Source organism: Lampris incognitus, chromosome 14, assembly GCF_029633865.1.
Source record: "Lampris incognitus isolate fLamInc1 chromosome 14, fLamInc1.hap2, whole genome shotgun sequence".
NCBI lineage: Eukaryota > Metazoa > Chordata > Actinopteri > Lampriformes > Lampridae > Lampris > Lampris incognitus.
This window is the reverse complement of record NC_079224.1, coordinates 17,692,619-17,836,797: the sequence shown is the minus strand read 5'-3', so window position 1 is coordinate 17,836,797 and position 144,179 is coordinate 17,692,619. Positions and strand designations below refer to the sequence as shown.

At 45.0% G+C, this 144,179-nt stretch overlaps 3 protein-coding genes across 6 annotated transcripts; 2 read left to right on the top strand and 1 right to left on the bottom strand.

The window, feature by feature from the left end:
* Positions 1 to 4,594: 4,594 nt before the first annotated feature.
* Positions 4,595 to 54,364, top strand: egfra (epidermal growth factor receptor a (erythroblastic leukemia viral (v-erb-b) oncogene homolog, avian)). 4 transcript variants are annotated; one of them, XM_056293622.1, is made up of 28 exons: positions 4,951 to 7,047; positions 29,873 to 30,024; positions 30,535 to 30,721; positions 30,951 to 31,082; positions 31,218 to 31,286; positions 31,897 to 32,015; positions 32,721 to 32,862; positions 35,165 to 35,281; positions 36,329 to 36,455; positions 36,552 to 36,625; positions 36,759 to 36,846; positions 37,016 to 37,215; positions 38,052 to 38,184; positions 38,649 to 38,739; positions 39,019 to 39,176; positions 40,491 to 40,526; positions 40,975 to 41,119; positions 41,479 to 41,601; positions 42,104 to 42,202; positions 43,890 to 44,075; positions 45,764 to 45,919; positions 46,277 to 46,352; positions 48,188 to 48,334; positions 48,454 to 48,551; positions 48,687 to 48,854; positions 51,311 to 51,358; positions 51,497 to 51,590; positions 51,960 to 54,364. In XM_056293622.1, exons 1-28 carry the CDS (start codon positions 6,969 to 6,971, stop codon positions 52,301 to 52,303), a joined length of 3,588 nt encoding a protein of 1,195 aa, XP_056149597.1. In that variant the 5' UTR covers positions 4,951 to 6,968; the 3' UTR covers positions 52,304 to 54,364. The 4 variants fall into 4 exon arrangements, 3 of the variants coding, with proteins under 3 accessions (XP_056149599.1, XP_056149598.1, XP_056149597.1); XM_056293623.1 differs by lacking the exon at positions 51,311 to 51,358 and having other exon boundaries at positions 4,950 to 7,047; XM_056293624.1 differs by lacking the exons at positions 42,104 to 42,202; positions 43,890 to 44,075; positions 45,764 to 45,919; ... (5 more) ...; positions 51,497 to 51,590; positions 51,960 to 54,364 and having other exon boundaries at positions 4,595 to 7,047; positions 40,491 to 40,525; positions 40,973 to 41,119; positions 41,479 to 41,598.
* Positions 54,365 to 66,484: 12,120 nt separating this feature from the next.
* npc1 (Niemann-Pick disease, type C1) lies at positions 66,485 to 93,147 on the top strand. The gene is made up of 25 exons (XM_056293809.1): positions 66,485 to 66,562; positions 68,360 to 68,488; positions 68,822 to 68,928; positions 71,600 to 71,766; positions 74,178 to 74,345; positions 75,169 to 75,418; positions 75,819 to 75,898; positions 76,053 to 76,423; positions 76,580 to 76,806; positions 77,477 to 77,577; positions 79,522 to 79,624; positions 79,735 to 79,924; positions 80,399 to 80,581; positions 80,788 to 80,902; positions 82,062 to 82,189; positions 82,963 to 83,097; positions 83,299 to 83,388; positions 83,744 to 83,934; positions 84,682 to 84,797; positions 85,934 to 86,063; positions 86,258 to 86,443; positions 87,237 to 87,468; positions 87,878 to 87,991; positions 89,796 to 89,958; positions 90,211 to 93,147. The coding sequence occupies exons 1-25, from the start codon at positions 66,485 to 66,487 to the stop codon at positions 90,291 to 90,293; spliced, it is 3,837 nt and encodes a 1,278-aa protein (XP_056149784.1). The 3' UTR covers positions 90,294 to 93,147.
* A 3,880-nt stretch (positions 93,148 to 97,027) lies between these two features.
* On the bottom strand, positions 97,028 to 123,315 carry cables1 (Cdk5 and Abl enzyme substrate 1). The gene is made up of 10 exons (XM_056293260.1): positions 122,480 to 123,315; positions 114,737 to 114,808; positions 114,461 to 114,553; positions 112,454 to 112,531; positions 108,164 to 108,269; positions 107,214 to 107,370; positions 106,588 to 106,691; positions 101,471 to 101,577; positions 100,574 to 100,781; positions 97,028 to 99,545 (listed from the first exon to the last, which is right to left on the bottom strand). Exons 1-10 carry the CDS (start codon positions 123,040 to 123,042, stop codon positions 99,405 to 99,407), a joined length of 1,629 nt encoding a protein of 542 aa, XP_056149235.1. The 5' UTR covers positions 123,043 to 123,315; the 3' UTR covers positions 97,028 to 99,404.
* Between the last annotated feature and the right edge of the window lie 20,864 nt (positions 123,316 to 144,179).

The following is a 144,179-nucleotide window of genomic DNA, read 5'->3' as shown; positions in this document are numbered from 1 at the left end:
TTTCTTTTCCCAGTGACAGTCTGGGGGAATAGCAAGCTGACAGTTGCAACACATCCGTGGTGCGCCCAAAATAGGTCACTGTTTTGTCTCATGTTACCCTCACATTAGGTAATTTCACTGCGAGGAGAATGGTCATAATTTCACCCAACACAATAACCTCTTCCTCCGACAGCACAACCAAAGACGATTTGCTGGGCCATTAGGCTGCGGTAATGAAATAAAGTCCAGTGTGAAAAATGATTTCTTTCACTCCTGTCCCCATAGAGTCTGATCTGTGTACAACAACAAAGACATTTGAACAGGCGGACATCCACTTAGACTCCACTCCCATCAGACCGACACTCAATCACCCATCTGGAAATGTTGTCCTTTCACTCCATGTGTGACATTGATACAGAGAAGTACTATACATTTCATTCAGGAAAATCAAACAATAACACTATGTTGGTGCTAAGGGTAGTGGTGGTGTGCTAGTGGGTGTGTGTGTGAGAGAGAGAGCGTGTGTATGTTAGAGAGAGAAGAGACAGAGTGAGTTGCGTGTTGCAATATACCATTGAGCCCTCAAGTTTAAAGTTACTGTGGCAAGTCAGCATGGAAGAATGAGAGGGATAGAGATCTCTTATTCACAGCTCTCATGTCCCATACACCACACAACCAGTACTGTTTAATTTTAACACCTCGCCAGAACCGAATGGAACTGACGGGAAAGGAGAGGCAAGAGGCAAGGATGCATTTTAGAATGGCAGCTCCTGTGTCCCATACACCACACAACCCCAGGAGTGCACCTTTATTCTGCCCCTCCCCATGGTTGCCGAACAATGGCTTCCCCCAACAAGGCCGTCATTTAACACAGGAGTCTCCAGGATCTTAATATCCTCTGCATGTCCTTCTCAGTAGCATCTTGGTGGGATTCTTCCATTTTTTTCTGCTGAGTTTTGGCCACAGACCTGGGTAATGAGAAGGCCAACTAACTCTGTTTCCTGAGGGCGCAGCTTTTGACCCTTCTGTCTTTCCTGAGCATCTTCTGTCCTTCATGTGTGTAAACCAACTGAAAAATTAAGCGGAAGATCAGGAAAATGGATTTGAAAATGATGGCTACCTTCCCAGAGATGCCTGGCATAGGTTGGCCAAAAGAACACTGAGCTGTTTCAGAGCAGCCTCCACCTTCCACTACATGATGGGTTCGTTCCTTGCAGATCACCCTCCTCCAAAGCAGCAGGTAGAGCAGCAAAAGAAAGCACCCAGCATGGAGGCCAAATCCAAGAAGAAAATGGATACTGGGAATTTAACTCAAACCTCCTAAAGACTGAGCCCTTTTGTCAAGAAATTAGAAAAACGATCAACGATAAATTGAAGACCCGAATTTTACAACTTAAAGAGATAAATGGGAATATTTAAAATACAAAGTATGTCAGATCTCCATAGCAAAGAGCAAATTATTAAGCAGGAACAGTAAAAAAAAAAGAAGAAGAAATGGAAGTCATTAAAGAAATCGACGATATCTGTAATAAATCCCCACTGAGAATGACAAATAAAAATGTAACCTCCTGCAGTCCTTGCTAGACAACATTTACATTACTAAAGACAAAGGAGCATATACAAGATAAAGGGTGGAATGGATAGAGGGTGAAAGAAGTTCAGCATATTTCTGTAGATTAGGAAAAAAGAGACAAGAGCGGAATGCTGTAACAGCACTGCTAATCGATAATCAAGAATATACAGACCCTGATAAGATCTCTAAGGAAATTTTCCAGGTCTACGGTAAACTTTACTCTTCCTCTTATTCATGTACAGATGCTGATGCTTTCTTTGAGCACATTAAGGAATTGGTTCCTAAAGTGCACAAGAGCTTCAAAGAGGTATGTTTTGTTTATTCGTCTGTCGCAGCAACGAGGACCATCTAGTCATCATGTGATGACGACTTGCGTGATGATTAAAGTGAGGAAGAGTTGTGCATCATCAACCCCACTCTCTCGTCCGAGACCACCTACTGCCAGTGGCATGGCTAGCAAGATGACTGGCAATGGAGACGGATGCAGATTTTTACTCAGGGTTTCTTCCCGATGCCTTTCCCTTAGACGAGTATACCCGCAAGGCAGCGGAGGGTTTAAATCAGATTTTTCCTTCTCCTAGATGAACTGCCTGACAAGGCTAGCAAGCTCCATCTACCCGGAAAATGTATGTGATGCAGAGCTCAATATGGGTGAAGTGGAAAAAGCCATGAAATGTTTATCCTTAGACAAATCCCCAGGTTCGGCTGGTTTAACAAGTAATTTCTATTGGCATTTGTGGGACTATCTCAAAGACCTTTTTTCCCATATGTTAATAGAAATCTCTGAAACCCAAATTCTTCCAACTACTATGAAGCAAGGGATCCTCAATTCACAACAATTTACGACTTGTACTTGACTTATTGGATTACAACTATTTGATTGAAGATGAAGGTTTTATCTTGTTTTGGATTTTTTTAATGCCTTTCACATGATTGGACACAAGTTTATGTTTCGTATTTTAGAATTGTTTGGATTAGGAGAAAACTTTATAAATTTAGTTACACTCATAAGGATGCTAACAGCACAGTCTTATTACCACAAGGTCCATCTGAAAGATTCTTAATTGATAAAGGAATTAAACAAGGCTGTCCCATCTCTCCTCTGCTTTTTATCGCTGCAGCGGAAATGCTCTCCATTCTTGTGAAAATTTCAGAGTTTGCAAAATTTAAAGTATTAGGCAAATGGCTGAGGATCAGCCAACTGGCAAATGATAACCATATTCATGAAAATTGGTAATCAAATTCCAAAGGTCTCAATGCAATCGATTTCTTATCTAGGACATCTGGCTTAAGATTAAACCTTAAAAAATGTGCATTACTTCCAATTCATAACTCTCCTCTGACAACAATTCATAATATACTGATGTAAAATGGATAGGAAGCCAATGAAGGGGGCAATAATTGGTGTAAAATGGTCAAATTTTCTAGATTTAGTTAGGATTCTAGCAGCAGCATTCTGAACCATCTGAAGACTTTTAGTACTAGAATGTGGCAGACCTGAAATCAGAACATTACAGTAATCAAGTCTGGACGAAACAAATGCATGTATTAGAGTCTCTGCATCAGCCATTGAGCGAAAAGACCGAATTTTATCTATGTTATGTAAGTGAAAAAAAGGCAGTCTTAGTGATTTCTTTAATGTGCTTATTAAAGGAAGGCTGGGATCAAATGTAACACCAAGATTTTTGGCTGCCACACTTTGTGAAACCACAGAGTTGTTGATTGTTATCGTTACTTGATCAAATTGGTGTCTGTGTCTAGCAGGGCCAATGACCAACATCTCGGTTTTATCCGAATTTAAAAGCAGAAAGTTAAGTGACAACCAGTTTTTCACAGTGGCAAAGCAGGCCTCTAAGATGGTCATTTGAGTACGATCATCAGCCCTTATAGGCACATACAGCTGAGTATCATCAGCATAGCAATGGAAAATTTATTCCATAACTGCATATAATTTGGCCAAGAGGTGTAATGTAATGAGAGAAAAGTAGAGGGCCAAGAACTGAACCCTGAGGCACACCACATTTAATGTCAGAAATGTTTGATATAATATTACTATAGCAGACACAATGTGTTCTTCCAGATAAGTAGGGACTTAAGCCAAGAGAGAGCTAAGCCAGCGACAACCAAAATTACAATTTAATCCAACTAATAGTATACAGTGATCAATGGTGTCAAAGGTTGCACTGAGGTCCAGTAGTAGAAGCACAGAGGTGGAATCAGAGTCCATAGCTAGTAAAAGATCGTTCACCACTCTGGTCAGAGCAGTTTCAGTGGCGTGACAGGGCCTGAAAGCTGACTGAAAAGGTTCATATAGATGGTTTTCTTTTATATGGTTCGAAAGTTGTTGATACACAACTCTCTCTAGTACTTTAGAAAAGAATGTAAGATTAGAGACTGGTCGATGGTTATTAAGAGACCTGGATTGAGGTGCGGTTTTTTAAGTAGAGGTTTAACCACAGCTGTCTTAAAATGGCTGGGAACAATGCCAGTAGTAAGTGATAAATTAACAATGTCTAGCATTGTAGGTCCCAGAAAAGGCCAGATCTTTATAAAAGTTTTGGTGGTAAGGGGTCAAGTAGGCAAGCAGTTGGTTTAGAAGCTGACATGAACTTAGAATAGAATAGAATACACTTTATTTGTCGTTTGTACATACATACAATGAAATTCACTCTCTGCGTTTAACCCAGCCTAGCTGTGTAGCTAGGAGCAGTGGGCAGCCGCCGTGCAGCGCCCGGAGATGGGGGGAGTATGCTTTTCCCCCTCATCCCCGGGGTACTCTCTCGATACTTAGTCAAAGTATCGAGAGAGATAGTCTCAAAAGCTGTAATAACTGGGACTGTCAGTGACTCATTGTATAGATATGAATTTGGTAAGACAGGATATGCAGGAGTAGCTGGAGTTGAAGAACTAATTTTGTTTAAGATCTCATCAACCTTATTGCAGAAAAAAATCTAGAAATTCATGGGCCGGGGCGTTTAATTTACAACAATAGTATATTTACCCATAAGAATAATTACATTAATCATATCAGAAATAGATGCTTTTAGGTTACCCATGTAAAAAAAAAATTATGAGAAATGTCAAAGAAAGGAATGTCATTTACCTTAAGTGATATCCAATTTTTTTTAAATCGACCCAAAATCTTTTAGACACGGGGAAATAGAAGATGTGCTCTAAAGTTTTATCTGTTGCATTACAAAACATACAAGGATCCACTTCAAATGTAAACCTTTTCTCAAGAAAATCTGCAACAAGGTAAACCCTATGAATTGTTTAAAGTGAATTTTTTTACCTTTGGGGAAATGGGCCAATTAGAATGTGCTTTCACCATAATAGACAAGGTCTCCACATTAGGAAACATGTATACATACAGCTCTCCATTATAATCATGAGAAACTTGGATTTCATAATAACACCGATCACTTTATTATTAGAGCTGGGCGATACATTGACTTTTTATGTTATCTCGATATATTTTCAAACAAGATACTATAGGATGAGACAACACCATTTATATCGATATAGTTTGATGTTGCGTTAAAATACGTAACCCATTTCTTAACACTAGAATGACGGGATTCCACTCCTACCTGAAACGACCATGGATGGTCAAATTGACAGCCGGTTTTAAACTATATTCTGTCAAGATATATACCCACTTGAGATATTAATGCACTGCATATGTTAGTATGTCTGTTAGGAAACAACTGACACCAAAATTAACATTTTAACAACTATAATACTATTTTTAAACAATTTAAACTTCAGAAAGTGAAAGCATTTGTGATCATTATACAGCAATATCTGATCTTCTCGCTGATGGTCTCATTTGCTTATTGCGATCATGTAGCATGCCTATATACTACACAGTAGACCGGTTAAGTTTTACACACTTGAACTGCTTTAATCACCCTTCCATGCTATGTCACAACCGAGGTCGCCACTTGTATACATCATAAGTACTCGCCTGTAAGTTAAAGTGATCGCAACATAACTCTACATTCCCCTCTTCTAGATGTAACACAAAATACATTACAGCAACACAAACAACAGCTATGTTGCATAATTTAAGTGGTACAGATCCCTGGACACAACAGCATGAGTGGGGTACAGCACATAACAGGAACCTGACAAACTCACACGCCAGAAAAAGATGAGATGACATGTGTAACTAATAAGGTACAGAATAACCAACAAGGAAACTCCGTAATCAATCACTCGAAGAACAATATTTCTCGTAGTGCACACATTAGTTATATCAGTCACTGGGCTAAGTGGTGATGTATTCCCAATAATGCTGGTTGGGGTGGCTGACTCTTCCTCAGCAAGTCATCACAGGTTGTCTACCACCTGAATCACTTGAGGTGATTTCTGGTGTGGCAATGGACGGTGTGGGTGGTGCGGTGTCAGAGCAGACAGCTCCTCTATCAGGTGCTGCTGAAGTGGGAATTTGTGGCAGGTCATCCTCAGAGATGGCCGGTGGGGGTTCATCAACTCAGAGAAGGTGTCACCGATTTCTGATGTAGCTGGTTCCTTGGGATGCTATTATGTAGCTGTTAGGCTGTGGGGCTGGGCCCTCTACTCTTGTTAACCTGTCAAAACCACGCGCAGTCTGCACCCTGACGGTTTGACCTGGACTTAATGCAGGGAGGTGCTGGGCATTGCGGTCATGTTATGCTTTCCCCCTCATCCTCTTTTTTGTGACAGTGGCTTTCACGTTAGTGCGGACAGCTGGCTGGAGCATGGCTTTGGTCACTGGTATGAATGTTCTGGTCCGCCTGGACATAAGGCGCCGAGCGGGACCCTGAGAGCAGGATAAGCGGTTCGGATAATGGATAAAAGATTTTTTGAGGGAGTTGTTCCTTATCCGATGCAAGGGTCAAAGGTCAGGGTGTTGTTTTGCTGTAAAGCCCACTGAGGCAAATTTGTAAATTGTGATAATGGGCTATACAAATAAAAATGACTTAACCTCTGAACTCTTCTGAACACGAGGTTCTCCTGGACACGGGCACGAAGTCAGTGTGTACATCTTATGCACTGCAAATGATAAACGTTGCTCTTCGAAATGTCTCAGCGCCCCGCAGACCTTAAATGCACCCCACCTGAGAAGATGCAGCGAACCTCCCATCCTCCCTGGAGATGACGTCACGCCATCCAACGCTCCCTCGCCGTAGACTTGGGCGCCCCGTGCTGCAGGCGGAGGATCTATGCTGCGGGAGGGAGGAGGAGGAGGAGCTGTCAAAGTTGGAGCGTCCGGGAGAGCGAGAAAAGTTGATCACCTTACGAAAAGTCCAACGTGTCGGTTTGCATACGGCGGAATATCGCGCTTTTGCTCGGCATGGAATGACGCGCGTCCACTCGCTCCGGGGAAGAAAAAGAAATAAACAAAAATAAACAAAAGGGCTTTGAAAACGCAATGGCAGCACAGTTCAAAATCTGGATCTCTCTCACCTCCTTGCTCTCGCTGGGTTCGTGTGTCCTGCCGGAAAAGAAAGGTAGGTGAAGGAACTTTAAACGTGGCCGTGTGGCAGAGAAGGCATTTTTTCTTCTTTGAAGTCGTGTAGCTAAAAATCGTCAAAATAAATCAAAATCTGCCTGTGGCAACTCTGCTGCGGTCGCGTTGAGAGACTCAATCCGGCGTGGGAAAAAGTTCTCAGTCAGAGCCTCTGGTTTTTTTTTGGGGGGGGGGGGGTGGAGGGGTACTTGGTCTACGTACAAATGCGTGAAAACGACTTAAACTTTATCGATCTATACCTCACTGCAACCTTGGTGGTGAACATGTAGAAACGTATCCGTGTCGATTCAGAAAGTATGTGGGTGAAAAGGGGAGAAGGCAGAGGCATCCTCCCCGTGCGAGACGACGACCGAGTCAGTAAATACGTACCAGATCCGTGCTGATGGGAGGGATGAGGAGGGGGGGTTATTGTGTAATTCCTGCTGCTTACTTTGCCGGGGACTGAAATTATTATTATTGGTTTCCCCTCTTGCAATGTTTGTGAGCGCTTTGTGAACACACGATGAGCTTCTTTTCTTTCCTTTGGCCCTAACTGCGAAATGTTGTCCGCAGTCCCCAATGTTATATGTTATATTGACCACCCTGTAAGACTTTCTCTCTCTCTCTCTCTCTCTCTCTCTCTCTCTCTCTCTCTCTCTCTCTCTCTCTCTCTCTCTCTCTCTCTCTCTCTCTCTCTCTCTCTCTCTCTCTCTCTCTCTCTCTCTCTCTCTCTCTCTCTCTCTCTCTCTCTCTCTCTCTCTCTCTCTCTCTCTCTCTCTCTCTCTCTCTCTCTCTCTCTCTCTCGTAGCGCGCACGGATAAAGAAGTGCGTTTGTTTCATTTCCCGACTTCTCGCACTTCGGACTCGACCCAGCGGGTTGTCAGCGCCGTGTTGTCTTATTGGAATCTCGCTCTCTCCATCTCTCGTCCTGCACGCGCTCTCGTCTCGCATGCCGGGCTGTTGAAGGCAGAGGCAGTTTGCGGCAGTTTGCGTCGAGTCCGTTGACTCTTTTTTGTTGTTTTGTTTTGGAAATGACAGATTTTGTCATAGAGCTGAAAGCCGGGTAGATGAAAACAGACGATATGGATAATGAACGAATAAATGTCAGTGAAGAAATTAATAAAATTTATATGAAGAAAAAAAATGCTTAAAAGTAGGCGGTCCCTGCAGGGAAACCTAATCTGTGCCGTTGTCTGCTTTCTGTTGGCCTTGACGTAAAGGTCATAGAAGAATTGTTCTTAAAAAAAGACACAAGCTTGTACTGTTTTGGCTGTTACTTCAGTGCTTTATGCTGTTGATGACATATTCAACATTCTTAAAAAAAAACCCAAAACAATGACACATTGGGTCTATTAATATGCATCTCGCTGTGTGAGATATGAGTGAGTAGGCATGGATATTTTTCTGCAAGACTGTATCAAACAGGATTGGTTCTGCATTTTATTGCAGCAAACAAGACCGCAAACGAGGCCATGTGATTCAGATCTCGAGGAAGGGGCAGGTGTCAGAGGAGAAAGTGTCCACGGAAACCTCTTAAATCCCCTACTTCCTGTTTACACCACTCATCCTTACCCGCAACTCATTATTACACTGTTGTTCCCCCATCATAAGCAGAGGCGAGTCCGTGCAGTTTAAGCAACGGTCTCCAGAGTGCCCTACAGAGTTAACAAGCACACTTTTCACTTGCCCTTGCCTGCTCAAACAACTTCCATCCCGGCCCGGCGTTCAGACAACCATAACAAATCAGATGTGTTTGTGAGCCAAAAAAGACAGAACTTCTAAATATTTCTGGACTGCTAAACAAACTAGACAGCACACATTTTACCCGTCAGAGTGACCTCTCCTTAATAAGGATATAGGGGTTTCATTTGAACTCGTTGTACCAGCTGTAATAATAGTTGGTTGAGGGAGTGTGTTCTGATATGATTAATAAAAAAAAATTATCGGCGACTAATCCGTATTTCCAGGGAAAAGCGAAGCCTACCATATGGTTTTTTTCCTTTTGGGCCAGGGGCTAAGACAGATGTTTCCGTGTGGTACATAGTGTTTTCCTGACACATAGTCTTAAAAAAAAAAAACGTAAGCTGATTTGAACGTGACATCAAATCACATTCCAGTATCCTGGGCATCACTGCTTGCCTAAATCTGTCCAGGTGGAGAGAGGCAAACACTTGGGACAAATGAAGGGATATGTTGATCATTTCCCACTTAAGCTGATATGTAAAGGTATGAACTAATAAGATTTATCCGTTAGAATAAGAGAAGATCCAGGCTACTACTGTATGGTAATGAAGTTGTGGCATCCCATTTGGAGATGCTACACCCATGAATAGATGATGGCAAATTGCATTTACTACAAGAAATTAATCTTTATAGGGTTCAAGTTAGATAACTGAATGAATTCACCCTGTCACACCAGAGTTGTTCAGACTAGCTCCTTTATTATTGACAATGCACTTACGAGTCCCCACTTGACTTGACGGTGATTTGAACGGATGTATCAGATGTTGCTCTTCTGCACAATGAAAAAGACATTAAGGCCGTGGGCGCCCTCTTGGAGGAGCACATGAGATTTGATAATGCGCTTTGCAGCGGTCACTTCTCCCACAGGAAACCCACGCTGTTGGGCCTCTAGCCACTGACGGCCTTGGCAGGGTGTAATGGTGGGCCATGGAAGTCACATCAAACCTGCTGGACAGCAGGAACTTTCCTCATCCTACATGTTGACATTCATTCTTAACTGTCCCAACTCATGTGGGGAGGTTGTCAATGAAGTCTGCGCTTTCAGTCGGGAGCCGGAATTAATAAACTTTTGAGTGGCATGTTTTTACTCTGGAGATAGTTATTCCCCACTTAGATGTTTCCAAAACTCCTCCAGCTTTCAAGTCTCTCGTCAGTCCCTTTGCTTATCTGCGAGTGAAGATATGAGGCGGAACTGCCTGAGGGCCCTGCTCAGTGGGATACCAGATAACCTGTGATGGATCAAACTAATCACAGGGGCATGTTGGTGGCTAAATCCTTAATCCTCTCCACGACACACTCCTGGACTTACGTGGGCATAGATAACCCACTTATATCAGTAAGCTTTGTCAGAAAAAATAGGTTATTCTATTTCTTAATACAGTGAGATTGGATGACAATGTATGGTGGAAGTCCAGTTCCATAATCTCTGCATTTATAGGTCATACTCTGGCATGCTTATGCACCTGTTTAAGCCATCCATGCATCATGGCCATTTAAGATCTCACCCAATGCTTTAGAGTAAGTGCACTCTCTGCTGCATTGTGTTGAGAGTCCAGCAACCTCCCTTTGTCAATTGCCTACTTTTTTTTCCATGTGACTTTCAGAAAATCTTTCTTTTCTGATCCTTGGAGTCCCCTCTCTGGGTTACGATGGATGTAGTGAGTTATTGGTTATGATCCTCTGTAATCCTAGAATCTCTAGTCTGCTTTTTAGGGTGCAGAGGGGTGCTGCTGCCTGTTGCTGGTGTAGTCTATGCAGTACCTACCTCTGATGACCTTCCCAGACTTCCATCTGCTAGAGCCATTGTAGCAGATATGGCTTTTGGGTCGGGGTGATGGGAGCTGGGGGGAGAATTTCTCTTTCCCCTCCTCCCCTGGCTTTGATAAACTACACTGTGTCTGAGTGGAAGCGGTTTTGGTTGGCGAGCCTCTGGATTTCTATTTCACTCGGGGACAATGGTGCCTCTGTAGAGGGCACGCTATCAGGCAACACTGATACCTTTGTGGAGCACTTAGATCTGTGGCGTGCAACGGACACACTCTTGGCTAGACATGTATGTCATCAAAGTAGAACACAGGCATTAAGCAGCTCCTGTCATTCCACTTAATTTCTACCTTCAAAGCCGGGCACCCACAGCCATTGTTTATGGCCTAACATCAGGTGGCACGCTAAATTAATTTGTTATCATGGTTTTATATGCATGCCAGTCTATGCCATCATGAAAAACACAAACGAATGTTCATGTGTTGGTGTTGTTAATGCCACAAAAAAAGAAAGGCAAGAGTTATAGATCGATCAATGATGAATGATTGATGAGTGAATTTAATTATTGAAAGCGCTCTTATCACATCTTGCAGGATGCAGCAGGAACTAAAGCAGATTGTATACATCCAGTTTGAGCACTGGATTGAATAAGTGACCCGTATGACCATGGTTACTCATTGAACTGATTTGTGTCCTCTGTTTGTACACGGTAACAAAGTCATCCACTGCATTTATAGCCTTTCCATGATTCAGTGGCTGCATAGAGTCTCAAGTGGAAAGAGACCAAGGAATTCAGGCTGGAAAAAAAGCCCTCTGCTATCGTCCCATCTCATTAGGTGCAGTGTTGTGTTAAAAGGAAAAAGAAGCCCGGAGTTCCATTTCTACATTTCAGTTATTAAGGCCACATTAGTACGTGTATCTGCTATGACACATTCTACTAATAGAATAAGGGAGCTTTCAGATGCTTTCATCGTCAAATTATTTAGGCCTTACGATGGGCAATGTTATCGTTCCCTGTTCCAAGCACCATTTCACCTTGTCTTAGGCAGGTATGGTTTAATGGGGGGAAATGTTTTTCCCATTATTTATTTATTTTACGTATCAGCAATCTGTTTGCGTTGGGGATTTTTATATTGCGTGTTCATAATGGAATGCTTATCTGTAGCTCATGGTTATCCAAATATTAAACACCATAATGTCATAAACAACGGCTTTTTTGTTTTCCTCTGTGTTTGAAAAGTGCATGTGCTGGGCCAATGGAGATGTTTGCAATAGTAAGTAATGCATCTGTGTATTTGGGTAACCCGTTTCTAATTCAGAGAGTCACTATGCATGCACTTTCAGTATTCATACAATGAGGTAGAAAGCATTATTCTTTAAACAAGCTCAAACTAACGGTTAACTCAGTGATAACCAGTTGGTTTTCTATTCTGCCAGGAAGTTAAATATATTCATCTGCTGTGGCCGATCTAAAAATTCCCTGATTAGATGACTGGTAAAATAGAAAACCAGCAGCACTGGGGGACCCCGAGAACTGCGGTGGGGAACCATTGAGCTTACTGCTACAGCTAACAACTTTGCTTTAATTACCGTGGTTTGAAGAAGAAGGGTGCATGAAGGCGGCGGTAAACAAATGTACATGTAAGTACTGGCACAATTAAGCTTGAAATACAGGTATCATGTGTCGTAATGTTATCAGATCATTAAGTGTAGTTTGAGGACTTACAGTCTTAAGGGGGGTGATTACTGAAAACAAGCTTTGTCTAGTCTTGGGTTAGATTTTGCTGTCAGCAGGGAACACCATTTTCATACTTTCACAGCACTTAAATAACGTCTTTGTTTCAACAGACATTTTTCATATGAGTAAATGACATAGTTTGAACAAGTCTTTCAGAATTGCCCCATGGGGCGATGTCACACCGGGAATAATCAACCCAGATTTTGCATAAGGCGGTCCATGCCAAGAGTAAGGCAACCTCAACAGCCACCGTTTCTGTCAAGGGAGGAGGTGGGCCCAACAGTGCTGCCAGCCAATCGGAGTAGTAGCTCCTGAAAATGTTATTTTTACGATAATGACACCCCCCCCCCCAACCGATCCCAACCAGCCGATTTCATTATAGAGATGGGTGTGGTGCACTGGAAACCAAATAACTTTTGGTGAAACCAACTAATATAAATGTCATGGATGTGTTTCACAGACAGACAGCAGTTAACCAATTTGTCAGAAAAGTAGAAAAATAGCTCCCTTTAACGGTTTTGATGATAATTTTCCTCATTTATTTGCTGGCACTGCTGTTGTTGCTGATAAGTTACCAGTAACAGCCCCTATATTTTGCGGTGTGAAAGGCATTAGAAAGTTGAAACCATGACATTTCATACTGTTTTAAATTCTTACACCGAATGATGACTTCTGGTAATCGTGTCTTTTGGCCTTTGAATAACCTCCAGAATAGACTTTAATGGTCTTTAACTGTCTTGTGAGGTTGAAAACGCTGAAGCAGTTTAGCCAAACCATATTATTTGGTAAAGATGGAAAATGGGCATTGAGACGGTTCCCACTGAAAAACATGGCACTCCCACAGTAAAGATGGACTGGGGAATTTTACAGCTGAGTTCAATTGAGAAGACTGTTTAAAAGAAATAGTCTATGCCTGTTTATTTCACGGAGAAGAGTAAGTCGCTGTAATTTGCATTCAAGGTCGAACACTATTGAATTTCCATGTCCTCATGCAAATGCAGTGCTGACAGGTGACAGTGAGATGGACAGGGGTGATGCACAGATCAGAGAAGGAATCTCAGCAGGAGAGAAAAACAGGAAAGTCAAGCCGCATTTCTACCCAAAGTGTCTGGGACTTTTAGTCCCAAGAACTACCTTTCAAGAAACTAAAAGGTTCCTTCAGCTCATTGTTGTCTGCGTTTCCACCGTGGTCAAAAGACCGGCGAAGATGAGGCAAATTAGTCCGCTGACGTATGAGCAGCACATCTGGTTTTTTTTCTGTCTAGTAATTATGTTTCTTCTCCTAATCAAAATATTTGAATAAGCGGGAGAACAAACAAAGAAGGACTGATATTGGATGACATTTCCACAGAGCTCTAAAAGCTGTTTTATAAAGATTATTATTAAGAAGTATTTCCTTATGATGACATGCATGAGACAAATCGCATTAAAATAATAAATTTAACTCCGGCTTGGTCGGGCGTCCCTACAGAATGTGTCTGTGGGTGGGAAGCCAGATGTGGGTACGTGTCCTGGTCGCTGCACTAGAAACTCCTCTGGTCTGTCAGGTCACCTGTTCGGGAGGGAGTGGGAACTGGGGGGAATAGCATGATCCACCCACACGCTACGTCCCCCTGGCGAAACTTCTCACTGTCAGGTGAAAAGAAGCAGCTGGTGACTCCACATGTATTGGAGAAGGCATGTGGTAGTCTGCAGCCCTCCTCTGATCGGCAGAGGGGGTGGAGCAGCAACCAGGCTGCTTTGAAGAGTGGGGTAACTGGCCAAGTAAGAGATAAAGGGCGGGAAAAGCCAAAAAAGGGGGAAAAAATAAAGTAATATGTTTAATCACAACAAAAACAGCCACAAAGTACTTTGAATTTATTAATTTTGGCAAATACACCCAGTATAATATCATGTATTAACCACAAAAATGCATGCCGGTATTTATTATGGATGGTACACCGGCCGATGTTGATCTGGCACATTTTAATTGTGCGACAGCAATGACATAATTAATGGCAGAGAAGATGACCGGAGTGGTGTCCAAAAGTGTTTTTTCCACTTTTGCTGATGAGCTCTCTGATAGTCCTCTACATAGAACTCCCTAGATAGTGAGTAGCGAGTCGTCAGTAATTTCAGACACAGTGCTGGATTGCGGCTGCAGATTTTCTTTTTAAAATGGCAGTTGAAATAAAATGTTGTGGGTAGTTGACCAATCAGAAATATTCAGTGCTGCAAACCCCACCTCCAAAGTTCCTGTACTTCTGGAAAGTACTACCTCCTGAGCAGGGGCTATTTAGGGGGTAAAATAATGTCCCTGAAACCTAATTTAGACCCCGGTCCCTGTGGTGGAAATGCACTGGGTTCCTCAAACGGTTCCTAGTTACTGGGGAAAGTTCCTGCGGTGGAAACGCGGCTATAGACAAACAAAAATCAGAAGGACGGAGTGAGATCTTTGACTTGGGTATTCATGGCACTTATCAAAGTGGCCTCTATCTACAGGAATGTCTCTTCTTTATGTGGCTGCTCCTCTCAGCATTCAACACATGGCTGATACAGCGGAAAGGAGTTACGTTCATATTTACCCTGCAGACCGGGGTGTGGTTTCTTCTCTAATAACCGTACCCTCAGGTCTATGTGAAGACCGGTGTTTGGAACAACACTTGGACAAAAAAAGAATCCCCTGCAGGGAGGAGAACAATAGCTTCACAAACAAATCTCGATCTCAGACCCCAGCAGAAGAGAACCCTGCTAGAAGGGTGGAAACCGATTTCAGCATCTTGCTTCCTTAATAAAATATAGCCTCTTCCTGTGTGGTCCAACAGCCCAATAAACTAAATGGTGTGTTTAAACTCTGACTCACTCACTGTTAGTGGTTTGGACCATATTGTTAATTCTAGCTACTTTATCCAATTTATGTAAAAGAATTCGCCCATCTGACAGAAGCTATTGGTGTAGGGATTCGGGATATTTGTAATTCCCCTTTGCCGAGCAAAGAGGAGGGACTTCCTGTCTCCAATGAAAATGTTGTCACCTTATTCACTTTAACCGCTTTTACACTCTCGAGTTATAGGATACTTTTGACAGCTTTTTTTCTGATGCACAGCCAACATGTAAACATCCCTCAAAAGTTGTTAGCACCATAATTCATAGTATTCATGTTGGTAGTCCTGCACAGTCCTCGGGAATCCTGACCAGGCTTGCCCCGATAGTTTTCATTGCTATTGCTGAAGTGTGTTTTCTTTGCTTACTGTATGGAGGCATTTCATGCTCTATTGCAGTGGGTGTGGTGCAGAGTGTCAATCAAGATCTACTATATAATACTTTTAATTACCCTTTGTAATGCTACACAGTTAGTCACACAAAAACAGAAGGGTTAAAGATTAGGAGACCAGTAATTGTTTAGTTAACCTTAGATTTCATCAACACTGAGTTTACCATCTGCTCCGAGCAAAGACATGGAAACAACAGTTCTAATATTGTAGTACTGTTAAGGGTATAATAAGTAGGATTTTCATAAAAAAACTAAAAAACAATGACTATCCATCCATTATCTGAACCGCTTATCCTGCTCTCAGGGTCGTAGGGATGCTGGAGCCTATTCCAGCAGTCATTGGGCGGCAGGCGGGGAGACTCATACAAAAATAAGCCCTCTCATTCATATTACTTATGAGCCACTAGACGTGTCTGTATCTGCAGAGACCCTGTCCTCTGCCTGGATTTTCTTATCGTTCTTATTTTGCTGTGTACGGGACGTTTTCTGGGCATTAAACTTTGGGCAACGGAAGTCTATAAAAACGTAAGGACCAGGTGCCAGATCGAGAGGAAGCTACAACAGTGGCGGACACGGTGCTGAAAAGACGCAAATATAGCGAGGCGAAACGCCAAGCGGTCAAATCTCGTTCCAAAACGAGAGTGAATCGGGGGGTTGGTTTTCACCTGCTGGCGAGCACTGAAGGAGAGGATGGGGATGAAGAGCGATGCGGAGTTGGCTTGTACACTGGGATGTGTTCAGTTGCTGGTGACGTTGAGTTGGGGAGGAGGGGCCAGCTTTAAACGTTGTGTTTACAAACCGCAACTGACAAATCCTACTGGTTCTACCTTTAACGTAAAACTTGGGAAGTAAAAAGTAGTATACAACAGAAATTACTCTCGCCATCTGTCGTAAAGCTGTGGAGAACTGACGTAAAGAAAAAAAAATCAACATTGCTTAGACAAGAGAGGCACTGTTAGACGTCAAGGTCCCACACTGGACCGAGCAAATAAAGACGGATAGGCACAATCACCCGTTAACTGAAACCTGTAATGCCTCGAGGTTTCTGGTAGTCTAGAGCCCGTGTCACATCTCTGAATAGGTCTAATACCCTGACAGAGAGCTGAGCGTGTGAAACACAGGTTCCCAGCTAATGCCTGTTGTTGTGGTAATGCTATCCCCACCTCTGGACCAGATTCACTTTGGCAGATAATGATATGAAGACTGACGAATAGCTGAACATACAGAGTGTGTGTGTGGGGGGGGTACATGAATAGAGTATAGGATGTATAGCTGATGAATGTATAGCCCCATCTCCATGGAAACCCCAAATCTTTGGACAAAAGGTTCTTTTTTTTTTCAGGACTTTGTCTGCTTTTGACACAGGCCTTTATCTGTCTTCGCTGACCTTAATGTTCTGTGTAGACATGACTTTGGTGACTTTGTTATACAGCCCTATGTCAACACTGAAGGGAAAGGCCTTCTCTCTTGGTTAAAATTTATGGAGTCTGCTAACACAGGATTCATTTAAATGTTTTCGTCTTGCATTTTAAATGAAGAAATACGATCCTGCTGACAAATTTCAGAACGGACGAATCTCATTATAGCTGCAATTATGAATTTTAAAAAAATGCAGTTGATTGTAGATGGTTGGTTCATGGTTGATTTTATTTGCAAAGTTGTCCAAAGGTCTGTTTTCAAAATCTAGGACTGAACAAAAAGATTGTCACGAAATGATTTTCATGCAGTTTCAGGACTTGCTGGGAAGGAAATAGCGGGCATTCCTAGTCCTGGTGTGCCCATGTCTGAATTATGTGCCCATGCTGTGATGACAGGGTAGAGCTGGCAGTGCATCGTGACGAGGCGTGTGATCGGAAGGAAAGATGGCCTCGCTTTTTACACGCCTGCATCACCTCGCAAGGTTTTTTTTGTGGTTTTTTTCCCCTCAACCTGGTAATTTATAGCTTGGGTGACAACATGGCCTGTCAACGTTGCGCCGGAAACCCTTTTGTCACAGATGAGTGAGCCGAAATGCGATTTGAGTTGGGCATGAAAAATACCATGTGCTTTAAACACAGCGGACCTCCTTTATTTGCCTTGTAAATTTCAACGTCGCCGATGCCTCGTATGGCTCAAAATTAATTTCCTGATGGAGACCTGGAGCGGAATAACTTCATTACCACATGTTGTCATAATTGAAGCCATAGGGTTTGTAAAAACAAGGAGCTCTGCATGTGCCACCGGCGTTGTTCTCACCTTTCAGAAAAAGATGGAATTGAGCCATTCATTACACGAAAGCCTCGTTGCTTAAGATATTCAACAATATCCACTGTGTTTTCTTGCAGTGCAGCATGTTATAATTAATGACTGCATGCAGCATCCCTCAGAAATGATCAATAACTAGTAGATCCTGCTTTCAGCTGGGCTGTTGGCTGCGTAGTGAGGTGAAGAATGGGTTTCATGCTGGATGCTCCCTGGAGTGCATAGTTGGCCCACAGCCAGATGGTGAGGATTAGCCCTCTGGACCTCCACATATATTCATTGTAACAACAGCCTCCTCCTGAGCTGATTACAGCGGGGAATCTGAGATTTTTAATATGAATGTGCTTGTTTAGTTATCATCCCGGTATAATAACAGCAATCAGGCACCCAGGATATGTCCTAAAGATTAAGGAGACTTTAAGCCCTAACTCGGGGCCCAAAGGATATGAAAACACACCACCAAATTTGATTGTTTTCAAACTCTCAAGCATGAGGTATTTGAAGTATGCATGGTAGCCATCCACAGACAGAGAGGCCTTTGACTTGTCTTTGCTGTCACCCTGCCCTGGTAAGGCAGCATTTTTAAATGTTTGTCGTTTACTGTAAATGTTTGCATATTTCCAAGAAAATAAATTATCTTGAACTTTCTAAGAATTAGTTTGGGCTCTGAGAGGTATGGGAGGTTGAAAAAACAATAAAAAAGACATTCAGTCAGAGGGGCGGCGTGGCAGTCTATTCCGTTGCTTGCCAACACGGGGCTCGTCGGATCGAATCCCCGTGTTACCTCCGGCTTGGTCGGGCGTCCCTACACACACAACTGGCCGTGTCTGCGGGTGGGAAGCTGGATGTGGGTATGTGTCCTGGTCGCTGCACTAGCGCCTCCTCTGGTCAGTCGGGGCACCTGTTCAGAGGGGGAGGGGGAACTGGGGGGGAATAGTGTGATCCTCCCACGTGCTATGTCCCCCCAGTGAAACTCCTCACTGTCAGGTGAAAAGAAGTGGCTGGTGACTCCACGTGTATTGGAGGAGACATGTGGTAGTCTGCAGCCCTCCCCGGATCGGCAGAGGGGGCGGAGCAGCGACCGGGATGGCTCGGGAGAGTGGGGTAATTGGCTGGATGCAATTGGGGAGAAAAAGAGAGAGAGAGAAAAAAAAAGATACTTAGTCAGCTAACATAGTGAGGCCATGCTTCTGTAACCAGTGTATTCGGTAACTACGGTTGTATTTGTATTTTTGAATCAGTAGTATCATAATCTAAAAAGGGCAAGGAAGCACACAGCCCTCAGCTTCGAGTGTCCTGCTTAAACTTTTCCCTCAGCTTAATGTGAAATAACCAGTGTGGTTGAGGCCTATTGCGCCATGGCTTTCACTCCAATTGTTCACTCCCTCAGATAGTTATGAGTGTACGTTTCTGTAGTCGGGAGTGTGTTTCACACACAGACCAACACTGAGCCGTGTGGCTGATAGGGAGAAAAGGGCTTCGGCTGCCAAGTCTAATGTCTTTGATGACTGAGGCAATGCAGCCAGGCCTTAGGTCGTGCAAAAGCCCCTCTCTGTCCCTGCAGCGAGTGGGCGGCCTTAAAACAACCGCCCTCCATAGCCATGATCAGTTCAAATAAGCCAACACATTGTTTTGGAGCCGTGCCTTGTACGTGTTTTTTGTCAGGAAGAGGCTCTCGCCTCTCATGCTAACAATAGATGCAATACGAGCCTCTTTTTATGTGGGATAGATAGCTGCTTATAGAAAAAGAAGCACTATTTGTTTTGGGATTTTTTTTTTTTTTTTTTTTGGTCAGGCCTTCTTCTTGACACAGTAATTCTGGACACAATATTTTTCACATACTTTGAAGATTATAACCAAGTACGCGTTATTCTCGGGGGGGGGGGGGGGGGAGCCAGATGCTTTGCTACCCCACCGCATATCAGGCATTTCAGTTTGGTGTGTCACCAGGAAGTCGTAATGAAATTCTCTGAGGCTTCGCTGTGCAACTGAAATTGGTCACGCGATTGGCAAATACAACACAACGTGTAGCTCAATCCCCTTTTCGCGGCATTGATCGTTCCGGGGTCTCCTCAGCCGTACGAAGCTAATTCGCTAAGCCCCATCTGTCCCTGAATGTTTTGTCCCTGGGTGCCCGCACCGATGAGACGGAAACTACTCATCAGTGGATGCGAGGCCCTGGTGATGTGTAAAGATGAGGTTGAAGTGGTGAGTAAGGGCTGAGCAACACCACGAGGATTACTAGCAAATACCCACAAGCCTTCATAGAATTAACCTTTTATGGGGCCCCTCTCTCTCTCTGTGTTAAAAGTCAGGCCAGACATAGTTGCTCGGGACATGACTAAGGCTACAACAAGGGTTGCTGGCAGAAGACCCTGTGACGCAGCCGTTAGAGCTACACAGAAATGAGTCTGTAGACAGCCAGTCTACAAATGGGTAGAGTAGAAAGTTGTCTCTACTTAAGGGTCTCCTGTCTTTTTGTGATCGAGAGGATCCATCGCGTGAGTCTTATCTGAGCTCTCCGGTGATGTGCTACAACGGGGTCCAGCTCCCGGGAACACTATAAACCGACAAGGGGATTCCCAAATCACAGCTGCTTTCTGCTGCTGGAATGATGTGTGAAACGTGTGGGTTTTTGTTGCCTTGTGGTTGTTTTTTTGGGGTTTTTTTTCCCTTTCACTTCCTTGGTTCTTCTTTTCCAGGCATAGCTCTTAGTCGGTTGGTGGAGAAGGGGGGTTGAGGATGGTGGTGGTAGTGGTGCTGTTTGGGGGGGGGGGGGTTAGTGACTTAGCAGCAGTGTGCTGACCGCCCACTCCCTCTCCCGTCTTCCTATCCAGCTTCCTGTGGGATTGAAGAGGAGTATAGTTTTAGCAGAAAGGGAGGGGGGGCTTGGCTGGAAGGGCTTTCGTGGGGAGAGTGCCTGTATCTTAAAGAGGAAGTGGGCTGAAACTTGGAACGTTTCAGGAGAATGGTGGCTGCTTTTTTTGGGGGGGGGTAAATGAGATGGGGGGGCTTGCAAGTTTTAGGTAACAGGATGTGGGATTGTGTTGTGTGTCTCACACAACTAATGGGCTTTCCAATAGGACATGTATGGGAATAATCTGGCTAATGACACGTGCGGTTTGATTAGCCATCCTTCGGAGTCGGCTGTGTTTCGGTCACAGCTGGGGAGTAGCGGAGGAGCAGCTGTGTTTAACTAACTCTAATAAATTATCACGGTGCCCAGGAAGTGAGGTCTTCCCCACCCCCCACCCCTTTTCTGAAAATGTGTAGTGTCATGTGGGACATTCTCTGTCACAGTTGTCATTTTTTGGAAATCAACGTGTTGTTGAAGGTTGGGATTATGTAATGTTTGCCGACTGCTGGCGGGCTTAAACGATAACCAGCTAAAAGGAAATAAAACAGTCAGCACATGCAAGCCAGTGTCCACCTGTCTTTTTTTTGTGGTGTTTCATTTGCTTTATGTGTAATGCTTTTAAATGCCTTCGTAAAGGGTTTTATTGCTAAATCTGTTGTGCCTGTTGGACGCCCATCCATACTGGAAGAGGAATCCCTCCTCTGGTGATGCTCTTCCTGAGACTTCTCATGCTTTTTTTTCCTGAAAACTTTTCTTTTTCTTTTTAACATTTTTATTCTCATCCTCATCGAGGGTGTAAGGATAAAGGGTGTCCATCTTTTGTTGTTTACTAAATCCACCTGTTTTTCTCAGTGCGTCAATGCAAAGCCCTCTTGAGACTGTGATTTAGGGCTATACAAATAGACTTGCCCGTTGCCCTCCCTGTACCTGTATGCTCAGTTTGGGTCATTATGCGTCCATCTCAGTAATGGAGGTTTTTGCCTGTCGCCCTTTTCTCACCACCCACCAGTCATGTCCAATAAACCTGCAGATTAACATGGTGTAAATTCAGTATCCATACTCGATAAACCTCATCCGAAATGTGTGCCTCTCTTCTCTGACGTGGTAGTATGGGGATGGGCAGTCATGTGTATTTTAAAGCATCTCATGGGTATCACCAGCTGGGGAAATTGGAGGAACACTGTGCGGGTGAATGAGTGCACATATTCCCATGTATTTGTGCGGAACTTAGGACCGGCGCTTCCCCACGCTGCCACTGAGAGTAAACATTATGATGGACCCGGCCACAGGTATCTGGAGTGTCTCATCGACTGTTGGAGAGTAGTCTTCTTTTTTTTTTCAAGAGAAGAGTGTAAACATGGGCCTTTTTGGTCTTTATTTGGTCACTTTGCTGAGCTTTCAACAGGCTGAACTTCCCTGACTCTGCAAAAAAAAAGAAACAACCTTACTGCGAGCAAGTAGCACTGTAGTTTAACTGTTTAGAGGAGGTTATGCGAAGAGTGGATTTATTTGGCGAAATGCCTCAGATGTAATCAGGGCAGGTATCACGGGGGAATTTTCTGCAGCCAAATCTTTAAAAGACATGTCGCTTTTGGAGCCCTTTAAGGTAAAGTCAGCCATTTTCACACAGGGTGTGTGAGACCCCCCCCCCTCCACATACAGTCTTGACACCTAAGCCTAAAATTAGACAGCTTTCTGACTCTCCCATTCTCCATCTTTGTTTCCTATCTATCAATCTGTCTGTCCGTCTGTCCCTAGCTCTCCACCGCAGTTAGCTTTGCTTGATGCATCACATTTTTCTGATCCCTGTTCCCGGGGACAGCGGTCAGCTGCCATCTGTATTAGCATCGCAGGATAGCTGTTTCTGAATAGCATCACAGGATAGCTGTTTCTGAATGACTCCATGCAAAGACCAACTTCCTGAGATGTCAGATGGGCTTACATTTTTGCATTTATTTAGAGAGAACAGGGGAGGGGGGTATATCCTCTTTTCTTTGCTAGAACCCTTTTTTTTTCCTTTTGAAAGGCCCCAAGATGTTTTCTCAGAGGGACTGATGCATAGCCCACGCAAAGGAAGAACGCCTCCTCCTCCTGGAACCAGAGTTCAGAGAGCAGGATATCAGTAGCTTTCAACCTCAGCTAGAAAGTATGTGTTCATGCTGACAGATACTTAGCGGACACTGCAACAGGAATGTAGACCGTCTGCATGTCGTGTGCTAACTGCAGGATTGTAGAAACATGTTAAAGATGTTAAGAAAGGAAGGTGTTACCTCTGGAAATTTTTTCCTTAAATGCAACTTGGCCCCTCAGCTCCTTCTGAATCTCAGCCAGTCAGGCAGCAGAGGAGGAGGACGCATGTGCTCGATGCATAGAAAGCATCAAGGAAGTGCTTTATTTTCCACACTTGCTAGTGGGCCTTGGAGATTTATGGATCCCTGAAACTGCAGGCTCTGGAAACTTGAGGCAGTGTACCCCTAAGGAGCACAGCCTTTGTCATGGGCCAACTTAAACAGAACTTCCCCCCCCCTCTACTTATCAATGTTCTTTTACTGCAGATCTGCAGAGAAATCAAATATTAAATTGTTATTATCTTGTCTTAACTGGAAATTCTGTCTCAGTAATGAAATCAAGCTTCATATCGATTTGTTATTTCACAGGGACACTCTGCAGAGATGGTTTGCTGGGATACTGTTGACGTGGAGAGCGAAATAAACAAGAATGTCAATTAGCATTGTTACTTCCCTTTAATTATGTGTAAGGTTTCCAATAATGTAATCAGCTGACTCTGGGCACAGTGTAATTGAATTGCAGGTAGGGAATGAGAGGAAGAGAATGCGGCTGGGTCGTCTATTGTTTTGAGTAGAGTATAAAGCATAATAACTTGAAATGTATAGTAACTGGTCCAATTTACCAGAGGAAATCATTAGATTACATTCAAGTTTGGAAATTTATTCCTTTGCCCTAGGACATTTCGGTATGCATTGGTGGACATTCACTACTTGTGTCCGGTAGTTGGGAACAAGAGAGAGTTGCCTCTGGGATGAGATTTGTTGCCAAATTAAATGAATCCAGAGAGCATGGTTTGTAAATGTCCATTATGCCCTAAAAACAAGTATGGTAAACCGCAAACTTTCCTTAGACACAAACAAATGTCAACTTGTATCTGAAGAAAATAATTCCTAAAAAATTAATTTCTGAATTTAAATTGTTATTCTGCAAATATTTACATTGTATTTTAAGTTTTGAAACTGCATTTGTTTCCATTGGCAACACACACCGGTGAGCCAAAACATTAAAACCACCTGCCTAACATTGGGTAGGTCCCCATTGTGCGCCAAAACAGCTCTGACCCTTCGAGGCATGGACTCCACAAGACCTGAAGGTGTCCTCTGGTATCTGGCACCAAGACGTTAGCTGCAGATCCTTTAAGCCCTGTAAGGTGTGAGGTGAGGTGTCCATGGATCGGACTTATTTTTTCAATACAGCCCATGGATGCTCGATCAGATTGAGATCTGAGGAATTTGGAGGCCAAGGCAACGCCTTAAACTCTTTGTCATGTTCCTCAAACCATTCCTGAACAATGTGTGCCGTGTGGCAGGGCACATTATCCCTCTGAAAGAGGCCCCTGCCATCAGGGAATACCGTTGCCATGAAAGGTTGTACCTGGTCTGCAACAATGGTGGTACGTGTCAAAGGTGGTACATGGTAGGTGGTACGTGTCAAAGTAACATCCACCCGAATGCCAGGACCCAAGGTTTCCCAGCAGAACATTGCCCAGAGCATCACACTGCCTCCACTGGCTTGCCTTCTTTCCCATAGTACATCCTGGTGCCATCTCTTCCCCCAGGTCAACAACGCACACACACCCGCCCGTCCACATGATGTAAAAGAAAACGTGATTCAGCAGACCAAGCCACCTTCTTCCATTGCTCCATGGTCCAGTTCTGATGCTCATGTACCTATTGTAGGCACTTTCACCAGTGGACAGGGGTCAACATGGGCACTCTCACCGGTCTGTGGCTACGCAGCCCCATACACAGCAAGCTGTGATGCACTGTGTGTTCTGACACCTGCATATCATAGCCAGCATTAACTTTTTCAGTAATTTGAGCAACAGTAGCTCTTCTGTGAGATCAGACCAGACGGGCTAGCCTTTGCTCCCCATGAGCATCAATGAGCCTTGGGTGCCCATAATAATAATAATAACAATAATAATAATGATAATAATAGTAATATTTATACATGTTGCTTATTATAGTTGCATAATTGAGTTTTTCCAAACATACGTACATGATGCCTTCTTACATGCTGAGTCAGCTTTGTTTTTTCTTCCTCCTCCCTTTGGATTAACTGGCTGGCAACTGATGATGCAAAGCAAACTGTAACATGATCGGCTGAAACGAATAGAAGTAATTCCTTTGAAAAGCTCACCACTACTTCTATCTTAAAAACCCACAAATGCGAGCCAATCTGTACAAGATTTATTTACAAATGCAGATTCCAACTTTGAGATACAATTTAAAGGTTATTTGTGGAATTATTTTCTTTTGATTCAAATTGAAGGGCATTTGTTTGTGTCTGTGAAAAGCCATTTGTGGTTTGTAAGTCATTTTGTCAATAATGTTCTCTTCATTTATTTATTTCCTCTTTGCATTTACTTCATTTGGAAACAAATCTGATTCCTTTGTAGTTGATCAAATCAATTTCAAGGTAAAGTTGACTTCACCTGTGCAGATGTAATGGTTATAACACAGACTAACCACATAGACTCCACTTCATGCCCCAGCTTCCCTGGTCATTTAGGAATGAATCTGATAATTGCGTATTATGTTGTTTATTTCTCCTATCTTTATTGTTTTCTATGTTGTTTAAGTAATGTACAACTTGTGTTTTGATGAGAAATGTCCAATTTGGGACAAATAAAGTGCTCAACTTTGAACATAGTTCTGCAATAAGGAGATATTCTATAATCTGGAACTGACCACACCACTACTTCAATACCCATTTGTAAGAGTTCATATGAATGCATCTGGGTGATGTGGCAGTCTGTTCTGTTGCCTACCAACATGGGGATTGATGGTTCAAACCCCTGTGTTACCTCCGGCTTGGTTGGGCGTCCCTACAAACACAATTGGCCGTGTCTGCGGGTGAGAAGCCGGATGTGGTTATGTGTCCTGGTCGCTGCACTAGTACCTCCTCTGGTCGGTCGAGGTGCCTGTTCAGGGGGGAGGGGGGACTGGGGGGAGTAGCGTGATCCTCCCACGCGCTATGTCCCCCTGGCGAAACTCCTCGCTGTCAGGTGAAAAGAAGCGGCTGGCGACTCCACATGTATCGGAGGAAGCATGTGGTAGTCTGTAGCCCCCCCCCCCCCCCGGATCGGCAGAGCGGGTGGAGCAGCAACCGGGACGGCACGGAAGAGTGGGGTAATTGGCCCGATACAATAAGGGAGAAACAGGAGGGGAAAATCCCCCCCCCAACAAAAAAAGTTCATACGAATGAATTTCCAGGCTGTAATATTAACCATTGTCTTGGTTCTCTATTTTTTTATGGGGGGGTTGGGGGGGGTTGAGAAGGCAGTAGGCATAGCACATTTCATTTTAATCTTGTATTGACTCTGCTATGTCAGGAGAATACCATTTGAAGTGTTGGTATTATTCCTGTTAGAAGTCAAAGACAGCTGCATGCAGCCATTATATATTCTCTTTGGTGTAAACACACTTTCGGACTTAATGAGCTTATTATACCACATAATGTGCTTTACCGTTTTTTTCCGCTGTCTTACAGATCCCATAGCCTCAAGAAACAAAAATCTGCCCACACACACTTGACTTCCAATGCTAGTCCACGAGTAAACATCAAAACAGCAATACATGACCGCACATTGCAGCCAGCTTAGATGACTAATGACCAGGTTTGTTAAGTCGTTGGCAAGCTTTGAATGTTATTAAGCACAGCACACTCAATGAAATGTTCCATACAGCGGAGCCTGCACGACAGGAGATTGCACAGGTACACACACACACATGCAACACACACACACAAGCAAGCAGAGATATGCCAGACCTGCCACTCCTCGCGCCTCCCTCGCTCCCGGACATATTGTGTGACGACAATTCAGCTGCAGGAAGTTAAGCAATCTGTCCTCGCTGCCTGTCACAGTATCACTTACATCACCATAAGTCACACCTATGAATTTAGGTACAGCAGCAGACAGTAGTATGTTGTGCATTGTTTTTATGAGTCAGAACTTTACGCAGGTGCTGTGGAAAAAAACGCAAGCCTCGTCCTTACGTGATGTGTCTTTTCCATACCACAGAAACCTGTGTGTATTTGCCCCTCAGTCTCTTCTCTTGGGCAAAATCTCAGTGTAAAGTTGCATAACAGTGTATATATGTGGAGATGATTCAGGTAACAGGTAATAGTTTTCGGATGTCGTTGACTGTATCACATGGGAAAATCTGGAACAGAACGGTCAAATGATGAACAGTATATTTATTATCAAGCTGTAATTCTGTCATAAATACAGATGCAGCTATATTGCACTGTAAATACAGGTCGACCTCATATAGCCCAAGAGCTTCTCGTTCTCCCGTGTTGTGGCTTGATAAGGAACCGGTTAATGGCTGTCAAACGTCAGGTTCTTCAGAGCGCCACTTGCGTCGATCATAAAGGAGCTGATGGAGTCAACAAAAGCCAGACACAAGGCGTTTTTACACGCGGCTATAATGACGCTCGCTTTACTCAAACTGTTTTGTTTTTGCTGCACCGGGAAAGAGGCCTGACATTTGAGCCTTGGGTGGATGAATACTGTCAAGCTTCTGGTCGACTTTGATTTTCCCTCTGATCTCGGTCATCCGGTATTCATCCAAAGCACATAACAATGACACAAATCGCACACAATGTTTGAACGCTGTCAGCTGGTGCTGATGGTATCGGCCAATATACGACATGCATTTGGCTAATGAGCTCTAGACAGCATCAGAAACCTAATATTCCAGGTTTTCCAAATCAGCATGACGCCTTTATAAGTGTTTACCATTTCACACGCCCCAGTAATAATGTTCACAGCTGCCGTGTGATGATGACCTTCTGCCCACGTCGCTTCGGTTTCCTCGGTCCGAGTGGCAACAAGGGAGCTTATTGCATCTCGCAGGGCAGTGCTAATTAAATTGGTCAGCCTGTCTCGCGAGAAGCTGCCTCTGGTGCCGAGGCATGAGGCGGCTGGACGGTAGGGTTCATTTCAGGGAGCTCCCCCAGGGATGAGCTAATGAGGAGAGGAGGGGGGGGCAGCTGTTTGAGTCTATAATTCTCACAGATTTTTTTGCCCCCGGTTCATTGGTACCGGTGAACAGCAAACTACTCTTGCTCACTTGGAAGTAACAGAAGGCGTCCGGGTAGCGTGGCGGTCTATTCTGTTGCCTACCAACACAGGGATCACCGGTTCGAATGCCCGTATTACCTCCTGCTTGGTCGGGCGTCCCTACAGACACAATTGGCCATGTCTGTGGGTGGGAAGCCAGATGTGGGTATGTGTCCTGGTCACTGCACTAGTGCCTCCTCTGGTCGGTCTTGGCACCTGTTTGGGGGGGAGGGAGAACTGGGGGGAATAGCGTGATCCTCCCACGTGCTACGTCCCCCTGGCGAAACTCCTCACTGTCAGGTGAAAAGAAGCGGCTGGCGACTCCACGTGTATCAGAGGAGCCATGTGGTGGTCTACAGCCCTCCCTGGATCTGCAGAGGGGGTTTAGCAGTGACCGGAACAGCTCGGAAGAGTGGGGTAATTGGCCAAGTACAATTGGGGAGAAAAAGGGGGCAAAAAAAAATAATGAAAATAATAATAGTAACAACAGAAGAATGTTCTGGAAATAACTTGTGATATGGGTTTATCATGTTGGGGGTTTTGTGCAGAAATAAAACATTCTGGGGCACGGGTATGGTGACTGCACTGTAGATGGCTGTTAGGTGTGTACTCTGTAGGACGTGCCGAGCTGATGTGTTATATGACTTTCCTAACTGTCAAGAGCAGACATGTTTTGGAATGCACTTCAGGAGACGTTGCAAAATCCCACATCCACATAACGAAGACAGGGAAGAATCTGTCAACCCATAGGATTTAGAAGACATTTTCCAAAGTGTACGTTCTACTTGCTGGTGTGCGTGCGACTGCGTTGGCGTGTCTTGATGTGTACGCGCAGGAGCATGCACGCTCGTGCATTGGCCATGGTGTTAGGCATGCAAGGGAGCTCGGCTGAGCAATTCATCCGTGATGCCAGTCAGAACCTGTCAGGCCAGCTCAGGGGACAGAGTTGCACGACTGGAAAACAATGTGTTTTCATAAGACACGCACGCTCGGCCCACAGGCTTACCGTTTGTCGAGAGAGACCCACTTCTGTCTTGTGTGCTTATCGCTAATGCGGCCTTTCTTATCCAAACACTATGTTGTGCAATGCCAGATAGGGCCTGGCGTTTGTAATACTCTGTCAATGGCCTCTTTGTTATTGGCAATGAAAGAAAGAGCAAGTGCATGGATCAGCATTTGATATATGAAGTGCTAAGTGGGATTAAGTCATTGCCCCAACAAACTATATGCTTTAACAAATTTGTTGAGGGTTTTTTTTTTGTATTAATTATAATTTGTGTGTGGTAAAACTCGGCGCAGAGGTAGATATTGTTTCTTTTTTTCAAAGAGAAGAAGATCAGCAAAATGAATATACAGCCCTCAGGAGTGTCATGGAATTGGTGAATAACACCAAATCTTTTCTCAGAAATGACAGTACCAAGCAGTTCTGGTTGTAGCGGTTGTTTTAACAAGCCAGGGAACCAGTGGAAAGACCCAGGCCACTGCCAGCATAAATACAGCCAACTCCATTTGACTCATGAGCAAGCACTCGGTTCGTCAATGGGATCTGATTCCCATTCTAGATGCAACCCAGATCAGCTATTTCCAAGTGAAGGCTGTCCAAGTTATGACTGCGCAGATCCTATACACAAACAAAGCTGCTGCACATTTGCAATAAAAGGTTACCCTCATAAATGTAGCTAGTGTTACATACAATGGGTAAACCAGTAGTTTGCTATTAAGCTGTGAGTGTGCAGCACTTTGCCGACATCAGCCAGCATTTCTATTTATGTGGCATATAACTAGCTATCCAGGACTAAAAAGAAGCCGTTTGTTTCTGAGTAACGTTCATATGAATCCCATTAACTCCTCCTCGTCTATGTTTCTGCAGTATGCCAGGGCATCACCAACAGATTCAACCTGCTGGGCACCAGAGAGGACCACTATCTGAACATGCTGAAGACCTACAGCAACTGCACCGTGGTCCTGGAGAATCTGGAGGTCACCTACATGGAGGACCACCATGACCTGTCCTTCCTCAGGGTAAGGACTGGACTCCGTTGCTAGTGGAAAACCATTGCTACAAGATAAACATGCACATCACATCTGGTAAAAGGATTGTGCTAGCATTTGTCAGAAGCCTCTTTGGTGGTCTGAAGCTAGTTGTCAGGCAAGCTGTCCTGGATACTGAGTGGCTCTTTACAGTCCTGAATATGCTGCTGCTCAGAAGTACCGTGTGCGTGTGTGTGTGCGTGCGCGCATGCGTGCATGTGTGTGCGCATGTGCGTGTGATTGCATGGATGCATGGGAGTGGAGATTTACTGAGAAATTATTCAGTGATGTGCCAACAATGTAATTAGAGGCCTGAAACACATTAAAACATACAGAGATGCAGACTATTATTGACAATACGTGATGAAATAACACACATAAAACATGTGCTGTCATATAAATCAAACTGTAAATAATACTAATAATACTACCCCGGCAAACATGCAGTTCACAGCAGAGTGACTTTTGACCAGGGGTTATCTCTCACTTCTTCCTTCACAGTCTATTCAGGAAGTGGGCGGCTATGTGCTGATCGCCCTCAACACAGCCCCCCGAATTCCCCTGGACAACCTGCGGATTATCCGAGGCCATTCCCTGTATGATGGAGGCTTTGCCCTCGCTGTGGTACTCAATTACAACAAAACCATGGGTCGGGGCACTGTCGAGCTTCCTCTGACCAGCCTGACAGGTCAGTGCCCCATTCTCAGCCCCTCCATGACAGGATTTCTGCTGAAAACCTGACTTCTGCCAGTGTTGCGAGAAAGAAAACTCTCTTTTCCCTAGTTTTTCCTGGCAGTTTCTTGTTTACAATAAAGCAAATGAATGGGCCACATTTACTCTCTGGTCCAAATGTTCATATCCTTTCATTTTATGTTGACTTGAGAGATCATTTCATCCCTTCTTTTTTTTTTTCCCAGAAATTCTTAAAGGAGGGGTTCGGTTCTCAGGGAACCAGCTGTGTAATGTGGAGACAATCCAGTGGTATGACATTGTGAATGCCGACACCAAACCCAACATGGAGTTCCCTGAGCCCAGCAAAAACCTACACTGTGAGGGCTTTATTTGATTCACAATACAAAGCAAAGACAAAACGAAAGATGTACCAAATTATCTGAGCACATAAATACCTGGAGGGTGTTAAGTGAATATTGATGTCCTGTGTTCTTTGGTCCTGTTTTATGCAGGTAAAAAATGTCACTCAAGTTGCTTCAATGGTTCTTGCTGGGCCCCCGGTCCCCAGAAATGTCAGACTTGTAAGTTCAAATTTTTTCGTTCTTTGGAATTGAAAGTAAAAAAACATGCTTTTTAATACCTATAAACTCATTATGCTTTTCATATGTTTTATATGATTATTTGTCTTCTCCAACATAAGCTGGCGGCATGGTGGCACAGTGGTGAGCGCTCTTGCCTCACAACAGGAAGGTCCTGGGTTCGAACCCCGGGGTTGTCCGACCTTGGGGGTCATCCCAGGTCGTCCTCTGTGTGGAGTTTGCATGTTCTCCCCGTGTCTGCGGGGGGGTTTTCTCCGGGTGCTCCGGTTTCCCCCACCATCAAAAAAAGACATGCACGTTAAGGTTAATATTCCTGTCTGTGCCCCTGAGTGACCGAGGCATGGCAAGACGAACTAGAGTTGGTCCCCGGGTGCTGCACGGCGGCTGCCCACTGCTCCTAGCTACACAACTAGGATGGGTTAAATGCAGAGCGTGATTTCCCCATGGGGATCAAAAAAGTATCTCAAAATTTAAATTAAAAAAGACATTCTTTCTTTTACCTATCTACCTGTATCTACAATTTGAAAGTCAAATGCAGAAAATATCCTTTAACATTCACACTGCATCATTTTGCTTATGTTTCCGTCCCTAGTGACCAAGCTTAACTGTGCCCAGCAGTGCTCCAAGCGATGCAAGGGTCCTTCACCGAGCGACTGCTGTAATGAGCACTGTGCTGCTGGCTGCACCGGACCCAGGCCCTCTGACTGTCTGGTGAGAAACAGAAACCTTCACTTCGGCTCAAAAATGATGAAATAGGCTGGACTGTCAGTTCCACTTTGAAGGTTAACAATGAGCAGTGCACCAGGTCCAAAGACCCACCCGGCCCTGTAAAAACTGGCTTAGCAATAAAACTTATTCTGATTTTTGTTCTGAAACTAATCCTGATGTGTGTGATGTGGGCTCAGGGCTGATGGCAGCATCTTGGGGGTTGAAACTGTCTTGGGACCTGTCTCTGTATCCCTTCTCCTCTCTCTCAGCCCCCCCCCCCCATCTTATTTAATGAAGAAAAAAAATCATTAGCAAGATTGAGTAATCTTTAAGAGATCATGAGATGAATAGGGCAAGGGAGTGGGAAATGCTGAAAAAGTCATATTTCAGGAAGAAAAACAGATTAAGGTTTTCATAGTTTTCCATGACATTTCCCTGGGATGCCTCACACAACGGAGCGCTTACATAATAAGGCATATGTTTCCTGATTAGAATCACATTGGTACTAGTCTTAGTTTCAACGGGAAAACTTTTTACCACTGATTAAATCTTTTATTCGTCAGTAATTTCAGAGTCGGCCTCAGCTCAGCTTCCTCTCTGTACAGCGGGGAGGGTTTAAGCCGGCAGTATGAGAGTGGAATGCTGTGTTATGGTTGGCTTGAGGTGTCGTCATGGTCCCGGTGCACTCAGTGGTTGTTTACTCTGCAGGCCTGTCGGGACTTCCAGGACGATGGTACCTGCAAGGACTCCTGCCCAGGCCTCATGCGTTATGACCCCAACCTGCACCAGCTTGTGCCCAATCCAGATGGGAAGTACAACTTTGGGGCCACCTGTGTCAAGACCTGCCCACGTAAGATCAAATAAAAGCAATAATAAATAAAAAGGTCTCTGAAGTATTTTAGGGTCCAAGTATATCCTCTTGGAATTGTTAGGCTGCCCTCTTCAATTTCTTTTTTGATAGGCTCAAAGTCTCACCCAATACTTAGGCAACAAAAACTACGTTGATTAGTCACATGGTGGCGCTATAACAAGTAGCATTATATTTTGGGCATGAACCATTTGTTTATGAACAGAAGTTCTTTTGTACCTAATAATTTTTGGAACATGCAGAGTCCATCATGCAAAACTTAGTGTGGCTCATCCTTATGTCAATAGTTAATTGATGGACCAAATGGTTTGGCTTTTATTAACGAATGAACTTTTACTGTTCATCTAATCAAACCTCCAGCATGCACTGGGGCAGTTTGCAGCTGAATGTGAAATGGCTGGGATGAGAGTGAGCACCTCCAAGTCTGAGGCCATGGTTCTCGTGGATTGCTCCCTCCGGGTTGGGGATGAGTTCTTGCCTCAAGTGAAGGAGTTCAAGTATCTGGGAGTCTTTTTCACAAGTGAGGGTAGGATGGAGCAGGAGATTGATAGATGGATTGGTGCAGCACCAGCAGTAGTGCGGACGTTGTACCAGACCGTTGTGGTGAAGAGGTTGCTGAGCTGGAAGGCAAAGCTCTCAATTTACCAATCAGTCTTCATTCCAACCTTCACCTAGGGTCATGAGCTTTGGGTAGTGACCCAAAGGGTGAGATCACAGATGCAAGTGGCTGAAATGAGTTTCCTCCGTAGGGTGTCTGGGCTCAGCCTTAGAGACAGGGTGAGGAGCTCGGACATCCGGAGGGAGCTCGGAGTAGAGCCGTTGCTCCTTCGCGTCGAAAGGAGCCAGTTGAGGTGGTTCAGGCATCTGATTAGGATGCCTCCTGGGCGCCTTCCTTTGGAGGTTTACCGGGTACGGCCAACTGGGAGGAGACCAAGGGGTAGACCCAGAACTCGCATGTCCAATCTGGCCTGGGAATGCCTTGGGATCCCCCAGGAGGAGCTGGAGGGCGTTGCTGGGGAGAGGGACATCTGGAGGGCCCTACTTAACTTGCTGCCACAGTGACCCAACCCTGGAGAAGCAGCTGATGAGATGAGATGAGATGAGATGAGATGAGATGAGATGAGATGAGATGAGATGAGATGAGATGAGATGAGATGAGATGAGAGCTAATCAAACCAAAATGTGAAACATGTGCCAAGGAGTCTTAACTGAATGTGTGTTAAGGAGTCTTAACTGAATGTGCCCACATAAACATTTTGAGTTCTAACACTGAGGGACACCACAGATGCAAAATGTGTATATCTTGCTGCTGACCACATAGATTTTTATTATGCTCTAAGGTCACTTTCAAGTTGATTTGTGAAATTCGGTCATGAATGTTGAAAGTGATTTTTAAGATAACCTAATGTCCATAGTATTTAAATCCAAACTTCAAAAATCCATTATTAAAAACAACCCTTATGTCTTAAAGAGTTGAGATTTTCAGAACAAACCTGCCAATATGTGAAGAAACTTTGCTTCACTGTAACCTGTCATCAGTATGAAAATCCATCACTCTATATTTTTCAAAAATACAACAATATTAATTTACTCCAGAGGTTCTCATAACATTTATTAAGATGCTACCATAGATTGACACACATATTGTGCTTGGACCCCACCAATTGCCACATGTGGCACCATTTTTTATTTTTATTTTTTTGTCCTTGTTCTGCACAGATTGTGAAATATGTCTCTTCAAGAAAGTTTTGACCTTACCAGGAAATCACCCGGTTCCTAGTTATTAGTGTATTTATTACCTCACATGAAAGCATGGGCTGTAGCAGTTGTCTTGACAGCCCAGATAAATAAAATAATACAAGAGGGCTTCACTTGCCAATATGGAGTACTTCATGCGTGAATATGAGTTTTTTTTCATGGTGTGGAATGCAGAACTGGAGCCCAGGTTATCCCTCTGGGCTTACACATTCAGTTGTAACCATCTCTCCGAGTTTAATTATAAACTGCATAAACAAGGAAAGAAAATGATTAAGTGTGAGGGCGTGTTAATGCAACAACTGTACTTTATCCTTTTAACATGCTTAACACCCAAGTACAATACAGCTAAATCAGTGCTCCTTGTGTGGAGTCATGGAGTACTCCATTGGAGGTACAGCTCGTTATTATTGGTAATACTTACAAATTTATTTTTATTGAAAGGCAGAATGAGCTTGTGTGCAGATGCATAAGCATAGGTGCTCAAGTGTGCAAAGTAACTGGCTTGTATTTTATGGTTCATCCTCAGATAACTATGTAGTGACGGACCACGGAGCGTGCGTGCGGACATGCAGTGGTAATACATATGAGGTGGACGAAGGAGGGGTCAGGAAGTGCACCAGATGTGAAGGCCTGTGCCCAAAAGGTAGGGATCAAGACTTTGCATAAACACCTAGCTGACCTGAGGACAGTCTCCTGTTTGCATGTACAGTGTATGTGCCCCCTTCTATTAACTGCTGTCACAGAGCAGGTTCGACGCCTAGCACGGCAGTCTCTGCTGTCTGTGTGATTTGGTCATGTGATTGGGTGAATTGGGCATTAACTGTAAAGCGCTTTGAGTACTCTGTAGAGTGGAAAAAGCACCATATATATATATATATATATATATATATACTGTTTTGTACAGACCATACCTTTTACCTAGCAGCGCCTGTGTTTTCCTAAGCACTTCTTGGGACACTACTCAATTTAGCTCGGTTCTAAAATGGATCAAGAATCCGGTGTCCGGGTAACGTAGTGGTCTATTTCATTGCCAACCAACACGGGGATCGCTGGATTGAATCCCCGCGTTACCGCCGGCTTGGTCGAGCGTCCCTACAGACACAATTGGCCGTGTCGGCGGATGGGAAGCCAGATGTGGATATGTGTCCTGGTCGCTGCACTAGCACCTCCTCTGGTCGGTCAGGGCGCCTGTTTGGGGAGGAGGGGGAACTGGGACGAATAGCGTGATCCTCCCACGCGCTACGTCCCCCTGGCGAAACTCCTCACTGTCAGGTGAAAAGAAGCGGCTGGCAACTCCACACGTATCTGAGGAGACATGTGGTAGTCTGCAGCCCTCCCCGGAGCGGTGGAGGGGGTGGAGCAACGACTGGGACGGCTCGGAAGAGTGGGATAATTGGCCGGATACAATTGGGGAGAAAAAAGGGGAAGAATCCAAAAAAAGAAAAAGAAAAAAAAAAGAATCTCCAAATTCTTTACTGAACTTGACAAATTTGCTGTTTTTAAATATTCTAAGGCACCACCTCTGAATGATATTCGTAGATGTCTTTAGTGTTCTTCTCTTGTGCAACATTCATTTTCCATATTCTTTATGTTGAATATCTCACCAAATCATATTCCTTGAGTGTGCAAACTCACACTGCCAACTTTTCATGTATTGACGTATTTCCTATGTGCTGCTGATTGGTTGCAGTTTGCAATGGCCTTGGAATGGGGAATCTGGCCAATATCATGTCTATTAATGCCTCAAACATTGACTCCTTTAAAAATTGCACCAAAATCAATGGCAACATCGCTATCATCTACACGTCTATTCACGGGTGAGTCAAGTGCATTTAGCATACGGTTTTTGTTCTTAGAGTGATACTATTGTTAGGTATTTTTTGATATAACACATGCATTATTGTTATTTGTAGGGACCTGTTTACCAAAACGCCCAAGATGGACCCTGCCCAGCTAAATGTGTTTAGGACGGTTAAAGAAATTACTGGTAAGTTTCCATAAGACCTGAATAATGCATGACATACTTTAATAATGCCCTGTTATTCTGTTTCTAATTGAAAACATTTGGTTGGATTAGCCATTAATAGTTTTGACCTTACTTTAATATATCACCTTTAAAGGGTTTTTATTGATTCAAACATGGCCAGAGAACATGACCTCACTCAGTCCCTTTGAGAATCTAGAGATCATCCGTGGACGGACCAAACGGTATGTTTTCTTTTTTTGCCAAGACCTCCTGTTGATTCACAACCATGAGCTCACAAAGACTAAATGTCATAAAACCTTTCCTCCTCCCTCCCTTTCTCTCGCTCTCTCTCTCTCTCTCTCTCTCTCCCTCCACTATCCCCCTTGCCCACCTCTCCTGCTGTCATCTTAGTGGTAGCCATAGCCTGGCTATTACCAGTCTGGGCATCAACCACTTGGGCCTTCGCTCCCTGAAAGAGATTAGCGATGGAGACGTGATCATCACCATGAACTCCAACCTCTGCTACACCAAGAAACGCCACTGGAAGGGCCTTTTCAAATCGGAGAGCCAAACTGTCAAGATGGACGGAAACACGGATGCTGCCACCTGCGGTAAATTACACCAGTCACTGGCAAAAGAGACAGTTAAAACTCTTCAAAAAATACTTTGGGGCTATATTTACTTCTGATAGGGTCAAAATGAGTAGAGAACTGTAAGACAGGACCCAGGAACAAGTAAAACTTGATCCTCATTTTGACCCTATTTCTTTCAGTCTCGCAAGTGAACATCAGCCTTCTGAGTTAGACTATGTATAAAGAGTATTCACAAATATGATTTGACTTTGATTTGGACTTTGGGTGGCATGGTGGTGCAGTGGTTAGCACAGTCGCCTCACAGGCAAGAAGGTCTTGGGTTTGAGCCCCAGGGTAGTCCAACCTTGGAGGTCATCCCGGGTCGTCCTCTGTATGGAGTTTGCATGTTCTCTTTGTGTCTGCGTGGGTTTCCTGCGGGTGCTCCAGTTTCCTCCCACAGCCCAAAGACATGTAGGTCAGGTGAATCGGCCATACTAAATTATCCCTAGGTGTGTGTGTGTGTGTGTGTGTGTGTGTGTGTGTGTGTGTGTGTGTGTGTGTGTGTGTGTGTGTGTGTGTGTGTGTGTGTGTGTGTGTGTGTGTGTGTGTGTGTGTGTGTGTGTGTTGGCCCTGTGATGGCCTGACAGCCTATCCAGGGTGTCTCCCCACCTGCTGCCCAATGACTGCGGGGATAGGCTCCAGCATCCCTGCGACCGTGACAGCAGGATAGGCGGTTTGGATAATGGATGGAAGAATGAATTTACTTCTGATAATGCAGTGCAAAAGAATGACCTAATAAATCAGATCAGAGTCAGAAACGAAGTCTTTGGGAAAAAAAGATTTCTAGTTGAGATGGTGTGTATTTATATTTTCAGCAAAGCAAAACAACACTTGTGACAGGAAGTGTACGAAGGACGGCTGCTGGGGCCCCGGCCCGGCAATGTGTTTCGCCTGCCGGGACTACAGCCGGGATGGGAACTGTGTTGACTCCTGCAACATCCTGGAAGGGTAAGGGAGGAATCCGGCTTTCACTCCCTTTTAAGTTGTGAAAGGCACGTCTTTTCGTTTTTAGACAAACAGTCTTAATTATCAGATCTTTGTGTACTGCAGTTGACTTTAAAAGCCTCATTTTTCAGTCGTGGCCATTTCCTGACCACGACAGTCGATGAGACCGAGGGTCTGAGTCTGTCTTTTTTTAGTCTGTGATTTTATTTTTTTTTCCCCTCTCAGACATTGTACAGTTAAACCTCCTGTAGATCTTTAAGAGACAAACACTGTGGCTGGAATGGCACACAAACTCACAGCTGTTTATCTTAGGAGCTATCTGTCAAACATTGAAAGTTGCCACGCTTATAATTTAACTTCTGCCCTCAAAAATCAGGATGAGGTATTTCACTTTCAGTGCGACTGTTTTGAAATGAAATGTGTTATCGTCGAAAGTCCTTGCAGTCTTGTTATTGTTTCTTTTGCAGAGAACCACGGGAGGCAGTAGTGAATCAAACGTGTGTGGCGTGTAACCCTGAATGTCAGCCACTTAATGGGACCGCGACTTGCAGTGCACTTGTATGTGGGCCTCCTATAACCAAACATTATCACTGCAAACATCCCTTAACTTTCTGTTTGTCTGTCTAACGTCAGTGCTTTTTTTTTGTGTGTGTTTGCTTTTTGTTTTTTTGTTGCTAAACATCTGTGGCCTTCAGAAGACCAATGCACTTTTGCTTGCTGAAGATTGTTCATTGGAATGGGTACAGTTCGTGCTAACATGCTGCAGCGCTGAATGATATCCACTGCTGCTGGACAGTTGCACAACAATGGTTATGTTCTTTCCCTTTTTATTTCCAGGGTCCTGGACATTGTACGAAGTGTGCCAATTTCCGAGATGGACTGTTCTGCGTGTCTCGTTGTCCTCGGGGCGTGCCAGGGAAGGATGACACTCTCGTCTGGAAATACGCTGACAAATTGAAAGTTTGCCAGCTGTGCCACAAAAACTGCACCCAAGGGTACGTGCACTCAACAGTCAACTGAAATGGCCAGCTCACCGTTTCACCGTCTCCAAAAGGAGACATTATGTTCGATGTTGATATGTCTTGGCAGCTAACACTTGTTAATTGATGGTTTTCCTGAACTTGTTTCAAACCAGCGGGGTCGGCTGTCCCATTAGCTTGTTACTGATGGCACAATGCAGTTTCTGCAACGCCGGAAGGACCAAAGTCAGCTTGGTCGGCCAGCTTATTGTTGTATAGTTTGATAGTGTGATGTAGGGGACATTATGGGCGGAGATGTTTAGGCTTAATGTAAGCCTAATCGTGAGTGTATTGTCAGATACTGGGCGTGCGTATAAGTCTGATCTGTGTCGAGACCAGTGGTTTCAACCGCCAACATTTTCCTCTGAGTCTGAGTGTTTTGGTGGGAAGCGCCCACTTTACAAGCCCAGTAACATAACCACCCACATTCATTTTCCACTAACATTCATGCTCGGTTGTAGTGTAGCTGCTCGGTCTAAATAACATGGGATGGGGTCGGGCGTCCCTACAGACACAATTGGCCGTGTCTGCGGGTGGAAAGCCGGACGTGGGTACGTGTCCTGGTCGCTGCACTAGCGCCTCCTCTGGTCGGTCGGGGCGCCTCTTCGGGGAGGGGGGGTAAATGGCGGAATAGCGTTATCCTCCCACGCGCTACATCCTCCTGGTGAAACTCCTCACTGTCAGGTGAAAAGAAGCGGCTGGCGACTCAACATGTACTGGAGGAGGCATGTGGTATTCTGCAGCCCTCCCCAGATCAGCAGAGGGGGTGGAGCAGTGACCGGGACAGCTCGGAAGAGTGGGGTAATTGGCCAAATAAAATCGGGGAGAAAAAGGGGAAAAATCCCCCCCCCAAAAAAAATAAAATAACATAGGATGGCTACCGTACGTAAGATGTACCGTACTTATGTTGTTTATTAGTAAATGTCTGTGTTTAGATCCTGTATAGTTACTCTCATGTGGTGGGAGTAGCCTGTAAATTTGATATTTTTATTTTTATTTTTATTTTTAATCAAGAAGTAGAGACTTTATTGTTGTGTTATGACCTTTGTAACTCTGTATTCCTCTTAAGCGATGACCCAATTTCCCCATTTCAGCCATTTTAAGTCCTGACTGAACTGACCTAACTGGAATACGTGTTATTTGGTCACCTGTTTTTTATCAGTATTTTTTTTTGTTATGTTGTAGCAACCTCTATTCCTTATAGTTTGTTTTTATAATTAGTACAATATTGACTTTCATGGGACTGTATGCACTATATTTATGTTAATTATGATTATTATTTGTTAACAGATGCACTGGCCCAGGTCTGAACGGCTGCCAAAAAAGGTGAGCAAGTTACCCTGAGATAGCATGTTAGGTACACACACACACACACACACACAGCAAGGACATCTAATGATGTTGTAAATGTGCAGAAGGTGACAAGTGTCAACTAAAAGCAATAAAGACGTCAGTACGTAAGGGATGTCAAATAAATTGCAAGTGGTTTGTTGGGCCCAGATTAATCAAGTTCAGCACTCGGTATCGGTGCTGTGATGGACCCGAAAAGTGATCGGGACTGCTTAAGCTTTCTTTCACCGAGGCAGAGGGGAATATAAATGAGCTGTAAATGAGAGTACAGAGGAGACACTGGCAAGGCTGGAACCGGTCATGTTCGATGCGGCTCATCCTCACCTGCCTCCTGTTTTGAGTCCGTGGTTTGTTGGTTGGGTGTGCTGCATTCTGCGTTGTTAAAATTGGCTCCCTGCTGTCTATTTTTTTTTTTTCTTTTTAGCCCATCCGGTCTGTCCATGATCGCAGCCGGTGTGGTCGGCGGTCTGCTCGCTGTCCTCATCGCAGGCCTGTCTGTGTTTGTGTTGCTACGACGACGCCACATCAAGAGGAAAAGGACCATGCGTAGATTCCTCCAGGAGAGAGAGGTGAGAAGAGGAAAATGAGTTATCACACTCGTAGAGAAACTTTAATGAGGGCATATTCATTTTCATGGCTGCGGGCTTTCTCCGTGCTGAGCTGGACATTTTCCTAGTTCTTAAACCCACAGCTGAAGGACTTTTTTTTTGTACAGTTATTCTTGCTGGTCAGAGTTTGAATTGGGGCTGAATGTGAAAGTAGAGAAATGCTAGGTGGCCCATCGTTACCTTGTGTTACCCTCTAATTATTGTTATTAATGATTAGCATCATCATTGTTGTGGCTGTAGGTGTAAATGTAACTGCCACGGTGCATTGCAGGAGAATCAGGCAGACTCTTTATTTCTCTTTTTTTTTTTTTCTTCTTCAGCTGGTTGAACCTTTGACTCCGAGTGGAGAAGCACCAAACCAGGCTCTGCTGCGGATCCTGAAGGAGACCGAGTTTAAGAAGATCAAAGTGCTGGGATCAGGGGCTTTCGGTACAGTTTACAAGGTAACAACACGTCCGAGCTTTTAAGGCCCTTGCCCCGAGATCGCCGGGCCCGGCTAAAGTCGTGCGAAGCTTCGGTTGTTCAGAGCTCAGGCTTGTTTGCCTGACTGCATGTGAACCGACACCCCCTCAGCGTTGTTCCTAATCTACATCTGTTTCCCGTTTTCCAATTAAGACACATTTCTAATCAACCACATCATGGAACAGTCAATACAGTGGAATATTTGTGTATGTATTTGTGAGTGTATGTGTGAGTGTTTCGGTGTGTGCATGCAAGTATGTGTGGGGTTGTGTGTGTGTGTGTGTGTGTGTGTAGAGATATATGAAGGGCTGCATGTCTGCATACTGTATGGAATTAAGCACACTTACATATTTGTGCATGTGCATGCTTGTGTTTCTGCACATTGAGTCTCTCTGTGCATGCCAGAGTGAACTGTGCCGTATTGAAATTAGACATTTTGGACCTAATAACAGTCTATGAAATAACACACTTATATCCATTCAGGGCCTGTGGGTTCCAGAGGGAGAGGATGTGAAGATCCCTGTGGCCATCAAGGTTTTAAGGGAGGCCACGTCACCCAAAGCAAACAAGGAGATCTTGGACGTAGGTTCATTGTTTAAAACGGATCATTTGTCGAGTATGACCTCACTGCCACATCGCTGGGCATGAGTTAAAACAGTCGTTCATTTGATACCTTGTTCTCTACCTTGACTTACCGTAAACTGCGCTGAATTACAGTAGACGTAATGCGCAGTGAAAAGTTTAATTATCACAGTATTTTGACTTGAGAAAAGGACTGGGGAGCCCCGTTGTGTCGCAAATGATGAGAGAAAATTATTGCTTTCCAGACATCGATTCAAGTGTCACATTCCCTCTTAATTCATAGCACATGCACCTCTGTTTGAAACTAATAACCGCTCACTTGTCCCCTCCAATGTGGGACTATGTCATTAGGCCTAGACGGTGACCCTCTCGTGGGGCTGTGTGGGAATGGGATTAACTCATTGAAGGGGTTGGTGTGGGAGTCGGCGTCTAATCCAAGGCTGAGGTGTTCTGGAAAGGAATGTGGTCCCCCAGCCACAGAGAGGAAAGTCTGGTGAAAATGCTTTGTGTGAAGGATTTAAAGTGCAACTCGGAGAACGGCGGTTTTGTGGTCTTGTTGCTCAGTCGTTCCACATCTGGGAGTGGTGATGGACACGTACGCCGCTCTGTGAACTTTCTGGCTTGAAAAACAAAGACGTACTCTGAAAAGTAAAGGATTTTTTTTTTCAGATGTCCATTTTTCATCTGGATTATTTACCTTTTTAAAGTGGTTATTCGTACAGCAATATCGAAACTACTATATATGAGGCATGACTATTTGATAGTTTTATGATATGGTACAGTTAATTTGTCCCCTTGGGGGAAGTTGCAGCATATATCAGCAATTTACATAATTGGTGCAGAAAGCAAGACCGAGGCAGAACAACCCTGCCCCTTGAAGTCTTTAAAGCAGTAAAGCAGTGGGCAGTATCACTAATGGGGTACTATTGTTATGATTTTTTTTTTGGGGGGGGGGGGAATTCCCCCTTCTCCTTCCCAATTGTATCCGGCCAATTACCCCACTCTTCCGAAGCCATCCCGGTCACTGCTCCACCCCCTCTGCCTATCCAGGGAGGGCTGCAGACTACCACATTCCTCCTCCGATACACGTGGAGTCGCCAGCCGCGTCTTTTCACCTGACAGTGAGGAGTTTCGCAGGGGGGATGTAGCGCATGGGAGGATCACGCCATTCCCCCCAGTTCCCCCTCCCCCCGAACAGGTGCCCCAACCAGAAGAGGCACTAGTGCAGCGACCAGGGCACATACCCACATCTGACTCCCCACCTGCAGACACGGCAAATTGTGTCTGTAGGGACGCCCAACCAAGCTGGAGGTAACACACGGATTCAAACCGGCGATCCCCGTGTTGGTAGGCAATGGAATAGACCACTATGCTACCGGACACCCTCTTTATGGATTCTTTTTTTTTTTTTTTTTTTTTACTCAGCACAATCATGAACTTGTCCCTTGTGTAACATTATTTTCTTTTACAGAATAATCATCATATGCTTGATCATCTTTTAGTGCAGTCAGATGTGTGTGACGTATACCGGCATGTAAAATTTTGTAAAAAACAAATATCTGATAGGGGAATGGAGGCTTGCTGACATGGAGGCTTGAACTCAGGTTCACCAGCCTTCATGATATTTCTTATTACATTGCTTTTTTTTTTTTTGCATCAATTTTCTATGTGACTTTGTGGGCTGCAGGAGGCATATGTGATGGCCAGTGTGGACCACCCCCACGTGTGTCGTCTGCTGGGCATCTGCCTGACCTCCACGGTGCAGCTGGTCACCCAGCTGATGCCCTACGGCTGCCTACTGGACTACGTCCGGGAGAACAAAGACAACATTGGCTCCCAGTATCTGCTCAACTGGTGTATGCAGATAGCAAAGGTAAGGACAGAGTCAGCTGTGAAAAAAGGTGTTCTGTTCTTTGTATGCAAATGTATGGAGCGGCTTATTTCATGTTGTGAAACAGCTCCATGTTCCTGTCTTGTGCCCAGATGGGCTGCTTTTTAGTGCTGAGTGGTAAATTGTAATGTCTCATGTGTATTTGTTACCTAAATAGAAAACAGACTGAGTTCGGTTCAATTATTAGAATCCATTGTTTGATATCCATGTCAGATTGTGGTACATTTGTTTTTGATGTTTTAATTTCAAAAGGGAGAAATTTCAATGCAATCAGATCTAGATGTGTCAAAAATGACAATCCAGATTTATATATATATATATATATATATATATATATATATATATATATATATATAAAACTTTGTTAAAAGATACACTCAACGGTAGGGAAAGTGCTCAACAAATAAGGAGCAAAATAATCCAGTGAGTCAAGTGAATTCTTTATGAGACAGTACAAGCCTGTTTCATGCCATGAGCAATCATCAGCTGTCAATGTGTATGTATGTGTGTGTGTGTGTGTGTGTGTGTGTGTGTGTGTGTGTGTGTGTATTAAGATAGATGTAGGAAATATCTTAATATTCCACTCCTCATTTGTTGAGCACTTTCATCAACACCACTGACGGTTTCCGAAAGAAAGAAAAAACACTATATATATATGTACATCACATCAAGCCATTTGAATTTGAATTTTTTTTTTTGTTCCTTGTTTGTTGAGCACTTCTTTTAATGAAGTTTTATACATATATAACTTTGTTAAAAGAAACACTCAAAGGTAGGGAAAGTGCTCAACAAATAAGGAGCAAAATAATCCAGTGAGTCAAGTAAATTCTTTATGAGAGACAGTACAAGCCTGTTTCATGCCATAGGTAATCATCAGCTGTCAATAGCTTATGGCATGAAACAGGTTTGTACTGTCTCATAAAGAATTTACTTGACTCACTGGATTTTATGAATAAATATATACTATATATATATATAGGGATCCGATTACACACAGTTATCCTGGGCATAGGAAGAAACAGTGTCAAGAGAAAAATGCAAATCGCTCAACACTTCTCTTTTTATGCCCTTTTTTTAACCCCCTTTGGTTAGATTTATCTCACCAAACCATGCTCCCCAGTCATTAAGAGAGAGAGACTTTATTCGCCTTACAACTACATACGTACTAGAACACACACATGCAGGCAGGCAGCGGTGGCTGAAGAAACGTTTCTTCTGCATTTTCCCATCCCGCTGTCCTTCCTCCAGGGGCAGCCAGCAACAGCAGGCCCTCTATGCGCCATAGAGGGCCATTTGTACACTGTTTTTTTTTTTTGTCCAGCACAACCTGCTGACTTCACCAAAAAGTCAGTGAAATCAGCAGGTGTAGTATTTGGTTGGACAGAAAACTTGCATACACATGACTCTGGCATATAGCTGAGTGCCACTGTTATAGACCCAGTTTGCAATCGCTCAATAGAACTGGTTAAAGACATTAACAATCTGGAGATTACTTTTAATGATAGTAATCAGGCTTTCCAAAGATTTATAATGTATTATCATGTGATTGTCCAAGTATTATAAATCACACTGATTTCTAATATCATGCAGATTTCCCCTCTATAGTGAGCAGAAAGTGAAAGCAGACGCTGATCTCATTCATTTGAACCTTGGTCTTTGTTTAATTCTAGGGTATGAACTACTTAGAGGAGCGCCACTTGGTGCACCGCGACCTGGCGGCCAGGAACGTCCTGGTGAAGACACCTCAGCATGTCAAGATCACCGACTTTGGTCTGGCCAAGCTCCTCAATGCCGACGAAAAGGAGTACCATGCAGATGGAGGAAAGGTCAGTTAGGGAGATGTAGTACAGTGGTACAGTGTGTATACACATTACTGTGTGTATAGTTAATCTGGGAGGGTTTATAAAGGAGTGGAATTTACCCATTGTCTTAAAAATGGTTTCGCTGCATTTCCAGTTTCACTCTATGTTATATTAACTGGAAGGTGTGATTTGCATCGCTGTTTTGGACTTAGTCATAAGAAAGATGACCAGGCAAATCAGATACCTCCCTTCTTCTAACAATATTTCATTGTCTGTTACAGCTATTGCTTAACATAGCCCATTTTCCATTACATGAAATTAGCCAAGCGTTGGACTGAACATTATGCACAGTGTGAGTCATGAAAGCCTCTCTTTCCACAGGTACCAATAAAATGGATGGCTCTTGAATCTATCCTTAACAGGACATACACACACCAGAGTGATGTATGGAGCTATGGTAAGCATTATGTAGTTTGCTGTGAGTAATAATTTTTCATCTAACCCCGTGAGGTATGAACACAATATCCCAAGTTGTCCATAAAACCTTTAATTATTTTGGACAAGTAAAACAGTCAGACCTTTGCACTACTAAATATTGACTGTTATGTTGGACGTTTATTTTCAGTCAAATGTTTTTGCAGCAGGAGAGGGACAGAGACATTAAAGTTGTAAGTTCGGCTTTGAAAATATTATTTTTGGATGCAGTGGCGGTGCCAATGGTCCAAACATGAGCGCACAGAAGGTTTAGCGTTTCCCTAGCATCTGGGATTTTTAGGAGGCAGGTACTGGAAACCCACGCGCCAACAAGTCTCAATTAGACAACGTGTCAGAGAAGATTATTGCTTAAGCCCACATCAACAGTGCTCCTGCTCAGGAACACACAAACACACACACGGATGTCTAGAAGCACATAGACACACACACACACACACACACACACACACACACACACACACACACACACACACACATGCAGAAGCCAAATGAAACACATGCGCAGCTCTATTCTTCAGCCAACCTCCCAGGTCATCTTTTCCCCGGAGTTTGATCATACCTTCCGTTTGGTCAGGCAAAGCCATCAGCGGGCCGTGGCAGGAGCCAAAGGCTTCCTTTCCTCCTCTTCCCTCTTCAGTAGCTCCAGTGCAGAGACACATCCTGCTTACTCTCGCTCCTGTAGGCATATCTTGGAAACTTGCCCACTGTTACTATCCCCGCCGCCTATTTTTGGGGACTCAAGCAAAAAACACAATGTTCCCATCTTGAATCAAAGTGTGACAAATAAGGGATTGGTCTTGGTATATGGTATAGCGTATGGGCAATATAGTATACAGCAATATGGGATAATATATGGGCTTAGGTTGCTGATTACCCTAAAGAGAACTTTAGGATTGTGGCTATTTCTCGATATTAGTTCAGAGAAGTACACTGATCCCACATCCTTAACCGCCTTCTGGTAACTTAACATTTGGTTTTTAAGGTTGTTATGTGCTAATTCAGACTTGTTGACATTCCATTGTCATTCTGATTTAAGTGCACGAGTGTGATCGTTCAGCCAGGGGAGGCTATTTAATCTTTGCTTCCTCGTTTTAGATGGTGCAATTTAGTCGAGGATGGATCGGCACTGATCATTGGATGAATTTAACAGTGCACTGGTTGGCACGGTGGCGCAGTGGTTAGCACTGTCGTCGCACAGCAAGAAGAAGATCCTGAGTTCGAACCCAGAGGTTGTCCAACCTTGGGGATCATCCCAGGTCGTCCTCTGTGTGGCGTTTGCATGTTCTCCCCGTGTCTGCGGTGGGTTTTCTCCGGGTGCTGCAGTTTCCCCCACCATAAAAAAAGACATTCGTGTTAGGGTTTATACTCCTGTCCGTGCCCCTGAGTAAGACAATGGAAAGAAGAACTGGAGTTGGTCCCCGGGTGCTGCACGGCGGCTGCCCACTGCTCCTAGCTACACAGTTAGGATGGGTTAAATGCAGAGAAGAATTTCCCTGCGGGGATCAATAAATATCAATCAAAAAACTCCCAAAACATTTATTCAACCATAACTAAACTCTGTATAGTAGTGACATACCTGTTGTGTGTGTATGCTTGCCTCCAGTGTCCTGTTGTTGTTCCATTTATTTCTACTGTTTTTTCTTTTTTGTTTTTTTTGTTTTTTTTTTTGTGCATGAGTGATGTATGCAAGGGCTAGAAGCTGCTGTGAACCAGAGTCAAAGTCCTCATGTGCACAGGCACACTTGGCCAGTAAAGCTGATTCTGATTCTGATTTACAGACTTTACTTCTGTCCATAGGTGTAACAGTTTGGGAGCTCATGACCTTTGGTACCAAGCCCTATGACGGTATCCCAGCCAGTGAAATAGCTGGCGTCCTGGAAAAAGGGGATCGGCTGCCTCAGCCACCTATCTGCACCATAGATGTTTACATGATCATGGTGAAATGTAAGCTTAACACAACCCCAAAAAAGATACCTACACGACCAATTCTTGTTTTGTTTTTGTTTTTTCTGTTATTTCTCCTAGCTACAGCTACATGATAATCTGTTGATTTTATTGTTCAGGTTGGATGATTGATGCAGACAGCAGGCCCCGTTTCCGGGAACTAATCTCTGAGTTTACGAAGATGGCGCGGGATCCTCCCCGTTACCTCGTCATCCAGGTATAATTTGAGCCACCCTCACACCTGTAAACCCCACTAAAATCTACAGTGAGTTTACTCATTTGTGGTAAATGTAACCTGAGCCGCACAGTCAAGAGCTGCCATTCTACATTAGGATATCCAATTCTGTTCCAGGGGGATGACCGCATGCACCTGCCAAGTCCCACGGACTCCAAATTCTACCGCAGCCTGATCAGCGGGGAGGACATGGAGGACGCTGTGGATGCCGATGAGTACCTGGTGCCCCAACATGGCTTCTTCAGCAGCCCCAGCACCTCTCACACCCCGCTCCTCCAGTCCGTGGTAGGCTACTGCTGCATGTATTCTGTGAAGATACAATATAGATACAGATTTTTTTTTGATACTTTTGATTTTTGTTTATATTTATATGTTAAGAAGTTTGCGAATCAGACTATATACTAGAGGGTGGCACGGTGGCACAGTGGTTAGCGCAGTCAGCTCACAGCAAGAAGATACTGTTTGAGTTTGAGCCTGGGTAGTCCAACCTTGGGGGTCATCCTCTGTGTGGAGTTTGCATGTTCTCCCCGTGTCTGCGTGGGTTTCCTCCGGGTGCTCCGGTTTCTTCCCACAGTCCAAAGACATGTAGGTCAGGTGACTCGGCCATACTAAATTGTCGCTTGGTGTGAATGTGTGTGTGTGTGTGTGTGTGTGTGTGTGTGTGTGTGTGTGTGTGTGTGTGTGTGTGTGTGTGTGTGTGTGTGTGTCGGCCCAGTGATGGCCTGGCGGCCTGTCCAGGGTGTCTTCCAGCCAGCTGCCCAATGGCTGCTGGGATAAGCTCCAGCATCCCCGCAACCCCGAGAGCAGGATAAGCAGTTTGGATAATGGATGGATGGACTATATACTAGAGGTTCAGAGTTTGAATGCCAGTGTTGCCTCCAGCTTGACCGGGTGTTACAGGGAACACAATTGACAGCAGCCCTGGGTGGGAAGCCGATGGGGGTATTCTGTTTTACCACCGCTACTAGTGACTCCTGTAAGTGGTGGGGCACCTGTATAGGTGTGGGCAAATCTGGGGGAAATAGTGTGGGCCTCCACATGGGTTACGTTCCCCCTGAGAAACTTGCAGCTGGCAGGTGAAAAGAAGCGGTCGGTTGGCTCCGTGTCTATCAAAGGACACACGCGGCTCGTCTTTGCCCTCCCCAACCACCATATGGGTCACGCAATGGCAGGACTACCAAAGCAGGGAACAGGCCTGCATCCCAATTCGGGTCCCAACTCAACACAGTAGTTTACGAGCCAGAAATACAGCAAGGCACACCCACCAGCTGTTGACCTAGCCCCAACATTTTAAGCATGAGCAGATTTTACAAAAATCTAAAGGAAACGTGCACTGAACGAAGTCTGTAAGTCTATAACCAGAACCTGAAAGCTGTCAAACTGTCTAATGCGGTGAACTTTTTCTTGCTGCGTCAGTTGATAGATGCTGTAGATGCAGCAGTAATACATTTAAACATGTAATGAGGTAGAGATATCTCATTGCAGCTCCCCGTGCGGGCCTCTGTCAGACTGATTAGAGAAGTGTACCAGACTTTCTCTCTAGACATGTCACCCTCTCCGTGACCTTCTCCCTCCAAACAACTAGAAAGAAGCAGAGTAAACTGTCTCTTGTAAAAACAAGGACTAATCCATTCGGACATGCCACACCGTGTGCAATAGCGTCAGACTTTCTTACCGGGAACTAATTCTGCTATTTTCAGTCCTGTAATTTGCATTATTCATTACATTGTGAGTCAGAATAGGAATTAAGCCCAAACTAAACCTCCCAAAAAAACAAAAAAAAATGACTGCTTGTTAAACTCAATTAGGTTTCCCGCGCACACAATAGCCTTTTGCTCAGTTAGTGGTTACTCTTTTCGCCGCCATGGTGAAATTGAATCTGGAGTGAGAAAGAAGAAGAAAACTAATTGGCTTGCTTTGAAACTCTGCAGCAGTCATACCTGGCCACAACCTCAATTGCCCTTGTTCTGGTAAACTGTCACAACCCTCTTAACCACCCCACCCCGACCCTGTCCTCCTCCATCTTCCACTGTCCCACGTTTCCTCCCAGGTGCCCTTTGATTAATGGAAGGTAAAATGAGGAGAAATCATCTACCTTGTCTGACTTCGGTCTTAGTAAAGGCTGTGTGTAGGCCTGGCTCTTCTATCTGATATCCGTGCCAGCCACGGAAAGCCTGCTTAGCCCATACAGTATAAGCCTTCAAGTTTGATTACCTTTGCAGGCTGCTGAATTTGTTGAAATTCTTCTGAAAGATAAAATTGCAGCTCAGAATAAGCCTGCTTTTGTAATATCGCTCTAAGAGTACAGACCTCAGTGGGACTGGAAGTTTTTGCACAGATGGTGGCCTGTTCACCATATCCAGTTTCCTATTCTTGTTGAAAGTAATTGCATTGCCACAGCAGTCCTTTTCTCGCTCACTTTCGTTCATCCACATTTGGAGTGCTTTGACCTGTAACAGTGAGAAAGACATAACAACGCTGGTACTGAGGTAGCAGCCACGCTTTCTGAGGGCCACATAAAATAGCATCACAATCACAATTTTACACGCAATACATCACGCCCCAAGTCCCTCAGTGAAAATTAGGCATGCCGAATGAATCACAGTGACCACAAGGAGCACTCATACACTGGAAGTAATATCCGATTAAAGAGAAGGGAAGTCTTCCCCTATCAGAGAGAACTGATATGAAACATACTAAAGTCAAGCATAACCAAGAGAAAGAAATCTTTTATGTTGCAGAGCCTGAACAGTAGCATTGGAACGTGCCACAGCAGAAATGGCTTATTGGTGAGTCAAGTTTCATTCCGTCCGACATACTCAGCAAGGAAATCTTTCGATTGCTTGTGTAGCATTCTACACCACCCCAACCCTGAACACAGCTCTGAAGGAGTGCTACAGTCTTAACATCACCTCATTTCTTTACAGAACGGCTTCCCGTGCAGAGAAGGGAGCATGGTTCTTCGTTACATCCCTGACCCCACAGACAAATTTTTGGACCAGGCCTTCCAACCAGTTCCAGGCAAGTATCCGTCAACTGAAAACTGCTCCTTATGTGTCATCTGACAAGCTTTCTCAATGGCGGTCATTGCTTTTTCCATTCACTGACTATGAGGGACATCTAGTGGGCAATAGCTGTAATTTGTCTTTTAATTTATCTCGTACAGTTTAAACACTTTATCTGGTTGAAACATGTTTCCAAACATTTTTTTTTCCGTATCATGATGCATAGATTTCACATCTTGGTAGGAAACACACCTCCAACTCCAGCAGCGTTTGGTGCCATGCTCTACCCACTGAGCAGCACAAAACTGCAAGCACATCAGACATCTTCCAGCAGTTCTGTCCTTCAGTGCACCACTTACCGTCCTCTGTAATTGCTTTCTTACAGACTACATGAACCAGAACGGAGTCTCAGACGTAATGAACCCCATCTACCAGCACCCAGGGCCCCCCCGCAGCATCCTCCCCACCATCTCATCCGACGACACGGAGACGGAGTACCTGAACTGCTTTAAGAATGAGGCCATGGGACCCGAGTACCTCAACGAAATCCAGTCCCCTGCTATCCTCTCGCCCACCACCAATGGTACTGTGCAAAGCAGCCAGAAATATCAGCCTCAGAATAGCATAGACAACCCTGACTACCAACAGGATTTCACCCCAACCTTTAAGACCCACGCCAATGGACACATCCCAGCAGCCGAGAATGCAGAGTACCTGGGCCCAGACTGAGGACTTGTGAAGACACCACTGCCCCGACCCCTAGGGTGGAAGGATATGCTTACAGACGTAAGAAGAGCCCATTTTCTTCTCCAGAAAAACAGAGCATTGATGTGTCGGTTCGAAAAGGACTGCTAGCGGTACTGTGAACTGCTTTCCATGTTTAACACCCATCTAAAGGAGCCCAGTGACATACTGCGCAGCTTTCCATGTCTTTGGTGGGCTGTTGTACTCGTCACACAAAGTTTGTCTTGTTCCTAAAAATGGTTTCATATCAGACTGCAAAGGACTTTATTATGGAGAAAGCCCCGGGAAAGGTGACCTGTCACAAATGATAAGGTGGAACTGAGAATTACCCTTCCAAGTACACTCCAACAAAACGGCGTAGCAGCTCTTAGTGATATTTAGTCTTAATGTCGTGCACAAAATGCTGTGATCTGAATGTATTGGTGGAGGAAAACTACGAGAGGATTTAAAGCCTCCATTTCGTGAATAAATGTTCAATTGCAAAGAAATTGACAAAAAGTGGCAGCTCATCCCAAAACACAATATACAGTAGAGTACATATGTTGTGGAATTAGTCAACAAAAAACAAGCAGTATTGATAGGTTTGTGTGTAAAGGGTTGAGAGCTGTACTTAGGAGTTACAAACATAGACCCACTGTAGGAGGGCTTTAGATGTGGCACCCCAGGACCTCTTCAAAACTTTATTATGTGTCAAGAAGCTGGAATGGAACTTTTCAGATTCAAATGCTGGTCGGACTCTTGCGGTCTTCCGAGACCTGACGATACTCGCCCTGAAGGGTGGGTCAATGAGGAAACGGTTGGATCTAGTGTTGTAATGTAAGGCTGGTGTAAAGGGGAATACTGCTGAATTTCAGCCGTTTAAATATGCTATTTTAATTCTTGTTAAGATTCACTACTGTCTTCTATAGCTTGAAACAAGAGACGAAAGTCTGTCTGCCCCCTGATATGTCACATGGATTCAATTCTAGTACAATTCTATTAAGAGGAAATTGTCAATAAGGCAAATTATGAAGTATTCAGAATGAGTCTTTGGGAGAAAATGGTGCATTTTTGCCAAACAGTTGTATGAGCATACAAAGCTGGTCTTTCATTCATTGCCCATGCTACGACTCTGTTTCGCATCACTGCGGCATCACAAATTAGGCTGTGCAGACACAAGGAACATCTCTACAGCAGTGCCAGTTTTTCCATTTGATTGCTGTCGATGATGATTATGTGCTTGCGTGTCCCTGAAAGCGCTTGCAGCTCAACATTTTTTTTTCTTAAGTACTCTGACAGCCAGTGTAAGCTACACAGAAAAATGTTTAAAGCTATTTAACTTTTTGTAAAAGACCGCTGAGCTTCAATAAACTGCCTGACTTCCCCATAGCCCCATAGTATGGAGTCACCACCAGCGCCTCCGTCGTGCGTCTTTTCAGGCGTGCTTGCACGGACGCAGAGACTCAGAATTGTGTGGCAAATACCGATTAGACTGTCCCGGTCCGTATGAATAACCTGTTTAAATTCTTAATTAAAATGTCACCACCACCCCGGGCACGCTGTGTTACAGAAAGAAGCTGTTTTGATGGCTCACTGCATGTTGGAAACAGAAAAATGAACTTTTCTCCTGTTGGTATTCCAATGTATTTACATTGTCACGACGAGATCCCGTGATCACCTGGCTGTTTTCTTTAATGTAACCATATCTGATGGTTTTTACAAGGTTTTTAAGTAAGGACACTACACCCATAGATCCGCTCATAGCTTAAAAGTCTTGTCGTCTCGCAAGAACATTATCTTTGAATACAAATATGTTTCCTAGTTTTAAAGGAATATTCTATAGTAGCAACTTGTGAGTGTACATAAGTACGCTCAGGTTTTACACAGGTACATGTACAGCAAAGAGTGATTATGCTGTGTACAATATACCCAAAAGTCACCTATAATTTATCCTATCAGTACATGGTTTTGCCACTTTATACCTGAATGTGCACTTATTCCTGATTATTAATTATTTCATTCTAAAGTGAACATAAATAAAATTGTGTCTTTTTATATTGAGCGACATCCATTGTTCGGTGTTTGATTATATTTCAAAATGATCTCTGAAGTCTTAGGGAGGAAGCCCTTCAACACTGCAGTGGATGTGTCTGAATAGGATCAAACTACAACTTCAGAATCAGAATCCTGTTTATTGGTCATGTAGGTTTGCACATACATGGAATTTGACTCCGGTTTCGTGGCCCTCTCAGTGTACTTAACAACACTACAACACAACAGTCTTCAGATATATACACAAGGATTGACGTCCATCCATCCATTATCCAAACTGCTTATCCTGCTCTCAGGGACGCTGGAGCCCATCCCAGCAGCCATTCGGCGGCAGGCGGGGAGACAACCTGGACAGGTCACCAGTCACAGGGCCCAAACACACACACACATTCATTCTGAGGGACAATTTAGTACGGCCAATTCACCTGATATACTACATGTCTTTGGACTGTGGGAGGAAACCGGAGCACCCGGAGGAAAACCATGCAAACATGCAAACTCCACACAGAGGACGACCCGGAATGACCCCCACGGTTGGACTACCCTGGGGTTCGAACCCAGGACCTTCTTGCTGTGAGGCAACTGCACTAACCACTGCATCACTGTGCCACAAGGTTTGACTTATACAAGCAAAATAAGAGGAGCTAAGGTGCAATGGTGCAGAAAATTTATCAGAGATGCTGAAATAGATGCTAGCAGGTTACTTACATACAGTACATGCCTGAGGTAGATGGATATGACAGAGTTCTGAGTTTTATCAAATGCAGAGAGGCTTGTCCATGCCTTTGTCCTCTCAAAGCGAGAGTACTGCAACACATTCATTCACCAGCATCCCTGACAGAAACACCCAGAAGCTACCGTGTATTCAGAGTAGCAATGCCAAGGGCCTGATGATAGTGTGAAAACACAAACATATAACACGTTTTCTGTTTCCGCTGCGGTAACTCCTTGTTTCCTTTGGAACTGACTTCAAAATACTCCTGCTAACCTTTCAGTGCATCCATGGATATGCAGACACCTATCTCACAAAGAACTGTTTAGCCCACAAACCTCAGTCCACAGCCTCCAATCCAGCTGCAGCTTGCTCCTACGGGACCCCAGCAACACCATGGTGGACCAGGTCTATGTGTTCGGCTGCAGTGTGGCTATAGAATAATCTCTTGACCATCCACAGACACCACAGACTGAGCTGTTCTAAGAGAGGCCTAAAAACCTTTTCCTTCAGACGGACTTTTTCTTCCTTTGTTAAATGAATGCCTATTATTTTTATATGCCAATTTTAACCATATAGCCCACTGAGATTGACCGTTCATGAAAATTATCGTGAAACTAAATTGCATTATTATTATTGTTACGAGGATTTCTCTTCTGCACTAAAGGGAATCACATTTTCATAGACTTAAGAGGGGCCATTTTACTTCAGTATGACCACATATTGTTAATTTGGCTGCAGAACAGCCTAGAGGCAAAAAGCAAGACCCAAAACCTGTAGACGGTGGATTAAAATCTTGGCATTGTCAGATGGGTCTATGCCATACAGTATGTGGAAAAACCAGCACTGTCTGTTACTGGTACGATGGCATCTGCATCTAAAGGCTTTACAGTTAATGTCGAAGTAATTGCCCCCCACCCCCCCAAAAAAAATCTATTAAGTGAACTAGCAACTGGAATTTGCATCTATGAATTCAATTAATCTATGAATTCAATATCACTGCCAAAGTGCCCTTGAGCAATGCATTGCAGCTGACCGTGCAATCTGACCTATTGACAATAATACATGCTATGGCCCTGTGTGTGCTGATAGGCATTGTGTGGGTGCCAAACGGAGATAAGTGAAAACCGAAAATTTCCAATTATAATGTACATCAATACCATGTGTACATAGGTTAAGGTTAAAAGTTAAGGTCTGAGGTTATTTATACCTTTTATACAGAAGCATATCACTGTCACCCCTGCAAAATAAAAAAATCCTTCTATTGCGAGAGAAAAGATTTCGAAATTACGATGAAATTCTTTCATTATTATAAGAAAAGGTCTCACAATTATGACGAATGGAATTGCCAGCTGAACTCCATCAGACCTAGGGACAGAGAGCTGCTTAATGGAGCAGCCACATGACCTTTTGTGAAATGCCCTCCTTTAGAAGAAGAAAGAAAGAAAGAAAGAAAGAAAGAAAGAAAGAAAGAAAGAAAGAAAGAAAGAAAGAAAGAAAGAAAGAAAGAACGAACGAACGAACGAACGAACGAACGAACGAACGAACGAACGAACGAACGAACGAACGAACGAACGAAAGCACTTTATTTTGTAGTTGTACAGTTGTTCGCTTACAATAAAATTTGTCTTCTGCATTTAACCCATCCTATTGTATAGGAGCAGTGGGCAGCTGCAGCGCCCGGGGAACAACTCCAGTTCTTCTTTCCATTGCCTTGCTCAGGGGCACAGACAAGAGTATTAACCCTAACATGTATGTCTTTTTGATGGTGGGAAGAAAACCGCAGCACCCGGAGGAAACCCAAGCAGACACAGGGAGAACATGCAAACTCCACATAAAGGACCTGGGACGACCTGGGGTTCGAACCCAGGACCTTCTTGCTGTGAGGCAATAGTGCTAACCACTGGGACACCATGCTGCCCTACACCATGAATACAAATCCCAGATGGTCTCATTTCATTGTGAGAATCCACATGCCATATAAAGTTCAGTCCTGGATTTTGATGGAGACACCATCAGAGGCAATTCCACCGGTTCGATTCTATAAATATGTAAGTGTTCAGGTACCTGAGCAAAGTTGACAAAACAGTGAAGAAGCCAGTGGTACTACTCAAAGATACCAAAATCTCCCCAATGTGAGATACTGGTGCAACCCAATAGAAATAAAACTGAATTAAATCATATATTTGTGCCAACCTGGCTTTCTATTTGATCCTGCTACTGCTAGCAGCCTGAATGGGACCCACTTTGCTTGTGTTTCTGTTTATGATGAGATTATATTTTCAAAGTATCAAAATATTTATCTGCTATACTACTTTCAGCTGCTCCTGTTAGGGGTCACCACAGCAGATCATCCGTTTCCATTTCTTCCTGTCCTCTGCATCTTTCTCTGTCACACCAGCCACCTGCATGTCCTCCCTCACCACATCCATAAACCTCCTCTTTGGCCTTCCTCTTTTCCTCTTGCCTGGCAGCTCCATATTCAGCATCCTTCTCCCAATATACCCAGCATCTCTCCTCCCCACATGTCCGAACCATCTCAATCTTGCCTCTCTTGCTTTGTCTCCAAACCATCCAACCTGAGCTGTCCTTCTAATATATTCATTCCTAATCCTGTCCATCTTCGTCACTCCCAATGAAAATCTTACCATCTTCAGCTCTGCCACCTCCAGCTCTGCCTCCTGTCTTTTCGTCAGTGCCATGGTCTCCAAACCATATAACACAGCTGGTCTCACTACCATCTTGTAAACCTTCCCTTTAACTCTTGCTGGTACCCTTCTGTCACAAATCACTCCTGGCACTCTTCTCCACCCACCCCACCCTGCCTGTACTCTCTTCTTCACCTTTCTTCTGTACTCTCCCATTACTTTGGGCATTTGACCCCAAGTATTTAAACTCATCCACCTTCGTCACCTCTACTCCCTGCATCTTCACCATTCCACTGTCCTCCCTCTCATTCACACATTGGTATTCCGTCTTGCTCCTAGTGGCTTTCATTCCTCTTCTCTGCAGTGCATACCTCCACCTCTCCAAGCTCCCCTCAACTTGCACCCTAGTCTCAATACAGATCACAATGTCATCCGCAAACATCATAGTCCACGGAGACTCCTGCCTGATCTCGTCCATCAACCTGTCCATCACCATTGCAAACAAGAAAGGGCTCGGAGCCAATCCTTGATGTAATCCCACCTCCACCTTGAACCCATCTATCATTCCAACTGCATACCTCACCATTGTCACACTTCCCTCATACATATCCTGCACCACTCCCACATACTTCTCTGCAACTTCCTCATACAATACCACACCTCCTCTCTCGGCACCCTTTCATTTGCTTTCTTTGAATCCCCAAAGACACAATGTAACTCCCTCTGGCCTTCTCTATACTTCTCCATCAACATTCTCAACGCAAACATTACATCTGTGGTGCTCTTTCGTGGCATGAAACCATACTGCTGCTGGCTAATCGTCACCTTGTACCTTATCAGTTGCCCCCTCTCTGTGGAACATTCTTCCAAACTGCATCGATGCTGCTCAGACTTTCCCAACTAATCTCAATCCCCTCCCCTCCCCTCCCTGTTTGTATTGCCTAGCTTCATTACCATTGCTTATCTCTATTTACAGTTTTGTTTTGCCTGTCTATTTTCGCCTTTGATGTAAAGCATTTCTGAGTATTTAGAAAAGCACTATATAAATCTGTTTGTTTTTTTTCCTCAGCTGAACAAGGAATGTTTCATATTCCCATTTTCCAGTGTTTCAGAGTTATAATTTAATTACAATAAAAAAGAAACAAATTAGATTACATTGCACTCAACTGATCTCCTCAAGGGAAGTTTGGTATTCTTTTCAAAATAAAAATGAAAGTAAATTGAAGTCGTGTACTAAATTGGTCTTGAAATATTATCACGAGTCTGCTCTGTCCGGGACCGAGTCATTATGCTGTGAAGTCCAAGATGGATCTGAGACCGTCAAAATGTAGACTCAATACCAGACTCGAGACAGAGTCCATACTTGAGTATTACAACCCTACTCTATATTTCGATAAAGAGTGAATTTAGACTGACACGGACAAGGAGCTACACAAGGCAGCAGTGGGGACTTGAGCCACAGGTCAATTTACAACAACAATTTGAAAAATAGTTGACAAGTCAAGTCAGGTGAAATGTTTGTAGTAGGATAGCAAGGAGGGAAATTGATTGTGATAGCTACAGCAGCATGGAGTTTAGCTAGGATGAGGCAAATAGAAATGATGCTAGGAGAGATGGTGAGTGGAAAGAAGTGGTGATGAAGTCAGCTTATCTTAAGAGAAAGAGAACAGATGAAACTAGTTTGGGTGAAGCAGAGAGTAAGGAAAGGGAAGATGAAGGTAAGGATCCGAAGGCAGGATTACTAAATGTAGTGATAAAGTTTGAGGGGAGAAGGAGGTGTAAAGGAAATGGACCCATTAAAATCCACAAATAGCAGAGCACAAATAGCAGAAGGGAAAGATGCATGAATTCTAGGAGACGGAAATCTGCTAATAGGGTGTGTAATAGTGAAGTACAGATGGAGAAGGCAAAGAAGCTGATCAATGTTGGAAAAGTCAGAGTGTCTAAAGTGGTAAAAGTGGGAGAACAGAGATTCAATGGCTACAAGGCTGTGCTATCTGTAGTATCACTTGGCATTAATATGAGGGATCTTTTTGAGAACTTGCCGGTACATAACAGTGCATTTATGAGTGCTAAAAGAATGACAAGAGGAGTTGAGGAAAAGGAAACTGAAAAAGTTTTGGTAGAGTTCAACGTAAAAGATATCCCAAGAGAACTATATTTTGGATTTGTAAAATATAGTGTAAGGGAATATATACCAAAACATGCGAGATATTTCAACTGCCAAGAATTTGGTCATGTAGCAAAAGTATTTCAAAGGAAAGAGAAGATGTGCTAGATGTGGTGGAGAACATGAATATGGAAAGTGTGGCGAGGGAGTACAACCAAAAGGCTGTAAATGTGGAAGTAAACACAGTGTTGCGTATTGGGGTTGTGAAGTACTGAAGCGTGAGGCAGAAGTCCAACAGATAAGACTGAAAGAAAAAGTTTCTAATGCAGAAGCAGTTAAGCTGGCTGGGCAGGGAAAGCAGTCTAGGGGAAAAGGCTGCAATAAAGGACAAATAGCAGAATGAATGTAGAGCAGAATGATAAGATAAGGATGTGGGCAGAGAAAAAGAAGTTGGTGACCTTCATAGCAGGAGCAATGAACACAACATCTAAGGTTAAGTCTAAACCTGTAAGGATTCAAATAATTGCTGAAGCAGCAGTGCACCATCTCGATAAGATAGGCTTGAAATGGGAGGACGTAAGGGACAATCTCAGTACACAGGCAAGCCATGAATCATGTGTTGGTTGATACTAATGACAATTTTGATACTTCAGTGGAATGCAAAAAGGTTGATAGCCAATGGTCAGGAGTTTAAGAAATTAATAGATAGTAGGAGGGAAAAACCAGACATTCTGTGTATACAAGAATCATGGCTGAAACCCAATTTGGATTTTGTAATTCATGGATATGTACAAATTAGATGAGATAGGCAAGAAACCCAGCCACTGAGGATGCACAAGCCAGTGCATTCTTAGTGCCAGTCCCAAATGGGGAGGGTTGCGTCAGGAAGGGCATCCGGCGTAAAACCTCTGCCAAATCAAATATGCAGATCATAAATCATATTTCCATACTGGATCGGTCGAGGCCCAGGTTACCAATGACCACCACCGGTAATGTTGGCCAGCAGGGTGCCAGTGGAAACTATGCTACTGTTGTGTGAAGGAGAAGGAGAGGGGGAAGGCATGTCCAGAGGCAGTGGGAGAGTAGGAATGGTAGAAGTGTGGAGGTGAGAGTCGGAACTTCGAATGTTGGCACTATGATACAGGGAGAGAGCTGGCTGATATGATGGAGAGAAGGAAGGTAGATATACTGTGTGCGCAAGAGACCAGGTGGAAGGAGAGTAAGGCCAAGAGCATCAGAGGTGGGTTCAAGCTCTTCTACCATGGTATGGATTGGAGGAGATATGGAGTAGGGGTAATTCTGAAGGAAGAGTATGTCAAGAGTGTATTGGAGGTGAAAAGAGTGTTGGACAAAGAGATGAGTATGAAGCTGGAAATCTAAGGTGTGTTGATCAATGTTATCAGTGCATATGCCCTGCAAGTTGGGTGTGAGATGGAAGAGGGAGAAGAATTCTGAAGTGAGTTTGAAGTGGTGGAGAGGGTACCCAAGGGGGAGAGAGTGGTGATTGGAGTGGACTTCAATGGACATGTTGGTGAAGAGAACAGCAGCGATGAGGAGGTGATGGGTAGGTATGGTGTCAAGGAGAGGAATGTGGAGGGACAGATGGTGGTGGATTTTGCAAAAAGGATGGAAATGGCTGTGGTGAATACATACTATTTCAAGAGGGAGGAACACAGGGTGATGTATAAGCGTGGAGAAAAGTGCACACAGGTGGACTATATCTTATGTACTAAGAGATGCAATCTGAAAAGGATTGGAGACTCCAAGGTGGTGACAGAGGAGAATGTAGCTAGGCAGCATCGGATGGTGGTCTGTAAGATGACTTTGGAGACCAAGAAGAGGAAGAGAGTAAAGGCAGAGCCAAGGATCTAATGGTTGAAGTTGAAGAATGAAGATTGTTATGTGGCGTTCAGGGAGGAGTTAAGACAGGCACTGGATGGTGGTGAAGAGTTGCCAGATGGATAGGAAACCACTGCAGAAATAGAGAGGGAAATGGCAAAGGAAGGTACTTGGTGTGTCATCAGGACAGAGGAAGGAAGACAATGAGACTTGGTGGTGGAATGAGGAAGTACAACAAAGAATACAGAGAAAGAGTTTGGCAAAGAAGAAATGGGATAGCCAAAGAGATGAAGAACGTAGACAGGAGTACAAGGAGATGTGACGTAAAACGAAAAGAGAGGTGGCAAAGGCAAAGGAAAAGGTGTATGGTGAGTTGTATCAGAGGTTAGACATGAAGGAAGGAGAAAAGGACTTGTAGCGATTGGCTAGACAGAGGGGCTGAGCTGTGAAGGATGTGCAGCAGGTTAGGGTGATCAAGGATAGAGATGGAAATGCTGACAAGCGAGGAGAGTGTGCTGAGAAGGTGGAAGGAGTACTTTAAGGGGCTGATGAATGAAGAACATGAGACAGAGAGAAAGTTGGGTGATGTAGGGATAAGTGAATCTAGAAGTGTGGTGGATTAGCAAGGAGAAGGTGAGGGAAGTAATGAAGAGGATGAAGAGTGGAAAGGCGGTTGGTTCAGATGACTTACCTATGGAATCAAGGAGGTGTTTAGGAGAGATGGCAGTGGATTACTTTTTGGGGGGGGGGAATTTTTTTGGTACCAATTTTCAAGAATAAGGGTGATGTGCAGAGCTGTAGCAGCTACAGAGACATAAATGTAGCGCCTCCGGTGCAAACTAGGGGTAGCAGTAAAGGCGCTAACATCTAACTAGGTTCGGTGAGGGGTTTGCCTTGACTAACTCACAAGAGGAGTTGCTGTGTAGTTGAGCAACTGATAATTTCATTGCCTCACAACAGCAAAATATACACAACGCTGACTTTTGCATAAAGAATTGAAATAAAACAAAATAGAGCTCTTTAAATAAGATAATAAACCAAAGAAAACCTCTTTCAAATCACAACCCTCCATGAGTGTTAGCAGTTTGAGATGAAAGAAAGGTTCAGTTCCTTGTCTTTGAGTGTATGTGTTGGTCCAAGAGTTCAGTACCTGATCCGTGAGTGTATTGGATATACTTCAACGATGACTATTTCTACCCTGGTAGAGGAAATAGGCTAGTGTGTATGGGTTCTTATCTGGTGTCTGGGTGAATAATTAAGGCTTGTCAGACGTTTCCTGCGACAGATCCTACAGAAGCCCACCGCTTCTATGATCGTCCATAGTCTAACTGGGCTGGGCTCACCATCACAATCTTCCAAATTCTATCTGGTAGTTCCAATTACTTAAAACTCAACAGACCTTCGTCTCGTAAGCTCACAGATGAGATTCTGATTAAATTTAACACTTTTCAGAATCAATAAATGTCAATACTCTAAACTTTGTAACTTTCTGTGGCTACGTATAATGAAATTCAGGCGTTGGTTCAAGAGCACATTTTCAGGGGAGATCAGAAAAAGGAAAAAAAAATAAAAGAAAAGACGACTGTGTGTGGCACTCTATCCTAGCGAGTTGCATAGTGTGCCCCTTAAGGAGTGGCATGTCACTACACCTCTAAACCAATGACTATTAGTAGCCCTATATATCATATGGGTTACATAAAGTTGATCAGCCACAGCATGAAGATATGGGAACGAGTAATGGAAGCTAGGTTAAGAGGAGAGGTGATGATTAGCGAGCAGCAGTATGGTTTCATGCCATGAAAGAGCACCACAGATGCAACGTTTGCTTTGAGAATGCTGATGGAGACGTATAGAGAAGAACAGAAGGAGTTACGTTGTGTCTTTGAGGATTTAGAGAACGCATACGACAGGGTGCCAAGAGAGGAGGTGTGGCATTGTATAAGGAAGTCAGGAGTGGCAGAGAAGTATGTAGGAGTGGTGCAGGATATGTATGAGGGTAGTGCGACAGAGGTGAGGTATGCGATTGGAATGATAGATGGGTTCAAGGTGGAGGTGGGATTACATCAAGGATCGGCTCTGAGCCCTTTCTTGTTTGCAATGGCATCTCATTGCGCTCGCTTCTCTCCAGTGCATACCTCCACCTCTCCTCAACCTGCACCCTAACTCTTGCTACAGATCACAATGTCATCCGCGAACATCATAGTCCACGGAGTCACCTGCCTGATCTCATCCGTCAACCTGTCCATCACCATTGCAAACAAGAAAGGCCTCACAGCCGATCCTTGATGTAATCCCACCTCCACCTTGAACCCATCTGTCATGGGCGGCACGGTGGCGCAGTGGCTTGCACTGTTGCCTCACAGCAAGAAGGTCCTGCGTTCGAACCCCAGGCCGTCCCAGGTCCTTTCTGTGTGGCATTTGCATGTTCTCCACGTGTCTGCGTGGGTTTCCTCCGGGCACTCTGGTTTCTACCCACCATCAAAAAGACATGCATGTAGGGGCCGCTCTGGTGGCCGAGTGGAATAAACCGCCGTTCTTGCAATCCGCTCGTCATGTGGCTGGGAGGTTCGTATCCCAGACTCACTGTAACCGGTCATGGCCAGCGCGTCCACGGGGTAAGGCATTCATTAGGCCACCCTTACACGAGGGATAGTGGGTGTAGATCGGTGTGGTGTTCGGGGACTCATCGTTCTCCAGCGACCCCTCTGGCCCATCCGGGCGCCTGCAGCCAAGCAACCGAAAGCATTCTCCCTGCGTCTCCTTCGCGGCCTGGAGGTAATGCGATCCATGCGAGGCTTCAGCGTGTAAAATAGCGAGAGCAGCCGACACGAGTTTGAAGGAAGCTGGTGTTACTACTATCTCCTACCTGTGGAAACGTGAGCCAGGGGAGTTATTCGACAAGAGTTCCGGCCATATGCCATTGGGTTAATCGGATGGGATAAAGGGAAAAACTAGAAATATATTTTTTAAAAAGACATGCATGTTAGGGTTGATACTCCTGTCTGTGCCCCTGACCAAAGCAATAGGAAGAAATACCAGGAGGTGGTCCCCAGGTGCTGCACAGCAGTTGTCCACTTCTAGCTACACAGCTAGGATGGGTCAAATGCACAGAGTGAATTTCATTGTATGTATCTATTCTATTCTATTCCAACTGCACACATCACCACTGTCGCACTGCCCTTATACACATCCTGCACCACTCCTACATACTTCTCTGCCACTCCCGACTTCCTCGTATAATACCACACCTCCTCTCTCGGCACCCTGCCATATGCCTGACACAATGTAACTCCTTCTGGCCTTCTCTACACTTCTCCATCAACATTCTCAAAGCAATCTTCGCGTCTGTGGTGCTCTTTCGTGGCATGAAACCATACTGCTGCTCGCTAATCATCACCTCTCCTCTTAACCTAGCTTTCACTACTCTTTCCCATATCTTCATGCTGTGGCTGATCAACTTTATATCTCTGTAGTTGCTACAGTTCTGCACATCGCCCTTATTCTGGAAAATTGGTACCAGTATACTTCTTCTCCACTCCTCATGTATCCTCTGTCGTTTCAAGATTGTGTTAAACAATCTAGTTAAAAATTCCACTCAGGTATCCGGGCAGCGTGGCGGTCTATTCCGTTGCCTACCAACACGGGGCTTGTCGGTTCGAAGCTCTGTGTTACCTCCGGCTTGGTCGGGCGTCTCTACGGACACGATTGGCTGTGTCTGCGGGTGGAAAGCCAGATGTGGTTATGTGTCCTGGTCACTGCACTAGCGCCTCCTCTGGTCGTTCGGGGCGACTGTCCGGGAGGGGGGTAGCGTGATCCTCCCACGTGCTACGTCCCCCTGTCAGGTGAAAAGAAGCGGCTGGGGACGCCACATGTATCGGAGGAGACATGTGGTAGTCTGCAGCCCTCCCTGGATTGGCAGAGGGGGTGGAGCAGCGACCAGGACAATTCGGGCAAATAGGGCCGGATACAACTGGGGAGAAAAAGGGGAAATCCCCCCCCCAAAAAAAATTCCACCACCATCTCTCCTAAACACCTCCATGACTCCACAGGTATGCCACTAATAAACTAATAGATAATAATAATAATAATAATAATAATAAGCAACTAATAAAGAGAAAGTCAAGGTATTGGTTAATAATGTTGTTAAAATAAAAAGTTATAATAATTTGTCTGAGGAGGGAGGAAGAGGCAGAGAGAAAACAAAATCTGAAAATATGGAGGCCTTAAGGAAGAAGGAGCACATTGAAGATGAATTGAGTTTACTATTTATTATGGCAGAGTTAAAAAGAGCACTCACTGCACCAAGATTAAGAGTAGGACAGAGCAATCTACACAGCACACGTCATGTCTTTGTGAACATTGTCAGGTACCAGAAATTGTAAAACACATTATCATTAACTGCAATAAATATACATCAGAAAGGAAGGACGTGGTGGCGGAAATGGAAATATTCGGGATAACAGGAACAGAATTAAAGAACATACTGGAATGCGGTGCCAGTGGACAGGACAGAAGACGCTTGATCAGCTACATTCCTTAGGAGAACAGGGCTGATAGGAAAAGTTTAGCAATCATGATACTGTAGGAATTAATTGAATCCGGAAGATGGCAGTAATGCAACAATATGGCTGCCACCTGCCGTTAAACGACACTAAAAAGAGGAAGCGGAAGAAGAAACAACACTTGACGCAATTCATCTATAATGCGCTTGGTGGCAGCACCGTGTCAATAGGTCACGTCAACAAAACACGAAGAAGAAGAGAAAACCGAGCTACACTGAACTGCACTTGGCTCCCCAGTTGCTTTTGTGCTTTTCAGTTAGAGCGATGGAATCGCTACCGACTAGAAGCAACCGATTCTTACTTTTCGTCTTGGTGGTCTTGACTCTGGAACAGTTTCAGTGGGTAAGTGTATGTTGTCTGTACGTTAGCCGCCGTCCATAACTTAAATATACTGCTCAGCTGTTGTGATCAGGCGAGTCGGCGTCATACGGGCTGACGTCTATCCGCAGCTTTTAATGATAAATTGGGGCTCCGACTACCGACTATTATTAGTCGGAGTACTTGCGTAAGAATTAACAGATTTGTGGTGTTGTTTAGGCTAAATGCTGCTAACAACGGCAAGAATGTGTTCGACCCTTTGCCATAGGCGAAAATCGATAACTTGGCTTTTGACATACCACAGAGATAACTCGGAACAGATTGTACGTCAGCATGGCTGGATGCCAAGCCGGGGATGACATCAAAACTGGTTCTTCGTTGACCAAATAATTGAAAGGAATTATTAGCTTTAAAAGGTAACGACAATATTGGACCACAGCACTGGCACATTTAGTTTAGCAGCTCAGAGCTGCAAATAAGCTAGTTCGGTAAATTGGCCGGTGGTTATAACAGTCACTAAATACAAAGAACAAAGACTGACTTGGATCAAACCAGGACTGATATAATCAGATTTGGAGAATGCAATCTTGTATTTCTACAGCTCATCTGTCTGTTTCGATTTATTTTCCCTGATTTTTGGAAGAAAATAAGAATTTGGTTTCTCGACACCCCCCCCCCACACACACACACACACCAAACCACACACAAACACCCACATGCACAGAACTCCTGATCAACACTTAATCAACAGATCAAGCACTTTGACATTTCAATCATCTTCACCAATGCGCAGCATGCAGTTTCAAAACTGCACTTTGGAGCAAAAGCTAGTACAGTGAAAGTAGATGGTGAAAATGTCAGGTTGTTAATCGTGACCGTAAAAAGTCAAAGATGGAAATAATGAAAATTGAACGTTGGCCTTGGACTCAATCAACGTACAGCTGGAGCAGAGTGTAACTTAGGGGGCGGGGAACTTGGGGGGGGGGGTCATGAACCACAGAGCAAACTGGGTGAATCAAGTTCCTCCACATGCCTCTCTGCTTTCAGAGGAGCTGCTCATGCACAAGAGCGGCAATGTTTAAATCTCCAAACAAATGGAAAGATGGGTCAGGTGGTTTTGACAGCTGCAAGAGAGAAATGCAGTAACTTGAGTCTGCTATGATGTTTTTATTATGTGAACTGATTTTCTCCCAAAGCATTTTACCTAACACACTTCACCATTTTCAGACACAAAAATAGAACTACTGTGTAAACTGATCAAAACTGGCCAATATTGGCTGACTTTTGTTTGTTCTGAATTGCTGCAAATTGTAAAATTCTTTGTATTTCTTCTTTTCTTTTTTTTTTTACATTGACTTCAGCGAAGACAAGAATGCATTCTACAATGTTGTTCTATGGTGAAGGCAATTCTTTCATTATTGCAAATGTCTACAAGGATGTTGGACTACTCTGTCAGAAATGATATTAAAAAAGCCCCCAAATCTCAGATTCAAGAAGGGAATTTTCTTTTTTTCAGACATACCAAGTTGTTAAAGCACTAGTGTAGATAGAACTAGTTCAGTCTCTCTCTCTCTCTCTCTCTCTCTCTCTCTCTCTCTCTCTCTATGTAGACCTTGTACTTATCATCACTTGATAGAATCAAAGTCATATCAAGATAAGGCTTCATAAGCGACTGTATAGTGAACAATAGATGACGGTACCCCGCGTTGTCCAAGATGAAATGAATGCAGGACAATGCACTAAATCACAGGCAAATTTTATTTGCTCTGAGAACAGAACATTTAACTTGCAATTGTTCTGTATTTGTTGTCTTAATCTCAGATTCAGGCCCAGCACTGCGTGTGGTATAGCGAATGTGGAGAGTCCACCAAGGTCCCAGGGAAGAAGTACAACTGCAACTACACCGGTCCTCCGATCCCACTGGCTGCTGAGGGTCATGAACTTCTCACGGTACCTCTCCTGTCCCATGAAGTCCACCCCACCCCGCTTTTGTTCATGTTTCAACCTAATTTCTGTACTGTAGGGGTTATCACTGGCTCAACCAGATAAGCACCTACAATGTAGTCTTGGGCTTTGTAAGGTGGCCTGGGTTTGGCTCCCTGGGTTCGGCTCTAGTGTAGGACCTTTGCTGAAAGTCATTACCTGTCTCTCTCTCTGTCTGTCTCTCTCCCCTATTTTTCTTGTCTCTGTCCATTTTTCTATTTTAATTGTGAAAGAAAGACCATCCAAATTTCAGTTCCTATTCCAAGTGTATTCAATTCTCTGATGACATCGTGTTTGTAGGAGTTGTGCCCAGGCTATAACTATGGTGATCAAAGGCTCTGCTGCAATGTAGACCAGCTACGCACACTGAAAGGAAGTCTGCAGCTGCCCCTTCAGTTCCTCTCTCGGTATGTAATGTGGTTACAGCATTGGATTGCCATGCACCTGATGTGCTTACCAAACATTAAGTGACTGTACACAATATTCAGCATCTGCATCTCAGACCAAACCAAAACAAACTCCCCCTTCCCTTCGCGTTCCTCCCCCCTCCCTTTGCGTTCTTGGCTATTATTTCGTTTGGTTCAGTTGTAATATTGATTTTTACAGTATATAGTTATTTTATTAAGATTGGTAACATATTCAGCTTGGTAAGGAGCTATTTGGCGGCATGGTGGCCTCACAGCAAGAAGGTCCTGGGTTTGAACCCCAGGCCGTCCCAGGTCCTTTCTGTGTGGAGTTTGCATGTTCTCTCCATGTCTGCTTGGATTTCCTCCGGGTGCTCCGTTTTCCTCCCACCATCAAAAAGACGTGCATATTAGGGTTAATACTCCTGTCTGTGCCCCTGACCAAGGCAGTGGAAAGAAGAAGTGGAGTTGGTCCCTTGGCACTGCAGCTGCCCACTGGTCCTATACAACAGGATGGGTTAAATGCAGAGAACAAATTCATTTTAAGAATACAATTCGTTGTAAGAATACAGTGACAAAATAAAGTGGCTTTCTTCTATTTTTTTTTCTATTTGCTGTGTGACCTAAATCCATGTAATGTCATTATTGGCTTGCTAGCCATCCTGCTAGCACTAGCTACCTCGCATGCACTAACATGCACATGTGGTTGGCTTCCAAAAAAAAGAACGGGAAACTGAGATTACAACATACAAAAAGGGAGCCTGACTTCATTCTCTACTCAGAACATCAATTCTCCACTGCCGCTTTACAAAACAAATAGTTTTTTTCTGCTATATTAGAATTCAAAATCTCGTATACCAAAATCAAAAGTGAACCAAAAATAAAAAATCTTCCCTTATGTACCTTCAGTATAAGAGCTGTTTCTTTTATGCTCTGCCTGTCTGAGGAGGTCTGTCTTTGGGTGTGCAATGAGCTTATAGCTTGACTGACTCACATGGGCCCACTGACTGAATTGATTTCAGGTTGGCCTGTCTCGACTTTGTAGACTTTTATTGATTCATTGGCTTTGTCACATTTTGTGCAACTGTACTCTCTCTTATACTCATAAACTTAATCTCTTATATTCTGTTAGCTGTGTGGTGATACCTTTATTTGCAGTTTCAATAAATCTTGGTTAAGGTCCAGTGTTCAATTGTGTACCAAACTTAAGCCCCAATAGTCCTTGAATGCAGTTGCTTATGGCACTCTTAAGTTTTAGATATACACTGATGAGCCAAAACATTTTGACCACCTGCCTAATATGCTGTTGGTCTCCAAGTGCTGCCAAAACAGCTCCGACCTGCCGAGGCATGGACTCTATAAGACCCCGGAAGTTGTCCTGTCTTCTGGCACCAAAATATTCACAGCAGATCCTTCAAGTCCTGTAAGTTACGAGGTGGGGCCTCCATGGATCGGACTTGTTTTTTCACTACATCCCACAGAGGCTCAATCGGATTGAGATCTGGAGAATTTGGAGGCCGGGGCAACACCTTGAACACGTCATCGTGTTCTTCAAACTATTCCCAAACAATGTGTGTCAGGGCACATTATCCTGCTGAAAGAGGCCACTGCCTTCAGGGAATACCATTGCCATAAAGAGGTGTACCTGGTCTGCAGTGATGTTTAGGTAGATGGCATGTGTCAAATTGACAGCCACATGAATGGCCGGACCCAGGGTTTTCCAGCAGAACATTGCCCAGAGCATCACACTCCCTGCAACGGCTTGTCGTCTTAAATGGCACACACTTACAGGGCCACCCATGTGATCTAAAAGAAAACAGTACTCATCGGCCCAGGCAACCTTCTTTCACTACTCCAAGGTCCAGTTCGGACGCTTGCATACCCATTGTAGATGCTTTCGATGGTAGACGGGTCATCATGGGCACCCTGACCGGTTTGTGTCTACGCAGCCCCATACACAGCAGTGCGCGATGCGATGTATGTTGTGACACATTCCTCCCATAATCATCTTAAAAATGTTCTGTGACTTGTGCCACAGTAGACCTTCTGTTGGTTCAGACCAGTCGGGATAGCCTTTGTTGCCCTTGTGCATCGATGAGCCTTAGGTGCTGGTTTGTGGTTTGTCCCTTCCCGGACCACTGTCTGTAGGTCCTCGCCACTGCTGACCGGAAACACCCCACAAGCCTTACTGTTTCAGAGATGCTCTGACCCAGTCATCTGGCCATAACAATTTGGCCCTTGTCAAAGTCGCCCAGGTCTTTACTCCTGCCCATTTCTCCTGCATCCAACATGCTGACTACAAGAATTGATTGTTCGCTTACCATCTAATCTACCCAGACCTTGACATGTGCCCTTGTTTGGAGATGATCAGTGTTATTCAGTTCAGCTGTGAGTGTCCATGTTTTGGCTCATCTGTAGTTTTAAACTACACTACACTACACTAAAGTGTTGTGGTATCCTGATGTGCTCTTTTTCCATTCATAAACAGCTCACTCACATTGACCTATGTATTATTATAGGTATACATTTAACTTCATTTTCAGATTTATTCAAATTGCAAAATTGGTCATAAACTTAATTCTAACATCAAAAACGTCTGACGTTTTAACTTGATATAACGCACAGATACACTGATCAAACTGTCTGTTTACTCTACCACCTCTACCATTTGCAGGTGCCCTGCCTGTTTCTTCAATTTGATGAACCTGTTCTGTGAGCTGACTTGTAGTCCTCACCAAAGCCAGTTTATGATTGCCACCAATGTCACCCTAGACACAGAACAAGCAGGCAAATTCAATGTGGAGGCAGTGGACTACTACATTGGACAAACGTTTGCAAACGGTAAGATCATGCAATGGTAAGGATGAGTACCAAAAGCCGGTGTTAAACTGGCACCATTGCTAAATTATTTAAAACCGTAGTATTGATAAGCTCCAACGTTAACATTCTGCTATTGGTATTGGAGAAATTAAGAAAATTTCCTATTTATTTAGGCTACATAAACTTTATCTTGCACCTTTTATCTCACCAACTCCTTTTCTGATTTCCGATAGGATTTAAGACATTTATCTATGATGGATTTTCGCTATTCCCAATCCAGAAGCGAGGTTGCTCTCTTGGCGCCTGTCATATGTGCGAACTGAGGGGCAGGATCCGCTCACTTCCTCTCTCTCTCAGACACACACACACACTCTCCCACTAGAGTCGATGCTGACAATGCTCTTTGCCACAAGTGCGACAAGTCTTTTGTATGTAAGGGCGGAAACACAAGCAATCTTTCAAAACAGCTAGCGAAAGTGCATCAAATACACAGTTTTCGACTGCCTAGCTCGTAGTTCATCTCTTGTTGTCCCATCCACCTCAGGTATGTTATGTATGCTCGCAGCCTAGAGCCCACAAGGAGTTAACTAAATCATACAAACATGGGTTAATGATTAAAAGTAACGCTGTGTCCAGACATCAGGAAATAAGATGATGTTAATTCTGTTCTTAATTTGTTTTTTTTTGTTTCTCTTAAAAGATCATAAAAAGAACTGATAAGAGTATCGTTAAAGTACCGGATTGATGAGCTGTATCCGTAACAGTAGTAGTACCATTACGATCTTAACGATACCCATCCCTATACAACGGTAACCAAGACTTTGAATACCAGCCCCGTGCTCTTCCTCTATGTGACACTTCATGGTTCTGAGCCTGTAGTTTTCAGAACAACTTTTTTGCATTGTGCAGTTATATACTCAGCTGGACATGTCAAATAAATCTGCTGAGTAAACGTCATCAGTCCCCCACTCAAAGACAAATGCGCATTGTCAGTTGTGCAAGTCTGTTGGTGACTAATGGTCATATTGTCCCATATCTCTCTGCCAGGAAGTAGCCTAAAGGGGATTATGTGTGTGTGTGTGTCCCCCCGTGGCTAATCTTGCAAAGCACTGGCCCTATCAGCCTAAAATATTTTGTGCACAGTTATGACTATGATAAAGAACCTCTCATGGTTGCAGTGATTCAAAAACTTCAAAAAACATTTGTTCTCGCTATCACCGCTCCCTCTCTTCGTTCACTCTTTAGCTCGCTTGATCAACGCTGCTATCTGTCGCTGCCTGATCTTAGTCAACCATGCGCATGTGCAATTCACATCTATGGTTGAGTCAGATCGGGTAGCGACAGTGTCAAAACCAAAAAAAATATATATTCGCATTTGACTCTCGAAAAGTAAATGAGAAGTCAGTTGTATTTCGCAAGCCAGCAAATCATTCACTGATCTCAGGCCAGGAGGATTGGAGGAACACTGAATGAACCAAAAAGAATTCCCCTTATTCGCCGTACTGCCACGCGGAAGTGCCACAGTCTCCAATGTTAAAAACCCCGCTGTAAAAATAAGAGTTCAAGAGTAGGAATAATCACAGTCACAGCTAGAAGTCATCTCAGTAGCGACAATAACGCATTCCCCATGGCTGAGCTGATGTTTTCTTACCGTTGTTTTCAGAATTCGAATCAACTTTATTGGCCAACTGTGCCGACGCATATGAGGAATTTGACTACAGTTTACAGCAGCTTCTAGTACTTGCCTATATCACCCACACACACACAAAAAAAAAGAAATAAATGGAATAATGAATAGAATACTGGAGTTAAAAAAGTTTTATGAGTGAAAGTCAATCAGCAGAGCAGCCATTCACCTTCGTTCATTTTATATCATGAAAACTGCAATGGTTAAACACATTTGAAGTCTTTTAATAAGGGTTTTGAAATTATAATAGCCTGATCGCTGTCATTTCATGTCAGACTTGGTTGCTTTCGTGCGAGGGTCCACCTAGGAGGCTGCACATCCACAGACTGACAGGCAAAATGTTTTTTTTAGGTAGATTTTTTTTTTTTTTAGCTTGAGCCCTTCATGTTAACAAAAAAAAAAATTCCGTATTTCTCGTTCAATCAACTTCGGTGCTACGTAAAAACTCTTATCATGGCAGGAAAAACACTGGTTTTTATGTCCATATGCGTGTGTATTTCCCTTCTACCGGTAGGTGGGGAGGGAAAAAAGGGTGGTTTGTCACCAAATTTTAACACAAGAGAAGGGGAAATACGTTTGTCTGGTGGAGAGCTGCACTCTTCTGAGTGCACTCCTCTAGTTGGAAAAGAAAATGATTTATACTGAAGGTTAGTTGGAAGGACATGTTCAGCGGTGCAGAGAAGAATAATGTATCTCTTGAATTATGCTTTTGAGAAATGTAAGTCATTTCCTCGAATCTTTGCAGCCATGTACAACGCTTGTAAGGACGTCCAGGCACCCTCTAGCAACGTGAAGGCCTTGTCACTGTTGTGTGGCAAAGATGCAAAAGACTGTAATGCCACTAACTGGATCCAGTACATGTTTGACATCAACAATGGCCAGAGTCCCTTCCCCATTAACCCTATATTCTCCGGTAAGTCATTCAAGTATACTATGTAATGGTTCTCATTCGGGCTGAACAATACTGAAAAAAAGAAATGTGGTGATATTTTTGAGATTTTTAGTGACATTTATTGCTATATTAAAGAATAAAAAGGAGTTAAGTAAGTTCATGCAGCTTTTAAGCTTTCAGAGCTTCATTTGCAAAGAATTTATCACTACCAATGATTGGGGGTAATTTTAGAGGGTGAAATAAGGCAGGTATCCATGAAGTCATGTTATTTGTTAGATTTACTAGTATATTTTTCTCCAAGAGTACTCCTGGAAAAGCCTGGAAAAGTCATTTTCCATCAAGCGATTAGAGTTTTAGTACGACAGACCATTTTGCCTTACATTGCATCCTTTGCAGGCAGCGTGACTATTGTATATTGTGTGAACTGCTGTGTACTAAAAGTGTATATCACAACGTGAATTGTGAAACTATATATGTCTTGTAAATTGTAACTTAACCACTGCCGGAATGAGGGTGAGATCTGTCAGTGTTTTCAGCAGTCAAGAGGTTCTGTTTTTGCACTTGAAAACAGTTGCTTCTCTTTCTCTTTTGATTAGATGTTGAATGTAGGCAGCAGGGTGCTCCGGTCAGTTGCGAGACTGCCCTTCATCCTGAAGAAACGGGTCTCAAGCCCCTTTTTAACACCAAGGATCTACCTTGACGTCATTTGTGCTTAAGGAAGATGCCGAACTTAACTAGTTCCACGAGTGCTGTGCAGCAGCCAACACTGTACTCTGACCCAACCCAGGGAATACAGGGGGTTCATAAAATAAAATGCTGTCTTCTGCTGATTTATTCTTTACAGACGTTCCAGTGTCGGGCTTCATTCCCATGAACAACAAGACATATGACTGCTCAGAGGGCCTGGAGGATGGCTCAGGGCCCTGCTCCTGTCAGGACTGCACCAAGGCCTGTGGCCCCAAGCCGGTCCCTCCGCCCCTCCCCCCACCCTGGAAAATCTTCGGCATTGACGCCATGGTTATCATCATGTGGATTTCCTACATGGCATTCCTGTTTGTCTTCATTGGAGCTGTGCTGGGAGCCTGGTGTTACAGGTGAAGGAGCCTCCGTGTCTTTTAGCTCTGAGGGAAGAGAATGACTATTTGTCCTCGCATGCCGATCTCACGAGACCCGTATGTCTAATGTATCCATCAATCCATCATATAAGGCAAAAAAATGCAATGCACCCTACATGAGCGCAAGATCTAAGTGAAGATGAGAAAAAAACAAGCATTTTCTTATACGTTAGATAAGAATGCATGCGTAGAGGGTGACTATTAACTCTGATTAGACATAAGGGGAGGGAGAGAGAGAATGGGCAGTACAAAGATCACACATTTTCAACAGGCAAGGACAAACCACCCACCCTCCTGGACAAAAATACGTTGATTTGTTTTATGGCTCAGGACAAATGTATTTGATTTCTATGTGTGTTTTTCATTTGTGTTTGTATAGGAAAAGGACAATCATGTCCGAGTATGTCCCCATATTGGACAGCAATAACCCTCTCTCTGTGAACAATAGTCAAGACCAAGGTATGCATGAATGGATGCCAACATGAAAACCTCTTTTTCCTTCACTCCTCAGGCTGTGGTGGAAATTGCAGTGGTCTATGTATCTGTATGTCAAGTCAGTCAGGGCTCAAAACTCAGCCTCTTTTGCCTTTTTTTTTCTTTTTTTTTTTTTAAGCAGACGCATCATGCTGTGAAACACTGGGTGAGCGCTTCGAAAACATGATGCGGATCCTCTTTACCGCCTGGGGATCCTTCTGCGTGAGGCAGCCCCTGGTAGTAATACTGGGCACCCTAATCGTGGTGGCAGCCTCCTCGGCAGGCCTGGTCTACATGCGCATCACCACCAACCCCGTCGAGCTGTGGTCGTCACCGGTCAGCCAGGCACGCCAGGAGAAAGACTACTTTGACACCCACTTCGGGCCCTTCTTCAGAACTGAACAGCTCATCATCACCACCCCCCTCAATGATACCTTCCTCTACTCGCCTTACTTCGGAGGGTCCGACGTCCCTTTCAGTGCCATTCTTGACAAAGACATCCTGCACCAGGTAGGTGTGAAAGAAGAACCACCATCAATGTACCCTTGTTTACTTTACCTGCTGCCAGGGTGAGATTTGGATATTTGTATGTGAAGGTTTATTAACAATCTATTGGAGATATAAACATGTCATCCTGTATTTTCCCCTTCCTCCACTGCAATTCAGGTGTTGGATCTGCAGCTGGACATCGAGGGTCTTGTTGCAACATATAAAGGTGAAAACGTGACACTGAAGGATATTTGCCTGGCTCCTCTGGCCCCCTACAATGACAACTGCACCATCCTCAGTGTCCTCAACTACTTCCAGAACAGCCATGCTAAGCTGGACCGCAGCATAGGAGATGACTTCTTTGTCTATGCTGACTTTCACAGCCACTTCCTCTACTGTGTCAGGTGACTTTTTTTTTCATTAGGCAACCAGTCTGCATTTAAATCATGTGAGTTTTCTTCAATGTCATGAGTTCAAATATAGGAGGAAGTCAAAAGGAAGTTGGAATAGATGTAAAAACACATCCTTTTAGTTCTCAGTTCTTTTTCAGTACACGAACTTTTGCATTTCCTAAAGTAGTTTAGCAAGGGAGTACAAGTGGCATTCTTTTTTTTTCTTTTTTGGATGTATCGCCTTTTTTCTCCCCAATTTTTCCTGGCCAATCACCTCACTCTTCCGAGCCATCCCGGTCACTGCTCCACCCCCTTTGCCGAGCCGGGGAGGACTGCAGACTACCACGTGCCTCCTCCGATACATGTGGAGTTGCCAGCCGCTTCGTTTCACCTGACAGTGAGGAGTTTCACCAGGAGGATGTAGCGCGTGGGAAGATCACACTATTCCCTCCAGTTCCCCCTCCCCCCAACGGAATAGACCACTATGCTACCCAGATGCCCACAAGTGGCATTCTTAATATAGCATTTGATGCTTCCTCTTTTCTTGTGCACTCGTTCTTCTACTCCTCTCTTCTTAGATGTGCTGTGATAGTATTTTGTGTATGATGAAACTAGACAGGCCCACTTTGGTTGAATGGCCCTCTGGCTTTTAACTTCCTCTTTGTCCTTTTTCTCATCTCAGTGCTCCGGCATCCCTCAATGATACTACTCTTCTCCATGAGCCCTGTATTGGCACTTACGGAGGCCCTGTCTTCCCCTGGCTGGCCCTTGGAGGTTATGACAGTAAGCTGGAATAAAATACATAAATGGGAACATGTGTAAAGAAGGAAAAAAATGAACATGCACAGAATGTAGTTGCTCAATTATGTGATGTGTTTTAAACCTCAAACCAAGCTCTTTATATTGAGAATCATAAGAAAATATTACATGCATTGTGGTGTCTAACCTTCCTAATAGTAGAATTTTCTGCAGCCCTTCCAACTAAATGTTTTATATCAATACCAACCAAGCAGGATTTTTTTAAACTGTGATTCCCCTTACATAGTGATTCCCCTTACATAGTGTGTGCTGACATGAGACTGAAATGGGGCTTTCAGACCAGCCTTTAACTCTCAGCAATTTTCCTATCTTTTCCTTTCTGTCATTGTCGCTACTGCCTTCACTTTTGTCACCAACTAAAATAAATTCACTGCTCTCACCATTTTTTGCTGCAGTAATTGATCTATCCTCTCCAAATGTGTACTTGTGGCCCAGTGGTTAGCACTGTTGCCTCACAGCAAGAAGGTCCTGGGTTCAAACCTCAGGCTATTCCAGGTCCTTTCTGTGTGGAATTTGCATGTTCTCCCCGTGTCTGCATGGGTTTCCTCCGGGCACTCCAGTTTCCTCCCACCATCAAAAAGACATGCATGTTAGGGTTAATACTCCTCTCTGTGCCCCTGAGCAAGGCAATAGGAAGAAATAACTGGAGTTGGTCCCCGGGTGCTGCATAGCGGCTGCCCATTGCTGCAAGCTACACAGCTAAGATGGGTTAAATGCAGAGAGTGAATTTCATTGTATGTTTGTGCAAATGACAAAAATGTATTCTGTTCTGTTTAGCAGCATCTTTTCAGGTCTCTGTCAGTGTATTAGCCTATCTCAGGAGCACAGTAAGGTCATAGAGGGGTCAGCTCTGTCTTTGAGATCGCTGTTCTCACAGTTATGTGGGTATTGTTTGGCAATACTAGCTTTTTGTTTGGTAGAAATAAATAAATTCTTTTCAGCTGAAAGAATACAGCATTAGGAATTTTAGTATTTTTTACAATACTCCTTTCCTAATTTAACGATTATCTTTCCCATACAATCCTCTCCATCCTTTTTAAAATTGAAACTTCCCTGATCCTGCCCTGTCCTGGCCCTGAGATGCCAGTGAAATTGTATTTACAAATCCTGTTGGGAAATCTCAGCCTGTAGTCAGGGATGGACCAGAGTGTTTTTAGGATTGTTTAGGTCTCAGCACAGCAAAGAAAACATCCTTAAGGGTGTATGGCTTTTTATATTTGTCAGTGTAGCTTATATTACAATACATCTATACTGTGAACGGTTTATCTTCAAATTTGCATCTATGTCAGGGCGTCCGAGTAGCGTAGCGGTCTATTCCGTTGCCTACCAACGCAGGGATCGCTGGTTCGAATCCTCATGCTACCTCCGGCTTGGTCGGGCGTCCCTACAGACACAATTGGCCGTGTCTGCAGGTGGGAAGCCGAATGTGGGTATGTGTTCTGGTCGCTGCACTTGCACCTCCTCTGGTCAGTCGGAGTGCCTGTTCGGGGGGGGGGAGGGGGAACTGGGGGGAATAGCGTGATCCTCCGACGCGCTACATCTCCCTGACGAAACTCCTCACTATCAGGAGAAAAGAAGCGGCTGGCAACTCCACATGTATCGGAGGAAGCATGTTGGTAGTCCGCAGCCCTCCCTGGATCGGCAGAGGGGCTGGAGCAGTGACCTGGACGGCTCGGAAATTAGGGTAATTGGCCAAGTACAATTGGGGAGGGAAAAAAGGTGGGGGGTTGCATCTTTGTAAAGATAAAAAAAATTGGAGAAAAATTATTTTCAACTTCCCTGTTTACTGTAAAGGTTTACATTTGAACAGCTCTGTTTTTTAATATTTTCTTGCCATGCATCTTGATCGGTGGCTCTGTCTTGGCCTGATCATTGCACTTCATGCATCTCCTGTTGTTTCCACTACAGGCACAAACTACAATAATGCCACGGCTCTAGTGATCACGTTCCCCGTCAACAACTACCTCAATGACTCAGTCAAGCTGGCCAAAGCTCTGGCATGGGAGAAAGAGTGAGATATTGACACTTCAGCAATACAGTTCAAGTTTCTAACGTGGCCAGGCATTAATGCATTCCAACATATGCACGTTTTGGGTGTTTGTGTGATTATTTTTTTTTTAGGTTCATCCGCTTTATGAAGAGTTACCACAACCCAAACCTGACCATAGCTTTTAATACCGAGAGGAGCATCGAAGATGAGATTGACAGGGAGAGCAACAGCGATATCAACACCATAGTAGTCAGCTATGTCATTATGTTTGTCTACATCTCCCTGGCTCTGGGTCACATCCAGAGCTTCAGGCGACTGCTGGTGAGAACCTTTTTCCACAGTCTTCAGTTTGTACGATGTTCCTCATGTTAGCAGCACTCTGCCAAAGATTGGACGCAGTAGTTAATTTCTGAAGTATAACTGGAAGCTTCAGCCAAGATAGGCAGTGAAACTGCCATTTTTTTTCCTATTAACCAGGAGATAAGAAGTTTAAAATTGCTCTGCAATTACAAAAAGTTGCACGATATGCTTGACAACTTCTTTAAGGTCGAAACAAGGAGTCATGGTAGCATCATTGCGGCTCAACCCAATGAGCGCTGGCCATTGTTGGTTCAGGCCCTGATAATAACATCCAGATTTTGTGTCCAACGCGGGACTTGTTGTTGCATGTTTCCCTGTGTCTCTACACACTGTAAACTGTCTCTCTGCAAGCTCTGACAGAAAACGAATGTAAAAAAAAATCTTTTCAAAAAAAAAGTGGCAGATGGCTTATCCTCCATTTCTCCACTGGTTCAGGTGGATTCCAAGATCTCTCTGGGTATAGCGGGCATCCTGATTGTGCTGGGCTCTGTGGCCTGTTCCCTTGGGATCTTCAGCTATGCCGGCGTCCCGCTCACCCTCATCGTCATTGAGGTCATCCCATTCCTGGTGTTGGCTGTGGGAGTGGACAACATCTTCATTATCGTGCAGACATACCAGGTGCTGTCCCCTCTAACCCAAGCACAGTCATCTTAAATCATACACCTGCAAGTGATGATCTGTCACGTTCCAATCTGAGTCTTTGTGTGAGCACTCCCAGTATACGCTGACACACACCTGCTGAACTCAGTATAACTGGCGATGAGATTTCTGACATGAGCTCCATCCTGAAAATGTCAACTATTGCTGGTTGTGTCTCTGAACAGAGGGATGAGCGGATGCAACATGAGGAGCTGCATCAGCAGATTGGCCGTATCCTCGGTGATGTCGCTCCCAGTATGTTTCTGTCTTCCCTGTCCGAGACCGTGGCCTTCTTTCTTGGTAAGACTGGACCATTCACAAAAACACTCTACAGTGTTTAAGCATATAGAGTGCATACAGGATACTATAAAGAATGTAAAAGATCATATCCTAACTAAAAAGAGTGTGTTTGCTTTTGGTGATTTGTTGGGGTTTTTTTTATACTGTTATATCCAAAGGAGTTGAATCAAGTGCAACTGGACTTGGTATATATCCATGAAGACGTTTCGCCTCTTGGATGAGAGGCGAAACGTCTTCATGGATATATACCAAGTCCAGTTGCACTTGATTCAACTCCTTCGGATAACCGTGACCTGGATGAATGAGAACATTCACAGACAATACAGTTATACTTTTTGTGGGTCTCCTGCTTGTCACCATGTCAACTTCGATTTAAAAGAACCCTGTGAAGAAACAAAAAAGTAACTTCTTTACAAGCTGTTAATACTGTAGAATTTTTTTTGGGGGGGGGTATTTCCCCCGTTTTTCTCCCCAATTGTATCCAGCCAATTACCCCACTCTTCTGAGCCATCCCTGGTTGCTTGCTCCACCCCCCTCTGCCAATCCGGGGAGGGCTGCAGACTGCCACATGCGTCCTCTGATACATGTGGAGTCGCCAGCCACTCCTTTTAACCTGACAGTGAGGGGTTTCGCCAGGGGGATGTAGCGTGTGGGAGGATCACGCTAGAACCCCCCTCCCCAACAGGGGCCCCAACCGACCAGAAGAGGCGCTAGCGCAGCACCCAGGACGCATACCCACATCCGGCTTCCCACCCACAGACACGGCCAATTGTGTCTGTAGGGATGCCCGACCAAGTCGGAGGTAACACGGGGATTCGAACTGGTGATCCCCCCGTGTTGGTAGGCAACAGACTGGACCACCACACTACCCAGATGCTCATAGTGTAGAATTTTTAAGTATAACCTTAAAAATAAGTCCACTCAAAAGTCAAGAACATACAGGGCATATGTAACCATTATCAATTAATTATTAAATTAAACTGTTGGCTACTAATTAACTGTTAACAGTTCAATGAGAGAGAAATGGAGGTTCTTTGGAGTTTACCAAAGTTTATGAAGTGTTGATGTTGATGACTCAGTTTCTTTTCAAAATGTTATACTTGCACTGTGTTCCTTTTCTTTTGCGTCTCTGCTGATCACTGGTTAACTTCTTCCACAGGAGCCCTTTCCAACATGCCAGCGGTGAGAACCTTCTCTCTGTTTGCTGGTTTGGCAGTCTTTATTGACTTCCTGTTGCAGATCAGCTGCTTCGTCAGCCTGCTTGGCCTGGATGCCAAAAGACAGGAGGTGAGAGGAGTTGGGGAGGAGGGTGAGAGACTGCTCCAAACAGTTTGATCGTGAAGTCTTAGATACTTGGTGTGTTTTTATTTTCAGATGAACTTTTGGGAAAATGAGTGGGATCACTCAAAGGGGCAGAAGCATTAACAAGTTGCTGTGAGGCTGACGCTTGCACTCTCTTTCGGTTGCTCCCGATGTTGCTGATTCAGAAATTTAAGTTTGTTCTACTGTTTGTCACTCTAAACAAGACTGTAAGCTTACAGCCGCTCTGATGGCCGAGCGGAATAAACCGCCATTCTTGCAATCCACTCGTCATGTGGCTGGGGGTTCATATCCCGGACTCGCCGTAACCAGTCATGGCCAGAGCATCCATGGGGTAAGGCATTCATTAGGCCACCCTTACCCGAGGGATAGTGGGTGTAGATCGGTGTAGTGTTCGGGGACTCATCGTTCTCCAGCGACCCCTCTGGCCCATCTGGGCGCCTGCAGCCAAGCAACCGAAAGCATTCTCCCAACGTCTCCTTCGCGGCCTGAGGGTAATGCAATCCATGCAAGGCTTCGGCGTGTAAAATAGTGAGAGCAGCCGACGAGTTTGAAGGAAGCTGGTGTTACGACTATCTCCTTCCTGTGGAAACATGAGCCAGGAGAGTTATTCGACAAGAGTTCCGGCCATATGCCATTGGGTTAATCGGGTGGGATAAGCAGAAAAAACGAGAAATAATTTTTTTTTTTTAAAAAGAGTGTAAGCTTAATGCCTCAAATGTAAATGTTGTGTTTCAAAGGGGAATCGTTTGGACATCATATGCTGTGTGAAGCTGTCAGAGGGTCAGGAGGCGAAGACTGAGGGTTTCCTCTTCCACTGCTTCAAGAAGGTCTATGCCCCCTTCATTCTCAAAGAGTGGATGCGACCCATAGTAGTAAGTGACTTGATGACTCATTGTCAGTTGTATCCTGCTTCCTGCATCTACCAACAACTGCCTTTACCACATTTTACACTAAAATAATGTACCAGTGGAATTGGTTAAACCACTCTTCTTGATGATCTAGATATTGTTTTGGGTTGGCTTTGAATATGATGATCCCTAGGGTTTTTAAGGGTTTCCCCTCCTCTTGTTCAGGTGGCAGTGTTTGTGGGGATGCTCTCCTTCAGTATTGCAGTGGTGAATAAAGTAGATATTGGACTGGACCAGAAACTCTCCATGCCTGATGTAAGTGTGCAGCTAATTTGTGTGGTTGGTCATTGGTCTCCTTTGAACATGTTGCTCATTTTGACCATTTATAAGAGCAAGGCAAGTAGAGTTAAGTACATGTAGAATGTTTTTTTTTATTAGCACATTTCCCTGAAGGCCTGCAACATGCATCACATTCTCAGTATGCATTCCCATACTTTTGTTCAAATTGTATTCTTGGCAGAGAAAGAGTTTTCATTGTGCAAAAAATCCGAACTAACAGTTTCATGAATAGGTAAAATTTGCAAAAAACAGGTCTCTCCTATACAGTACTCACACATTTTAGGCTTGGACATAGTTCTGGTCTCTTTTGACTTTCCTTTTCTCTTCCTAGGACTCCTATGTACTGGAGTACTTCAAAAACATCAGCATGTACCTCCACACTGGACCCCCGGTGTACTTTGTGGTAGAAGATGGACTGAACTACACCAGCCTTGAAGGCCAAAATGCTGTGTGCGGTGGAGTGGGCTGCAACAACAACTCTCTGGTCCAGCAGGTCTACTCTGCCTCACTTATCAGCAACTAGTAAGTGAGGAAAATGGTGAACTATTCAGGTTACAGCTGATTTAATTGTATCAGACAAGATGTCAATTCCTTTTTGGTATTTCAGTAGACGCAGCTGGTATTGGAATTTTATCTCCATAATTATCTCTGCCAGGGGGCTGTGCATCCACAGACTGACAGGCAAAACATTTTTATTAGGTAGAATTTTTAGCTATAGCGCTACATGTTAACCCCCCCCCATATTTCCTGTTCAATCAACTTGGGCACTGCGCAAAAGTCTTATAATGGCAGGATAAACACTGGTTTTTCTGTCTGTGTGTGTGTGTGTGTGTGTGTGTGTGTGTGTGTGTGTGTGTGTGTGTGTGTGTGTGTGTGTATTTCCCTTCTCCCGGTTGGTGAAATAAGGGGTGGTTTGTCGCCAAGTTCCAACACCAGAGTAGGGGGAGATAAGTACGCCTGGCGGAGATCTGCAGTCTACTGAGTCCACTCCTTTAGTTTATCACATAACCAAACACAAATTTGGAATTATCAAGAATTCCTGTCCGTCATGACCATGTCCTCCAGAAAATGGTTATGAATGTGGTTTCTGGCTACTACCGTTTCACGTGCGAACTTGCATGATTTTACAGGCTTGTCTATATTCCATTGTATTCTATCTTCCTGTAAAGTTGCAGGGCTATAATACATTTGACAATGCATTCAGTTCCATCGTATTTATCACTGAGCAGCATACCCAGATTCTCAAAAAAAAATTTATTTCATCCCCAGCACCACCATCGCTGTCACACCATCCTCTTGGATAGATGACTACTTTGACTGGGTGAAGCCCCAGTCCAGCTGCTGTCGTTATTACAACACTACCAAGGCCTTCTGCAATGCCTCTGGTAAACCATTACCCTCTGTGTCAATATGCTCTTAATCCAAGTCTGCCTCTAGATTCCAATGTCACATGCTTGCATTAAAAAGAGGCTAAACGTAGAATGTTGGGAAGGTTGAGTTTGAGTATAGATTATTTTAGTGCTGTGCAATTTGGAGTGTGTGTGTGTGTGTGTGTGTGTGTGTGTGGCTGGCTTCTGGAAAGAAATTTTATATTTTTGAAATGTCTTAATTGTTAATGTCAAATTGGTCATGATTGTAGGGTGTCTGGGTAGTGTAGCGGTCTATTCCGTTGCCTACCAACACGGGGATCGCTGGTTCGAATCCCAGTGTTCCCTCCGGCTTGGTCAGGCGTCCCTACAGACACAATTGGCCGTGTCTGCGGGTGGGAAGCCAGATGTGGGTATATGTCCTGGTCACTGCACTAGCACTTCCTCTGGTCGGCTGGCACACCTGTTCGGGGGGGGGGGGGGGACAGCGTGATCCTCCCACGTGCTGCATCCCCCTGGTGAAATTCCAGACTGTCATGTGAAAAGTAGCAGCTGGTGACTCCACATGTATCGGAGGAGGCGTGTGGTAGTCTGCAGCCCTTCCCAGATCGGCAAAGGGGGCGGAGCGGCGACTGGGACAGCTCAGAAGAGAGGGGTAATTGGCCGGAGAAAAGGGGGTTAAAAAATGTTTAAAAAAATTTTTATACTGATTGTTTTGGTATCCAGTAAATAAATTGGTTTGGTGGAATACCCCGCCTGCTGCCCAATGACTGCTGGGATAGGCTCCAGCATCCCCATGACCCTGAGAGTAGAATAAGCGGTTCGGATAATGGATGGATGGTGGAATACCGAAGTTAGAAATTAACTGTATTGCAAATGTCAGGGGAAGTCAAAATAACCGCAGACAAAGAGGCATCGTCTAGGGCTTACTGTTTATTTAACTTGTGTGGAGATTTAAGAATCTATGAGACATTTGTTCTTGCCTCATCTTTTGCACAGTGTTAAGTCCTCTGTCTGTTCTGAGATTGTGTTTCAGTGCTCATAAATCAGCCAAACTCTTGAGTGTGCAGTGGTCATATTGTCAAAAAAGCCTTTCAGTCTTCATGGTTTCATGGTTTCAGTCATGACACCTGTGTGATATTTTTTTTTACCAGTGGTGAATCCCTCCTGTGTACTCTGTCGACCTATGACTGCTAGTGGAAAGCAGAGACCTGAAGGAGAAGACTTCATGGAGTTTTTACCCATGTTCCTCTCAGACAACCCCAACATTAAGTGTGGAAAAGGGTAATTTTTATTCCTGAAAGATGTTCTTGAGTTTGGCTGTTATTCGACTTCATTACCTGAAAGAGACTTTTCGAAAAAAGTTCCCCTTTTACACCACTTCTCTTTGATGTGTCTGAAATCACTGTACAAGTTCCCCCTCACCTAACCATGTGTAACCTTCTGCTTTGTTTCACATTGACCTGCGCTCATTTTAGTGGCCATGCCGCCTACAGCACAGCCGTGGCCTTGTATCCCAATGACACATGGGTCGGGGCAACCTATTTCATGACTTACCACAGCATCCTAAAGGAGTCCCCAGACTTCATAAAGGCCCTTAAAATGGCCCGAATCCTGGCTGACAATATCACGCAGTCTGTGGGCCACAAAGTTTTCCCCTACAGGTAAGCCTTTTTTTTTTTTTTCTGGGAGCACATTCCTTGAGCTGTCTTCTGTCCTCATACTTTTGCTTTGTATATAAAGTCTACCTTATCTGTTCTCTTTTAAGCACATAGTCAGCATATTGTGTGGTAGATGCTATGTTTTAATGTTTTCATTTAATTCAGCGGGGAGCTCCGAGGTCAACTGGTTTGGGTTTTATGGTAAAATGACTGGAGCATTTTGAGTGTTTATAGCTTGTTTTAAACTCGAAGTTCAAGAGTGGGGGGAAAGTTGGCTGTAGATTAACACACTGTATAGGAAACATTTATGGCGTGAAGTTTAATGTTTGAGCCTGAATGTTCAGTTACTACTGCTGGGCCCTATATGTTGATTGGAACACTGTGTGAGGTAAAAGCCAAAATGCAGCAGAATAATCAGACACAGAAGTACTAGCAAATACTCAATGCAAAGGTTTTTAGGGAGTGCACAGTTAAAATACACTTAATGTGTACAGTACTAATACTAGCATGGTTATGTTCAGTTATGCTCATGGATATTTATAAACGGTTGCGGGCCTTAATAACTAAGATTGTGAGCAGGCAACTGACTTTCTCCGGTCTTTATTCATGATATTTCAATCAATGGAAAAACAGTGAATACTTATTGATAACCTCACAAGTAGGCATTAATGACATTCTTGAGCTACAAACTATGCTTTGCATGTAACCAGTGCTCCTAATGGCTATTAACTTTTTTTTAAACTTGTCCCTGAATATGACACATCCCCTTACACCTTTTATTTTTCTCCCTCTGCAGCGTATTCTATGTGTTCTACGAGCAGTATCTGACCATTGCCTATGACACGGCTCTAAACCTGAGTGTGTCACTGGCAGCCATATTTGTAGTGACCACCGTGTTACTGGGTTTTGAGCTGTGGTCAGCTGTTCTCGTCAGCGTTACCATCGCCATGATCCTGGTCAACATGTTTGGTGTCATGTGGTTGTGGAACATCAGTCTCAATGCTGTGTCCCTGGTGAACCTGGTCATGGTGAGGCCCAACTAAATTATTCAAGCTGCAGAGACATTACTTTGGATATTTTAGGCATTTAACTGACTATCATTCTTAACGAATACGAGGATCGGGGCATCGGGGCGCTGATATCGGATGAAACAAATCTACCTGTCACTGTTTATGCATGATGCAGAAGTGATATTTAGAGGGACAGGAGGAATATTTTTATCAGTATTGATTTATTTTCATAGAATATTCTCAGAATAGTTTGCAGAGAGAGACACGGGTCGTGGTTTTCAGTTCTTGGTTTCAGTTCCTTGTGAAGATTACAGTTTTGTTAACACTAAAGCCATTGTTCATGTTGTGCAGAATGGCCCATTCTTTGCTGAACTGAACTGTTCAGTCTCCTTGTTTTTATTTATTTATTTTGTTGTTGTTGTTCCAGAGCTGTGGTATCTCCGTTGAGTTCTGCAGTCACATTGTGCGAGCCTTCTCCGTCAGTGTGAAGAGCACCAGAGTGGAGCGGGCCGAGGAAGCCCTTGCCCACATGGGCAGCTCAGTAAGTTTTACATTTTTGTTTAACATGCACCCCACAAGTACCATGGGATGTCAAGTCAAATTTTATTTATATAGCACATTTCATACAATGTAAGATCAATTTGCTTCACACAACAAATATGAGCAAAAATAAAACATGAATATATGTATATATATAATGTAAAATAGCATAATTCATCCCCTGTCCACCCACCAACATAAACATATTCACTCACACATACCCAGAGAGGGCGACAGAGAGACAGACGTGGAGGCACAAGCTAGCCTGAGAGAACAGGTAGGTCTTAAGCTTGCTTTTAAATGATGACACAGTTGTAGTACATCCTTTAACATAAGGCAGTTTGCTCCAGAGAGTGAGCCCATAATAACTGAATACACCTTCACTAGATTTACTTCTGATCATGGGTACAATTTAAGAGACCAGTGTCTATGTGATCTAAGGGTTCTAGAGGGTTTGTAAGCAGTGAGCAGGTCAGGGATGTATTTAGGAGCTAGACATGATTTATGAAGCTATTTGCCAAAAAAAATTCCACTGTATACTCATGGTGTAGGATTAAATGGTACACTACATGGCCACAAGTATGTGTGCACCCGAACATCGCACCCATATGTACTTGTTGAATATCCATGGGCATTAATATGGAGTTGGTTCCCCCTTTGCTGCTGTAATAGCCTCCACTCTTCTGGGAAGGCTTTCCACTAGTTTTTAGAACATGGCTGCGAGGATTCGCTCCCATTCAGCCACAAGAGAATTAGTTTCTGTTTGCGTTAAGATTTCCCTTCGCTGGAGCTAAGGGGCCTAACCCAAACCATGAAAAGCAAACCCAGACCATTATTCCTCCTCCACCAAACATTACAGTTGGCACTATACATTCGGGTAGGTAGTGATCTCCTGGCACGGTCCGTCAGACTGGCAGATAGTGAAGCGTGATTCATTATGCCAGAGAACATGTTTCCACTGCTCCAGAGTCCAATGGTGGTGTGCTTTACACCACTCCAGCTGACGCTTGGCATTGTACATGGGGATCTTAGGCCTGTGTGCAGCTGCTTGGCCATGGAAACCCATTTCGTGGAGCTCCCCGTGAACAGTTCTTGTGCTGATGTTACTTGCGGAGGCAGTTTGGAGCTCGATGATGAGTGATGCAACTGAGGACAGACAAGTTTTACACACTTCAGCACTCGATGGTCCCGTTCTGTGGTCTTGTGTGTCCTACTGCTTCACAACTGAGCTGTTGATGCTCCAAGACTTTTCCACTTCACAATAGCAGACTTATATTTGACCATGTCAGTTCTAGCAGGGCAGAAATTTGACAGACTTATTGAAAAGGTGGCATCCTATGAGAGTGCCATGTTGAAAGTCACTGAGCTCATTCATGAGTATGACCCATTCTACTGCCAATGTTCGTCTATAGAGATTGTACGGCTGTATGCTTGATTTTATGCACCTGTTGGCAATGGGTGTGGCTGAAATAGCTGAACCAACTCATTAGAAGGGGTATCCACATACTTTTGGCCATGTAGTGTACTTTGGATTTGATGCATGCAAGTTTAATCATAAGATTGGGCATTAACAATTAGTTGATGACACTTGAAATGTCCCCTGTACTTGAAAAGTTGAACCATTCACAAGAAATGCCAAAAATTTATGAAGTTGGTGCTCCTTAAATCATGTCCAGTGCTCTTGATTTAGTTGCTGTCATCACAACATCTAGCAACATTATTCGGGAACATAATTCTTAAGGGCAGCCCGGCTAGCATGTCAGTTTGAGTTAAATATCTATTGTAAATGCTTCCATTTTTTGCAGGTGTTCAGTGGGATAACGCTGACAAAGTTTGGGGGCATCCTGATTCTGGCCCTGTCGAAGTCCCAGATCTTCCAGATCTTCTACTTCCGCATGTACCTGGCCATAGTGCTGCTGGGGGCCACACATGGCCTCATCTTCCTCCCTGTGCTGCTCAGCTATATAGGTCAGCGGTTTCACATTAAAATGGGGAAAGGCTTTGACAATTCAAAATAGACATTCTTCTTGGGCTACTCTCAACCGACTTTACAAGTGAACCTTCATTATGTTGTCATATCTTACACCACTTACTTGCTGCAACTTGTAAGTGTGTATTACATCTTATTGAATGCACATGGCAGTGTTCTTGCGCTTGTAATAATTGTAAAATTACAATTATGGGGGTTGAGCTAATCCTCTTGTGAATATTTTTCCACAGGTCCCTCGGTGAACAAAGCTAAGGCGCTTGCAGCCAACAAGCGCTACGTCGGTACAGAAAGGGAGTGCCTCCTCAAGTACTAGCAAGCTGGTTGAGTCGATGAACAATGAAATAACCAATTTATTTGTCCGGAAGAGACTGTGTGGATGTGACACAGGCAGTGTCCGTCTTTACTGACAAACTCATCGTTGCCACTACTATGCATGGATTCTAACTCAGGAATACTTCATGGGAGTAGGAGTGCCAGAGGCCTTGACCAGATCTCGTATGTCTTATGTTCATCTGTAGATTTTGGACCCCTTCCTTCCTTGTTCTACAGGCCAATTCTGATTTCTGTCTGTTGCGTGGGAGCACTGTGTGCTGCAAAACTGAGAAATGAATCATGAGCGATGTGGAATTGGGAAGAATGTCATCCTCAGCATGAGTTTACGGACAAATTATGACTCAAAACTGTTTTCATATAGGAAACTTAAAAGGGTAATATTTGTTGGTATTTTTTAGTATACTGTATGTGTGTGTGTGTGTGTGTGTATATATTATATATAATCAATATATACACACACACCGGCAAAGATAGAATGTGTAAAGGAAAATGATTTTGCAAACGTTTACTAATATGGCAGTCTTGTAGAACTATTTGATACCATAAATCAACTCACTGCACCACCGTGTATACTGTCATGTGACTAACAGATGATAATGACACTAATATAAGTATACAAATATAGCCAAATGCGGCAATGAATGGGGTCCAAGCACAATAATGTGTACCAAATCTGGTAGCGTTTTAATCTAAAAATATGCGTAGCTGGAATTAGTGTTCCCATTTATAGAAAAAATAGTGACAAACTTCCAGATTGACTATATATGTTGCAGTGAAGTAAAGTTTTTACACTTATGGGCTTGTGTGTTTTGAAAGGGCAAAAGGCTGATTTTTGAGTACCTGTGCAGAAATGGTCGGTTACACTTTTAGAGGTGTAATAAGGTGGTAATTATCACGTAATTTCTTAGAAATAAGGTTGAAAATTACTTTGTAATTTGGGTTCAGTTAGGGTTAGTGTTGGCTGTAGAATTATAAAAACTACCACCTTATTACTAGGAAATTGCAAGGTAATTTCAACCTTATTTTTAAGAAATTACGTGATAATTACCACCTTATTACTAGGTAATTTCCGACCCCCTAAAATAAAGTGTTACCAAATTGTTGTTAATAAGCCACATCTGATTTCATCAAGCATGACCAAAATTTGTAAGTCAAATGATGTTGAAGCATATGAGCAAGATCCTATAAAAAAAACAAAAAAACAATTGTGGTCAGTTACAAGATACAGACGCTGTTGTGGACCATATGAAGACAGACAGACATGTGCTTCGTATTTAGGTTTGATTGATGAATGGTAATTGAGTTATTGCCAGTCTTGTGTTGGGCAGTGCTCAGTTGATCAGTTATCTGTGGACAACTGTTCTGGAGGATGGTCCCAAGATGGGCCACACCATGTTATGTTTTGATGAATGGCCTAGAAGAAGTGGGAAAAACAACGTTTTGGGTTTTTTTTAGGATTAAGGTTCAAATTGGCTGAAAGTGATAAATTGTTGGACTCGACGTGTTCCAAAGAATTGGGGGGCATAAGCATTTCCACGAGACAAATGGGTGAAGGAGTTACCGACCAAAATGTAACACAGCTTATTATAGCGCCGCCATGTGGCCAATCAATGTAGTTTTCTAAGTATAGGCTTAGACCTGTCAGCCCACATTGGCTGCTGTAGCTCGTACAGTTTCTGAGATCCACGTGGTTTTTAGGGCAGAAGGAGAAAAAGAAGAATCCCAAGAGGGTCCCTTAAAAATAGCTGCATGTAGCAATGGGCCATATATCACTATAGTATTTATTTTTCTATTTGCTGCTCAACGCTCTACAATACTTGTGAGAAATGGCCGCTCGTATACCTGAGGGGCCATTTGTATTTTTGCCATGACAATTATTCTCTTTGTTTTTGGCAAACTTGAGTTCAGGCCAATGAGATGGATGACCAAGTCTGACACCCATTTGGCCTCACGGTTCCTTAGAGGAAGTCTGCTGAAGGGTTGTCAGTTAATCCTAAATGGTGGTGCAATGTGGCGGTGTTGAGGGTTTGAATTTGAGACCTTAACTTTGTGACGCTCCCATCCCACCACACACACACACACACACACACCTCATGGGAAACATGTTCTCATCTTTTTTCACAGCGCACACATGGACTAATGGCTTTTTGCTCGTGTTGGACCGTGTCAGCAGTGCGTGGTCATGTTTAAAGTGAATTGTCGGCATATTGGCGAGGACCTTGAATATATGACACATCTCTTGACATATAATGTATCCAGCTTTCAGCCGGTCAGTTAGCCATGTGATGACCACCTGTTACCTGTTCAGATGTTAACTGGACGTGCAGTTTATGGGAAGTTGTTGAAGAGGTCATCTTGAGATTTTGGATGGGAAAATTGCAGTCAAATGTGAAATGGTTGCATTTACTCTTAATTGAAAGCCGTCGTCTTCTCTTGTCGGCTGCATAGTCACGTCCTTGATAGCTTTGACAAGTTTCACATCAGCCGGCCTTGCCGAGTCGAAATGACAGCAGTTTAAGTATTTCAAACATTAGTTCTGTATTGTGTCTGTTAAATATGTCCACTGGTTTCTGCGTGTCGCTGTTAATACTTGTGTTAATTTTTTTTTTTGTCTTTTCTTAGCTTTTGGGAAAAAGTGCAGCAACCAAGCAAACATGAAACCTTCCACGTGTGTCCACGTGCATGTATGATAAGCTGCGGGTATGGCCCCATGTCTCCCAGCTGCTTGGAAGATTCAGTTTTGCTTTGTTTTGGTTTTGTTTAAGCTGTCACAACGCACAGGGAACAGTCTCTCTGCGAGGTGTTTGAGGAAAATGATTAAACAATTAAAATGACTAATTGGTCCTGTTTTGTATAACATTCGGGGGGGGGGGTATTTTTGAAATGTGAATGCAGGGTAAATGCAGTGACTTGGGTCATTCATCAGCACATGCAGTTGTGACTGCAGGTTTGACCACAGTGTGGCGCCATGTTCACTTCACGGAGCTGCTCAGTTTGTGAATGAGGGAGGTTCTCAGTTCAGGTACACTTTCCTGTGATGCTGCTCTGTGCGGTGGGAGTGGGCCTGTAAGAGAGAACCCCGCGGTCCTTGTGATTGGATGAGAGAAGCTGGTATGTCAAGCCGTGGATTTTATTTTTTTCGTGCCCCAGACACTGAAATGGGACAAGTTGCCACGAATGGAAACAGGCCTCTTCCTCCCTCATCTCTCTGTGTAATCAACGTTTCACTGAAAGCAAACCCACCTAACCCTCTCAGCATGTGTCCCAAACTGGCTGGCAGGCAGTCCGTCCTCGTCGTCACACGAGCCAGATCCCATGCCTTGTTTATCTGTTGCGCCCTAAGAGCCGAGGCTTTGCTTTCTGACTCCCCTGGCTCAGAGATTTTAAATTATTAATTTCAGTGGCAGGGCTGGTGTGCCGTGAGCGAACCGTTACGTAAGGCCTGCTGAGGACTCGCCTATCCCCGAGACCCTCACCTGACCTGCCCCACGCCGTGCAGCATCACATCAGGTGCATGGGAAGAATCGGACGATTGTTAAATGATATGATGGAAAACATTCAGCTATATCAGGTCACCCTGAACTGAGCAAAAATAGTCCTCATTTAAAAGTGACAGGAAATTAATAGGGCCCATGTCTACTTATAACTACCCTGATCCTAATGAGGATCATTATGAAGCCCTTGTGAATTCCTTTAAAATATATATATATAGTAGGGTTTTTTCAGACAAATACTTGGATTTGACCAGCAGTATACTAAAATGTTAGCCAAGAACACACGTCGAATCCAAAATTCATACATTGTAATGCGGAAATACAAGGGGGGACACGGAGGCAGGCTGGTTTCCAGAGGCGCTTGGCAGCTCGGGGTGTGTTGGTTAATGTAGTATCGGATGGCTTCTGATGATGTTTGTCACCATACTGCCATTGTTGGTGCTCAATAGCCATGTCTATCAGAGAGTTTTCTATCACATGCCAGCGTTAGTGCTTACAGCAGCATCAGTAATGTGGCTGTAGACTACTTCTCTTGTTTAATTATGTCAGCTAGCGCTACTGCGCCTGCCAGGTACAAGGTCTCGATGAATTGAGGTGAATTGTGTGTCGAAACGGGTCCTCAATGTACAATTTGCTCTGATCGGCTGAGGACCAGTCGACTCTCCCCGTCCCGTCTGGATGAATAGGACTTTGGCTTAGTGTTTTTATCCATCTATTTTCTTTAGATAACAGGACAGCCTTATGGCTTACTCCGGAAACAGAAATTAATCAGTTTGCTGAAACATTTTATGCGATTTCATACCTCAAGTATTAGATCGTGTTACCGGGGGATTTAACGGTTACATATATCAGATGAAAACTTGGTCCGTGAAGTGAGTACATTTTATTATTCAACACCCAAAGCTACTTAAATGAGAGGCTCAGGTTGGGTACAGTGGCCACACGCTTAAGTCGATAATGAAAATGTCCCACTAGGGTACCAAGGTCACGTCTGTAATCAGTGTGTTTATCTCAGTGGTTACAGACGGTCAGTGAGCAGTCAAATTGGCCAAAAAAAAAACAAATATATTAACAGTAACGGTTTTTTTAAGGGAAAAAAATTACCTATGTGAGCCAATGTGTTACCACATGTCTTAACTAGTTAAGCTACTCATTATCATCGGTGGTCAATCGGGGTCAAGTATGACCGTCCTCCCTCTGGGTCCTCGGGTGGGCGTAGAGGCCAATGGGAGGACGCCTGCACATGACAGCTTTTTACGTGGAGTGGCTGATGCGCCTGCAGCCACCACACGGTCCTTGGCAGGGGGTGGCCAGAGTCCAATAGTATGGATGACTGGGGACCACCCTCTGTTGCAGCCTTCATCCGCCTTCACTGCCGTTGTGACCCAGAGACGTCGTCCACCAGTTCCGCCGTTGAGGTCTTTGTTGGTTAAGCTACTGGGACTAAGCTCACCTAAAGGGCATCTGTGCAACAACATTAGGTGATCAGTGTCCCACATCAACGCATCTGCCTCCAAAACTCGTTCGCCAAAGTAGAAATACTCCGATGAATGCTCCTCTATCAAGACGGCCTCCGATTAACTTTCCCGGGGCTCTCACGCTGTCTCCTGCTGCTGCCCTGGAGGTTGCAGGCCAACACCGCATTATCCGCATGAATAGTTGAAAATACTTTTGTGTTTTGTTTCATCCAAAGGTCCGTCAGTAAATAAGCATGCAGGACATGTAATGTCCCGTTTTGCGTCACTGGTTTTCTGTTACAGTGGGCTCAGCTGTCTCGGAAATAGACGCTTTGAGTGGAACAAAGGGATTAGATGGCCGTCTCAAACGTGAGGCGAGGATCAGGTTTTCAAGTCCACCTGCAGTGCTTTGGCCTTTTCTGACCCAGGACCAGGGTCTGGCGAAAACTCGGTACTGCGGGGAGAAAGGAGGAGTATGGAGGCCTGGGGCCCTGCTCGATGGATCCGTAACCGTTTTCAGCTCACGATCATTTCTGCACTTACAAATAATGAAACTGAGGCTGTGTCTACCTGGACCATTTGAAGTGTCAGCAACGAATACGAGAGCCGAGGAGTCAAGAGGGGGAAGCTGCTCGACCCTCGACAGCCGTCCATGTGCAACCTAACCTCAGTGTTAACCATTTCCTGTTGATGGATGGATGGGGGGGGGGGTCTGACCCAGGGGGGAAAAGCCCTTAGTCATAGTATCATTGAGGGGAAAGGGAGCAAAATGCCATTTCAGCCAAATGTTATTTTAAAGGGAAGAGTAATAGACCGCAGCTTGCCCCACACACGATGGTACACATTTTTTCACAATGAGGGTCACTTATGTGTGAGCAGGGCTCAGGAAGGGCTGTCAATAGCCCCTTTTATGAGGCTGTGAGGGGGGAATTAGGCCGTCAATGGGGAGGACTAAGCCACGTATGCCGCGTGTCCACACTCAGGCCCGGCCTGTTTGTTTTGATGGCAGCACGAGACTGGTGTGACTGTGAGAGCCTTGTTTACCTTGGATACGTGTCAGACACAGGAGTCCCACCACCCACCATAACACCTCCCGCCATCCGAGCCTGAGGTTGCATCATAGCCATGAGCACAACCCATTTAGTGCTCGTCAGCACCGAAAGCCATCTTCATTCATTTGCACCTGATGTTGCTTATTCAACAGATTGATCAGAAGTACGTCACAGACTCGGTGACACTGTACAGTTAGATTCATTGATTGGTGCAGTTGCCTGCATGCGGTTTCCCCCCCACCACCACCACAACACCTCCCGCCACCCGAGCCTCAGGTTGCATCAGAGCCATCAGCACAACCCATTTAGTGCTCGTTAGCACCGAAAGCCACCTTCATTCATTTGCACCTGATATCGATCATTCAACAGATCGATCAGAAGTACGTGACAGACTCAGCGAGACTGTAGTTAGATTCATTGATTGGTGCAGTTGCCTGCATGCCGCCCCCCACCCCCACCCACATACAGAAATAGGGGAAAGATGTGCATGGTTTTATGTGTGTTTGCAATACAACCACATAAAGCAAATTGTTTCAACAGTTTTTTGGGGGGGGGGGTTGTGATTTTTACTTTCCGCTTCCATATTGCAGCAGAAACAAACACAAGCCCTCCATTCAACAGTCGACTCCGCAGCAGACATGGGATTCTGTGTTTTGAGCACAGGTGAGTGGAGAAAAGATCATTTCAGATTCCAGTTTGTAAACTGAACAAGCAAAGCAGTTTATTTACATATGTACACACCTGCAGTAAGTGTGGCCCATCGTCTGTGTCACAAAGTCTTCAGTGTGTATCCTTAAGAGTAAAATCTTTGGGCTTACAACAAAACTTAGCTCAACAACATTTCACTTTAAAATCAGCATTATTCATTTCCTCGCCTTACGTTTGGTTACGTCTACCAATCTCTTTAATTCAAATACTATCCAGACCTTTTAAAGCAGCATTGAATATCAAATTTCAAGTAGGCCCAATGTTACCTGATTCGGTGGCCTTTCAACACTTTATGGTTCTGTGTGAAGCTACATAATCCAACCCAATGACTTTTTCTTTTCAGTCAAGTGAATACAAAGGAAAAAAGAAATTAAGTTGCGTCATACACATGGTAACAATGTCACGGAAAATTATTTTTCAATTCATTCATTACAGCTGTCATTTTTTATTCAGAAACGCATTTGATTTCAAAATTTGCGATGTTGATTCAAGTCATACTCAAAATGTGTGTTTCTCTGCTCGTCCCCTTTCATTGGGACCTCAAGCGTGCAGGGCTCAGCTCAAGTGTCTTGCTCAAGGACACTTCGGCAGGGCAGGATGGCTTGCCCACATGGGGACTTAACACCCGGGGGCCTCCAGTTGAAGGCGGGACCATCTAGCCTCTGTGCCGTCTCCGCTGCGGTAAAAAAGCTCAATCATGCATCCGGGTGGCGTAGCGGTCTGTTCCGTTGCCTACCAACACGGGGATCACAGGTTCGAATCCCCGTGTTACCTCCGGCTTGGTCGGGCATCCCTACAGACATAATTGGCTGTGTGTGCGGGTGGGAAGCCGGATGTGGGTATGTGTCCTGGTCACTGCACTAGCGTCTCCTCTGGTCGGTCGGGGCGCCTGTTCAGGGGCAAGGGGGAACTGGGGGGAACAGCATGATCCTCCCACGCGCTACGTCCCCCTGGTCGAACTCCTCATTGTCAGGTGAAAAGAAGTGGCTGGGGACTTCACATGTATCGGAGGAGGCATGTGGTAGTCTGCAGCCCTCCCCAGGATCAGCAGAGGGGGTGGAGCAGCGACCAGGACGGCTCAGAAGAGTGGGGTAATTGGCCGGATACAATTGGGGAGAAAAAAAAAGGGGGGGGGGCTCGATCATTGGTTAACGGCAACTCTGCACCTGTGAACATTTCTCTCCAACGACCCTCCGTGTCGAGGGTCTAAGGATAGACAGTTACTTGAATGTACCTCTTTTACACTGTGTGAATGTAAAGCCCTCTGAGACTGTAATTGTGATCCAGGGCTATACAAATAAAAGTTGATGCGGCCCTCCCGGCCCCCAGTTTAGCACTGTAAACGTGCTAGCGATACACTCTAACATAGAGCACGGTAAATAACACACTGCTGAGAGTGGCTCTGATCCCCACAGGTCCATGGCAAGCATTAACAGGTAGAAAACAAGTGGAATATTTGATCTGTAATGACTATAGGCAACCCTAACAGGTCTGCAAGTACTTTTATATAAAGAAAAAAAAACTATCATCTCTATCCATGTGGTAGGGGTGCTAGAAAATGGTAAATCAGTGATGGGGGATGGGGGGGGGGTCAATAAAATGTCCATTCAAACAGAAATGTATGTAGTGCTTAAGAACCCAGCTTACTTTTCAGGTATATTTCAAAATCCCGCTGAAAGTCTGAAAATTGTCCTCCATCTCATCTCTTGCAATATTTGAAAAGTGCACTTTTAGTGAGGGGGAACCTGACAACTCCCTTAAAAGGAAAAAGTCCCTGTGAAAAATAACAGTCCAGCCAGATCCAAGTCAGAAGGCAACCAAATCATGCCAAAGTTTACGAAAACAAAGAATGAAAAAGATGATTAAAAACAAAAAAAAAACAACCTTACAATCATTATTTGCTTACTTAAAAATAAAAAAAATAAAAAGTTAAGAAATCCTTTTTATAAACCCCTCTTAACCATAATTGACAAGATCCTTCAACTAGCTTAAAGTAAGGATGAGGAGAGGCAAATTGGAAAAACAATCAAATCGTTCGCTGAAGGCGGGATCATTTTTTTTCCGTTTTACAAGTCCGTCAAAAAGTGTAGTGATGAAGAATGCAAAATTTCGTCAAGAAATGTGCGTCACTTTGGCTGATTTCAAGTCTCTTGAGAGGAAGGTGAGTGTTGCCTGTCGTAATGAGTTGGTGCAGTTCGGTGTCGACCAGCCGTACCTTGAAGCACTCATATAAAAGGTGTGTGTGTGAGTGTGTATGTGGTGGTGGTGGTGGTGGTGGGGGCGGGGGGGGGGGGTATGGAAAGATGGTGATGGTGACGCACGCCTGCCCCGCAGATCAGGAGGAGAACCTGGCGGTAGTCCTCCTGATGGGTCACCAATGCTAGGAGGTCTGCAGCAGGCGTCTGTAATGGGGCATAATCTCGTGTTCTGGGAGGTGCAGGTTGAACTCCAGCGCCACCAGAACAGGGAACTCAAAGGCGATCAGCTCCCTGCGATTAACTCTGAACCTCTCCTCCAGTTTCTAGGAAGATTGGAAAGCAAAAGAAAGGATCTAGATGAAGTAGCAGGTAAAGATCATGGTCACATTTGTTTAAAGCGACTTGTTAAGATGTTTCCTGTGGTTTCATCCTTTTTAACCTATCCTTACTTTTTCCAACCAGCTTGATGTCTTACTTTCTATACCAAGGAAATCTGGGCATTTGCTTCCTTATAAATTGCCAAACTGCTGACCTCAGATAAGATATATAAAAAAAAGATGCACATGCTAATAGGACACTTCCTAAGGAGAACTAACACTTAGGTTGCTATCTCGTGTCTCTTAGTTTGCCTGCGATGTTTGAATATTGCAGCTGAAAAGGATGGGTTAATCTATGCACTCAAATGTAAACTTAGCTTATGTTCTGGACTCTCTTCAAGCAATAAATGCTGGTAAATGAATTGGTTGCAATGACACTCAATGCAAAAATTAAAAGTAAATCATCTTTTGGTACAATATTTCTAAAGTGTAAATTAGTCATCAAGATTTATTAATGATTCAAAGTCAGACTGAAATCAGCAATCGGATCTTATTTTTCAAATCTACAAACTCTGAACATGGCATACATAATAAATTAAACGGTCAACATTTTTTATTTGTAAATTATTGATATTTTCTAGTTTTTTTTTTATACCTTTAACCGTAACTGTTCTCAGTCATCTCAAGAACTGTGAGGGAGGGGTGTGGTCCTCATTAATATTCATGAGCTGACCTTTGAGTGACAAGTACAAACAAAGGCTGGTGGTAAAGGTGGGTGGGGTTTCATATTTTGATGATTTGATCAGATGTCAGTTTTCAGGCCAGACACGTGAAATTGATAATTAAGCGGCTTGGTCCCGCTCGGGTTGCTGTAACAAAGACTTCTCAAAAAATATCAACTTTGCATTACAAATGACATAACTGGCTGAATGACACTTAATGACAACAGTCTTAAACATTCATAAAGACTCCATGTTCAGTCAAAAACAGTATCATCAATACGTCGAGTCACACGTTTTGATTTTTAAACTTACGTCAATAAGTAGCTTGACCTCGTGTTTCTTGAGGTCTCCTCCGATCTTGGCGGCCAGGAGGACACAGGCACCAGCACAGAGCTTGCGGTTCTGCTTGTTGAGCTTGCCCTGGAGAACGAGCTTCTCGAAATAGACAAAGGCCATGGCCACCGTGGGCTCCTCGTAGCCACACTCCTCCTGGGCCAGCTTTTTTATTTCCCTCTTCAAACTGACGAGAAAAAAAAGGAAAAGGAAAACAGAACATGGGACGAGAGAACAGAGAGCCATAAAAACAGAAGGGTGGTAGAAAAGAGGGGAATCGAAACAAGCTGTTTAGATGACCAAGTATAAAACTGATGAAATGTTGTTTTCTCCCTGCGATTATATTGTACCAAACAGAAAACTGGACACTATGTCTCAAACAAAAATGTGGCATCTGTTATTCCCTTTTTGGGGGGGGGGGTGTCCCCCCCCTTTTCTCTCCAATTGTAACTGGTCAACTACCCCACTCTTCCAAGCCGCCCTGATCTCTGCTCCACCCCCTCTGCCGATCAGGGGAGGGTTGCAGACTACCACATGCCTCCTCTGATACATGTGGAGTCACCAGCTGGTTCTTTTCACCTGGCAGTGAGGAGTTTCACCAGGGGGATGTAGTGCGTGGGAGGATCATACTATTCCCCCCAGTCCCCCCCGAACAGGCGCCCCGACTGACCAGAGGAGGCACTAGTGCAGCGACCAGACCACATACCCACATCTGGCTTCCCACCTGCAGACACGGCCAATTGTGTCTGTAGGGATGCCTGACCAAGCCGGAGGTGGCACAGGGACTCGAACCGGCGATCCCCGGGTTGATAGGCAATGGAATAGACCGCCATTCTACCCAGAGGCCCCCTGCTATTCCCTTCTGACAGTATTTACCTCCTAATTTTGCTGAGCGTCAGCCGTATGTGGGGGAACTTCTCCTTGAAGGTCTCGTTCATGTCCTTCTTGAGGTCAGAGGGTTTGACGTACTCAATGACGGTAGTCTGAAAGGGAGACGAGAGGCGACGTCAGAAAAGACTAAGCGTGGCTGCTGCCTCCAGTGTTTACAGTGACGAGATCGTTGTATACTAGTGTGAGAGTCAAGTGACGGGTCATAGAGACACTCAATATCCTCTTCTATTTTCTAGTTTGACTCTTTTTTTTATGTCTGCTGAAGAAGTGCGTCACATTTTCCCTGGTGTTTGTTTTATTTAGGCTACTTTGGAGTCTAGATGGGTGGGGCCTGCCACATAGAACAACACAATGAGGGTAACAACAGCTTAGGGAAGCAGAAAACGAATCTTAAAAGTAACATGAGCGTATTTTTTTGTGTATGGCACCATCTGAGGACTGGTACAAGTTATAATGTGAATTAAGTAAACTTAACATCTGATCTGAAGTTGAGTTTCAATGGTGCACAAAGATGTTAACATCGAATGATGCAAGTAGTACTGCATGTTATGGTTACAACAATACTCACAGGGTAATTTACACAATATAGGTTTAAATCATGACAGGTGCTTATACACATATGTATATGCAAAAATAACTTTTAAGAATCCTAAGGAGGTTTATCACATTGAAGTGTTTGGTATCTTAATGTCAAGTTTCATATCAAAACAAAACTAGTTTTCAAATAATACTCACTGAAGTAATCAGACCACATTTTGTGAGAAATCTCAGGTAACAGTTATCATTGGTACCATATTATTGTTATCATTAAACAACAATTGTGTATCGTGATAGGGAAATATCCAAATTTCATCCCAATACAAGAGTATTGAAATATGACTAAGATGATAAAGAATTACTGCCCAGCCATATATACAAGTGTGTACAATAATAACACTACATATATATAGTATTATTATTGTACACATATTAAACCTATGATTAACGGTTTAATCACACCGACAGCTGATGAGTGCATGACACTCAAAACAAGCTTGTACTGAAATACATTAAAGTTTTTTCCTACAACTATCTCAATATTCTGCTCCTCATTTGTTTAGCACTTTAATCTACACCATTAATGTTTTCCACAAAAAACCCACTGTGTGTGTGTGTGTGTGTGTGTGTGTGTGTATATATATATATACACTACCGTTCAAAAGTTTGGGATCACCCAAACAATTTCGTGTTTTCCATGAAAAGTCACACTTATTCACCACCATATGTTGTGAAATGAATAGAAAATAGAGTCAAGACATTGACAAGGTTAGAAATAATGATTTGTATTTGAAATAAGATTTTTTTTACATCAAACTTTGCTTTCGTCAAAGAATCCTCCATTTGCAGCAATTACAGCATTGCAGACCTTTGGCATTCTAGCTGTTAATTTGTTGAGGTAATCTGGAGAAATTGCACCCCACGCTTCCAGAAGCAGCTCCCACAAGTTGGTTTGGTTGGATGGGCACTTCTTTGAGCAGATTGAGTTTCTGGAGCATCACATTTGTGGGGTCAATTAAACGCTCAAAATGGCCAGAAAAAGAGAACTTTCATCTGAAACTCGACAGTCTATTCTTGTTCTTAGAAATGAAGGCTATTCCATGCGAGAAATTGCTAAGAAATTGAAGATTTCCTACACCGGTGTGTACTACTCCCTTCAGAGGACAGCACAAACAGGCTCTAACAGGTACTATTTAATGAAGATGCCAGTTGGGGACCTGTGAGGCGTCTGTTTCTCAAACTAGAGACTCTAATGTACTTATCTTCTTGCTCAGTTGTGCAACGCGGCCTCCCACTTCTTTTTCTACTCTGGTTAGAGCCTGTTTGTGCTGTCCTCTGAAGGGAGTAGTACACACCGGTGTAGGAAATCTTCAATTTCTTAGCAATTTCTCGCATGGAATAGCCTTCATTTCTAAGAACAAGAATAGACTGTCGAGTTTCAGATGAAAGTTCTCTTTTTCTGGCCATTTTGAGCGTTTAATTGACCCCACAAATGTGATGCTCCAGAAACTCAATCTGCTCAAAGAAGTGCCCATCCAACCAATCCAACTTGTGGGAGCTGCTTCTGGAAGCGTGGGGTGCAATTTCTCCAGATTACCTCAACAAATTAACAGCTAGAATGCCAAAGGTCTGCAATGCTGTAATTGCTGCAAATGGAGGATTCTTTGACGAAAGCAAAGTTTGATGTAAAAAAAATCTTATTTCAAATACAAATCATTATTTCTAACCTTGTCAATGTCTTGACTCTATTTTCTATTCATTTCACAACATATGGTGGTGAATAAGTGTGACTTTTCATGGAAAACACAAAATTGTTTGGGTGATCCCAAACTTTTGAACGGTAGTGTATATTTACATTTATTAAGATAGATGTAGGGGGAAAAAACTTCAATTCATAGCGGTACAAGCCTGTTTCATGCGTCGCACACTCATCAGCTGCCAAGTTGGCTATATGAAAGTTTTTTTTCCTACATCTATATTGATATTTCACTCCTCATTAGTTGAGCACTTTCATTAAAACCATTGACAGTTTCCAGAAAAAGGAAAAAAACATATATATAGCGGGGTTTTTTTCCGGAAACCGTCAATGGTGTTGATAAAAGTGCTCAACTAATGAGGAGTGGACTATCAATATAGATGTAGGAAAAAAAACCTTTTAATACATAGCAGTAGCAGTACAAGCTTGTTTCATGCATCGCGCACTCATCAGCTGCCAATGTGATTCAACAAAAAACAACACACACACACTATACATTTCCCAGTGTCACGCCCCTAATTTCGGTGGACAGCAACCAACCAGAGGAGAAAACATCTGAACTATAACAACCAATGGGGTAGGTAACTATGATGCACAGCAACCAATGGTGGGGTAGAAAACATTACAACCAATGGGGTGAGGGGCTGGGGCTTGTTTTGAAAAAGCATTTAAATGACCAGGGCACTGCTGAAATAGCCTACATTTAGAATATAACAAGGTAACGTCAAATGGGGTAATTTATGTAAATCATATAGTGGGGTGAGGTTGGGGCACAGTTGGAAGGGCAGGCAATTAAAATATAAAAAATACAACAGCTAATAAATGTCACATGTGTATCATCTAATGGGGGGGGGGGAGAATAATAAAGACATTTTACTTGTAATTACAAAGGAGATATTTTTTTTGGTGTCTACAGCTGGTGGCCAATTCGTTTCTACTATTCAAGGTGGACATATCACCTTGAATAGTAGAAATATATATATATAAATCCATCCTTGTTGTTTCTCCTTGAGAAACCGCAAGGAGGCCGACCAGCCGCTGACCACACATGACGGAGATGTAGCCTCCTTTCGCCAGCCTCTTTGTCACACGAGGCGTACATTAATCACGCTTTCTTTTTATTCAGAAGATAAGACAACGGCCATCAGAAGCAGGCCACCGCCACCGACAAGAAAACCTCCACTTTGAACTGAAAAGGATTACACGCCACTGAATCGGTTCATAAAAATGTCCCTAGCGTGACAATAAGAAAAAGAAAAAAAGAGAAAGGAAACGAGTGTGATGGTGACTGCATCTCCTGCTTGTACAACTTGAAAGTTGGGTCTTAGAATCTGATGTACATTCCCATCACACAAAATGTTTAGACGTTGCTGGTTACATTCCTGTAGTAAACACAATAGCTATTGTTGTGAGATGTGGGGGTTACGCAATTGGAGGAAGAGAAGGAAAAACAGTGGCCGACTGAACATTTCGATCATTTCGACTGGTCTCGCTGTGTATTCTGCTGGAGCCCATAACAAAAACAGCCCAGAAAAGAATGAGGTGTGTGTGTGTGTGTGTGTGGATGGGTGGCATGGGAGGGGGGGTTAACCCCCCCGCCCCGAACAATAACACATCCATTCTCTTCCAGAAAACTCAGAGAGTGATTAGCACTGTGACAGTAGGAGATACTGTTAGGATGGTGGAGTGGCTGTTCAGCAGCTACTACAGTAAGCGTATTCATCCAGAAACAAGAGAGAGACAGAGACAGAGATAGAGACAGAGAGAGAGCAAGTGAGAGAGAGAGAGAAAGTCAGCGAACGAGAGAGACAGAGAGAGCGAGAGACAGAGAGCAAGAGAGAGAGAGAAATAGTGAGAGAAAGTGAGCGAGCAAGAGAGACAGAGCGAGAGAGAGAGCAAGAGAGACAGGGAGAGCAAGAGAGAGACAGAGAGAGTGAGAGAGCAAGAGACAGGCAGAGTGAGAGAGAGAGTGAGACAGACAGAGCGAGACAGACAGAGAAAGCGAGAGAGAGAGCGAGAGAAAGTGAGCGAGCGAGAGAGACAGAGAGAGAGACAGGCAGAGAGAGAGAGAGCGAGAGAAAGTGAGCGAGCGAGAGACAGAGAGAGCGAGAGAGAGACAGAGCGAGACAGACAGAGAAAGCGAGAGAGAGAGCGAGAGAAAGTGAGCGAGCGAGAGACAGAGAGAGCGAGAGAGAGACAGAGCGAGACAGACAGAGAAAGCGAGAGAGAGAGCGAGAGAAAGTGAGCGAGCGAGAGAGACAGAGAGAGAGACAGGCAGAGAGAGAGAGAGCGAGAGAAAGTGAGCGAGCGAGAGAGACAGAGAGAGAGCAAGAGAGACAGGCAGAGCAAGAGAGAGCGAGAGAGAGACAGAGCGAGACAGACAGAGGGAAAGCGAGAGAGAGAGAGAGAGAGAGAGAGAGAGAGACCTTGCTGATTAAGACGTTCTGACAGATCCTTTTGGCTTTCATCCAAAGCAGTTAATCGAATTCAGGATTTTTCGTACAAAAAAAAAACGCTGAGTCGGACTTCCGCTCGAGGCTGTGACAGAAAAAGGCCCTGGAAAGGTCGGTAATATGAAGGGGCAACTGATAAAAAAGTCAAAACAGGGAAAGAGGTATCTCCCAGCAAAACAGGGGCGACTATATTAACCGACACAAACATGTCAACAGACGCGGCTCTGTTTGAGCGGGGCTGTCCTCGGCTGCAACAACGTTTCCATTCTACTCTCCCGGGCACGACGCCGTGCGACTGTTGTCGTCGCTGGTGTTGTTGTCGTTTGGGGTCTCGTGTACGCAGACTGCATTCTCACCATGTAGGAGGGAAAGATGAGGACTCTCTTGTGCTTTCCACAAGGCCACTGGGGGTCATCCAGCAGATTGGGGTCGTAGTCACGAAAGTCCACCAGATCATTGCCTGCAAATAGCGTAAACAAGACGACAGAGTTCATGCGTTTTAAAAAACATAAGTTTTCCACAGCCTGATAGTCGGTCTTCACTCAGAAGAGGCTTTGTTACCCCAGATTTGTATTGTATATGTATATATGTACTATATATGTATTGTATATGTATTCTGTTAAAGGAGCTACAGGTATACTCATAGTGTGCAAGTCTATTGTATTACAAAGGAATTTAAAAGAATACAAATGTGGAGGGAGACGGAGGTATGGACGGACAGACAGACCCAGACAGACAGACAGACAGACGGGCACAGACAGTTAGACGGACACAAACAGATGGACACAGACAGACAGACACAGATGGACACGGATAAAGACAGACACGGACAGACAGACGGACACAGACAAACAGACAAACACAGGCAGACAGACCAACGAACAAAGACAGACAGAGACACAGACAGACAGACACAGACAGACAGCCATGACACTGATGGGGAACCAGATAGACTCCCAGGTCATAGTAAATGAACAGGAACCTGTGTCTATGCTGCTCTGGTTGCTGTTGGCGCGGCCCAGGCTGAGGCTGCGGTGGCTGGTGTTTCGAGACTGGGAGAAGGACGACGTGGAGTCGATGGTGTTCCTCCGACCGCCCAGGACGTTGGTGGGGTATAGGAACTGAGTGTAGGACACTGTCTGTAGACACAAAGGGCAGACACGCCACAAAAGATTACCCAACGAACATCCAGTTATTTCAACATATCACTCCTTACAGCAACAGAGTTCATACACCTTTTCCCCACTGGTTTCCATGGACTCTTCCATGACTTCACCATATGTTTGGCTTAATTTTCAGGACCAAAAGAAATTATTTGGTAGAGTTGCCACTGAAAAGGTGTTTTAACACTGTATATGATGTAGAGGTCAGTCGATGTTTCAAATACTGTCTGTTGTACTTGTCCTTTTGAAATTACTGATCGTTAAAACTGCACTTACATGGTATACCGTTAACAAGCTAGCAAGCTAAATCAGCCAGCGGCGGCACGTGTTAGCATACTGACACAAACTGTTTCATGTGCGCGTGCACGCACACACACACACACACACACACACACACACACACACACACACACACACACACACACACACACACACACACACACACACACACACACACAGCGGACATTTTAAAACTCTGCTACAATGACTCCACCTGTTTTTACCTTTTATTATTTTGATTAGTCATTCAATCTTTAACAGAGTTGATGCCACTTGAGTCAGATTTCTATTTTTTTTTCCACAAATTTTTCTAGAAAATTATAATTTCCCACTACTTTTCCAGAGCCTGGAAATTGGATTTTCAAAGTTACTGATTGTGACCATACAAACCCTCTTAAAAGAATGTTTATGTGCACTGCTCAGTGTGTGTGTGTTTAATGTTGAAGATATTTTGTCTTTCTTCCCCTCCACACCTTTGACAACGTCTCACCTTTCCATCAGCTCCAAGCTCCACTCCCTCCAGCCCAATCACCATCTCCTTGGCACTGACACCGCCCGAGGGATGCCGCTGACGCCCGCCATCCAGCTTCACATCCCTGCCGAGCACAAGACCTTTACAGCTCTCACACAACACACCACGCCCTGAAGCCCCCCCCCCATCCCCCATCTCCCATCCCCCTCTCACATCAACCCTTGTGCTGAGGCCTGTCCCAGCCCGCCTCCACTTCTCTGCTCGACCATCAGATAAGCCCGCTATCGATCTGTGCCCACCAGCTGGCCGAGATTCAGCGATTGCTCGTCTCTTTGGGTGTGTTTTACAGCTGTTAGAAATCAAACGCACCCTAGGGAGAAAGGGGGCAGGAGGGGGCTGCGGTTTCATCAGAGCAGCAGTGTCTTGCAGCTCGGATATTGCATCACCAATACTCGAAATGCCATACAGCGGTGGGAGATTTGCGAGAGGTGAGCCGAGAGCTGAATTAGAAGCGTGTCTTTGGAGCAAACAGTGGAAAGCCCTTGACCGAGAACAGTCTGCACCGGCCAAAAACCGACTGTTGTAGTCCATGTTGTTGGTGAGAACACAAACTTTAGGCTATCACATGCTGAATGAAAGACGTAGGGCTGTTTCACTGGCCGACTCTTATCAACTGAGTATCCTTGAAAAACCCTGGCTTATGTTGAACCAGAACCCTTTCACGTTGGGATAAGGGCTTATGATAAAACCGCACTGACTGCAACAACTACTTGACTATGATTCTCCCCCCTCCTTTTTCTCCCCAATTGTATCCAGCCAATTACCCCACTCTTCCAAGTTGCCCCCCCCCCCGCCGATCCAGGGAGGGCTGCAGACTACAAAATGCCTCCTCCGATACATGTGGAGTCGCCAGCCGCTTCTTTTCACCTGACAGTGAGGAGTTTCACCAGGGGGACATAGCACGTGGGAGGATCACACCACTCCCCCCAGTCCCTCCCCCCCCGAACAGGCACCCCGTCTGCCCAGAGGAGGCGCTAGTGCAGCGACCAGGACACATCCAGGTTCCCATCCGCAGACACGGCCAATTGTGTCTGTAGGGAACGCCCGACTAAGCCGGAGGTAACACGCGGATTCGAACCGGCGAGCCTCATGTTGGTAGGCAACAGAATAGACTGCTACGCTACCTGGATGCCCACTATGGTTCATTTTGGATGACCATCAGTAGAAACCTGGTTCAGAATGGAGATCATGCTAGAGGCTACATGGCCCATAGTTTGGTTCAAATTACATGACCTGCTATATCAAATGACTGGTGGAATGCAGTAGTAGGAATCTGAAGCATCCGTTGCAACAGGCAGAATGCACTATTGTTGTAACAAAGTTATATTGCAATGACTCCTGCTGGTTTCAGCCACCCTATTTTTCTCATGTTCTGAAAGGGAAGCAACATGTTCTGCTTGTTATCCAGTTTTCATGCTGAAGTCATGACACAACTCCACTCAAAAGGTATTCACCCTCCAAGAGCCATGTCATTGTAACAGTGATAACGGTTTTTCCACCTGTTATTTTCACAAACACCCGAATTTGGATATCTGAATGCAGTTCCCAACAGAAAAGGCATAGGAATCCATTGCGTTCAGGTATTGTTTTCCATTGTTCGTTCCCAAAAGGTGAGATAACTTTCCTTGTGCAGTGATGCCATAGGGGACCAATCCGCTGTAATGAAAACAGTGCTATCTGGCAGACAGGCGCTTCAGGATACAACACTGACTGATTCATTATAAATACGGAAATCCCCGGGCAGTAGACGACTCAGAGAGCAGGCGGAGAGGAGATAGACGAGGAAAACATAGCAAGACAAAAAAAAACTTTCCGGGAAGATTTTCTTTAATGCAAGCCAGGAAATTTCAAAAGACAAATGTTGCATTTCAGCCTGTTGAGAAGAAAACCAAGACAGAGAATGAAGGAAATCATTGGGGAAAAGCAGGGCTTGCTGATTGACATGCGGGATAAACAATGGCTGACCTCACACATTTCAGCGTTAGTGGTGTTATAATTCCAGTTAAGTGCTCCCAGGCCCAGGCAAAATGAAGCATCGGGCCGATAAATACACTGCCGTATTTGCGGACAGCTTACTGTTATTGGCTTGGTGCATTGAAATAACACAATGAGAAGAGGCTGAAAATGTGGGATTCTTGAAACTGGACCGTGGCAAGTTACTTTACAGTCTAAAAAAGTGGGATTTTTGAAACTGGACCGTGGCAAGTTACTTTACAGTCTAAAAAAAAGTGGGATTTTTGAAACTGGACCGTGGCAAGTTACTTTACAGTCTTAAAAAAAGTGGGATTTTTGAAACTGGACCGTGGCAAGTTACGTTACAGTCTAAATAAAAGTGGGATTTTTGAAACTGGACCGTGGCAAGTTACGTTACAGTCTAAAAGCATTCAGGGTTCTCTTAACTGGGGGAAGTGATGCTCAAGAGGCCTGTGCTAATTAGTAATATAATTGAACTGCTCACTTGCACTGAGCCAATATGTGTAATTGGGGCAAGACAGAGAGAAATAAGATGGAGATAAGTGCCGTGGCTAAATGACACGGAAAGAGCTTTGTCATAAACAGCGGCACCGAAATGGAATTGGATGCTGCAAAAAAAGAAAAAAAAAAACCAAAAAAAACCCCCCAAAAAAACCCCAAAACAGTGAAGCAGAGCCCACTGTTTAATAAAATGTCGTTTTGCAATCACAACACTTGACTAAGCCAACAGAGGCGCCTGAGCATAAACTGTCAATTAGTGGAAATGGGCAGTCAAACGTGTGCATATTGGAAAGCACTGGGGGTTCATTAACCCACGACCCTGTGCCGTTTGGCTGGCTTAGGAAATCCCACAAATGGATTGAACATTTTATGCTTTTCAGTCAACCCTCGTGTGGTACTTTTCACACTGTCCATTGTATTCTCTGCCGTTTATCTCTCCCTGTTCTCTTTTGCTTCCTCCAAAACACGCTCTTTCATGTGACGGGTGGTGGCGGTGGGGGTGTCGGAGCCAAGGCCAGACCAAAGCAGACCAGGTGGGAGTGTGGAGACCCTGAGAGCTCCTCCACTCTCTTCTAACATGCACCCTCCTGCTGCTTTTTTTTGGGGGGGGGGATTTATTCCCCATTTTTCTCCCCAATGGTACTTGGCCAATTACCCCACTCATCCGAGCCATCCCGGTCACTACTCCACCCCCTCTCCCGATCCGGGGAGGGCTGCAGACTACCACGTCTCCTCCTCTGATACATGTGGCGTCGCCAGACACCTCTTTCATCTGACAGTGAGGAGTTTCACCAGGGGGATGTAGCACGTGGGAGGATCACGCTATTCCCCCCAGTTCCCCCTCCCCCCCGAACAGGCACCCCGACCGACCAGCAGAGGCACTAGCGCAGTGACCAGGACACAGACCCTCATCTGGCTTCCCATCCGCAGACACAGCCAATTGTGTCTGTAGGGATGTCCAACCAAGCCGGGGGTAACATGGAGATTCGAACCGGCGATCCCCATGTTGGTAGGCAATGGAATAGACTGCCACGCTACCTGGACGCCAGCCTCCTGTTGCTTTAAGAAAGCAAGCGAGTGTTCCCTACAGATAAACCAAAGACGTTTTCACTTCTGAGGCCAAGAGACACAATCTCTAGAATGTAATCTCTAAACCCAGGCAAGGTATAAACAAAACAAAAAATGGTTAATGACAAACTGTCCCATCCGTGTTCACCCCAAACTCAAAACTTCAGTCAGCCGGGATGGCCGATCATTGACAGTCTTTAACCGCTGCACAGTGCATGACAGTCGCACACGGATGGATGAGCGGCGGGCGAGCTTGAAGTAGTCGCTACAGCTAGTAAACAGCAAGAACTACAAGAAGGGTGAATCCTACATGGTAAGAGCAAAGCCAGCGATAGTTGCAATGGACAAAAAGAAAAAGAAAAAGAAAACTGGGTTAACTTAAAAAAAAAAAAGGAAAAAAGGATGAAGTGCCAGCAGCCACCTGAGCCAAAATGCAAACTAGAGACAAGCTGAAAGCATGAGGCTACAAGGTTGCACAGGATACACAGTCAGGGAACTGGGTACTGCAAAACCCAATTCAGCAAACTTGACTCTTTTTTTTTTTTTACTTTAGCGTTAAAATGCATCCACCCCCACCAATGTATCACCAATAAAGGAGAGTACATCCACAAAGATAAGAGGGATTGGAAAACACAAAAAAAAGGAAGGAGGGAGCGCAGGCTGGAGGTAAAAATATAAAGTTTGGCCATGCTGTTGGATACGTACCCTGCTTGGCTACAATCTCGATAGGGCAGCACAGAAAATACACTATAGAAGGATCTTCTGCCACTGATAAGGACTATCCTATAAGAACAAAAACATATTAATTAAAGCTAATTAATAGCTACAAAAAAAAGACCTGCAAGTTAGATTTGGGCTGGAAATTGTGTGCAGAAAACAATCAGATGAGGAGAATGAATTAAAACTGATGTGTCAGTGTGAGTGTGTGGTGTTTGCAGAGAACAATAGTACATGTAACATGTGGTCAGTGTTTTTGGGGGGTGGTGTGTGTGTGTGTGTATGTGTGTGCGATGGGGGGGGGCAATGATGCATTTCTCTTACACAATCATTTTAGAATAACTGAAATGCCTTGTACTCAATGCAGGTTTAGCTGAGTCTGAGTGTCCGACGAACGAGACGGCGACAGCACAGAGGGCTCAACGGGCGACGAAAAATAAAACCTTTCCATCGTATCTCACAGTGGAATTCATAGTTAAATTTACAGTCTTAACAAAAATCAAAATAACTTCCATTATCCATCGTCGCTTAATGTTGTTTAAATGCGGACATATTCTCCTATAGCTCGACTAAAACAAGCAACAACGTACAAACAACACCCGAGGTGCCACATGCCAACTGTGCCGTATCTAAATGTGCCACAATCCACCCCGCCTTGATACCGTGTTAGCATTTGCGCCGAATACCAGGCAGAAGTGGACGCATCAGAGGCAAACTTGATTTATGCAATGACTTCATTTAATGAATGGCACTTATTAATGGTACACTGATTATCTAGGCAAAAGAGCAGCTTAAAAGGTCCAGTCTGGGTGACTGGAGCACGACACGCACGTTTGCCACTCCATACCCGCAAGATAATGAGCTCTTTAAATTGGCGTCTCGCTAAGAGGGTCTGGACCCAAAAAACAAAACAAAACCCTATTCCTCCATTTCTGTTCTTTTTTTTTCTTTTTTCTTTTGGAATTTTTCCCCCTTTTATCTCCCCAGTTGTATCCAGCCAATTACCCCACTCTTCCGAGCCATCCCAGTTGCCCCTCTGCTGATCCGGGGGAGGGCTGCAGACTACCAGGTCTCCTCCGATACACGTGGAGTCGCCAGCCGCTTCTTTTCACCTGACAGTGAGGAGTTTCACCAGGGGGACGTAGCGCGTGGGAGGATCACGCTATTCCCCCCCCCCCAGTTCCCGCTCTCCCCTGAACAGGCACCCCAACTGACCAGAGGAGGCGCTAACGTAGCGACCAGGACACATACCCACATCCGGCTTCCCACCCACAGACACGGGGGTGGGTGTCTGTAGGGATGCCCACCCAAGCCGGAGGTAGTAACTCCCTTTCTGTCCTGAAGCTAGACTCAGAACAACACCAGGGGTAAAAGGCCGACCAAATTATCTTTCATGTCCAAAAAATGTAGCAGTATCAGAGACATGGGTCAACAGTGCCAGAGTACACAAACACTTGCGTATCCTGTCCTGGACCACACAACCATCTTTGGCTTGGTTACATTTAACGCAGTGATGAATAAATAAAGAATTTAATGAAGGAACAAACAAATAAAATGTAGCAAGCCCCCACCACCGTGCCTACATGTATCCGCGTTCACAAATCTCATCTCTGTGTGAGCCGCATGCATCGCTCAAATGAGATAATGTGACATGTTGTATGATTTGTGCGTTCGACGGATTTGAGGTGCCACCCCTGTGCCGATCATATCCAGGTTATAATCAGATCTTCGTGCGACTACGTATCCAGATCACGTGTACTGTAGAGACACGGACAGGACTACCGATGAGCATCCAGTCTGTCAATGAATCAACGGCCGGTTGTATTTTTGCCTACAAGTCAGAATGACAAGCTAGCAGTGGGCTGGACCCGCCTGCCCGGGATTTGGCTTGTAATGTGAGAGACACTCAAACTGCAGTTCATTGATGGAGGGCAGCCTGCCATTACCCACTGAGGGCTTGTATTGACTAAAGGATGGTGTTGTTTGCCTTCATACCTTCCATTGCGCATATCATGTTGCCTCATATTCTTTATGAAGTGGACCTTCTTGAAGCTCTTTGGTCGGGGTGAACCCGATAGGGTTCGACATCTAGAATACAGACCAGAGTACACAAAAAAAACAACCTTCAGCAATGCAAAACAAAGAAACTGTGCCAACTGGATAGATTTACACTCCCCGGTGAAAGTCTCCTGTCAGACATGCAAGTATCGCTGGAGACACAACGGGGAACGTGTCACTGTGAGAGAGGTCATTGTGTAGTAGTTACAGTACCTGCGCAGAGGAGCGTTCTCCTCAATGTCCTCTAAAGTCTCCAACGAGGAACGCTGAGAGATGAGTCTACGTCTGGGAAGGAAGACACAGGGGAAAGCACTTGGTTAGGAGACATGGCAGAAATTTAAGGAGTATTAAAAAAACAAAACCGTGACAAACTACAACTAAATAACTAAAAATGTTATTGAGCCAAAGATAGCCAAGTTGTAAAAAACATGGAAAAAGAACAAATAATTGCCCTCACTTGTGTGACTTGAGTTTAAAAAAAGACTAATTGTATGGACACCATATTGAATCTTTTATAACAAACATGTGGGTAGTGAGTACGCTTGACAAGATTTGATTTTGCCCTAACAAACTATGACACTATTAATCAATTTGGCTCGACATACAGCCCGCGCAGCACTAAATCAAGGGATTTCACAATGATGCCGAGCTGCCACGGCAAATCCCTAAAAACGCCCCTCTCCTTGGCAAATCAAGGTCTAAGTTTATGGAATAAACTCATAATGTCAGCTTTCAGGAAAATATAAATAAATTCAAGAAATGTTTGCCCAAACCTCGGTTTTCTTTTTTTTTTTTTTTTTGGATTTTTTTCCCTGCCTTTTTCCCCCCAATTGTATCCGGCCAATTACCCCACTTTTCCGAGCCGTCCCTGTCGCTGCTCCACCCTGGGCTGCAGACTACCACATGCCTCTTCCGATACATGTGGAGTCGCCAGCCGCTTCTTTTCACCTGACAGTGAGGAGTTTCACCAGGGGGATGTAGCACGTGGGAGGATCATGCTATTCCCCCCCGAACAGGCGCCCCGACTGACCAGAGGAGGCGCTAGTGCAGTGACCAGGACACATACCCACACCCGGCTTCCCACCCGCAGACATGGCTAATTGTGTATGTAGGGACGCCCAACCAAGCCGGAGGTGACACGGGGATTCGAACCGGCGATCCCCGTGTTGGTAGGCAACGGAGTAGACAGCTACGCTACCCGGACGCCTCCCAAACCTCGGTTTTCTTATATAATGCAGAGCCACCGCGAAACATCTAGAAGGTCCTCCTACCCCACTGACCAGGATATTAAAGAAGCAATATTTCATCCTGTGCTTTCCCAAGTCATTGATTATATAGAAAACCTCCCATGACAAACACACTGTGGCAAGTGCCTCTGTGCCTAAAGACTGAGATAAATCCAGAGTGTAAAACGTTAATGGCCTGTCCTCGTATGCCCGGTGGTTAAAACACAGAGCGACACTCTGTGCTACGTGTTGTCTAGCTATAACGGCCATCCATCAACAGCTCTGTGCACACTGCTGGTCAATGATCACCGCTGAATCTCACACAGCGTTTATGCAAGATCACAGAAAACTTTCCGAGATCAGGCACCGGGGCTGGTTAAGAGGATAAGGGGCTGGCTCTGAGAAGCACTTTGTGCAAGTCCCAAATTATCACAGTTGGCTTTTTTATTTCCCATTTCTGCTGCATGACTCAACAGGCTCATTCTGATGGACCATTTTCTCCACAATCAGCCGCCGGTAAGAGAAAAGAGCCCGGCTGTGATATATATATCACGATGCCACTCCAAAATGCCCGTGTATCCTTGAAAGTGTTTGGTAGCACACTCTTAACGACATAATCCCACTTTTTGGCCAAACTTAATAACAGACCACATTCGGTTGTGCTAAAAATGAAAGGGTGAAGTACAAAACTGTGACACGTCTTAGCAGAGGGCATAGCTCAGCAAAGATATCAACAACAACTGCTGCAGACTTTTATTACCCAGCAAAGCCAAGGGGGGCAATAAACTGAGGAATGTATGTACACACCACCCATGTGCCACCTTGCTTTTTAAGCTGTATCTGTGTCTCCACTCTTGAGAGATGAGAGATGTGTTATCGTGTTGTAGGTGCTGCAGCATATAGGCAACTTGAAGATGCTTGACCCCCCCCCCCATGGCTACCTCCCCTTTTTTGGGGGTGGGACTGCTTCCCCCTTTTCTCCCCAATTGTATCCAGCCAATTATCCGACTCTTCCGAGCCATCCTGATCTCTGCTCCACCCCCTCTGCCGATCAGGGGAGGGCTGCAGACTACCACATGCCTCCTCCGATACATGTGGAGTCGCCAACCGCTTCTTTTCACCTGACAGTGAGGTGTTTCACCAGGGGGACGAAGCGAAGCACATGGGAGGATCATGCTATTCCCCCCAGTTCCCCCTCCCCCCTGAACAGGCACCCCGACTAACCAGAGGAGGCGCTAGTGCAGTGACCAGGACACACACCCACATCCGGCTTCCCACCTACAGATACGGCCAATTGTATCTGTCGGGACGCCCAACCAAGCCAGAGGTAACATGGGGATTCGAACCGGCGATCCCCATGTTGGTAGACAACGGAATAGACGGCTACACTACCCAGACGCCTGGCCACCTCCCCTTTTGAGCAATTTTTTTCAGCTGGTAGACAGCATGGGCCGTGCCCAGAGTGGCAGGTTGGCTAATAAATAATAGAGCATGAGGACAGATTAACAAACGATGACTCTGTCCTTGAGCATCTCCCGGGGATAAAAACCAACACAAGCGGAGTGAACAATGTGTGCCGAGGAAGATGGGGTAGGAGCTAGACCACTGAAGCAGACCGGGGCGAGAAAGGGCCGTAACTATCGGCTAAGCCTCTTTGCTGTATGTCACGGCCCTAATAATCATGAAATGCACAGCAGAACGCCAAACTCCGCCACAGGGTATGAGCGGTAAACAAATGCTTTGTCTGACAGAACGGCACAATGGCCAGCTGACAGCAACCCTGCCTCCACAAGAGCGGGTGGAAGGGTCATAACGGTGGGGGGGGGGTCGACCTCTGCCTGAAGGTCAGACAGGCAGGATTATGTGATTTATGGTCAGTCTTGAGGCACACTACCCCAGTGACAAGTCTGGAGAGATGGATGGTTTGGCTGTGCGAGGATCTGTGGAGTACAATCAAAGGAAAATGTTCACAGGGAGTCTTCAGTGCCCTTGTTTGCTCTAATGGTGCACCAGTTTCCTCCCTAGTTTAACAGAGTGCTGTAATAACATCATGCCAGAGGCCAAAGCATACAAGCAAATGAAACAAGATGTCCTCTTTTTTTTTGTGTTTTGTTTGTTATGCTTAATCTTTGCAGCCGCTTAGTCAACTGGAACAGTTTGGCTGGTATATGCACACGGCCTTAAGCACACAACCTGTATTCCTTATCTATAGATAATTGCTGTGGAGGTTTCTGTGATTTTGGAGGCGCTGGACAACTGGAGCAGTTAACACAGGTCATTACACGAATGTGAAGCAAAGGCAGTGCAAGTGAGAGCTCCCTTTTCTCCTTTTTGGCTCAGCAAAACCCCTGCCTGAATCAAGAACAGAAAAAAAATACAGGCTATGAATGCAAAGTCTTTGGGTAATAAGATTGGACAGATTACTCACCCAAAAAAAACTATATTGGACTAATATGGCTCTTTGTCTTAAGCCCTTGGTGATTAAGCCTGCACAGTAAAAAGGGGCTATAGTATACTCTAATGTGCTGCAAGGAGGACTTAACCTCCATTATCGTGGTCGGTCACGATTATGAGTTGGAAATGTGGATACTCTGTTCAGTGTCACGGCTGTAGGTCCGCTTCATGAGTCGGACTGTTAGTGTGCTACACAATGTACGGTGACCCTTGCAAAACCCCCAGCTGGCACAGAGGAGGTTTTCCAGTCCAACAGGACGCCGCTGTGCTACTGAGAACTTTGATCCGGCCGCTGTGAATGAACATCAACAGAGCTTGTTTTCTTTTCGCAAAAGATGTTTTCCAGGCTTGTACGAACCCTGGAAACAATAACAGGGACCAGACCACACATTCACCTCAGACACAAGGCTTGGTGCAGCCAACTGGGCTTGGATCAAACAGCGGACTGACGTTAACAAGAGCTGCTTAGGAGCCTCGCGGAAAAGCCACTGCAACTTACTGCCCTGGACGGTGGGACGACAACACAAACTCCTCTCAGAATGCACCCCCAGGAAACACTTTCCACCATTCCTGTCTCAAGTTGTGCCCCCCCCCCCCGGGATGTTTCATAAATTCAAGCCAGGTTACATAAAAATGATGATATATAGCAGGCGCTATACAATATAATCTCCTTTCCAATAAATTATTTGAAAAACAAAGATTTAATCCACCCCAATGTGCCAATGCACTGAGGTTACAAAACTAAGGTGGACTACTCGAGGGGAGATTAAACCGTCTCTCTCTCTCACACAGACACACACACACACATACACACACACACACACACCCTGCTGGCTGCTTGCCACGGACATTGTCTTCCGTTTAAACTGGCAAGTCACTGCGCAGAAACAGACGTAATATTTTAGGCTTTATGCCTGGCAAAGGTACATTTAATTATTACGGTATAAACCCTAACAGCAAAACAAACGTGATACTCTCCCTCAAGTTCATGAGTCCTCGCACACATTTCGACTATAACAACACTACACCACAGGGACACTACACCTCCAAAATAGCAATATATTGTAAGTTAAAGACATGCATGTTAGGGTTAATACTCCTGCCTGTGCCCCTGAGCAAGGCAATGGAAAGAGGAACTGGAGTTGTTCCCCGGGCGCTGCAGCTGCCCACTGCCCCTATACAACAGGATGGGTTAAACACAGAAGACACTCATTGTAAGAACACAATGACAAAATAAAGTGGCTTTCTTCTTCGTCTTCTTCTTCTTCTTCTTCTGATGAGCCGCAGACCACTTACACAGTGGAAACTGAACTCTGGCATCTATTTTGAAACTAGCGTACAGTAAGACACAGCACGCTGAGCCGAGTCACTGCGTCTGTCTATCTTATCTCTGCAGTAATTGCCGGTCTGGTTTTGATTATGGTGGTTTTTAACCATATCCTCTGGCTGTCTCAGAGCATTTGCTGACAGTTCAAGCATGGGTAGATTTCAGTGAAGGAAAACGAGGCATTCTTATGTAATCCTGCGATTATGCCAACCATGACTTCAGCGAACAACAATCAACCTCGCTGCCAGGAGGATGTGATCCAATCGCACAAAACTCTCAGTGACCATTAAAATAGGTTGGGCCGCCCGTCTTAACAGCCACCGTTTCTGCCGGCACTAAAACTGCCTTGTTAAAACACAGTACATGCTTTGGCACTTCCTAATGTTGATGGAAAAAAAAAACGACTCAAAGGGAACGTGAGGGTGACTTACACCGCCAGTGTTTGGGGGTGGAAACAAAGATGAAATGAATGTCTGACCCACAGACATTCATCTGGCCTGGTCAGACAATGAAAGTCTGCCCAGACCAGATGGTTGAGAGGTGTGCCCCCATTTAAAACATGGCCCCCGATGTGCTGACTCGAGATGAATTGAGGTTGGGGAGTGGAAAGAAGGCTGTCAGTAGGATCATGTGTTTCGATTCAGACGAGAAAAGAGGCAGGTTTGGCCTGAGAAAAGTCTTTTCTGGCGGCACATCAGAGGCCCTGTGACTTCCTGAATGGGAGCCGGACTGCGGGCCAAAAAGTCTGAAGGGAGAGAGCGTGTGTCTGAAGCCCCTGGGAGAGGAAGTGAAGGACAGAAAATAAAGAGCAGCGAGCCAGGCGGTTTCTCAGAAAGCCCGGGCATCATGCCTTGCCCAGCCAGGGACCTCTGGACACGTTTCCATCAGCTGCCCACAAAAACAGACCAGGCACTGTGTAGGGCGGCCGACCGTCCGTGAGCCGGCGGAATATGGCAGCTCTCCATCAACAGTTTGATTACTTCTCAGTTCAACCGCGGTGGACGTCCTCCAGGAACATTCCTATGCCAGGGTACAGTATTTGACTGAAATTATACTGTACAGAGCTCTGTAACATGGCAGACCAGAACTGAATATACATTATGGCGAAAGATAATCGAGGCTGCATGTTGATGTGCTTTTCAGAGGTACACTTAGAGGATGAATAACAGAATGGTTAATTTGTAAACTACAAGTTGTGTCTTTAGCGCTGTCAAGATGTTACATAACTTCTTTAACATCACGTTTGCTCTTGGGGGGAAAAAAAAATACAGCACGAGGCTGTACATTTAGCAACGCAGTTTCCATCGAGTCAGGCAGGGTGCAAGGAATGCTTAATGACCGCTTCCTCCCGTAGCGGAGCTTTCTGTGACGTCTGGTAGATACTCGGCCCCGCCGGAGTGAAAGGACTCGTGCAGTAGGAAAGAAGGGCCCTCTGTGGAAAGCGGTTTGTGGAGGATGTGACAGCAGGTTCTGACAGTGAGAGGACCGCGGGACAGGTGTTACCGACAGCTGTCCCACTGTGGAGCAGCAACCTCACACATCTTCTTGGTGCCTTCACTAGGGGAGAGCAGACAAAAACCCCAAGCAAAAGATACCCACATGGTGCTGTGAGCTTCGGTAAAGTGTAGACGGACAGGGGGGTCAGTGTTAGCAGAATTTTCACATCACTTGGAGAACAAGGAGATGGTGGATGTGCTCATGTACGAGATAAAAACAAGAGTTCTTGCCTGAGATAGATAGAAAGGGAGAGAGAGCGAGAGAGAGTATATTCTGGAGTGTGTTGAGCTCTCTCTCATTCTGGGAACTAGGTTACAGCTACACAGATGTTGCATCTGCAAACTCATCTGTGTGTATGCAAATCCACGAGTCATGGGGCTGTGTACATCTGCATGGGGAGAAAACAAGCGAATAGCTGCATTCTTCCCCCCATCTTGACATGTGCTATTGCATCCTGGCTAAATTTAGCTTGGAAATCTAGGCATGTCATCATCTACAGTCTGTTTCTGTTCAAATAAATTCAATTGCTGACGCATCTCCGTCTGACAATAAAGAGGCCTGAGAGGAAATTGATCCTGAAGGGATGAAAAAAAAAAGCTCATCCATTGGTTAACAAGACACTGTGGCTGCAAAAAAGGATAACTTCTGGTAGATAAAAAAACAATCTGTGCATTATGAGGGAACATGGAACTATGGGACTTGTTTTACTATCACTTGTACTGGCTTTATAGCACTTATTGTAGACCTTAGTTCAGTCTTCTGTCCTTATTTACCTGAAGATTCCCAGAGCAACTGTCAAAATGTGACAGCATTGTATTGCCCAGTTGATCAACAAAGCACAAAAGCAAATGATTGGCTGCAGTAGGCTGCCGATGGTTCTTGTTCCACACTGAACCGGATAACATGCACCGGGAGTCCACATAGACTCTATGAATGAACTCGCACTGTTTACATGCGCCGGGAGTTGTAGCCTAACAGCTCTGCTTTCAGAACTTGGCGGCCTGTAATGGAGATCAGTAAAATCTTGACAGCTGAGCTGCCAGGTCTCAGGGGTGTCTGTCAGACGGAGGGCTCCTCTGTGTGTTTGGCAATGGCACAGAGACAACTTCAGCATAAAGACTTGTTAGGGAAACCCAGTCCAGTTTTTGGTTTGCCACAGCAAGATGGATCAAGGCCCTTTATAGTGATCCAATTGTTTCCGGTGTCAGGTCCCTTAGATGGGCTTGAACCGGGTGATGGAACCTATAATAATATATTCACCATTACGCTGAAGGTGATGCTCAGCACAAAGCAGGCACTCTTATTGTGGATTTAGAGGGTTGATTGATAGATAGATAGATAGATAGATAGATAGATAGATAGATAGATAGATAGATAGATAGATAGATAGATAGATAGATAGATAGTAAAACACTAATATCATAGTTGCATTAAGCCTGTCCACATGGTTACCTTGACCTCTGCAGCTCTATGGCAGAGTTGGCTATCTGTCCAGCCTCCAGACTGCAGTAGTTCTGGGGGGCTTGTCTGGAATAGGGGGCAGGTAGGATTCCCTGAGTGTAGGTCTGCAGCCTTCCTCTCGTCGCGGCTGGAACCGCAGAGAAGGGGGAGCTGAATATCGAGGGCCCGAACGCATCCGGCTCCAGCTCCGTCCCCGTCCCGGCCGGGGCAGCTGTGGCAGAGGAAGCCGTCCCGAAAGCAGCCCGGGGGTGAGCCAGGAGAGCCTGGTGTGCAGCAGCCAGGGTCTGGGCGGCCGCGCTGCCGGCAGCCGTCTGCACGGAGCGCTCCGGGGACAGCAGGCTGTGTCTAGCCCCGGCCTCAACGCAGTGGTGGTCCTCCTCGGTCTGGTTGTCCGCATCGTCTTGTACCGGCCGCCCGTCCAGGGAGATATTGCTGAGAAACGACAGCGCCGCTTGCCTCCTCCTCGGATCTATGCGTTTCCGCGTATGCTCGATGCCGGAGTGCTTGATCTGCAGCGTGCTGCTGGATGTGTTGCTGCTTGTGGCAGCCGCCATGGTCCACCCTCCGACCAGCGTTTCCCCTCGGTTCACCTGGGACCGTGCTTCAGCCGTGCCTGTGTGCGGCGGACGCCAGTGTCCTGTCTTTGGGACTAACTACATGCGTTAAAACTGGCTGAAAACAGGCAGGTCACGTGTGTGCAGTATTGTGGCAGCGCAAGGGAAAAAAAACCAGCGGACCAATGGGCTCACAGGGATACGTGTGTTTTTTCTTTTCCTGCCTTGCTGTGTGCCCCCCCTCTTCCCTCCTCCTCCTCCTCCTCCTCCTCCTCCTCCTCCCTCCCCTTCTTCTGTGACAGGGTATGCCAAAATTACATTAAAATGAACACTATCCCCATGGTTATTCGGTGTCTGTTCTTAATCTTCTTAATCCAGTGTTGCTCCAACAGCGAACTGACAGCAGTCACATGGCGCAGCGTTTCGGGGACAATGAGTCGGTGATGTCTTCCGAGCTATTTTGAAAAGCATCAAGACTGGGAATTTAGAGAATTGCGGGACAATGTTGGTTCGGAGATCGGTTTGACATGAGGCTGCAACCGACCTGCAAGTTCCCGCTTTGGCAGTGTGTGACTATCTGCTTGCAGTTATCAACACAATGATCTATGGATGTTGACATAATGGGGCCTTGCTGTGCTTGTTTTGAGGGGGGGGGGGATCATTTTCCAAAATATGCAAGTTAGCGCGGCCTCGGCAATGGCGCCATCTGTCTGCCGTACACGCCCCGCTTCGCTTTGGATCAGGCATAACCTGGCTGCACACGCCACCTAGTGTAAGTCTAAGTCATCACAACACATAGCTGGCGTTTGTCCTGCCTGACGACTCCGTTTTTTGTATTTTTTTACCTTTGCAACTAAATAAATTTAAGAAAATTATACTGCCAGCTGAGGTAATCCGTTCTCCTTTACTTGCTCAATGATCAAGGCCAATGTGTGTGATTGCATACCGTAGAAATTGTTTCCAAGGATGACGATATCATTTCTTTTTTGAGAGGTTCGAGGAGGTCACTCTCTCCTTTCTCAAACCCATTAGATTTCTCAGTATCAAACCCATCAGACAAGCTCGACATTTACCACCTCTTACGTCAGGAAACCAAGCGCCTATCCTCAGCAGAATGACACGTGTCCTCGCATCCAAAAAAATGAAAATGAAATATTGTGTACTGTTACTGGTATCTGGTTATGACCGTTGTGGCCTCACTCAGATAGCAGGATTACTGCTGTTTACTATTGTGCCCTTACACTATGTGTCCTTGACATAGATTGCACTCTCTTGGCTATGATATATCAATAATACTGAGATGTGTCATTTTGAACTGTTCCGCTATCAATCCCACCTGATGATCTAAGGTGCACTTACACTAAGTGCACTTGACATGACATACACGCTGATGGCTATGATATGATTACTATGCAGCAAATGAACTAGTACTACTACTTCATATAATATTGCTATGATATGATTGCTATGGAGCAAATGAACTAGTGCTGCTACTTCATACAGTATTACTATGAAATAACTACTATACAGCAAATGAACTATTGATACTACTCCATATAGTATTAGTATGCAATAACTACTATGCAGCAAATAAATAAATTTGCTGTATATTAGTTATAGTTTAACTATATCAAGCCTAAACTATATCAAGAAATCAAAGTTATAGTTTGGTGATGTTTGGACAAATTGTCATTGATTTATGGCCAAATTTGCGCCAGGCCCATGCACGTGTTTGGAATTTGTGGCGCCCCCTATTGAGTGATTCCAACATAGTTTTACACACGTGGTTCATCCTTGTTATGAAACATATCGTGCGAGTTTGTAATGATTGGACAAACAATTTCTCATTTATAGTCTGATTTGTGCATTTGTAGCGCCTCCTAGTGGTATATTTGAATGAAACTTTCAGAGTATGTTTCAGGTACTTCGGTATCTTGCAAGTTTTGTGATGATTGCCCCAAAGGTTATTTACTTTGTTCTATTTATGTGCTGAGACACGCCCTTCTGAAGTTCAATGGTCAATATCTTGAAAGCTAAATAATATATCAACAAGCTTTATATATTTTTTGATAAGCTAAGTCCAATAATGATTCCGGAAAAAAAATTGGTAGCAATCGGACCTAAGGTTTAGGAGATGTCAAACGTGTTTAAAAAATTTTAAAAAATCAAAATGGCGGAAGTTAAATAAACATCAGACATACTTTGCTACAAGCAGAAACTGCAGAAGCTACTGAAGATGTTGCAAGTTACTCCTCTTGATGGCATTCCTTGATGGCAGAGTGGTCAGAGCATCGCATTGCGAGGAACCCTTCTGCATCTTCAGCAGGTATCTCAGGGTCACAAGCGTTTCGCCCCTTAGCTTGTACGCCTCATCTGAGTGGGGCAGCAAAGACCAAATTAGCCTTCACCTGCAGAAAGGTTCCAACTGCGGGCTCTCATCAACCACAACCATCTTGAACTGGTCTCAGCTGCCATGGCTATCTCCCCAATGGCTTGCTTCAGTTGTTGGGGTTCCAAACCCATCTTCTGTAGGAAACAGCGCACTGGTGTCGCCGGTAAACCATGGCTGCCGCGTACCATCCTTTGACAAGACCCTCATTGATCAAATCCTGGTACGTGGCTTTCTTCTTTTGGTGAGAGGTGGCTAGCCTGTCCTCCCAGGGCACTGAGAGTTCGGCTACTGCGATAGTTTTTGTGCTCCTGGATAGAAGAACCGTCTGCTCGGAGTGATGTTACTGCCACCTCTTCTGGAAAGACAAGTCTCTTCTTCGGGTCCACTTGCGCCTCTCAGTCGGAAGCTCGACGCAAAATGGAGCACAGGCTCTTGTCAACTGTTCTTGCCCAAGGAGCCTTATCTCCTTACCTTTGGAAATTGACAACGTCGGGTGGTAGTGCCTGGTGTTTACTGGCTTTGACCCTCTGCAGGTCCGTCCCTTTGTCAATTTCTGTAAGGACCTTGTCGTGCCTCCACCTGTGTCAGCCTTCTCCCAGTGTTTTGGGACACCCAGTCAAGATGTGAAATCTAATCAGGCGAGCTTTAGGGTTTCCTTTGGCAAGTTTGTAGAGTAAGGCTAGATGGATGTCTGTACCAACTTTCGTCTAAATCGGATTTACGGCGTAGGAGTTATGGCTTTTCAAAATTCAAAATGTTGACCTTTATTTATAGCGCCCCCATCAGGCCGATTGTCATGTTTCTTGGGCAGCGCTTGCACACAACTTAAAATCAATGGGCAAAATCTCAAGTCAACCATATACCATCTCACGGGTGCACAAACCCATCCATCCATTATCCAAACCGCTTGTCCTGCTCTCAGGGTCGCGGGGATGCTGGAATCTATCCCAGCAGTCACTGGGCGGCAGACTGGGACATCCTGGACAGGCCGCCAGTCCACCACAGGGCCGACTCTCACACACACGTTCACACCTAGGGACAATTTATTACAGCCGATTCACCTGACCTACATGTCTTTGGACTGTGGGAGGAAACCGGAGCACCCGGAGAAAACCCACGCAGACACGGGGAGAACATGCAAACTCCACACCTAGGACGACCCCCCGACCCCCCCAAGGTTGGACTACCCCGGGGCTCGAACCCAGGACCTTTTTGCTCTGAGGCGACTGCGCTAACCACTGCGCCACCGTGCACAAACATTTCTGAATAATAATAATAATACATTAAGGTTCGGGTTTAAACCCTAATTTCCCGCCATTCAGTGACCAGTTCTGCTGAACTGAACAACAGTATTTCTAGAAACATTTTGGGGTCTGATTCATTGTGGGGGTCCACTGCAGAGCTCATACAACGTATCGCTGGGGGACTGGCTGACAGTAATACAACTGTTCACCACTAGATGTCTCTATGTGTCTTCCCTGCATGCATTACTGCAGTTAAGCTTTCCTGTGTCAGAGCCCATGGGTCAGGTCAGCGTGTCTGGAGGCGCTGCAGAGAAAGAAGAAGAGTGCGCAGCAGTTTAGCGATTAAGCGCAACGGGGACTTTAATCTACGTCACACAAAATCTACACTGTGACCTTTGACACCAAGTGGAATTGATGAGATTAAGAATATACAGTCCAAAGAATAGGAGGCATAATTGGAGTAAGGAGATAAACTGTTGGAAATATCTACATATTTTTAATCGTTTTTTTCTGTCTCTTCGGTATCGGGGGTTTGTTTAAAACTCCCAGGGGCTGATGACGTAACCTCCCTAATAATCAATATGGGAGCACAACGAGCTCTTAAATGAAGTTTCATCAACTTATTTTCATTTCCATCTTCTTCTTCTTTTCTCTGCGTTGGAGAGTGTTGCATTGGCAAACACCCTGCCAGAAACACTCGCCTCTCTCTTTTGTCCGACACTTACTGCACGTTTAAAGAGGACAAATCGTCCAAGTGGTTAGCATCACAAAGTAAAAGGGGGCTACGTGTAGCTCCTGCGCGGTGGTCCAGCCCACTGCACGCTACAGCAAGGTCTTTTTAAGTGCGGCACCTTTCGCCCCCCATTTTAATCTGCGCGGCCTGCTGCCCTCTCCGAGAAACACCGAGCTTCCTGTGTTTGTCCGAGGCTTCCTACACATGAAGTGCTCCGGCACCTCATTGTGAGTCTGGACGCACATGGACTCCGCTATTACTTTCACATTGATTAAAGAAAAACACGGCAAGTGCGTCGTAAACCCCCTCGCCTCCCCATAAGCAGAGAAACAATAGGGCTGACAGCTGCATCGGACCCGGGGCTGCGCAGCGGCGTAGTAATATTTGTGTCAATCATAACAGCAAAGACGGATGAAAGAAGAAATGGGAACAAGGTGGAAGAAGGGAATATGAAAGAGAGATGACCGGTGCCAGGAAAGATGGCCAGGAAATCAAGTTAAGATCTGAAAATCCAGATGTTTTTTTTTTTTTGGTGTATTTAAACCACATCATTAGAAGTAAGTTGACAGTGGCAAAACCCCCGAACTAATACAGTTATTACATTTTTAATTTATTTTTTGGATGCTTGGCCTGGGAACATTTTCACCCTTTTGTTATATATATATATATATATATATATATATATATATATATATATATATATATACACACATCAGCAATGTTTTGAGCCACTGCAGGGTTGAGCAATTAAAATGCCTGCCAAGTTATTTCAGGGGTGTTATTGTCACTTGCCTTAGTCATCTTGCTTGGAGACACACTTAGCATGTGCACTTGACATACACACACACACACACACACACACACACACACACACACACACACACACACACACACACACACACACACACTTAGACATACCAGACACGTAGACACACACACACACACACACACACACACAACACATGCAAGCAGTCACACATAAACACAGAGGTAGACACGCCCACGCACACACGCACTAGTGCACACTTACATACAGTAAGAAGCTGTATCACTGCACATCCATTGGGTTGTCTAACTTGCTGCTGTGAGTCAGTGGGGAGGGGAGAGGGAGGGGGAGGGGAAGACTAAAAAGTGCAGTAAATTCTGCAAAGTCGTAACATTTGAACCTGTCTCAAAAGGCACAACGGCATGCTGTTATTGTTTGATTGTCCACGCTAAACACACACACAGACGCACGCGCACACACACACACACACACACACACACACACACACACACATTGCTCCCTGCGGAGCATCAAATCTATCAAAATTAGCAGCTGTGATTCAGATTAGGCGTGTGTTGATGAAGGATTTAGATAAGCGAGAGCGCGTAAAGGGCCGCTTGTCTTAACGGGGCGCAGGTCTTATCGGTGAAATCTGAAGAGCTCCCTGAAGTTCATCTCAGTTCAAGCCATCAGCTTTTCTGGATGACCCTGAAAACAACTCGGGTGATGTAGCTACTCCGTGGCAAGGGCCGCTCACTTTCTCAGGAATTTAATATCGGTGTAAAATACACACATTTCCCTCATCGGTAATGACAGATCAGCGTCCTGCCTGACCAGCTGGTGTGAGCCGCTTATGTAACTTCAGTGGCCATGAGAGAGGTACGTCACACAACATTTCCTGAAAACGAAAATGAAAAAACAAAAACAATTATAAAAAGAAAAAAGAAGACAAAACAGGGTGTGATGGGTGTGTTTTCTGTGCCTGGCTGTTTGTGTCTCCCACGGACAGACAAGCTTATCCTGGCTGAGTGTTGGCTCTCAGTGGTCAATAGGGCAGGGTCGGCTGTGGGTTGGTGTACGGGTTTGAAAAGGGGTCGGACAAGGTGGTGGTGGTGGAGGAGGAGGGAACAGCAGGCGTGGATGTAAGCAGGTATGGGTCTGCGGTTGTGGCGCAGGATTGATGACCATGTTATGGGTTGCGAGGGAGCCCACCCTGCGCGCCACTGCCGACCCCCCCCTTCCCAAAACATCAAACATGCCTTACTGTGGTGATGTATGGAGACGGCGGGGGCCGCACTTTCAACCGAGTCAGGCCAGGTCCATCAAAGGATTTATCTCTTCACAAGATTAAAGGGGCCCAAGGCGTCTGCCAAACAAAGGCTAACTCTGAGGGTCAGCCCGGGTCTCCGTGTGAGAGATTTATACCGAGGCAGCCTTCAGATGGGGCAACGACGCTGAGGACGTCTCAGCTTCTGCGACTTCAAAAATACTGTAACCCTTCTTTTCTGCGCCGGTAGCGCTCCCCGGTTCCTCTGGCGTGTGGTTAATAAGCGAGCTACAATTTCTCTCTGTTTATTTATTTCAACATCTTCGACTTAACAACCAACACGGCAAGACAGTACAGACCATCCCTTCACTCTCCCGGAGGTTCCGCCACCCTCGCCGCACGTGCTACTTCCCCTCTCTGTGACACTCATCACTGTCCCTCCTAAACAATGGCAGGTAGGAACTAATATTCACTCGTAGGCAAGGGGACGTGAAATAACAAGTTAGATATTACACATATACATGTATAAATAAAATAATAGCTCAAACGTGTACACTAACTACGGTTACAATACTAAGCAGAACCGCCGTTACTGTAGTCCACCGCCACGCCGCAGTACACCAAACCGCATACGAGACTATTGGATATGATGGATTCTCGCGTCGTCGATTATAAAATTGAAAGCGAGGCGAATTTGATAACAAGATGTCCTCGCCGCACATCTCAAGTCAGGAATTTAGACACGGCGCTAAATGTCGAACGGTATTAAGTGTAAACTTTTTGAAAAATACTTTCAGTCAGCCTGTAAGTCAGGCAGAGCGTGAGTTATTCAGCCCTCCTTTATGTTTCTGACATATTCCTGGCATCATTTGAAATTCCACAGTATTGAGGAAATCACTTTTTGGGAACATTAGGTCAGTTTTTTTAATAGTTCATATTTCCCCTAGATGTTGGAAACTAATGCTAATCACATATAAGCCAAAAGTAATTTTTTTAAAGCATTTCTGTAAAAATTCATATTGATTGTCATTATCGGGGCACCGCCGCTATGAGACACGCTCTTGTTGGTTCCTACTGATGCTGGGAAGCAGGAAGATCGGCTCTGCCTGCGTGCACCAGCTAATGTATTGTAGCGAATTCGGGGGGCAGAGTCTGGGAGACCGTCGCCACAGCCGGGACGCGAACCCGTGTCTCCCACTCAGCAAGCGCCAACGTTAACCAGTCGAGTAAAGGGTCCGACCCGTTAGCCAAGCACCAACGTGACTACTCACGTTACAGTATGCAATGCTAACGGTCACATGTGCATCATCCTAATATCATCTCACAGGATTACGTGGAAACCCACAATCAATGCAATGTCCTTTTTAATGTGATTTTTTAAAATCCTCGTTTGGGGCCTTTGGCAGTTTATAAAGCTTGTTCCGAATGCAAAAACACTTTTGACAACAATATGATTGTATCCGCTGGAATTTCACATGTTTGTTTTTCCTAGGGAAGTGTTTGCTCCTTTTAAGAGTATAAAACAGTGTTTTTGGTTACATACTTGACCGTCTAGCTCAGAATGAAAACACTCATTTGTATTCATTTGGAGGAGTGTGAGAGAGACAGAGTGGGCTGGTAGCGAGATATGATCAGGCCCTGGAATAGGACGGCAGGGACGACATGGTCTCTCACAGGAAAGTGGGACTTCTAATGAGGTAAGAGCCAGCCTCGGACGAGAGGGCCTTAAATCAGAGTTAAACAGTCAGCGGAATGTACCCTCACATACTTTGACCATTTACAATTCATTTCACACACGCAGTATTTTGTCATACTTATAAAATCGCTGATTGAGAGAGTGTTTGGTGATGTTACGGGGGGGGGGTTGAAGAAGAGGTAGTGAAAATGGCCTTTTATTAGAATTCCTGCAACAACAACAAAAAAGTGCTTCACCGCTGTAATGACGGTGGAAGCTGTTGAGAGATGGTACCTGAGTCGGACCGCTCCGCACCTCATTTTTCATGGAGTCACCCATGCTGTGTTGATTAGCAGCAAACTGGCCAAACTGTTTCACTCATTGCCAAACGTAGGTGTGATCGAACATAACGTAAATTGCTGTCTCATGCCAAGGAGGAAGGCCGCGCTGCTCCCCATGGGGATTAGGCCGTAACAAGTTGTTCTCTGGGACGAGTGAGTTATGCAAATCTGGCATTTCTTCCATGCATTTGCACTGGGTCAAATGAACAGGCTACATACGTTTTTGTTGTATTTTGTAAGACTTGTGTGTGCGTGTGCACGTGCACGTGCACATGTGTGGGTACGTTAATGTTCTGTCCGTGTGGTATTGATGTATGACTGCACATGCCCATCTGTGTGCGCATATGTTCATATTAGCACAATGTTGCTACGCCCAGAGAGGGAGGAGACTCTCACTCTCAGAATGCACAGGGCAGGGTCAACACTGAAGGAGCCAGAGGAGACGCTGTACCTGGCACCACTACACCCACGCACATGCGCACGCGCGCAAACACACGCACACACACAACACGCTAATAGACACACATACCGAGGCATAGTCATACCCACTTTGATTTGTGTGCTAGCGCATACACATTCACACACAAACACGTATGCAAACACACACACACACACACACACACACACACACACACACACACACACACACAGAGTAATAGACATACAGAGGCACAGGCATACACCCACTTCAATTTGTGCGCTCACGCGTGCACACACACACACACACACACACACACACACGCACACGTACACAAACGCACACATTCACATGCACACACATGCATGGGCACACAAACACATACACACACGTACACAAACACACACATGCCTGTGCACGCGTGCGCACACACACATACACAAATGTACACATACACGTACACAAGCACACACACATACACAAACGCACACATACACATACACAAACACATGCGCGTGCACCCGCACACAGAGTAATAGACATACAGAGGCACAGGCATACACCCACTTCAATTTGTGTGTTCACACATACACACACACACACACACACACACACACACACACACACACACACACACACACACACACACACACACACACACACACACATACAAGCACGTACGCAAACACACACACACGCACACGCACACAGGCAACCTTGAGAAACACAGTGGGGATAGAACAGAATGTACATTAAGGAGGTTGTCTCGCCTCCCTCCTTCTTCTCCTCATTTCTCTTCCTACCTCCCCTCTAAACCCGACCCAGGGTGAGAAACACTTCTCCAACAGTGGCCCGAAGCCTCGAATAGGGAAGGCAGCTTCAGCCCATCCCGGGTAATGCTGCATCTTACCCGATTCGCTGTCATATTTAAGTCAAAGCAGGGAGAGGACTTGGTGTGGGGTGTGTGTGGGGGGGGTCCCCAAAAATTAGCTGAGCTCACATGAGGCCCTGCGTTTTTCTGTAAAGTTTCTATTATGTTTGTTTTGCCCGACACGTACGATGCTTTAGGTTTCAAAAAGTGATATCACACCACATCCAACCCTCCCACCCTCCCACTCGACCCCTGTGCACGCCCCCCCCTTGCCTCCATCCTCCATATCGGGCAGTTTTAGTGGCGGAGGTCAGATGGGTAGAACTTTTGTCTTGTAAACAGCGGCTGCGAGGTTTTACCTCTGTGTTAGAGGTTTCGCTTTAACACTGGTCCCAATGAGGAGCAGATGAGGGGAGCTGTGGTCTAAGGTTTATAGGTGTGCATGTGTCGGTGTCAGGTATGCCGTCACTGGAGGCTTTGGAGAATCTACTGCAGGGCTGCAGGAGGGGGGGGGGGCGTGAGCATCATGCCCTGTTTTGGAGCCTAAAATGTGAAACTTAACCCTGAAAGGTAATTGACCCACAGACCTGAGAGGAATTTGGATCTTTGCAAAAAAAATAAATAATTTAAAAAAAAATTTAAGTTGGGGAATAGAAGTGATCTGCCCTGCACGGCCCAGACCAACACATATTAATGTCAGTAATGGTTGTTTCAATTTCGCGCACTATAGTGGCAATGCATCCATGTTGTTTGCATCGGAGAGGATCCCAGGCTGTTCCCAGTCATAATATCCTATGAAAAACACGCCGCTCGTGGCTCACCACCTTGTCAGAACGGCTCAAGCTCGCCGGCCGTTTCATTCTGGTGAGGAATCTGTTATGGCTTCCTCATGCTGTTGATGAGAAAAGGGCTCAGGGAGAGAGGAGAAAAATACAACGGCCGCTTTCAGGCATTCTACAACGCATTAGGTCATGAGAATGGGAACACAAGCTGTTTGAATGATGAAATGGCTCACCAATGGGACCTAAATCAAGGTCCACACAGTTGGTCACCACAAGGTCATCTCCATCCAAAAAGAGGGGGAATGATAAATACACTAGGCTCCACGCAATTATTAAATTTCAGCGTTTTTTTTCTCTCTCTCTCTCTCGTCTTCTTCCTCTTCTTCTTCTTCTTCTGCTTTTTCAGCGCCAGCAGCGCAGTAAACGAGTTCGTTCTCGCAGACGGCTACGGTCCGAACATGAGCTTGTTATTCATGTGGGAATTTCGTGTGACAGACGCGCAGAGAGCGACGGGGGCCAGAGAACGGAGGGGTCGCAGCCAGACATCAGGGCTATTTTTGTTTGTAGAAATTCAGAAGTGGTTCTGTTACCCTGGAGGCGGCTCGTGTTTTCCATATAGCTCAGTGACTTGGCAGACCTCTGCAGATGCAGTTTCCCATTGAACCCCCCCTGCCTTCTCCCTCTGTCTCTCTCTCTCTTTCTCTCTCTCTCTACCCCCCTCCCCTTTTCCTCCCCCCCCCTGTCCTCCCACCATTCTCCCTCCCCTCACTCTCATCCGCGGCAGGAAAGCGCTTGCGGCCCGCCGTGGAGACAGCCTGACTGCGCAGGCGGCCCAGCAGATGCACTGGAGATAAGTTTGTGTGCGTAAGCTGGGCCGCGACCCTCGGCGGCAGGACATTGACCAGATCCTGTCAGCGTGAGGGCAAGAGCCAGCCCAGCAACCCCGTTCCCCTCCACTCTCCTCCCCCCTATCTCCAGCGCCCATCCTCCTGCCTGCTTGCCTGACTGCTTTGACTGGCTGGCTGGCTGCCTGGCTGGCTGGCCCTTCCACCAGCCCAGCAGGGGCCGTAGGGTAGGACAGGACCCCTGGAGCTGAAGCTTTCCTCTGGGACTCAAGACAGCAACACTGGGCTCTGTCCAAGACCTTCTCCAAACAAATTACACATGCACATTCAAATACACACACACACACACACACACACACACACACACGCACGCGCGCGCACACACAAGCACATACACATGCACAGACAAACACACACACTAAATTAATGATCACAGGCTGCAATACGCAAGCTAACACATGACAACAAAGCTGCTGCACCCCCTCCATACGCTTACTGTACTGTACACACACACACACACACACACACACACACACACACACACACACACACACGGGTCCAACTAACTTACAATAGGGCCCCTAGATAACTTCCCCCTGTCCCACAGAGAGCTAATGGATGGCGGCGTGGGACAGCCTTTGTGACAGAGACGCCGAACCACTTACAAAAACACCATCCTTTGCCCAGCATCAGCACTTTCAGGCTGCTTTTGTCTGTGAAGTAGGCTGTGGAGGAAACGCTCCCAGTGGAAATGCGAATGATTTGTCATGTGAAAGGATAACTGGTGGCACCGAGTGGCGATGTTTGGAGAAAGCTGCTTGCTAATTTATTTATATAGGAAGGGTATTTCCCAGCGTGATGGTGTACAATAGGATTGCTTCGCCTCTCATTCTCAAGAACAGGTCATTAATCCAAAGAGTCGAGGGGGGGGGGGGAATCACCTCCAACAAAATGCCTCGGAGGAAAATGACCTCTGAAATTAAGACACGGATTGCAGGACGAAGTACAGAAATGGAGTGTGAGTGGTTTGCAGTCGCGGAAACAAAAACAAAAAGAAGGTATCGGGGCCTGATTAGCGGCCGTTACTTACAGAACAAAGTGAGTCGGAGCTTCTCCGGGGGTCAAAGCTGACCGTTCCCTCCATATCCCAGAATGCCAAGCGATAGCATTGACTTCCTGAATCCCTCTAACTGCCGGGCCCTCAAGGGTCGATGGGCTGAGATGAAAGAACTGGCACGGCTCGGCAGCGCCAGGGGGCTGGTATTGAAAACCCTGCCACTTTGAAGTCGGGCTAATTGAGCCTTCACTGCTTTTATCTGCTCCGGGGAAGTATATATTTAGAGCACAGCAGACCCAGCGGCTTCAGATGACTCTCTCCACAAGACTGCCGGCCAGCCCGCCGCGCTAATCAACACTTAGATGCGCGCCGACTTAAACGCTAATTCCACTTCTTCACAGCCTGGGTGTTATTTCTATGGTTTTTGCCATCGCGAGTGTAAGTTGTGATATAATGTGTCATGTGCATAAACGACAGGCTAATGTTACTCACCGGCTTCATTGTCGAGATGTTGGACACAGGAGCGCCACTGGACGCGGTTTTACAACGGTGTCTTATGGGGCAACCAAACATCATGGTCACACGTGTTCCAACAGTTTAGCCAGCGTATCTAAAACACAGATTTGGAGGTGAAAACTAGATAAAAAATATTATTGGAAATGTCCAGTATTATCAACAGTGGTCGATCTCGTTGCTGAGCTACTTCCTGGTTCAACTTGCAGGAAAGATCAGCCTATACTTACCGTAGGGAGTAGGGTAACCAGTTATTTTCTTGCCCGGTGCGAGATTCGATACTGGGTGTACTGCACCACAAGTCGACATCGCTAACCGCTCGACTAAAGGGTCAGACCCGTTAGCTAGGGGCTAACGTGTCTTATTAGTAGTTTACAGTAGTAACCAACGATAAACTACCAGCACAATTTAGAAGAAGAAAGCCGCTTTATTTTGTCATTGCACAGGTTACAATGAATTTGTTCTCTGCATTTAACCCATCCCATTATATAGGAGCAGTGGGCAGCTGCAGCGCCCGGGGACCAACTCCACTTCTTCTTTCCATTGCCTTGCTCAGGGGCACAGGCAGGGGTATTAACCCTAACATGCAAGTCTTTTAGATGGTGGGAGGAAACCGGAGCACCCGGAGGAAACCCACGCAGACACAGGGAGGACATGCAAACTCCACACAGAGGACGACCCGGGACAGCCTGGGGTTCGAACCCAGGGCCGTCTTGCTGTGATGCGGCAGTGCTAACCACTGGGTCACCGTGCCGCCCATGCATTAGAAGTCATAGATAATGGTAAATCGTGTACAAAGTCTAACTGATGAACTAATGGTGGGCTTTTTTACATAATGTTAAAAGGAAAGGTTTAGCGTTTGTATTTAATTGCCCCATAAGATGCCATTGCACAGCTGTGTTGTCCAAAATATCCAAAACGACACCGGTGCGAAAAATTATCGTAACCAATATGCACAATGACACATAAACTACAAAAAAAACAAGACTCGGGTTGTAAAAAAAAAAGCGGAATTATCCTTTAAAAACACACGTTTGGGAAAATGCTTTCACACCCCTTTCTTTCATGGCACCCGTAGAAAGAGTACATTTTAGCAATTCAAATATCGTTTAGAAATCTGAGAGATCTGGGATGATCTGGCAGCCTGTCCAGGGTGTCTCCCCGCCTGCTGCCCAGTGACTGCTGGGATAGGCTCCAGCATCCCCGTTGCCCTGACCAGGATAAGCGGCTTGGATAACGGACGGATGGATGGAATATGAGAGATGAGCCTTTATGGATGGTGTTACGCAATATCTGAAAAGAGTGTGTGTGGGGGGGGGATACTAAATTCTAACTTCCCCACTGCTGCTGTGTTCTTCTTATTCTTTCCCATTTGTCATCAAATGTGCAGTGTGGTGCCTTTACCACTCGGCCCGTCGCGAAGACTGAAGGTGCTCAGCAGCCGCTTGACGGTGTGCTGGGCGGAGCGTCCCTGCACGCCTCCTCCTGCCCTGAATCACACCGCTGCATCAATTCATCTCTCGGCGGAGAGCAGTCAGACTCCCCCACCCAGCGCAATAAGAAGCTGGACCGGGCTCCTCATAGCTGGGAGGTTAAACCTAGTTTGTCATCAGATTCCAGTGGGAGTGAGGAATGAAGACATTGTGCAAAGAGCAACCAGGCCCGTTCACAGGCAGGATCTGACTCCTCCTGACGCCTCTTCCAGGAAATCTCATCAGTACTTTCTTTCCCTTTGAAACCAGCAGGCTTGTTGTCTCTCAGTGCCCTCTCTCTTTTTCTTGTGGCTTAGTTTCCGCAGAAATGTTATGCTACGGCCCACTGCGGGCATCATCCACTAAGACATTTAGCATATAAGGACTAGGGGGGGAAAAAATAAATAAACAGCTTTTCAGAGTTCAGCCTGCTTAATACCTATCATATATCAATCGGGCAGAACGGAAATATGTTGTTGGACTTGTTTCCGTCGTTGTAATTGGTAACATGAATGTTTACACTGGAAACTGGTTTATTTACACGTTCAAACATACCGCACTCTGTTCTCCGAAAGTACATTATTTATAACAGCTGATAGGAATGACCTAAACAGCCGGGTGGAACAGGTCTGTCCCTTGCAGGTGAGGCTATATGCAGCACCTCACCGTGCTGCAGAGGGAACTTGCATCAGCGAGCGCAGCGTCCCACCAAACGTGGAGTCATATTCCACAACCCAGCAGGCCCATGCAGCCCCGCCATCAGCTGCAGGCTGTTCAGCATCATCACCACACCGACGTGTGGCCCTGTTTGCGTGCCAGTTATACAGGGGTCTCTTGCCATTGGTAGGCAGTACAACCCTGTTAACAGAGACCAGTGGCCCACACAGATTGCATTATTGACTCAAAATATGTAGTGTAAAATGACACATGATATTATTAGCCTTGGCAGAAACGGGTTAAAAACTTATAAATTAGGGTGTCCAGGTGGCGTGGCGGTCTATTCCACTGCCTACCAACACAGGGATCGCCAGTTCGAATCCCCGTGTTACCTCCGGCTTGGTCGGGTGTCCCACAATTGGCCGTGTCTGCGGGTGGTATGTGTACTGGTCGCTGCACTAGTGCCTCCTCTGGTCGGTCAGGGCGCCTGTTCAGGGGGGAGGGGGAACTGGAGGGAAATAGCATGATCCCCCCCCCCAAGTCCCATCCTCCTACGTTCCCCTGGCGAAACTCCTCACTGTCAGGTGAAAAGAAGCGGCTGGCGACTCCACGTGTATCAGAGGAGGCATGTGGTAGTCTGCAGCCCTCCCTAGATCGGCAGAGGGGGTGGAGCAGTGACCGGGACGGCTTGGAAGAGTGGGATAATTGGCCAGATACAGTTGGGGGGGGGGGTAAATAAATAAATGAATGAATAGAATGACATATGACTTGGCAGGAACTTTATAAAATGTCTTTTTCCCTTTTTGTATTGCACAACAGCGAGGAGTCTATGCTGACCAGATGTGAATATTGTCATTGATATTATTCACTCTCAAAATATAAACTCTCTCTGCTATGTAAATAAAAGTGTGGCATCATCAGCCTGTTGCTGTCTCCTGACGGAGCTCGCACCAGAACTTTATGATGGGAAGAGGTCTCATCGGTAAATGTGGAAAGCAGTCTGCAGCAGATGCATCCTCTCACTATGCGGAGCGGCTCTGCCGGGCCAGACCCAAACCCACCGGTGATGTCCCCAACAGTGCACTGGGTTTTATAAGAGGCCCTGTTATTGGACCCCGGTGAGAGCGGTGTGTGAAGCTCCTCAGAGGTCAGCGTTAGGAGGCCAGGGCCTCATGATGTCGCTGCATGAGAATGCAGATTTGCCATGAATCTTCTTTAACCGCCCTCGTTTTGGGGGCTCGTGCATTCGGCGCCCATCCATTATGTCCTTAACATTTTCCTGTGAGGCGATACCTACCATTTTGGTTTGTATTGTTTTGCACCCCACCCCCCCAACCCCAGTCACGAAAATTAATGAGGCCTTTTACGGAAAAGGCTCCAAAGTGTTGAAAACACAACTCGTACTTTTCAGTTTCAATTAGCGAGTGAATCACCATCCCATGTTCTTGAGGGAGTGTCTCGTTTCGATGAGCATTTAAGCAATACCGTTCCTGAAGCGGGGCTCTCAGCAATCAGGGGGATTTTCCTTTCCCCCTTTCTTTCAACATCAAGTATTTGGGACAAAGGAGATTCGAGGAATGATAAGTAATAAAAATTGCTGGACTAGTTCCAACATTAAATGATCAATGATCTTGATGTTGTTTTTCCCTTTTCAAGTCTTCGGAGACGGAGAGAGAAATGTTAGCTTGACAGATGAGGCATATTTACTGCAGCTGTGGCTATTCCCTCATGCTAGTTTCATTATATCTATGTTGGGTTTCGGTTAATTGACTGACATCCATGTTGGCTAACTAAGTTATAACTAGCTGCTAGATATAACCAGTCACACATGTCTAGCTTTGATGCAAACTGTTTTTTTTTTCAATTCGCCGACAATCACGAATTTGGCCCTTTTATGAACTGAGCAAAAAATATTGTGCGCATTAAGGCACGTTTTGCAGTAACTTCGTGTTATTTTGCAGTTTTTTTGCATCATGCATCCAGCGCATCAAAAACCTCGTGGATGTCTTTTCTGCACGTTACTTCTTCTCAAACTTTGTCGTTTCACAGCAGAGTTATGAGATTTCACACACTGCAGATCAGAAGTATCAATAAGGAAAATAATGCTTTGGATCACACACACTCACACACACACACACACGCACACAATATCAGGGAGAAAGAATAGCCGGTTGACAGCAACATCCGCTGACTAAACGTGGAGGAGGTAAAATATTGTTTTCCCCTATTTACCTCACACACTGGCTGCCCTTTAATCCCTAATCCTCCTCAAACTCCTCGGACAACACGAGCAAACAGCCTCATTGTATGGAATTCCACGTAGCGCCTCTCAAGGTGTGTGATTAACCTCTACTGTACATAGGTGCAAACAGCACATCAAAGGTAGCCAGGCAGGGCGTCTGCAGGTGACAGGTCAGTGAAAGGTGAAGGGTCACTGGCAGGCTGGCCAAGCGGGCGGTGTTGTAAGAAAGCAGGCTGTGTGTGTGTGGGGGGGGGGGTGTCCTGGCGAGGAATCATAGTTAGTCGGCGCTCGGTCTGTCGCAGCTGAGGTTAAACTGCCGCCCCCACAGTCCAAACAGTCTCGCTGTGGCACATGAAAAATGGCCCTGTAAACACCACCGTTACGCATTATGTGATTAAGCAGACAAAACATATTCATCAAGGGCTCGCCTTAGTTAATCCGCTGGTCTCACATGGGCCCTGAGCTGTATGCACCGAGACTGTTCTCCTAGAAAATGACACTTGAACCTACCTGCAAAAGCTCATTATATGTACAGGCATTCAAATATACAAATGGTCCAATATAGGACCAGATGGGATCGGGATCAAGACCACCTCCTGTACAAAGTGCAAAAGTGGAGTTAATCTCACTGGCATGTACGCCAAGCGTGTTAGCTCAATGACTTGAAGTGAATGGTAACATACATACATAGTGTATATAGGGCAGCATGGTGGCCCAGTGGTTAGCACTGTTGCCTCACAGCAAGAGGGTCCTGGGTTCGAACCCCGGGTCATACCAGGTCCTTTCTGTGTGGAGTTTGCATGTTCTCCCTGTGTCTGCGTGGGTTTCCTGCAGGCGCTCCGGTTTCCTCCCACCATGAAGAAGACATGCGTGTTAGGGTTAATACTCCCCTGTCTGTGCCCCTGAGCAAGGCATTGGAAGAAGAACTGGAGTTGGTCCCCGGGTGCATCAGCTGCCCACTGCTGCTAGACAATAGGGTGGGTTAAACGCAGAGAACACATTCACTGTGAGAATACAATGTCAAATAAAGTGGCTTTCTTCTTCTTTCTTCTGGAAATGAAGGAACACACCTCCGGCTAATTCCAGTGCTGGATGGTCTGTTAGGTCGTCAAAGTCTTTAGTTATAAGTTCTGATCAAACACAGATTGGACTTGTGCAAGCCAACGGGCTTGTTTGATCAAGCTACTTTGCTCAAAGCAGTTGGCGAAGATGAACAAGTATCAAATAACTTGCATCAAATGTTCTTTTGCATCAAATTATCGAGTTTGCTCCAAATTAAACTGCACTTGTAAAACCAGGGCAATTTTACAGACACACGTCTTGTTTCAAAAGTTACAAACGTAGTGCAGAAAATGCAGCTGTGGACGTTTTGTTTTTTTGGGTTTTTTTTGGATATTGAACTTCAATTCATTGCAGTTACATGGTGTGCAATGAGTCCGCTGCAGCTCTCTTGACCTCAGAATATGTACATTGAACAAAAGTGCACATTCCTCAAAATCTCGGTGTGCTCCTCACAAAGAGGAGCTCTCCTTTGAATGTCTGGTGAAGCGAAGAATCCATTTTGTGACGTGTCAGTATCCTTGTGAGGAGAGGGTGTGAGCTCTGCCCTTGAAATAAGTCTAACTCTATAAACAAGGAGAGGGCACACACACACACACACACACACACACACACACACACACACACACACACACACACACACACACACACACACACACACACACACATGCGCCAAAGTCCCACCAACAGAGAGTACGCTACAAGACCACACAAATTGTATTTATACCTCACAGTTCTCCCCATAAACACGAGGGCTTATTAATTGAGGCCGTGCTGTTTGTGTGCTGCTGTGCAATGCTGGTGCTCTTTTTTTTCCTTTTCTTCCAGGACAGAATGACTGTCAGACGATGTCCCTCCCTCCACTAATTGAGTGATTCTGCACAGAGTTCAGAGATACTACAGCGCTGTGAGCCTATCGGGCTAGCCTATTATCAGAGTGGCTGTCAGACGAGGGTCCGGGGCGGCTCGTGTGGAATGCAGCCTGCAACTGTGGACCAGCAACAGACCTTCTGCTGCGCTCCCTCAGCCACCTCGGGCCAATCAGTCAACAGGACCCCAGGGGCCATTTTCAAAAACAATCACTCTCTCTAAGTAGTCAAGAGGTGCCAGGGCTAATTATAAGCAAACTATTGATGTTCTGACGCATGTGCTAGACTGTGCCAGCGGAGTAAATGTTTGTGTGTGTGTGTGTGTGTGTGTGTGTGTGTGTGTGCGTGCATGCATGCATATGTGCGTGCTAGGGTCACAGGAAGGTTCTGCTTGACAGAGCATTCAATTGGCCATTTAACAGACCTCACCCGAAGCAGGAGAGAATCGAGATAGCTCCATACCCCGCGTGACAAGTGCTTGGGTTTCCCTCAAGTTAATAGTGTGTCGTTCTAGCAGAGAGATTTGAATTCGATTGCTCGCAGACTTTATTTGGACCCTTTTTTTTTTTGCATGTGTGTTATGCATACTGGAGGCAGTGTTTTTGCTCCAGAGGAAGGTCATTGACCAAGGAGCGCTTAAACTCGCTGGTATTTTTGATAAAATAAGGAAATCTTGCTCCCCTTTTCCAGGGAAAGTTCTCTTTATGCATCCTCGTATCTCGTTTGAAAATACCATATTGTACCATTGGGCAGAATTTTTATTTATTTATTTATTTATTTGATATTTTTCAAATATCAAAACATCCACTGCCCCAAGACATGAATGTATTGATGGCTTGGTGTAGCTCAGTGATCACACTCCAATATCACATTGTTGGGCTTGGGTAGCTGCATACATATACAGCATATTTACAAGTAATTAGCACAAATGGACTTTTTTATGCTTAATTTGAGTTAGATGCCGGCATGTAACGTATGAGAACAAACAAATCCAGCAGTTCAAGTTTCCCTCGTGGGGCTTCAAGTGCGGAGCAGCGTCCAGTGAATCTTTATTCGCTGCAAAATGTCACCACAGCGGGCAGGTCCATTTGTAAGTTGTGTATTTGGGTCTGAATCTTGTGATAAGAGCGTCATGGTGAGCCGGGGCTTATGTGACGGAGACAAAGAACAGGGTGACAGACACACTCCAGAGCCCGAGACTTCCATCCTCCTCCGGTTAGAATAACAGCCCCCATTCTGAGAGGGCTATCGCACAATGAAACATGGTCTGATCTGAGAGAGAGCCATATTTATTTTGGTATCGGCCGCATTTCTCCGCTTTAAGTAATGAATTGAGAAAACACACGGGGCCCGGCGCGAGGATGTGGAGATTGTGTGGGAGAGGGCTGCGTGCACGCTCCCATCGTCGGGGATTTCTGGAGCTGGTGGGGTGTGAGGTAACGAGGCATTGCGGGGGAATCTCCTCAACCTTCTTATTCACTGAATCATCCTTCCAGTCCCCCTACACTTTCGCCCACACCTCTCAGGGCCTCTTCCTCTGGATGAAGTCACATTGCTGGCCCGGGGTCCAAGAGAGGCAGCCGAGTGAATCAGAACAGAATAAAGTGTAAGAAAGACAGGCTGTGGTGTTCAGAGGAGACTGAGAACCATATTAGAAGAGACTACAGAGACTGCACATGGAGGACCCCCTCCATGCAGCGGCTTTGTTGTGTGCTAGCATACGTATGTCGCCGAGTTTATGTACATCTGTGCGTGTGTCTGTGCGCATATTTGTGTGTCCATAACTCTTTAGGGTATAAACCGGGGGTCAGGAAAATGTGATATAGCCAAAGAGATCCAGGAGCAGTTTCCTCCCTGGAAACACCCCCCCCCACGCGCCCCCCAGGCCGAACACCTTCTTTTTCTTGTCCTCTGTGCGAGGGTTAAATAAATGT

Coding starts and splice junctions, on each gene's coding strand:
- egfra (XM_056293622.1), top strand. CDS start 6,969: ATGGCAGCACAGTTCAAAATCTGGATCTCTCTCACCTCCTTGCTCTCG. Junction 32,016..32,720: donor CCAGGCCCTCTGACTGTCTG/GTGAGAAACAGA, acceptor TTTACTCTGCAG/GCCTGTCGGGACTTCCAGGA. Junction 48,552..48,686: donor CCCGTTACCTCGTCATCCAG/GTATAATTTGAG, acceptor ATTCTGTTCCAG/GGGGATGACCGCATGCACCT.
- npc1 (XM_056293809.1), top strand. CDS start 66,485: ATGGAATCGCTACCGACTAGAAGCAACCGATTCTTACTTTTCGTCTTG. Junction 68,489..68,821: donor AGGGTCATGAACTTCTCACG/GTACCTCTCCTG, acceptor TCGTGTTTGTAG/GAGTTGTGCCCAGGCTATAA. Junction 87,992..89,795: donor TTGCCCACATGGGCAGCTCA/GTAAGTTTTACA, acceptor CATTTTTTGCAG/GTGTTCAGTGGGATAACGCT.
- cables1 (XM_056293260.1), bottom strand. CDS start 123,042: ATGGCGGCTGCCACAAGCAGCAACACATCCAGCAGCACGCTGCAGATC. Junction 114,554..114,736: donor GAGAACGCTCCTCTGCGCAG/GTACTGTAACTA, acceptor TCTGTATTCTAG/ATGTCGAACCCTATCGGGTT. Junction 106,692..107,213: donor CCAGAGCAGCATAGACACAG/GTTCCTGTTCAT, acceptor CGCTATTTGCAG/GCAATGATCTGGTGGACTTT.